At 32.8% G+C, this 141,701-nt stretch overlaps 17 protein-coding genes and 1 long non-coding RNA gene across 25 annotated transcripts in view; 9 read left to right on the forward strand and 9 right to left on the reverse strand.

Moving 5' to 3' along the window:
• The window catches only part of LOC123913992, a 7,122-nt gene extending 3,128 nt beyond the window's left edge, over positions 1 to 3,994 (forward strand). Inside the window, exons 3-5 of the mRNA XM_045964945.1 lie at positions 543 to 768; positions 2,558 to 2,700; positions 3,480 to 3,994. Of these exons, the coding sequence (XP_045820901.1) occupies positions 543 to 768; positions 2,558 to 2,700; positions 3,480 to 3,791 (681 nt within the window). The 3' untranslated portion in view covers positions 3,792 to 3,994. The remainder of the gene's footprint in view (positions 1 to 542; positions 769 to 2,557; positions 2,701 to 3,479) is intronic.
• Positions 3,995 to 6,455: 2,461 nt separating this feature from the next.
• LOC123916357 lies at positions 6,456 to 10,020 on the reverse strand. The gene is made up of 8 exons (XM_045967800.1): positions 9,127 to 10,020; positions 8,643 to 8,676; positions 8,310 to 8,537; positions 7,621 to 7,710; positions 7,465 to 7,530; positions 7,280 to 7,371; positions 7,124 to 7,171; positions 6,456 to 6,862 (listed from the first exon to the last, which is right to left on the reverse strand). The coding sequence occupies exons 1-8, from the start codon at positions 9,552 to 9,554 to the stop codon at positions 6,739 to 6,741; spliced, it is 1,110 nt and encodes a 369-aa protein (XP_045823756.1). The 5' UTR covers positions 9,555 to 10,020; the 3' UTR covers positions 6,456 to 6,738.
• Positions 10,021 to 23,391: 13,371 nt separating this feature from the next.
• On the reverse strand, positions 23,392 to 24,594 carry LOC123914898 (uncharacterized mitochondrial protein AtMg00810-like). Its single transcript, XM_045966057.1, has one exon. It carries the CDS (start codon positions 24,592 to 24,594, stop codon positions 23,392 to 23,394), a length of 1,203 nt encoding a protein of 400 aa, XP_045822013.1.
• A 2,206-nt stretch (positions 24,595 to 26,800) lies between these two features.
• Positions 26,801 to 27,853, reverse strand: LOC123914899. Its single transcript, XM_045966059.1, has 2 exons — positions 27,120 to 27,853; positions 26,801 to 27,011 (listed from the first exon to the last, which is right to left on the reverse strand). The coding sequence occupies exons 1-2, from the start codon at positions 27,851 to 27,853 to the stop codon at positions 26,801 to 26,803; spliced, it is 945 nt and encodes a 314-aa protein (XP_045822015.1).
• A 3,887-nt stretch (positions 27,854 to 31,740) lies between these two features.
• LOC123914900 lies at positions 31,741 to 34,299 on the reverse strand. The gene has a single exon (XM_045966060.1). The coding sequence runs from the start codon at positions 34,297 to 34,299 to the stop codon at positions 31,741 to 31,743; it is 2,559 nt and encodes an 852-aa protein (XP_045822016.1).
• Positions 34,300 to 36,638: 2,339 nt separating this feature from the next.
• Positions 36,639 to 39,525, reverse strand: LOC123914901. The gene is made up of 2 exons (XM_045966061.1): positions 37,086 to 39,525; positions 36,639 to 36,643 (listed from the first exon to the last, which is right to left on the reverse strand). The coding sequence occupies exons 1-2, from the start codon at positions 39,523 to 39,525 to the stop codon at positions 36,639 to 36,641; spliced, it is 2,445 nt and encodes an 814-aa protein (XP_045822017.1).
• Positions 39,526 to 41,219: 1,694 nt separating this feature from the next.
• Positions 41,220 to 45,986, forward strand: LOC123914902. Its single transcript, XM_045966062.1, has 3 exons — positions 41,220 to 41,428; positions 41,621 to 43,487; positions 43,938 to 45,986. The coding sequence occupies exons 1-3, from the start codon at positions 41,220 to 41,222 to the stop codon at positions 45,984 to 45,986; spliced, it is 4,125 nt and encodes a 1,374-aa protein (XP_045822018.1).
• Positions 45,987 to 49,247: 3,261 nt separating this feature from the next.
• On the reverse strand, positions 49,248 to 49,885 carry LOC123914903. Its single transcript, XM_045966063.1, has 3 exons — positions 49,807 to 49,885; positions 49,370 to 49,723; positions 49,248 to 49,289 (listed from the first exon to the last, which is right to left on the reverse strand). The coding sequence occupies exons 1-3, from the start codon at positions 49,876 to 49,878 to the stop codon at positions 49,248 to 49,250; spliced, it is 468 nt and encodes a 155-aa protein (XP_045822019.1). The 5' UTR covers positions 49,879 to 49,885.
• Positions 49,886 to 53,354: 3,469 nt separating this feature from the next.
• Positions 53,355 to 56,727, forward strand: LOC123916207 (phosphoenolpyruvate/phosphate translocator 1, chloroplastic-like). The gene is made up of 9 exons (XM_045967603.1): positions 53,355 to 53,927; positions 54,078 to 54,200; positions 54,300 to 54,452; positions 54,951 to 55,036; positions 55,167 to 55,251; positions 55,373 to 55,492; positions 55,601 to 55,669; positions 56,166 to 56,295; positions 56,412 to 56,727. Exons 1-9 carry the CDS (start codon positions 53,583 to 53,585, stop codon positions 56,486 to 56,488), a joined length of 1,188 nt encoding a protein of 395 aa, XP_045823559.1. The 5' UTR covers positions 53,355 to 53,582; the 3' UTR covers positions 56,489 to 56,727.
• Positions 56,728 to 62,415: 5,688 nt separating this feature from the next.
• LOC123914904 (transcription factor MYB98-like) lies at positions 62,416 to 64,479 on the forward strand. The gene is made up of 3 exons (XM_045966064.1): positions 62,416 to 62,981; positions 63,105 to 63,231; positions 63,868 to 64,479. Exons 1-3 carry the CDS (start codon positions 62,416 to 62,418, stop codon positions 64,477 to 64,479), a joined length of 1,305 nt encoding a protein of 434 aa, XP_045822020.1.
• An 11,045-nt stretch (positions 64,480 to 75,524) lies between these two features.
• LOC123916914 (boron transporter 1-like) lies at positions 75,525 to 80,747 on the reverse strand. 2 transcript variants are annotated; one of them, XM_045968496.1, is made up of 12 exons: positions 79,416 to 80,747; positions 79,214 to 79,296; positions 78,934 to 79,126; positions 78,707 to 78,845; positions 78,391 to 78,562; positions 78,082 to 78,248; positions 77,795 to 77,968; positions 77,572 to 77,667; positions 77,230 to 77,367; positions 76,828 to 77,147; positions 76,103 to 76,373; positions 75,525 to 75,992 (listed from the first exon to the last, which is right to left on the reverse strand). In XM_045968496.1, the coding sequence occupies exons 1-12, from the start codon at positions 79,517 to 79,519 to the stop codon at positions 75,759 to 75,761; spliced, it is 2,091 nt and encodes a 696-aa protein (XP_045824452.1). In that variant the 5' UTR covers positions 79,520 to 80,747; the 3' UTR covers positions 75,525 to 75,758. The 2 variants fall into 2 exon arrangements, with proteins under 2 accessions (XP_045824452.1, XP_045824453.1); XM_045968497.1 differs by having other exon boundaries at positions 76,090 to 76,373; positions 79,416 to 80,714.
• Positions 80,748 to 86,230: 5,483 nt separating this feature from the next.
• LOC123914906 lies at positions 86,231 to 87,006 on the forward strand. Its single transcript, XM_045966065.1, has 2 exons — positions 86,231 to 86,522; positions 86,606 to 87,006. The coding sequence occupies exons 1-2, from the start codon at positions 86,231 to 86,233 to the stop codon at positions 87,004 to 87,006; spliced, it is 693 nt and encodes a 230-aa protein (XP_045822021.1).
• A 397-nt stretch (positions 87,007 to 87,403) lies between these two features.
• On the forward strand, positions 87,404 to 88,152 carry LOC123914907. Its single transcript, XM_045966066.1, has 2 exons — positions 87,404 to 87,505; positions 87,697 to 88,152. Exons 1-2 carry the CDS (start codon positions 87,404 to 87,406, stop codon positions 88,150 to 88,152), a joined length of 558 nt encoding a protein of 185 aa, XP_045822022.1.
• A 7,020-nt stretch (positions 88,153 to 95,172) lies between these two features.
• LOC123916162 (RNA-binding protein 48-like) lies at positions 95,173 to 98,547 on the forward strand. 5 transcript variants are annotated; one of them, XM_045967544.1, is made up of 6 exons: positions 95,173 to 95,527; positions 95,988 to 96,066; positions 97,167 to 97,303; positions 97,381 to 97,464; positions 97,747 to 97,827; positions 97,904 to 98,547. In XM_045967544.1, exons 3-6 carry the CDS (start codon positions 97,242 to 97,244, stop codon positions 98,160 to 98,162), a joined length of 486 nt encoding a protein of 161 aa, XP_045823500.1. In that variant the 5' UTR covers positions 95,173 to 95,527; positions 95,988 to 96,066; positions 97,167 to 97,241; the 3' UTR covers positions 98,163 to 98,547. The 5 variants fall into 5 exon arrangements, with proteins under 5 accessions (XP_045823500.1, XP_045823502.1, XP_045823503.1 ...); XM_045967546.1 differs by lacking the exon at positions 95,988 to 96,066 and having other exon boundaries at positions 97,904 to 98,043; positions 98,356 to 98,547; XM_045967547.1 differs by lacking the exon at positions 95,988 to 96,066 and having other exon boundaries at positions 97,916 to 98,043; positions 98,356 to 98,547.
• Positions 98,548 to 101,689: 3,142 nt separating this feature from the next.
• Positions 101,690 to 104,715, forward strand: LOC123916163 (iron-sulfur cluster assembly protein 1-like). The gene is made up of 3 exons (XM_045967548.1): positions 101,690 to 102,223; positions 102,387 to 102,441; positions 104,175 to 104,715. The coding sequence occupies exons 1-3, from the start codon at positions 101,917 to 101,919 to the stop codon at positions 104,329 to 104,331; spliced, it is 519 nt and encodes a 172-aa protein (XP_045823504.1). The 5' UTR covers positions 101,690 to 101,916; the 3' UTR covers positions 104,332 to 104,715.
• A 2,061-nt stretch (positions 104,716 to 106,776) lies between these two features.
• Positions 106,777 to 118,156, forward strand: LOC123913029 (pantothenate kinase 2). Of its 2 annotated transcripts, none has more exons than XM_045963635.1 (23): positions 106,777 to 106,974; positions 107,252 to 107,673; positions 108,083 to 108,295; positions 108,459 to 108,511; positions 108,858 to 108,974; positions 109,476 to 109,595; positions 109,697 to 109,791; positions 109,910 to 110,003; positions 110,147 to 110,278; positions 110,582 to 110,694; positions 110,793 to 110,985; positions 111,923 to 112,134; positions 112,570 to 112,614; positions 112,704 to 112,752; positions 113,253 to 113,335; positions 114,156 to 114,272; positions 114,448 to 114,511; positions 114,772 to 114,918; positions 115,013 to 115,171; positions 115,755 to 115,838; positions 116,863 to 117,054; positions 117,143 to 117,214; positions 117,814 to 118,156. In XM_045963635.1, the coding sequence occupies exons 2-23, from the start codon at positions 107,418 to 107,420 to the stop codon at positions 117,901 to 117,903; spliced, it is 2,700 nt and encodes an 899-aa protein (XP_045819591.1). In that variant the 5' UTR covers positions 106,777 to 106,974; positions 107,252 to 107,417; the 3' UTR covers positions 117,904 to 118,156. The 2 variants fall into 2 exon arrangements, with proteins under 2 accessions (XP_045819591.1, XP_045819592.1); XM_045963636.1 differs by having other exon boundaries at positions 106,778 to 106,974; positions 107,437 to 107,673.
• Positions 118,157 to 120,636: 2,480 nt separating this feature from the next.
• Positions 120,637 to 122,870, reverse strand: LOC123919043 (dof zinc finger protein DOF5.6). Its single transcript, XM_045971264.1, has 2 exons — positions 122,600 to 122,870; positions 120,637 to 122,072 (listed from the first exon to the last, which is right to left on the reverse strand). The coding sequence occupies exons 1-2, from the start codon at positions 122,660 to 122,662 to the stop codon at positions 121,119 to 121,121; spliced, it is 1,017 nt and encodes a 338-aa protein (XP_045827220.1). The 5' UTR covers positions 122,663 to 122,870; the 3' UTR covers positions 120,637 to 121,118.
• Positions 122,871 to 137,469: 14,599 nt separating this feature from the next.
• LOC123918990 lies at positions 137,470 to 139,519 on the reverse strand. Of its 2 annotated transcripts, XR_006813003.1 has the most exons (3): positions 139,353 to 139,519; positions 138,051 to 138,139; positions 137,470 to 137,903 (listed from the first exon to the last, which is right to left on the reverse strand). It is a non-coding gene; the product is annotated as an uncharacterized LOC123918990 (long non-coding RNA). The 2 variants fall into 2 exon arrangements; XR_006813002.1 differs by having other exon boundaries at positions 137,470 to 138,139.
• Positions 139,520 to 141,701: the final 2,182 nt, after the last annotated feature.

The following is a 141,701-nucleotide window of genomic DNA, read 5'->3' on the forward strand; positions in this document are numbered from 1 at the left end:
TTTCTCCCAATATTCTTTCTGATGCATGTTTATGTCCAAAGTCTTTTATGTGTAAGTTAACTAGAAAGTGATGTTTCTATTCTATCTCCTTTAAGGAATGGTGTTTATTTGCAACTACAGTGAGCATTGGTCACGCAGACTGTGAAGTGATACAAACCAACTACACTAATGCATACATATTGATGCATGCTAAGTTCTTATTGGCTAATTCCTTGTGCATATTATGGCTTTTATTGGTTTGTGTCATAGCTTAATTTTCCTTGTTATATTCACTTTTAGCTTCCATTGACTTGTAAATTTGTATTTGGATCCAATATAATTCAAAGGAACACCTAAGAAGTCTTCAGAGAAAAAACAATTCAACAACTAGAGAGGATTCAACATGAATATTTGTTGTTTAGACAGATCTTTTTTGTTACTTAGTTGTGGGTCAATCAACATAATATATAAATGGCTATTCTTTTCGCTCCCCTTGTTTGTTTTGACGTTATTCTTACACTTTACCTTACTTGCATTTTTTACGAATGGAATTTCTCCTGCAGCCCATGCTTTGCGTCACTGCCGTTAATCCCTTCCTTTTGTCAAAGGTCCCAGCCTTACTTCATGTGATGAGTGTCAGGAAAAAGATAGGAACGATCCTACCATATGTTCGCTGCCCATTCCGAAGGTCTATCAACAAAGGAGTTGGAAATCGGAGATATCTTCTCGAAAGCAATGACTTTTTTGCTCTTAGAGATTTGATTGATCTTTCCAAAGGAGTCTTTGCTGGTTAGCTTTTATTGTTGGTTTGTTGCATTTCTGTGGTTTAAATGAAATATGGTTTCCATATAAGTTCTGCATCTTGTTACATTTCCGTTGCTAAATGAATTTGGGTTTGATGGAATGATATCTAAAGCCCAGTTTTTATACATGCACTGGTACAGACATGCATTACTTGCTCCTAACACCGAAATTTACATTCTGATCAGTCAGAATCTATTACCAAATCTCCTTATTTTTCCCTTTTTTGATGGGTTGGCTTTTTTTTTGGGTACCTAAATATCAGAAAAATAGTACACTTTTTTAAATGTATTAATTACTGAAATTCCTTTTATGCCCCTTATTTTATTGAAAGTTCTATTTTACCTTGAAATCCATCTTTTATGTGCATGTTGGTTTCATGTAATGAGTGTTAACACTTAAGTGTAGTTTTGGAAAATAGTTAGCATTACCTTCTTTTAATGTGCTTCTATGGTCTATGTGATTTAGTGTTTTGTTCTTATAAATAAGATGTTAGGAACCCAAATTTTAAAGAAACTAGAAAAGTATTATTAATGATTAAAAGGAAAATATTACAGAGATTAAATCCCTATAATCCCCAGAGCTAAGCTCAGAGAAGAGATAATTCTCTCTCTGCCAAAACCTTTCGGTTCCTAAACTGAGAAGATACTGAATACCCTTCCCTCTCTCTCATTCTCCTTCTTATAACAAACCTGATCACATCATTTCCTCACACTCACTGCCACGTGATTATTTACCCCTCCTTATATTTTGATAATATCACTCTCCACTTAATGGATTTGTGCAACTAACTATCCAATTAACTAGAGGAGTATGTATTGTTAATAATGTGGATATTGTGGTCTGAATGAATATGATTTATATCATTGTGAGGAGTAACTGTGGTTGCACTATTTCATTCTTTTAAATTGGTCTGATAAATCTAGTCTCTCTGCATAATGGTAATTAGTCATTACCTGTTCTTGAAAGTTGAAATGACTGTTTGAATAGGTATCTTGGGGTGAGATGTGGTATCTCAAGCATGCAAGATAACAACAATAATCAGCATCCTGAAATTGTTGCTCGTAAAACAATTAAGGATGCACCTAGTATTTTTTAATTTATTTGTTAAAACCCTGGATGGACCTGCATCAATCCATGGGATTTACATCTGTTAAGCTGATCTAAATCTAATTCATAATCTTGAATCTACATATTTGTTTGTAAGTGGGCATCATGATTTATAATCATCTAGGTCTTATGGAGTTACTCCATGAATGATAGGACCCCTAGAATAGCTAAGGTGCAAGTAAGGAGAAAGAAGAGGGGCAAATGCAGGGAATTATGCCCAGAGAGAGAGAATGGGAAGGTTTCAACTAACCGACTGCTAAGTTGGCAGTAGGGTGTATGGTTCAGTCGAAAGGGATATATGATGAGGGAGCGGTATTTACCGAGATTAGGCTGGGACTTAGAACTTCTGAGGAGAGATACTTGGCACTCTCGAATTGCCTAGGCCATTTGTTTTTCCGGTTTCGGCATTTTCTGCTTTGTATAGTTTCAGTATCCAGGACCTGTTTTCACCTTGAAACAAGACTGGATATTTACCATTAATACAGTTTCAGTTCTCTGTTGTACTTATTTCTCGGTATCTATCAATGCATATTTCCTTGCTGTTTCATTTCTCTCTTTTTGTTTCATGAGAATACAAAACAACACTCTATTGATTATGATCATGCGTATGTTGTTATGTGGCATTCCCTATATCTGGTGTTTCTGATGTATAGCAACTGTTATACAGCACTTCCTGTAATGGTGGAAACTGTATCGAGGAAAATCCTGGAACACATTACTGATCAATGTCTCGTATGCTGTGATGTGGGAATCCCGTGTAGTGCCCGACAAGATTGCAGTGACCCATCTTCTCTCATTTTCCCATTTCAGGTTTGTATCTATCAGTATAGTATAGAATTAATTAGGGAAAAAACTTCGTAAATTGAAAAGATAGTGATTTCTTAAGAGTTTTTTATTTAGGCTCCTAATAAATCGTACCATTGGTTACTCATAATGAAAAAAAAATGACCATACAGACTAGGCAAACAGAAAAAGCAGGTTTAAAGTCCTCACAAAGATTTTGTGGATCATTAATTTTTTATTATTGAAATATTTTTGGAAAGAATTTCAGAAAAATGAATGGTACTAACTGAATTTGTGAGATATGTTTATACGCTTATCTATACATCATTTCGTAATTTTTATGAAGTACAAAGCAACTTATATACTAATATTTAGGTTTTATTTTGACTTATAGTCACTCTGCCGGGACCTATGTGCAACCCCCTGCAATATTATTTTTTTCTTCGCTACAATCAAGTCCCCCAATTTTGTCAATTAAAAGAATCAATTTCCCTGTTTACCATCCAATTTCTGTTAAAATTAATCGTTGACACAATTTTCAGTAACTTGTAGCTAAGTTGGTCATCTAAAAGAACATGTAATGACATGTAGCATTCAAATAAATGATTTATTGAGCTCTTTCTGTTTATTTTTTCAAAATTATCAAACCCATTTTAATCTTTCATGGTAGAATAGATCCATTTCATTTAAATGACCAACCTGGCAACATGTCAATTAAATTTCCTGCAGTCCAGAGTTGGGATTCATGATGGACTACTATATTTTCCTTATCCTCTAATGCACTTCCACTAAAAAATTATCAACAGGAAGATGAAATAGAAATGTGCAAATCTTGTCAGTCAGTTTTCCATAAGCTTTGCTTTAGAAAGGTTGCAAACTGTCCTTGTGGGGAACAGCTCAAACTGAACAAGACGAGGAGTTTAACTAACAGAGTACGCCAATGGGGAGGTGGTGGTGGAACGAGAGGAGCTTTGGACTTGTTAGGCAAGGGACTGAGTTCTGGGCTGTCACCTCGGTTTCTCTCTGGATTATTTACGAAAGAAAAGCATGAGAAAACAAGGGAGCATCAAGGAGAAAATATCATCTTAATGGGTTCCTTACCAAGCAATTCTTTATGATCAGAAGTCAGAACCTGTACCTTAATGTTGTATTAGGTTTTTGTCTTTTTTGACTCAAATGTTGTATTAGCTATACCACACATTATGTTGCACATCTCAGGATGTTTCTTCAATAATCACAATTGTGTATGGTCATTTTTTGGGTTTGTCATTCTTTGTAACAAAAAATTATGTATATAGTATCATCAAGTTTCTCTTCTTCATTCTTTTCTTCTACATGTGCTTGCTATTTGCTTCTTTTAATTTTACATTCATTGAATATAAATGTTTGGATTTTGGATTTTTATCGATAAAAATAAACTGATAATCGATGTAGTCTCCAGATAACTATTTGTTATCTGTAGACACCCTATTTCTACTACCCTCTTTTTGCCTATACTTTTCTAATCTACTCTTAAGTTTTAAGGCCACTTCTATCATGAACAAGTTCATCAAGTGGTAATAAGTTCATGAACTATTTGTTATTGTTTTGCAAAAGATTAACTGATACAGATAGCCATGTGCGGATGTCCTTGATGAATAATAAATTCATGAATACTGCTCTGACTCTCTTATATAAAGTTATAGGTTCATCTGACTTGACTTGAATTAGGTGATGACCAAATTTGATTATTATTATAGATAACTTTATTTAAACTCAGCTCATTATTGTACGGCAAGCATCAGCGCTTAGTTAGATTAGTTTTTATAAGAATTCATAACATTACATGTATCATGTATAGGGGGATTCAAGGGTGGGAAATCATGATACATCTCTCACCAATGCACCACACCACAAGTTTTATGGATTGAATTGAATGTGTACATTATAATACGGTGTATTGTCGGTATTATTTATTATTATTTTTTTGGAAAATTTTTTTTTGATTTTTCTGGAAAAAAGTTTTCGATATTTTCTCGGGAAAATTTTTCTAGTTTTTCTTCAGAATAAAAGTTCCCGATTTTTGGGGGAAAAAGTTTCGATTTCAGATAAAAATAATTTCGGAGTTTTTCTGGAAAAAAAGTTTCGTTTTTTTTTTCGGGAAAGAGTTTCGGATATTTTCTGGAAAAAAGTTTTCGATTTTTTGGGGAAAACAGTTTTGAAATGTTCACCTGAAAAAATATTGCTGCTACAAAAAAGAGTAAAATAACAGAAAATATTTGAATTTTTTTTTCCGAATAAAATATTGGAACTTTTCGAGAAAAATATCGGAAACTTTTTTTTTTCCGGAAAATATCCGAAACTTTTTTCCGAATAAAATATCGGAAATTTTTCCCGAAAAAAGAACGGAAACTTTTTTGTTCAGACAAAATCTCCGGAATTGTTTTTATCTAAAATCGAAACGTTTTCCCCCAAAAATCGGGAACCTGTTTTCGAAAAAAAATAAAAATTCCCGAAAAATAATAAAATAAAATAATATAATACTGACAGTACACCATAATATCATGTACACATTCAATCTGATCCACAAAACACGTGATGCATCGGTGAGAGAACATAGTATAGAATCCGCCTCATGTATAACGGTGACATTTAGTATGGTCAAGTAATAAATGTTTCCACCATGGTCAAGTTGATTTATAACCATTTGATTAAATAGAGAACATAGTATTATTATAGTCTCTCAATAGGGTTGGGAAGAGGCCAGGCGGCCTACAGACGCCTTCGGCTTGGCCTGTGTAAGTCTGGCCTGGCCTGTTTATTAAAAATGTCAGGCTTAGACTTTGAAAAAAGCATGTTTACATAAAGAGGTCAGGCTCATGCTTCTAAAAAAACCTACAAAACCTGATAGGCCGACCTGTTTATATTTAATTATTATTATTTATATAATATTATTATTTATATTATTTTTTGCCAAAAAAAATATTATTATTTAATCATATTTGTTATTTTATTAACTTTTAATTATTGTGCTAATCATTTTTATTAACTTTTTCTTAATGTTGAAGAAATTATAAAAATTTAAATGTGAAATAGACTTTTAAGGCCTGTTTAGCCTATTTAAAAAGACTATATAGAGACCTTTATGTAATACAGACTTTTAAATAGGTTACAAGGTTAGGTCAGACTTTAAAAAGGCCCAAATCAGACCAAAATAAATAACATTTGATAGACCGTAGACTAGGTTCAAACACGAAGAAAAATCGTAGGCCAGGCTGGCCCGTTCCCAACCTATCTCTTAACATTAGATTTTGTTTTGTTTTTATTTTTTTTTACATTATCTTCCAGCACCATCTCAAATCCATTTCTTTCTTCTCCATCGATCCACAAAACCTCTCTTCTTTCGTTCTCGACCTGATCTATGTCTCGATGCTCTAGTATCTTTGAGGACTATCTTGTTTCCCCATATTACATACATGATAATCATGGGTCGTTGCCCTTTTTGGGATATGGCGAAGACCCCTCTGTAATTAATTTGATATTTTTTCAATTATTTTAGTCATGGGTTTCAGTAATTTTTTTAAAAAAATTACAATCAATTCCATTTTGGATAATTTATGTATGATTTCATTAAATTTTCGTAGTTTTTTTTTTTTTTACACTATTTAGTTTCTTCCATGGCAGCCAAAGGGGAAACGCGAGTATAGTGCGGCGTGGAAAACGGCAGAGCTTTCTATTTTCGTTTAATTTCAATTTTTTTCATATTTACGGATCCTGCGCTAGGATAAGACGATTTAACTTCTACATCAATTCAATTCTTTTTAGTAAAATGCTAACTAATGTCCTAGGAAACTTGTTAAGGAGCTAAATAAGGTATGAATGTATTGGAAATTGCTAATCTTCACAAAAGAAAAAAGAAAAAGAAAGATATATTTTGCTATTTATTTTGACATTATGTGAACTCATTGCTAAACAGTATTATTTGTCTCTTCCTCCTTCCTCCTTCCTCATCTTCCTTCTTTCTGTGGTTAAGTTGATGTTCTTCAGAAAATTGAAGCTATAGTTTTGTTTAGTCCTAAGCCAGTATCATCTAAGTCTAACACTTTGATACGAGTCGGGGTAGCGCGTTGACAAGACATAATGTTTGAGCTTTATTCCCAAATTGAAAATACCATAGCATGGAAAATGCAGTAATGCCACAGCAAAGTACCTAGAAATTAATCACAAACCATAGGAAAGGGTCACCCAATGAACTTAGTAGATAATATACAAAGTTGAATATCCTATTCCTAACAAAAGCAGAAAAGTACATGGATTTGAACCAGTTTTTCTTATATTTTAGTCTGGAGTAACACTTTATAGGAATCAAGTATCATAAAAGCTCTAGAACTAGAATGAAATGAGACAAGAAAATTTTAGTTGCATAGGAACCAATTTTCAGAAGATAATGGGAAAGGAATAAAGTTCATACCATAGTGGAGCATATGAGGTTGACAAATCAAGAAATGGATAAGGCCACCTTTTTTTCAAGACAAGAAAACTTGAATCAGAAAATAGTATGTTTAAACTTTAATGTGTTTTTTTCCAAGTAATTGAGTCAAAACTAAAAACAAAGGCTTATTAATACCAGAGATTAATGCAAGCATGAACAATCCATTGGAAAATCACATATGTAACTGTCCATAAGCAAAAGTATCCCATTCGAAACCAAGGGAAAGGCTGAAGAAAACAAAAGGAAGAAGAGTAAGAATTTTCTGATATACACAAACAATGGAAGTGTAGAATTAAATGGAATTAAATGTAAGAACTCACCAAGGAATTTAAAGCTGTATCGCCTATGAGGAAAATAGCATTGATTGAGTGCATAGTGATTACTAACTGCAACAAAAGAATACTATAATGTAAGTGGTTTTATTTCTAAGTTTTGAAGTCTCTTAAATCAATGATGAGTTTACAAAAGATACTTACAAAATTTAGATTGTAATCTTTGATGGTTAGAAATGGAACAAATACAAACCAAAATACACAATCAGTGAGCAATGCAGCACCTGCATTTATCTATTCACAAGTAAAGAAAAGAAAACCAATTAAGCCTATTTGGATAAACAACTTAATTAAGCGTTTATAGCATAAACGTTATAAACGTTCATCATATAAGTATTTATGTATAAGCTATTTCTAACAATAAAATGAAATCAATTTTTTTTCATATGGCCCGTTTGGATTGACTTATTTTTGAGTTTGTGCGAAACAACTTATACAAATAAATAAGCTTTTATGTATTATTATAAGTTTTTCAAGATAGTTTATGAAAAAAGAGCTTATAAAGATACAATTTTTGTTAGTGAAAACTTATGAATTAACATCAAAATTTATTTATTTGCATAAGCTAAAAAATAAGTCAAATCCAAACAAGCCCATAATCTATAAGTTGTTTTCATAAATTCTGAAGAGTTTATGGAAATAAGTTCAAAACAACTTATGGACATGTCATAAACTATTTCCATAAGATCACCTTAACAAGTTAACAAACTCACGAATGTTATGCCAACCGATAAGCTCAAATAAATCAATTCAAACATTTTCTTATATAATGAATGTAAAGATAAACCAACCTTGAATTTTAATCACTGATGTATGAAAATTTTCAAGTGTACCTGAAATATGATTTGAAAAATATAACCCCAAGTGCCGGCATGTTGGCGAAGAACAACAACTTCTGAAACTCCCAAATTTTTGTGTTGGTTTGATGCATAAGAACTTTGTGGGAGTACATGAACATCATACATTCCTTGCTCTGCATCTCCATCCACATGATCAACCTTATCACCACTTGATTTCTTATGATGTTTATAACATCCTTGCATAGAGAGTATTGATCCTAACTGCAATATTAAACATACAAGGTCAACAAGTATATAACTAATAAGAGATTAATAAGAGAGTAGCATAATTAATTAATAATAAGATATTGAAGTCTTTATACTTACCCCAAAGTAGAATGTGATTGAAGCAAATGTCCACCTGATTTCAGTAACCATATAAAAAAAATATCAAATTAGCATAAAAAAAAACATGGTTTATGGTTTGATTATTGCGACAATAGTTGAAATAGTTGTCCGGCTATAAATGGTAATTGCTCAAATTAGCATCATTAACCATGTACAACTTGTAAGGCAACAACTTCTGAAGCCACTAGGTTTGATCTATTGGCGAGGGATTTGGATGGTACGCTATAGGTCCTGGGTTCGATCCCCAGTTATTGTAAATCAACAAAAAAAAAAAAAAAAAAAATCTTAAAATTGAAATAGACTTGTAACTAACTAATTAGCATCATATTTTATTTCATGATATTAATTGCACTTCTTAATTTATGTGTTAAAACCTTAACCTATGCATAGACCCTATTCATAATGTTCTTGAAAAAGGAACCAAAATTAGAGACAAAATTCAAAAAAAGAATGAAAAACTTACTGAGTGTAATAGTAGAAAATGCTTCCTCCATCAACAACAGCATTGAAAGTGAGAAGAACCAAAAGAACAAAAAATGCAAAAACTCTAAAAGCCAAAAGCCAAGCAGGGTGAATTCCTTTTAAACAAGGCCTCCAAGTTTCATCTTCATACAAAATTGCTGAATCTTCTTCTTCTTCTTCTTCTTCTTCTTCTTCTTCTTCTTCTTCTTCTTCTTCTTGTGTTTCCCTTTCACAACCATTTCTTGGTGAAACATTTCTTAAAAGTTTTTCATACTTCCATATAAGCAATGATGAGAAAATTATTGAAAACAGAACCCAAATTGAACAAAGCAAAACCCTCCAATTCAACCAATAACTCTGAGTATTTGTCTTAACAGTCATAATAGGTTCCCAAGAGCTTTTAGGAGATCCTGTTAGAAAACTCATCATGAATAAAAATCACTTCTTTTTTTTTTATAACTTCTGTGTTCTGTTTTTTCACAGTAAAAATGCAAAGAGATTGAAGATACGAAATGTTTGAAGAAATGAATGAACAAAATGAAAGAACCCCAGAAAGAAAAGATAGAAACTTTGAAATGGGTCTAATCAAATTCTATGTTTTAGGCACTTCATGCGCAATAAAAGAGACACCTCAATGATAAAATACTCATGTCATGGCCTTTACATGAATCACAACAACAAAGAAGTGCCAAAATTTTGTACCAAATAAGTTCTAACTATTCTTGACTACATTAATAGTTTGGACTAAAACTACAAAGATACGAAACTTAGGATAAATGTTTGAATTTGAACATAAAGATGCATACACCGACAGTTTCAATAGTAGCTAGATTAATTATAATTATAATGGGTTTTAGCTAAACTCCTGAGCAAGGAAAAAAGGTTGAAACTTGCAAGGAAAAGAAAGACAATAATGTGGGTTATGTTAAGAGAGGGATTGGTTATTATACATAAGCTATCCTTATGCACCATGCATAAGTTACTTAGTGCACCCCCAAATTACTTGTGCACCCCCCAAATTACTAGCACACCCCCAAATTTCTCATGCACCCCCCAAATTACTTGTGCACCCCCAAATTTCTCATGCACCCCCAAAATTTCTCGCACACCCCTAATATGACTTTTGCCCCCCAATTTTATTTTTTTGGTCCCCTCCACATTTCTAGCCTAAACCATTTTGTTGTGGGAATGGTTTCAGAGATATGCACTCCAAAACCATTAAGTGTATAAGATAGTTTTAGAGTACAACCCTATAATTAGAATACAAATAATAATTGTGATTTGAAACCATTTAACCAACATAATGGTTTCCAGAATTTTTAAAACCATATAAACACACATAAAACCATTTTACAATACAAATGATTTCAGTGTATAACTATCTGAAACCATTTAACCAACATAATGGTTTCCAGAATTTTTAAAACCATAAAAACACACATAAAACCATTTTACAATACAAATGGTTTCAGTGTATAACTATCTGAAACCATTTAACCAGCATAATGGTTTCCAGAATTTTTGAAACCATAAAAACACACATAAAACCATTTTACAATACAAATGGTTTTAGTGTATAACTATCTGAAACCATTTAACTGGTTTTAAATAATGATTATAATTGTACCAAAAAAAAACAATTATGATTCTAATTATAGGTTGTACTTCAAAACCATCTTATGCACTTAATGGTTTTGGAGTGTATATTTTTGAAACCATTCCCACAGCAAAATGGTTTAGGCTTGAAATATGGGGGGTTAAAAAAAAATTGGGCGCACAAGTCATCTGGGTGCGTGAAAAATTTTGGGGGGTGCGCTAGAAATTTGGGGGTGCGCGAGAAATTGGGGGGTGCATGAGAAATTTGGGGGGTGCACGAGAAATTTGGGGGTGCGCAAGTAATTTGGGGGGTTCGTGAGAAATTTGGGGGGTGTGAGATTAGGTGTGAGTGTGTGAGTTGAGATTGGCTAGGATTATTACATGTGGATGCTCAATCTAATGGATGTTATTGACTTATGTACCATGCATAAGGATTACACTTATGTATAATAACTTCTCCCGTTAAGAGAATAGAATAGAAGATGCTTTGGTTTTGTTTTTTGTATTTAAAACTGTTGAAGGTTACATATAAAGAAGAAGAGAAAGAAAAAGATGGTGTGCTTTGAGAGCAAGCTTCTTCTTAGAGCTGTGTTATTTCAACACAGTTTTCCAAACACGTATTTGATATAGTAGATAAATTGAGTTTGTACACGCATACCGAAACAGATTAAAAAATTGTAAAATGGTATATTTGTCAACTTTGTGTTTAAAATTTGTGTTTACATAACATTATTGTCTTATCTTGGTATTTGATTTTTGTTAGTATTATTATGGCTTAATTAGTTAAATGGTCCCTGGTTTCACAATGGTCCCTTAAAGAAAAAAAATGTTTAGATTGGTCCCTTAAAGACATATCCGTTAGTCACAATGGTCATTTCCGTTAGTTTGTTTTAATCTGAACCGTTTGAATTTTTTGTTAAAAATGTAATGGTAGGATTTGCATGTCTATTGAATATAACGGTGAACCATCACCAAGTAAATATTTCTCTTGTTCTTCACCTTCTTCTCTCTCTTGTTCTTCATCTTCATCATCAACCTCGTCAATCATCATCAAATAAAGCCAAAAAAAAAACCCCAAATTAGAAACCGAAATCCCTAAACCGCAATCAAGAGAATAGTAACTCTAAATCCCAAATTCTGTCATTCTTCGATCTAGTTCAATTTTGTTTCCCCTTCGATTTTTTAATCTTCACTATGTTGATTTTTTTTTGTTGTTGTTGTTGTTGTTGTTGTTTGCTAATGAATTTGACTTTTGATTTGGTTTCCCCTTTGATTTTCCCATAACCTTAATCAAACTCTCTTATTTGGTTTTTGATTTCCCCTTAGAATTTTGTTGTCTAATTTTTTTTACTATTGAGACAAATATTTGGTTGAGGTCTTCAAGCACAACCCTATGAGCCGTAAATGATTTGCTTTGGGAAATTTGTTTGGAGCATAATGGTTGAAATTTTTGTAGTGGTCGTGTTTGACCTTAGATTTCTATATGTGATAAGATTGTTTCCATGGCTTCTGTTTGGTGTTCAGCTCAAGGTTTCTGGTTTCCATGGCTTCTCAGTTTCCTTTCTTTTTCTCTTTCAATTTCTGCCTCTGAGTTTTTTTTTTTGTAAGTGTTTGAAAATCCGGGTTTGTGCTAATGAAGTTTATGAAGAAGAAGGAAGGAAGGAGATGAAGAAAAGAAAATAAAACTAGGTGTTGGTATTACATTATTAGATACAATAGATCTTCAAGATCTAATGGTTGTTCTTTTGATAAGGAAATCAAATGGTTAATATTTAAAAATTATTGAAGTCTATGGTGGAGCACCTGCAGTGTTGGTCCACCTTATACTTTTGGGGTTAAAAGTTAACGGAAGGGACTAACTTGACTAACGGTTACATAGTTAAGGGACTTAAACGGATTTTTTTTTTCTTTAAGGGACCATTGTGAAACCTAAAATGTCTTTAAAGGACTAATATACTAATTAAGCCTATTATTATAATATATGATGTCAAATATTTGATTGCCACATAACCATGCAGGTTTCATGTTTGTTGTGGTGTGGGTGTGGAATTTTCTAGCAATATTATTGTTGTTATTAATTATTTTTATTTTTTTTATAATCGTTATTAATTATTTATTAATTATAATAATAATCTATAATATGTAATAAGCCAGACTTATTTCCCTTTCTCTCTCCCCTCCTCATTCAACCTCATTCCTCACATTTAATGTCGATAATAATAATTGCCATCAATACCTATATAAGGAATTATTTCTGAAGTGCTGTATATAGCAAGAAATTATATAGTCATTATTTTTGTTGACGTAAATCATAAATTTACTCTAATAATAATTTTTGTACCAAAGCAATTGTTTCTATTTTTTTTTATGAAAGGAAGATTGCCAGCTGCATATAATAAATTAATAATTAACACGCGAAATTAGTGTTGCGTTTTTAACACACAAAATTTACAAATTGTTTCAATTTTAAATTATTTTTTTTCGTCAAAAAAAAATAAAATTGAAGGCTATTATACTATAAATTTCACATATTAGAATTTTTTATAATTTTATAATTTTTTCAAACTACACAAATTATTATCAAATATTTAAATCATTTATTAAAAAATTAATGCTTTTTATTAAAATAACACTATAGTTCACTAAATGTTATTTTTTTTACGGTAACATTTAATCTTTATTTGTTGAGGTTATTGATTTATTATTTTTTTTCAATAAATTATTAGCATTCAATTGATTCTATTTTTATGAGATTATTTGCTCTTTTAATCAAATAATTAATTTAATTGTATACACATCAATTTTCTTTGACCAATTTTCCCTTATAATTTGGGACAGAGGGAATATACGATTTTTGGTTTTTTTTTTTTGCATTATTTCTCAATGTTTTAAAAACGCATGTCATTATGTAGTAATTATTATTATATTGCCATTATTATTATTATTATTGACCGTAAATAATAATAATAATAATAATAATAATAATAATAATACTAATAATAATAATAATAATAATAATAATTGCCATCAATACCTATATAAGGAATTGTTTCTGAAGTGCTGTATATAGCAAGAAATTATATATATAGTCATTATTTTTTTTTATGTAAATCATAAATTTACTCTAATAATAATTTTTGTACCAAAGCAATTGTATCTATTTTTTTTTTTTATGAAAGGAAGATTGCCAGCTGCATATATAATTAACACGCGAAATTAGTGTTGCGTTTTTAACACACAAAATTTACAAATTGTTTCAATTTTAAATAATTTCATTTTTTAAGGCTATTATATTATAAATTTCGCATATTAGAATTTTTTTATAATTTTATAATTTTTTTAAGGCTATTATACTACACAAATTATTATCAAATATTTAAATCATTTATTAAAAAAATAATGCTTTTTATTAAAATAACACTATAGTTCACTAAAAGTTATTTTTTTTTACCGTAACATTTAATTCTTTATTTGTTGAGGTTATTGATTTATTATTTTTTTCAATAAATTGATTCCATTTTTATGAGATTATTTGCTCTTTTAAAATTGTTAATTATTGACATCCCGTAAAAGTTTATGCAAAACTTTATGATACTGCCTTTAATTGTTAACTATTTGCAAAACTTTAGGGATACTGCCTTTAATTGTTAGTAGCATCATAGTATTATATATACATCACATTTTCATTCGAAAAACATGTAGCATATTTATATAGTTGTCCATAAAATTTTTATTGTTGAATGATCAGTTTATTGTTTGAATAGTTATTTTTTTCTTTTGTTTCACTCTTACTCATTCATTTAATTAGTTATTTTTTCCCAATTTTACGGGTTTTTTCTATGATTATTTCTTTCATTTGATTATTTGATCTTTTCGGGTTTTGAGGTTTCTTTTTAGTTTATTGTTTGAATAGTTTTTTTTCTTTCTGTTGTTTCACTCTAACTCTTTTCTTTAATTTATTATTTTTTTCGCATTTTACAGGTTTCTTGATTATTTCTTTCCTTTGATTATTTGATCTTTTCAGGTTTGAGGTTTCTTACTATTTGTATATTGGAATCGAAGTTAATTTTTTTTATCATTACTTTTTGTGTTTTGTTTTTACAACCGGTATCTGGTCCATTGGACAGCCTATTTTATTTTTCAACAGGATCTAATCTTCAAGTTTGATGAAACTTTGGAGGATAAAAAAAAAGACAAAACTGCATTAACTTGTGCCCAGAACCACAGATGGTGCAACATTTTCTTTTTCTGGGACATTTTTTTAATCTAATTATATATTTGGCAGTCCGCACTCTACAAGCTTTCCTATGTTATTTGATATTTAATCGTAAAACTATTGTATTTTACTTTGTCAAAAAAAAAAAGAACAAGAAGTTAAAAATGTGACAAAAAAAAACACTTTGAATTTGATATTTCCGTGCTTGTGATTCGATTTGTGGCTTTGAATTTTTTTTAATTAATTATTTGATATTTTAGTTTTCAAACTGTTCCATCAATGTAAAAAAAAAATGTTCCATCAATTGAAGAATGACAGACAACTTGATGTTTTCTTATGTAAGCTTAATTGAAATTGTAAGCTTACACAAGATATATTATATATAAAAATTATTCCATCAATTGAAGAATGATAGACAATTTTGGTACATTTTGTGCTTCGGATAGATGTTTGTATTTTTATTTTATATAATTAATTTTATAATATAATATATATTTTAATTATACAAATTACGTTTTGATTAGAGTCTTCTAATTTATTTATTGTTGACAAAAGTAAAACTAAACAAATTCATTAATAATCAATTTCAATAATGCATCTCGAAACATCATCATAATATTGAAAAATAGTAATAAATATAGTCACTCATACCAGAGCCACTACATGGACTTTCTTCCTTAAAAACTCTAACGAAGAGTTGTAAAAATAACAGAATAAACTACTCCAGAATAAACTCTTCTAATTGAACCCTACAAAATTAGCTTATATGCATTTATTCAAAACCTGATCAAAAGACCATAAACGATGTAAACTCTCTCTACACCAAATTCAAATTAAAATATAAAATGATAAATAATTTTTTTAATTAATAGAAATGAACCGAATGTATATATATTCTGTAACATATATAAGTTTATTATTATTTTTTATAGATATATAAGTTTGATAGATATATAAGTTTATTATAATTTATGAATTTGTGAAAAATCAATTTATTTTTATTACTTTCAACATAAAAGTTTATACTAATTAATAGCTTTTTAACTTAATTTCCGAGATAATTGTTACTGCTTTAATATTTGTTTCCTTATCAATTTATTTGTAATTAATTTGGTACAATAATTTTGGGAAAATTTGGTACAATGATTTGGTTCATAGTAGTTATTTTTTTACCCTAAAAAAGGAAGCAAAATATATGAATTTTTAATATTGGGATTCGATTAAGTATAATATAGGAATTGTTATTATATGCTTTAATATGGCATTATGACAACAAATAAATAAGGTCATCCGCATACTTATACATTTATTGAAAAAAATGGATAGATAAACGCTCGAAATTATTTTGACTTTTGTTTTAATGTTACTTTTAGATGACTTAGAAAGATCAAAATAATATTTATTCTTCACATAAGGTTCAAGACGGGAAAAATGGTTGAAAGACATCAAAGATCACAGATAAAAGAATGAGAAGCGCCAAATTAATCATCTTAGATATATAAAAATATAGGAAAAAATAGGTTAGAATGAATCACTCTTTTATGTCTATTATGCTAGAAATAAATGAGAATATAAAATTTGAAGTACTAAATGACCACAATATATTGGTCAATATTGAAGTTCAATTTCAAATTTTAAATGCTACGCAATATGTAATAAAGAAAAATCAAATGCTCCAAAGAAGGCAAATCAAACATTGTAAAGAGACTAGAAATCAAAACAAATAATTCTGCACTAAGACGGGATTTAAACAACACCAAACGAAGAAATCATAAAGAAGAAAACTCAAATATATGAAACTTATAACTATGTGAAAATCAATTATTTAAATAAAAATAAAAATAAAAAACGATATTTCGGATCAAAATTGACGCTAAATCACCCCTCTAATTACATTTTGTTTTATCACTTTATAAATTATAATTTGACTCATGTTCAAATTAAATACTAAACCTTTCTCTAAAAAACACACTTCTAAACCCTAAAATATAAATGGACCAAACTTATGTACAATTCCATATACACAGTTCTTACTGTGCTAGATACATGGAGGAAAGTTATTTTTATTTAAAAACAACTTTCTTTTTTTTTTAATTAAAAAATATATATATAACTACCTTTTTGTGAGAGGAACAAGAAAAACTGCATCTAAAGAAATGCATATAAGTTTTGTCCAATATAAAAAGACAACACAATCTTCTTTTTACCTTCACATTGAGACAACAATAAATTAAACATGTTCTTATACTTTTTTATTTAGTCTTATATTAGATGTCATATAAATTTAAATATTATCCTATGCTTATTTTTTTATGGCCTTGCTTGCAATTTGAGTGTGTACGTACTTGATATAATTATAAGATAAATTTTTAACGTATAAGATCCATATTTCTACTCATACATCAAGACGGAGACCTATTTTTTATTAAAAATGTATATGGGTACATATATTTCTACTCACATATTAATACGAAGGACTATTTGTTTTTTATAATTCTATGTGAACTTATATTTTTATTAATAAATAATAATATGAATATCCATATTTTTTTTTTAATTTTTTATGAAATCTATATTTTTACTCATATTAATATGATGACTACTTTTTTTAATGACTAGATATAAACTTATATTTCTTTTCATATATTAATACGGAATCTATTTTATTTTATTGTAATTTCTATGGGAACATATAATTCTACTTATGCATTAATAGATATGATTTTTTTTTTAATTTCTACTTAGATCTATATTTTTACGGACTCTATAATTGTAGTCATATATTAATAGGAAGACTTTTTTTAAAAATTTCAACCGTAATCTATATTTTTGCTTAAATATTAATACGGGAATCGATTTTTTTGTTATTTATATTGTAGTATATATTTCTACTCATATATTGATACACAAACATTTTTTTTTGTAATTCATATACACCTAAAAAAATATGACACTATACATAAATTTTACAGTTATTTTAATTATTAAATTATATAAAATTGTAAATATTTATATAGTTGTCATTAATTATCTTCCATTATCAATTAAAATAAAATATATTGTTTATAAGTCAATAAATCTACAAACGTATTTTTACCCGTACTTGGCACGGGTCTGGATACTAGTTTACTTAATATACCAACCTTGTTATGTTTTGTTATTTATAATGAGACAGAGAGAGACTCAGAGTGAAAAGGACATGGCACAACTTTATTTTGGATTTATTTGATTTTGCTGGTTTGTTTTGGATGGCAATCCTCTCCAATAATATTTTTTCCCATTTGTAGATAGTAGATCATTCGATTAAAATCGGATGATTTGTATTTTAATTGTGTACATTAACTCAAATTATATAGTTAAAATGTGAACTGTCGGATTTTGATTGATTGAGCTGAGCAGCAAGAAGTCTCCAACAATGATTTTGAAACATACATTGAGTGAGGTGTAGAAAACATTGGTATTTGGTAGTATGTAGGATTAGGATTTCAACAATGATTTGGAATATGATGATACTTGATTTCTCAAAATGTGTTACTTGGAGGTCCCATCGCATGCTATTATTGTTGAAACACAAGATTCCCTTGTGAAAATACTTCTCTTCATTAACTACATAATTAGTGTATTCTTTTAATTATTCTAACTAGGATAGTACCCGTGCGTCCGCACGGGTCGCGCCTGCGGCGCGTTACTTAAGTCGTCGACTGCATTTTTTGATTTTAATTTAAAATTTATATATAAAAAGTAAGAAAAAAGTATTTAATTACATTAAAAATATTCAATAAAATTATGAAAAAATGAAATATATTTAATAAACAAAACGGAAATATATAAGGAAAAAAGTTACAAAATATATAAATATATAATGTTGGATAATTTATCATGAGATGCAAATATATAAATGTCATAAATTATAATGAAATTTGAAAAAGATGACATCTATATAAGTTACAAAATTTAAATCGTAGAGTAATTCCTGGCAGAAAATTGTTTCTGCTACAAACATCATTCCATTGGTATCCTAATTTTGTTTTCTTCCTTGGATAATTCTTCTTAATAACATAAAATTTGTTATCTCGATCATCATCAGTACAGATTTTTAATTCATCGAATGAATATAATCTGATAAATTGACTAAATGGTATTTGTAAATCCTACAAATTTTTTTATAAAAATAGTCAGATATAGTTAAAAAAATGAATAATAAAATAATAATAAATAGAAATTGAAAGTATTACTCAACTAATGTGGTTTTTGTAACCATTTCTGGTGTTAATATGATATCAAACCATATGGTACACCGCGGAAAAGTGCTTCTACTATGGAATGGTCGTAATTGATTGGAAGATTCAATGACATGTTTAGAAATAATGCGGAAGCATCGATAACCATAGTATGCAAGTTTAACATCCACATTGTTATCTAATTCAAGAAAATTAGTTAATGCATTCCAACCACCGATTATAAGAGGATGATCAAAGTTGTTGTTAAAGTGCAACAAATTAGAACAACCTCCGTTGTGTAAAATATGCCAAATACTTGTTAGCTCTCTCCAATATTGAAGAACGAATTTTGGATCTACCTCCGCATAAAACTAAAAGAAATGTATGAGAAATAGAAAACTGAAATATAGGTTATGATGAACGCATTATCGAGAATTTAAATGTGATTTAGTTTTTTTTAGATAATGCTGAATAATGAAGAAATTTATGAATTAATTGACATTAAAATAGTTGGATAATTACCTGATTTCCATAATGAATAATATGAAAAGTGGTTTTTGGTGTAGTAGCAAGTATTTCTCTAATGTTATTTCCATCAATAATTTCCATTTTAAAAGATAAAAAATGATTTGATTAGTTATGATTTTTTTGTCATGGACATGATGTTTTATAGTGGAAAATAAGCACTATGTTATGATGCATGAAGTGAAAATTTAAGATGTGATGGATGGTAAGATATGTTGATGTTGTGAGATTTTTTGGTTATTTATAGGTTTAATTACACATTTGGTCCCTTACGTTTATTTTAGGTTTCAATTTGGTCCCTTACGTTTAAAAAGTATCAATTTGGTCCCTTACGTTTATTTTAAGTTTCAAGTTAGTCCTTTCCGTTAGTTTTGTCACTAACACCGTTTGAATAGTACACGTGTCAGCGTGTCCAAGTGCCACGTGTCAGTCCACGTATGCAAATTGACTGCCACATGTGACAAAATTGACGGAAAGGACCAACTTGAAACCTAAAATAAACGTAAGGGACCAAATTGATACTTTTTAAACGTAAGGGACCAAATTGAAACCTAAAATAAACGTAAGGGACCAAATGTATAGTTAAGCCTTATTTATAATATATTGTATATATGTATGTATGTATGTATGTATGTATGTATGTATGTATGTATGTATGTATGTATGTATGTATGTATGTATGTATGTATGTATGTATATATATGTGTAATATATATTTTTTTTTATGTAAATAGAATATATTGGAAGTTGTTCCTAATATAAAAAATGTAAATTTACATGTGAATAATAAAAATATTATATAAATGTATTATAATTAATAATGTGATGTGATGTAACAATAAAAGTGTTGGAGTTGATTATGTATTATTTTGTATAGGCTATAAATATTATTGCATAATATCTTTAGTTCATATTTTGGTCATAGATATCCTTTGCAAGTTTTATAGAGCTTTTGAAGATGGAAGAACCTTCCCTTGAAGATTTGAACTCTGTTTTTAATTTGGAACCAAAAGCTTTGTTTTCTGTGACATCCTTATCATTTCAGGTATGAGTTGATTTTGATAAAGTTTTATTTAATCGTTAGATAAAATCTAGATTTTGTAGAATCATGTTTTTGCTTATTATAATTTGAGTGAAGTAGATAAAGTTGTATCTAATGTTGTATTTTAATTTTATTTGTAGGAATTTGCTGAAATAGATCCTAAGTATCGAAAATAATTGGATTTTCCATTAGGATTAAAGTGGTATGTTAAGAACAAATTTGGTCCTCACCATACTCTGACCTGCACATTAGGTTCTATATTTCCTTTGATTACTGGTGGACGGAAAGAACTGAGAGAGTATTACCGATTTCCTGATGATGTTGAAGTAACTTTTACTTATTTTGGATATGATTGTTTTGCAATTAAGATGATAAAGACACTTGATAGTTGTGGTGAAATACCTTATTTTCATAGTAGAAGTGTCTTTCCTTTGAAAACTACATATTTTGATGTTACAATGAAGGGTGATATGACAATGGAAGAGAATTTAGTTAAGTATATGATTTACGATTAATATTTCGTTTTATCATTTAATATAATTGTTAGCATTCAATTTTATAACTTACAATTATTTTTTTGTATCAGACAATAGAATGTTCTGATTTTAATGAATATCTGAAGGAGAACAATTGGCCTGCACCGGCTGCTTGCTTAGATGATGGAGAGGTGTATGATTTGAAGGTGAGAGGAAGGCGGTCTCCTTATAAGATTCAATTGGGTTATTTCTGGAATCATTTTTGTCAATGCAACGATTTTTACAAAGGTGATATTCTGCGTTTTAAGTTTGATTCAGATGTAGCAACATGAGAAAAGAAGTGTCATGTCTACTGTCATACCCCAATTTTTGACCTAAGATCCCATCTCATATTCTCATGCATCATTAATAAAAAAATAATAAAATACAAGATATCTTGTTGTGCTTGCCTCTTTGGTAAGACATGGTTTTGAATCAAGAAAGTCAAGAAAGGGTTCCAAAAATCAAAGACTAGGGTTTTGAAATTTTTCTAAGTATAGAAAATTTCATGTTCATGGAGCCAACTTATCAAGATCATATCTTCTTCCTCAAGTATCATAAATTTGCAAACAAAGACTCTGTGGAAAGCTCTCATGGCATATTGAAATGTGGTAAAAAGATTTGAAGTCAACAGGATCTTTAAAATGCTTAAAATGGATGACCAAAGTTGATTCTCCAAGTTGTTGAAAATCTCAACACTTAGAAATTTTTTCCAAGTATTTTGACCTTATCAAGTGCATGTAGTTTCAAGTTTATAACTTCCAATCCAAGCAACCATTCTAAGCAAACAAGAGCTTCATGTCAAGATTTCATTTGATACTGTATCATGGTGAAGAGTTTGGATTCAGAAGAGTTCTTGAATGGCTTATAACAACAAGGAAACATGAGATGTCAAATTGTAAAAACTGTCAAAAACACTTAGAATATTTTCTAAGTGTCAGACAGCTTTATGTTTGAATTTTGGTGGCTAGTTTTCTCTATGATAGCAATGGATTCAGGACACGTTATCAACATAAAAGTTGTAGAGGAGAATTCCATATTTCCAATGACACCAAGACCATGAATTTATATTTCTTGAGAACCAAGTTTCGAAGGGGTGAAGTGACCATGTTAGAGATGATTTATGGGTCAAAAAACCATGTCAAGTTCTTGCTCAAACCAAATCCAAACCTTGTGATCAGTAATTGCAGGCCTATGTTGCTTCTAAATCTCAACAAAACTGATGTTTTACACAGACTTTTAGTGCATTATCCAAGTGTTTGAAGCATTGTCCAAATTACATGTCCTTTTTGGAGCACTTTTTGCATAAAGTTTCATTGACATTTTGTAAAGCTTGCTTTTCTCCAACAACTCATGCATTGAGCTTTGTTATTGTTTCCTCTGATCACACTCCATCTCAAAGTTTAGAAGCAACTTCCTAAACTCAGAGAAAGCTTCCCACATTGCCTCCTTGTTCACTCCATCTCATCTTGGAACCATGATGCTTTTGAACCACTTTTGTAACTTTGGTGACAAACCAGCATTGAGATGCAACTAGAGTCAATTCCATCAACTTCTGAAGACACATTGGAACCTCTATAAAAGCCCCTCAAGCCTCAGAACTAAGACATCAACAAACATCCACAAAATCCACTCAAAAACTCCATTACTACTCTTTCAAAAATCTTAATTTCGAAACTTGCATTTCCTCAAAGTTTCTTCCAATTTTTCCATTGAATCATCATCCATACACCATAAATAAACTTCTGTATGCATTTATCATCAACTGTAACACCTCCATTACCATCTCCCAAATCCCATTTTTTGTCACTTTCAACTTGAATTTGGTAGAACATTTCAGAAGGTTTAAAGGAAAAGTAACTATACCATTACACTCCCGGGGACTCAAGGAAGCTAAAGGTATCATTTTCTCATCTCGAAACATCATTTGAAGGGGCATTGGACCTTGCTCCAATTATTATTGTTGCCAAAATAGAGAGATTGGTTCAAGTATAGCATACTGTGTATTATTATGTAAATTGAGGAAAGGTTTGTTACATATATATAGCCTAAGTAATAGTGCCGTTGTAACTATATAAGGCAAAATATGATATTATTCACATATTGACCAAATCACATTAACTAATACTAATTACAAATTAAACTAATTTGATCATGTAATATCAGTAGTTAAAACTCCCCCACAAGCTGGACTATGGATGTCATGAAGGCCAAGCTTGGATATGAGAGTGAGGAATGAGGGACTGTGTAAAGGTTTTGTAAAAACATCGGCTGTTTGTGCAGTAGAAGGTATGGGAAAAAGCCGCAGCAAACCACTTTGAATCTTCTCTCTTATGATGTGACAATCTATTTCAATGTGTTTAGTACGTTCATGGAAAGTGGGATTATGGGCAAGGTAGATGGCTGATTTATTGTCGCAAAAAACAGAAGCAGCGGAAGAGAAAGAGATGTGCATTTCTTTAAAGAGATACATCAGCCATTGCAATTCACATGTAAGGCTTGCTAGTGCGCGATATTCAGCTTCAGTACTTGATTTGGAGACAGTGGACTGCTTCTTGGATTTCCATGAAATAAGAGAGGAGCCAAGAAACACACAATAGCCCGTAACAGATTTCCTTGTTGTAGGACAAGTTGCCCAGTCAGAATCTGCAAAACCAGAAAGTTTTAAATTAGAGTTTGCCGAATAAAATAATCCTTTGCCGGGGGCAGTTTTCAAATATTGTAAAACTCTAATAGCAGCTTGATAGTGAACTTGTTGAGGTTTTGAGACAAATTGGCTTAATTGTTGAACGGCAAAAGATATATCAGGACGAGTAGTAGTTAAGTAAATAAGTCTGCCTATGAGTCTTCTATATTGAGTTTCATCATTATAGAGTGGGGAATCTGAATTTTGGAGTTTTAAAGAAATATCATAAGGAGTAAGAGAGGATTTTGCAGCAAGATTACCACTATCCTCTAGAAGTTCAAGAGTATATTTTCTTTGATTAAGTAAAATGCCTTGTTTGCTTCTAGCAACCTCAAGACCCAAAAAATATCTCAAGGGACCCAAGTCTTTAATTTTAAAAAGATCATTAAGAAAGGATTTAACATTCTGGATTTCAGATATATCATTTCCAGCTAAAACAATGTCATCAACATATACTAACAGTGCAGTAAATGAAGACTCATTAAATTTTGTAAAAAGGGAAAAATCAGAAGAGGATTGTATATAACCAAAGGAAATGAGGGATTCAGATAATTTAGAATACCATTGTCTACTTGCCTGCTTGAGACCATATATAGATTTTTGAAGCTTACATACCTTGGTTGTTTTAGTATCTGAATTATGGATGTTCATACCGGGAGGCAAAGACATAAAAATTTATTCATGGAGATCTCCATGTAAGAAAGCATTGTTAACATCAAGTTGTTCAAGATACCAACCTTTAATGGAAGCTAAAGCAAGTAAAGTTCTAACAGTTGTTAGTTTAGCAACAGGTGAATAAGTATCAAAATAATCAACTCCTTCTAATTGAGTATATCCTTTAGCTACTAATCTAGCCTTATACCTTTCAATAGAACCATCTGCATGATATTTAACTTTATAAACCCACTTACAACCAATAGGAACTTTACCTTTAGGGAGGTCGACTATGGACCAAGTATTAGTAGCATTGAGAGCATCAATTTCTTCCTGCATAGCTGTTATCCAGCAATTATGTTTGCTGGCTTGAGTAAATGTTTTAGGTTCAGTAATAGAGGAAATGGATAAACAAAATTGTTTGTAAGGAGCGCTGCATTGCTCGTAAGTGAGAACAGAAGATAAAGGAAACATAGTTGATTGTTTGTGATGTAAAGAGGGGGAAGAAGAAGTAAGAAGGCTGCAGTGGTAATCTTGTAGATACCCAGGCCTATTTTTAATGCAGGTAGAATGTCTAGTAGGAGCGGGAGCTGGGTCATTAGGAGAAACCGGTGTAGGGGCGGTATCATTTGACATGTTGATATCATTTGGTGTTGGAGCATAATTTGGTATAGTGTCAGTAGGCATATTGGTTTCATTTGACAATGAAGTGATAGGTTCAAGATCTTGACTATCCATATCAAGGTTAGGGGTACAATTAGAAGTATCAGAGACTGTTGTCTTAAAAAATGGAAAAATAGTTTCATAAAATATAACATTTCGAGAAACAATGAATTCATGACTAATAATATCATATAAAAAATATCCCTTTGTACCATCTCTATAACCTAAAAATATGCACTTTCTAGCACGAGTATCAAACTTAGTTCTATGATTTTGAATAGTAGAAGCATATGCTAAACAACCAAAAGATTTTAAATGCAGAAATGTAGGAGGTTTTTGATAAAGAAGATTATAAGGAGTATTGTTTTTAAGAAGAGGTGTAGGTATCCTATTTATTAAATGAACAGCATGTTGAATAGAAAAATGCCAAAAATTAGAAGGTAAAGAAGCTTGAAAAGAGAGGGATCGAGCAACATTGAGGATATGTTGATGTTTCCTCTCAACAATTCCATTTTGTTGAGGAGATTCAACACATGATCTTTGATGAAGGATTCCTTTAGAGAGAAAAAAAATCGGTCATTAGAAATTCACATCCATTATCACTTCTTAAACATTTAAGTTTAGTATTAAATTGATTTTCAATATAAGAGACAAAATTAATAATATGATTTCTAGTTTCACTCTTAAGTTTCATGAGAATAATCCAAGTAAATCTACTATAATCATCAACAAGGGTTAGAAAATATCTATGTCCAGATACTGAAGGAGTAGCATAAGGACCCCATATGTCAGCATGTAACAAATCAAAAGTCTTACTAGAATGAGTAATACTATTAGGATAAGGAAGAGTTCTTTGTTTAGCAAAATGGCAAACATCACACAGAGTATTTTTATTATGATTCTTGTAAGCAATAAAGGGAAAATTTGATGCAATACATTTGTGGATAGAATCAGAGATATGACCTAATCTACAATGCCATAAAGAGGCAGCATCCATGTTATTGGAAACAGAATTACAGGAAAACATAGGAGAAAGTAAAGAAACCGGGGCATGGACTTGTAATGCATACAAATCTCCATGTCTCTCAGTTGTACCAATCATTTTCTTGGTGGAATTCTGCAAAGTCAAACAATTATTAGGATGGAAGGTAATATGACAATCCAAAGAAGTAAGTAACTTAGTTACAGAAATTAAATTAACATTAAAAGATGGTATGTAATACACATTAGATAATGTAATTGAAGATGAAAGTTTAACAGTTACTGAGATAGTAGCATTGGTTTTGTGACCATTAGGCAATCCCATGGTAAAAGGAGGTATAGTTTTATAACTAGTAAAATTTTCAAGAGAACAAGTAATATGATCAGTGGCACCTGTATCCATGATCCAAAGGACAACTTGCTTACCCATTTGTGGAGATGAAATAGAATGAATAGATGCAGACTGAGAAAGAACAGAGTTGGCGGTAGCTTGTTGTTGAGGAGACTTTGTAGTGGTAGAAGTTAAATTATTTTGAAGTAGGTGGATAATTTGTTGATATTGCTCCTGAATGGTACTTTAAGAAGGAGTATTTGGTGTTGTTTCTTGAGTTGAGTTTTGTTCATAGGCAAAATTTTCAGCAAGATTAACATAAGCCTTGTTGTTCTGCTGTTGGAAACCAGGAGGATATCCATATTTGACAAAACAATTTTGAACAATGTGGTTATTTTTCCCACAATGAGTACAACCACCAGTATCACGACCACCGCCGAGTCCACCACGACCACCGCTGAAATTAGCACGGCCTCTTCCTTTATTGGGGTATTGGCTCTTTCCACGACCCCCCCCCCCCCCCCCCCCCCCCCCCCCCCCATTGGAAGAAGAAGATTGAACTTGCATAGCAAGGGGTTGTTTTTCAGTGCTAGGATCAGGAAGGATTGGGAGGTTTAATTGACGTTCTTGACCTAAAACCATGGAGAAGGTTTTTGACAAATTTGGGAGGGGTTCAATTAACATGATATGGGATCTAACATGAGAGTATTGCTCATTTAATCCTTTTAGAAATTTGATTACCTTGTCTTGTTCCTTATATTTTTGAAAATCTGAAGCAGCACCACAAGTGCAAGGAATTGCACAAGTGCAATTTTTGGTATGACGAAAATTGTCGATTTCTTCCCACATCGCAGTTAATTGAGTATAATAATTAGAGATATCGAGAGTACCTTGTTGAAATCGAGTTAGATCATCTTGAATATCAGCGATTCGAAAAATATCACCTTGTGAGAAATGAAGTTCAAGATTGGTCCAAACAGAAGAAGCTTTGTCGATCCATAGAATGGATTTGGAGATGCTTTCAGAAATTGAGCGTTGAAGCCATGACAGAACCATGTTGTTGCAGCGGATCCATTGTTCGTACAAGGCATGCGTTGGTGAAGGACACAAAAACGAGCCGTCGACAAATCGAAGCTTATTCTTGGAAATTAGGGCTACCTTCATCGCCCGAGACCACGAAGAGTAATTCTTGCTATTAAGTAGTGGTGTAACAAGAATCAAAGAAGGGTTTTCATTGGGGTGAAGGTAATATGGATTTGAAGGGTTGGTGGCAAAATCTGTGAAAGTATTTGCATCCATGGTTGTTTGAAAAGAAAAGAGTAACAACAAGAGAAGAAACGCAAAAAAAATTTAAAAATCAGAGTAAATCTGATACCATATTAATGTTGCCAAAATAGAGAGATTGGTTCAAGTATAGCATACTGTGTATTATTATGTAAATTGAGGAAAAGTTTGTTACATATATATAGCCTAAGTAATAGTGCCGTTGTAACTATATAAGGCAAAATATGATATTATTCACATATTGACCAAATCACATTAACTAATACTAATTACAAATTAAACTAATTTGATCATGTAATATCAGTAGTTAAAACCAATAGGTAAATTTTCGTGATCTTGAACTCCATCATACATGCATTATCTTTGAATGTTTCGTGAATACAAAATGTATACCATGATGTGAGAAGTGAAAGCCCCATTCGCATGAGTTCTGATTGTACTTAAATAATATTTAATTTGTATTTGAAGTTTTAGGGTTCTTACTTTAATTTGCAAAATTCGAATGTTTGAGGAAGAATTGATAAACTTTAAGTGTATATTCATAATCCTCATTAAATTAGGAGCAAAATGGTATATTAACATATCAAATTTGGTGAGAAAATGAAGAAACACGTTTTTTAACTTTGGCTAGTTTAGTACTTATATCGATTCTGCGTATTTAATCATGATTCGCGCGCTGGCTCAGTTGGCTGAGTGTTTGGTTTGGTCATAGGGAGGTCACGGGTTCAACACCCTCCTCTGCCGTTTTTAAAAACCCTTTTATTTTATTTCTTTTTTTATTGTTATATATATCATTAAAAATATCTAAAAAAATCCCAAAAAACATATTTCTTTGTTTTCTTTATCAAAAATACAAAAAATACTTTTCTTTATCATTTTAATTTAATTTTGTCTAAATCCAAGGGAAGAGATTGTTTTGTTGACTTTGTGTCATTATGTGATTTTTGCATGTTTACTTGTTTATCTTTGTTCTTTACTTTCAAAACACAAAATCCTAAACATTCAAAAAAACTAATCTCCAAAAAGAATCTTTTTTAAGAAACCTTGACTTTTGTCAAGAGATTTTCAACTCTTTTTCAATAAATGCTTTAACACACTTAAGCATATCCAAACATTTTCAAAAGACTAAAAATACAAAAACTCACTCAAACCTTTTTGCCATTTGGCTTTTGACTTTAAAAACTCTTTTCTCAAAGAGTTTAGACATGAGTCATCTATGGTTGAAAACTCAAATTCCCCATAACATTTAATCAAAAGATATTGATTCTTTTCCACCTAGGAGAGTTAGTGACATACTTGTTGATTTGATATCCAAGTTAGAGCCCTTCCCTTGTGAAGCAAAGATCTGTCGTCATCATGTTTGTGGTGGATTAAAGGAGTTTTAACTTAAGATGACAACTTGTCTCTTCTCCTAAAAACAATCAAACAAACCACTTTATTATTTTTACCCCGAACTACGAGGTTTTGATCCTTCATTGGTACGTAGGCATGATGAGACTTTCACGTCTTTCCAAATCAAAAATTAATAAAAAAAGATATTTCTTTCCTCATCTCCCCAATCATTTACAAGCAAACAATTTTAGCCAAAAACATATATATTACAAGAGGTTCTTATAGAGTACTATAGATGCTTATGGTGTTAATACCTTTGATCAGTGCATTTTAATGCACATTCTTCTACTATTGTACTAGTGTATTCCTATGGTTTAATTTACTATTTTCACTATTTTAATGTGTTTTTATGTTTAAGTTTATTTCTAACTTTATTTTATTTTCGCACTTAATTTATGAATAAATAGCACTTTGACACCCTTCCAGTCCGCAGGTCATAACTGGAGTTACAAATATCGGATTGAGGCGCGGGAAGATGCGTTGGAAAGCTGAGATCAAGAGATACATCTTTCATGTTGAGGCCAAAACCCAGTTCGGAGCGCAAGTGTGTCAAATAATTGCATCTATGTTCCAGACGAATTTAATTTCAGCACAACTTTATGTTTTTCGGCCCAATTGTTTTTTGGCCCATTTTGCTTGCTGTATTAAAACGAAAACCTGACCTAGGTCAGGGATTCATTCACTATTCACGAGAAAAATAAACAAACCCTAGCAGCCACCACTTGAATGGAGAACTAAACTTATTTTCGATCCATTGGTGTGAGGAATTCTTGTTCTTGATTCTTGAGGTTCGGTTTAATATCATTTCATATGTTTATGCTTATCATATATCAATTCAATTTTCGTGTTCCTATTTTATGTATGAGTTTGATTCAATTGATGCTTAATTATTCTGTTTCAAATTCATATATTCATGCTATTGAAACTATTCGAATTCGTTTATCGCTTGTTGAATTGATTTGAATAGGGAATTGATATATGCTTTTTCGCTTGTAAAAAGGGCTGAATGAGTTATTGTTATGATCTTATCTATGTTATTGTTGACGCTTGATCATCCCCATAGTTAATTGAACACGTTGATGCTTAATCAACGATTCTTTATAGAATTGAATTACGCTTGTTAAATTAGTTCTATAATCAGCCAAGCATAAACTAACGAATAATCTTTTGAGAACCTAGGATAGATGATAAACAAGATTTCCCTAAAACCAATGGATTGATTGCCCTTATATTGATTAATTTCGTCATCTCTTTACTGCTTTCAAATCGAAAACCCCCCCAATTTGCAACCTTTAAATTCATTCTAATATTGTTAAACCGATCGTGAGTCCTTGCGAAACGACCAAGGTTACTACCTTGTACTACTTATTTTAAAATTATTTTGATCACGAAACGACCGTGATCAAATTTGCGCCGTTGTCGGGGACTCATAATTGTGTTAATCAGTATTAGAATTGCTAGAATTGCTTGTTTCTTTTGTTATTGCGTGTCTGCCGTACGAAAAATTAAGAGACGAATTAGGGCTGATTTTGCGTCTGTTCTGCTTTTTGACCATCCCATTCCCTCAGAAAAAAATCAGGGTTCAAAGTCCCGTATTTTGAGACAAAATAACGGGACACCACCCTCTCAGCCCCAAATTCCTTGTTTTTCTATTTTATTTTAATTTTTTACTGATTTTGTATTTTCAAAAATATCCAAAAAAAATTGTGTCATCTTTATTTTAGTTAATTAGAATTTTCGTGGTATTTTTAGATTTTTTCTCATTCAGTTCGACCTATTTTCTATTTTACTCACCTATTTTCGTTGTAGGGACATAGTTGGAATTACCGTAATTGTTGTTTATCACTTCTTGCATGACCAGGTCTGCTGGACAGTTCCAATTAGTGCTTCCTGACCCTGAGATAGAAAGAACACTCCACGCACGCAAAAGGCTCAACCGAGCTAATAGCGTGCATTCCGGTAACATTGATTCTAACACTATATCTGATTCTGAGCCTGACTACTTGCATAACTTGTTTGCTTCGGATTCTGAACTTGATTTTGAAATGGCTGATAATAGAACCTTAAGGCAATTAGCTGCTCCTGATGTGAATTATAATGGCTTGTGTATTGAATATGATGCTGCTGCTGTTCCTTTTGAATTAAAATTAGGTTTAATACACTTGTTGCCCAAGTTTAGTGGTCTTGCAGGTGAGGATCCGCACAAGCATTTTAAAGAATTCCAAGTGGTGTGTTCTACACCATTGAAGCCTGAAGGGATCACTGAAGATCACATCAAACTTCGAGCTTTTCCTTTTTCATTGCAGGGTGCAGCAAAGGATTGGATATATTATCTCGAGCCAAACTCAATTGCAAGCTGGACTGCCCTGAAAAAAGTGTTCTTGGAAAGATATTTTCCTGCTTCCAGAGCTGCCTCAATAAGAAAGGAGATTTGTGGTGTTAGACAAGGTAATGAGTCACTGACTGAGTATTGGGAGAGATTCAAACACTTGGTATCTAGCCCCGAGGGGCTAAGGTGTAGCGGCTGGTGCTGGTGCTTCTATGTCTGGTGGTTTTGGTGGAAGCCCTTCCACACTTTTATGGAGCAGCTTCAACCGCTGTCCTTTTGCTTTGAAAACCTTGCCAGTACCTGTACTTTTAATTTCTATAGCACCAGAAGGAAAAACATTAGTCACGACAAAGGGGCCAATCCACTTGGATCGAAACTTACCAACCATATCTTTCAGGCGAGACTTAAACAGCAAGACTTTTTGGCCAACAGAAAATTTCTTTTTGGAAATCATCTTATCATGGAAGTGCGTAGTCTTTTCTTTATCATGGGAGTGTTTGGTTGGGGCAGCCGGAATGTCAAGAACTTTAACCGTACAGACTGCCTCATTGACAACAACTTCACCTGTATGAATGTTATTATCCTGCAAATCAGATTCAATCTTAGCACAAATAGAGCAAAGGTTAGTGTTAGTAACTAAATCCATATAAAAAATAGAATGTTCTTCCACGGGATGTTTCATGGCATCAAAAATGTTAAACTTAGCGACAATGTCGCCAAACTCCATGGACATGGTTCCATCATAAACATCAACTTTTGTTCTTGCCGTTCTCATGAATGGTCGGCCTAGAATGATGGGTGCCCTGCTGGAATTAGTTTCTCCCTCCATGTCTAGAATGTAGAAATCTGCAGGAAGAATCAAGTCATTAACTTGCACCAGGACATCTTCTACCTTCCCAGCAGGGCGGGCATTGCTCCTGTTTGCTAATTGTACGATTAAACCTGTAGGCTGCAAAGGACCAAGATCAAGGTTATTATAAATAGAACTAGGCATAACATTAATACCTGCTCCCAGATCAAGCATACAATTTTCAAACTTGTGATCCCCAATGGAACAGGGAATAGCAAAAACTCCTGGATCATCACACTTTTCTGGCATGGTTTGACTGAGAACTGAGACATTAGCTGACGAACCAGTTTTGGGCTGAATGAAAGCAGAAACATTTCGTCCCAACCTGACTCTCTCATTTCCCTTCAACTTCCTCTTGTGTGTGCACAAGTCTTTCAGGAATTTTGCATATTTAGGAATCTGTTTAATTGCATCAAGGAGAGGAATGTTAACCGCACATTTTCTGAATACATCTAAAATCTCCTTGTCTTCCTCAACTGTCTTCTTGATATTTTTCTGCACCCTTTGAGGAAAAGGAATTGGTGGCACATATACTCTTTCTTTTTCGGGTTCGGTCTCAGTTGTAACAGAAGGAGGTTCAGGAGCAGATGATGATGCAACGGTTTTCTTCTTCTTTTTCTCTGGTGCTGGTTCTGACACTCTTCCAGATCGCAAAGTAATTGCACTCACATTCACATTCGGATTCGGCACTGTTTGTGCAGGAAGGTTACCAGAGCCCTGAGCTTGTAATTGGCCTATTGCATTAGCCATTTGTCCCATCTGTGTTGTCATGTGCCCCATCTGAGTTGTCAAGTTCTGAATGCTAACATCTGTTCGTTGTTGGTACTGTATGTTACTTGTAGCCATTTGCTTGACAAGGTCCTCCAATGAAGGTGAAGGGATGGCTGGTGGGGCAGAGGGGGCTGCAGCCTGTGACTGATTACCGTATCTGAGGTTTTGATGATTCCTCCAACTAGGATGATACTGGTTGGTGGAGAGGTCAGGATTGTTGTACCTGTTCTGATTGTAAAGGGCTGCTGCTGCTGCATATGCTTGAGGTAGCTCAGTTATTGTTTCATCCTGCAGAATAGGACATGTGTCGGTTGGATGTTCAGTAGAAGTACAAATGCCGCACACTTTAGCTATTTGAGGTCTATTAACTGCCAACTGTTTCACCAAGGAAGTAAGTTCATCAATTCTAGCATCAAACTTGGTTTCGAGCGCCTTGATGGAAGGAGAGGAAGACTGAACCTCATTCACACTTGCAGAATTATTTCTAGTTGTAAACTGTTGCGAGTTGAGTGACATGTTCTCGATCAAGGCCTTTGCAGCAGCTGGAGTTTTATCAACAAGTGCTCCACCACTAGCAGCATCCAAAATGTTTCTATCCATTGGTAGCAACCCCTCATAGAAATACTGGATGAGTAATTGCTCGGTGATCTGGTGTTGAGGACAACTAGAAACTAGCTGCTTGAATCTTTCCCAGTATTCTGCCAATGATTCGTTTCCCTGCCTAATGCCGCATATTTCTTTTCTGATTGACGCAGCTCTAGAAGCGGGAAAGTATCTCTCTAGAAAGACCTTCTTCAAATCATTCCAAGTTGTGATAGAATTCGGCTCAAGATAGTACAGCCAATCTTTGGCAGCACCCTGGAGCGAGAATGGAAAAGCTCTGAGCTTGATGTGATCTTCTGTTATACCTTCAGGCCTCAATGGTGTAGAACAAACAACTTGAAATTCCTTCAAATGCTTATGCGGATCCTCACCTGCAAGACCATGAAACTTGGGCAACAAGTGTATCAAACCAGATTTCAATTCAAAAGGAATATCAACGTCAGTATATTGGATGCATAGACCATTGTAATTGACATCAGGAGCAGCAAGCTGCCTTAGTGTTCTTTGTTCAGCCATGTTATCAAAAGTAAGTTTAGAATCAAATAAAGTATGCAAAGAGAAACTATGTAAGAATCAGAATCAGATTCGTTAATGAAACAAAAAGAAAGAAGAGATATGGTTAAAATAGATTCAGAAAAATATAAAAACACGAAATTTAGTCTAATTAAGTAAAATAAGATTTTTGGAAATTAGTTTGGAATTTTCTGAAACTATAAAAACAGAAATAAATTAAAATAAAATAGTAAAACACGGAATTTGAACTTTTTAGGTTTCCGTCACCTATTTTGTTCCAAAATAGGGGATTTTGAACTCTGATTTTTTTCTAATGAACAGGTACAGGAAACACTAGATTTGGAGAAGATTTTCCAGAAAACTGTTTTTTTACGAAAACTGATTATTAGGGCACGTAAAAGCCAGAAAACACGGGAAAGCAAGGCTAGAACGCAACCACACAGAAACTGAGTCTAATATTAGCTAAAATCAATTGAGAGTCCCCGGCAACGGCGCCAATTTAATCACCGTCGTTTCGTGATCAAAATAATTTTAAAATAAGTAGTACAAGGTAGTAACCTTGGTCGTTTCGCAAGGACTCACAATCGGTTTAACAATGTTAGAATCAATTTAAAGATTGCAAATTGGGGGTTTTCGGTTTTGAAAACAGTAACAACAATAACGAATTTAATCAATGTGAAAGTAATCAATCCATTGGTTTTAGGAAATCTTGTTTATCATCTATCCTAGGTTCTCATAAGATTGTTCGTTAGTTTATGCTGGGCTGATTATGGAACTAATTTAACAAGCGAAAATCAATTCTATAAAGAATCGTTGATTAAGCACCAACGTGTTCAATTGACTATGGAGATGATCAAGCGTCACCGATAACATAGATAAAATCATAACAATAATTCATTCAGCCCCTTTTTACAAGCGAAAAAGCATATATCAATTTCTATTCAAATTAATTTATACAAGCGATGAATGAATTCGAATGGTCTCGATAGTATGAATATGAAACAGAATAATTAAGCATCAATTGTATCAAACTCATACATAAAGAAGGAGACACGAAAATTGATATATGATAAGCATAAACATATGAATTGATAATAAAACCGAACCTCAAGAATCAAGAACAAAATTCCTTACACCAATGGATTGAAAATAAGTTTAGTTCTCCATGAAGGTAGTGGCTGCTCTGGGGATTGGTTTCTCGTGAAATCAGAATGAAATAACCCTAGCTGCCTTTTTTTCGGTTTAAATAATACATGGAACGGGCCTTAAAACAATTGGGCCGAAAAATATAAAGTTGTGCTGAAATTAAATTCGTCTGGAACATAAACGCAATTATTTGACACACTTGCGCTCCGAACTGGGTTTTGGCCTCAACATAAAAGTCGTAGCTCTTGATCTCAGCTTTCCAACGCATCTTCCCGCGTCTCAATCCGATATTTGTAACTCCAGTTATGACCTGCGGACCGGAAGGGTGTCAAAGTGCTATTTATTCATAAATTAAGTGCGAAAATAAAATAGAGTTAGAAATAAACTTAAATATAAAAACACCTTAAAATAGTGAAAATAGTAAATTAAACCATAGGAATACACTAGTACAATAGTAGAAGAATGTGCATTAAAATGCACTGATCAAATTCCCCCACACTTGAACTTTTGCACTCCGAGCAAAACTCAAATGAAAAACTTAAAAACAAATCACAAGCAGTCAACATATTCCAGGTTTCAAGCTTCAAACCTTGGGTCAAAATTCAAAGATTGGCACAATTCTTATCTATCAACTTTCAATAATAATCTTGCGTGTGTGTGTGTACTGTCTCCCACTGTCAACCAAAGTAATGTCAAGATCCCTCTCTGAAACTACCATTCTAGATGCTAAGCTGTCATTCTTTTCCTATAATTTCAGATTTAACCAGAATTTCAGACTAGGGGGGGGCTATTTCTTTTCAAGAGATCCAAAGCTTTTCAACATCAACTCAGGGGCAACTACTTTCAAGCTTTATTATTGTTTATTATTTTTTGAAAAGAATTATTGTTTATTATTATTTATTGTTTTTAAGCTTTAGGTACTACTCCACCTTTTCACCTGACGGGATCTTACTTGTAATAAGTCCAACCTGTTACTCAGAGTAGAGCATCCTACACAGCACTTGTTCCTCCAGTTTCGGGCACAGGAACTTGTTCCTCCAGTTTCAGGCACAGGAACTTATTATATTCATTAGTTTTAGCTCTTAAGCAGTTTCCCTTTTTCTCAATTAATAGCAATGATCGGTCCATCTGTTACTCTAGCCTTTCCCCCACACTTAGTTCTAATCATACCCTCCATTATATTGAAATTAGAGAACTTAGTCTAAAGAATAAATATTTCAGAGGTTTATCTAGACATTACTAAGTTTGACAGTGTTCAAGCAGTTGTGCATTAAGTTGCAAAGACTATCATGTCAAGTATCAAAACAAAAAACTCCAAAAATTTCACTGACCCTACAGTTATCTGCCCTAGCCTTAGAACATGTGACTACTCATGACAATTTTTTTTATTTATTTATTTTTTTTTTAAAACACAAAAATGTAAATGTAAATGTAAAATGTCCCTCCCCCACACTTAAACCAGACAGTGTCCGCAATGTAATCTAAACATAAAGTGAGAGTAAAGGAAGGAACACACCCGAGGGGCTAAGGTGTAGCGGCTGGTGCTGGTGCTTCTATGTCTGGTGGTTTTGGTGGAAGCCCTTCCACACTTTTATGGAGCAGCTTCAACCGCTGTCCTTTTGCTTTGAAAACCTTGCCAGTACCTGTACTTTTAATTTCTATAGCACCAGAAGGAAAAACATTAGTCACGACAAAGGGGCCAATCCACTTGGATCGAAACTTACCAACCATATCTTTCAGGCGAGACTTAAACAGCAAGACTTTTTGGCCAACAGAAAATTTCTTTTTGGAAATCATCTTATCATGGAAGTGCGTAGTCTTTTCTTTATCATGGGAGTGTTTGGTTGGGGCAGCCGGAATGTCAAGAACTTTAACCGTACAGACTGCCTCATTGACAACAACTTCACCTGTATGAATGTTATTATCCTGCAAATCAGATTCAATCTTAGCACAAATAGAGCAAAGGTTAGTGTTAGTAACTAAATCCATATAAAAAATAGAATGTTCTTCCACGGGATGTTTCATGGCATCAAAAATGTTAAACTTAGCGACAATGTCGCCAAACTCCATGGACATGGTTCCATCATAAACATCAACTTTTGTTCTTGCCGTTCTCATGAATGGTCGGCCTAGAATGATGGGTGCCCTGCTGGAATTAGTTTCTCCCTCCATGTCTAGAATGTAGAAATCTGCAGGAAGAATCAAGTCATTAACTTGCACCAGGACATCTTCTACCTTCCCAGCAGGGCGGGCATTGCTCCTGTTTGCTAATTGTACGATTAAACCTGTAGGCTGCAAAGGACCAAGATCAAGGTTATTATAAATAGAACTAGGCATAACATTAATACCTGCTCCCAGATCAAGCATACAATTTTCAAACTTGTGATCCCCAATGGAACAGGGAATAGCAAAAACTCCTGGATCATCACACTTTTCTGGCATGGTTTGACTGAGAACTGAGACATTAGCTGAGGAACCAGTTTTGGGCTGAATGAAAGCAGAAACATTTCGTCCCAACCTGACTCTCTCATTTCCCTTCAACTTCCTCTTGTGTGTGCACAAGTCTTTCAGGAATTTTGCATATTTAGGAATCTGTTTAATTGCATCAAGGAGAGGAATGTTAACCGCACATTTTCTGAATACATCTAAAATCTCCTTGTCTTCCTCAACTGTCTTCTTGATATTTTTCTGCACCCTTTGAGGAAAAGGAATTGGTGGCACATATACTCTTTCTTTTTCGGGTTCGGTCTCAGTTGTAACAGAAGGAGGTTCAGGAGCAGATGATGATGCAACGGTTTTCTTCTTCTTTTTCTCTGGTGCTGGTTCTGACACTCTTCCAGATCGCAAAGTAATTGCACTCACATTCACATTCGGATTCGGCACTGTTTGTGCAGGAAGGTTACCAGAGCCCTGAGCTTGTAATTGGCCTATTGCATTAGCCATTTGTCCCATCTGTGTTGTCATGTGCCCCATCTGAGTTGTCAAGTTCTGAATGCTAACATCTGTTCGTTGTTGGTACTGTATGTTACTTGTAGCCATTTGCTTGACAAGGTCCTCCAATGAAGGTGAAGGGATGGCTGGTGGGGCAGAGGGGGCTGCAGCCTGTGACTGATTACCGTATCTGAGGTTTTGATGATTCCTCCAACTAGGATGATACTGGTTGGTGGAGAGGTCAGGATTGTTGTACCTGTTCTGATTGTAAAGGGCTGCTGCTGCTGCATATGCTTGAGGTAGCTCAGTTATTGTTTCATCCTGCAGAATAGGACATGTGTCGGTTGGATGTTCAGTAGAAGTACAAATGCCGCACACTTTAGCTATTTGAGGTCTATTAACTGCCAACTGTTTCACCAAGGAAGTAAGTTCATCAATTCTAGCATCAAACTTGGTTTCGAGCGCCTTGATGGAAGGAGAGGAAGACTGAACCTCATTCACACTTGCAGAATTATTTCTAGTTGTAAACTGTTGCGAGTTGAGTGACATGTTCTCGATCAAGGCCTTTGCAGCAGCTGGAGTTTTATCAACAAGTGCTCCACCACTAGCAGCATCCAAAATGTTTCTATCCATTGGTAGCAACCCCTCATAGAAATACTGGATGAGTAATTGCTCGGTGATCTGGTGTTGAGGACAACTAGAAACTAGCTGCTTGAATCTTTCCCAGTATTCTGCCAATGATTCGTTTCCCTGCCTAATGCCGCATATTTCTTTTCTGATTGACGCAGCTCTAGAAGCGGGAAAGTATCTCTCTAGAAAGACCTTCTTCAAATCATTCCAAGTTGTGATAGAATTCGGCTCAAGATAGTACAGCCAATCTTTGGCAGCACCCTGGAGCGAGAATGGAAAAGCTCTGAGCTTGATGTGATCTTCTGTTATACCTTCAGGCCTCAATGGTGTAGAACAAACAACTTGAAATTCCTTCAAATGCTTATGCGGATCCTCACCTGCAAGACCATGAAACTTGGGCAACAAGTGTATCAAACCAGATTTCAATTCAAAAGGAATATCAACGTCAGTATATTGGATGCATAGACCATTGTAATTGACATCAGGAGCAGCAAGCTGCCTTAGTGTTCTTTGTTCAGCCATGTTATCAAAAGTAAGTTTAGAATCAAATAAAGTATGCAAAGAGAAACTATGTAAGAATCAGAATCAGATTCGTTAATGAAACAAAAAGAAAGAAGAGATATGGTTAAAATAGATTCAGAAAAATATAAAAACACGAAATTTAGTCTAATTAAGTAAAATAAGATTTTTGGAAATTAGTTTGGAATTTTCTGAAACTATAAAAACAGAAATAAATTAAAATAAAATAGTAAAACACGGAATTTGAACTTTTTAGGTTTCCGTCACCTATTTTGTTCCAAAATAGGGGATTTTGAACTCTGATTTTTTTCTAATGAACAGGTACAGGAAACACTAGATTTGGAGAAGATTTTCCAGAAAACTGTTTTTTTACGAAAACTGATTATTAGGGCACGTAAAAGCCAGAAAACACGGGAAAGCAAGGCTAGAACGCAACCACACAGAAACTGAGTCTAATATTAGCTAAAATCAATTGAGAGTCCCCGGCAACGGCGCCAATTTAATCACCGTCGTTTCGTGATCAAAATAATTTTAAAATAAGTAGTACAAGGTAGTAACCTTGGTCGTTTCGCAAGGACTCACAATCGGTTTAACAATGTTAGAATCAATTTAAAGATTGCAAATTGGGGGTTTTCGGTTTTGAAAACAGTAACAACAATAACGAATTTAATCAATGTGAAAGTAATCAATCCATTGGTTTTAGGAAATCTTGTTTATCATCTATCCTAGGTTCTCATAAGATTGTTCGTTAGTTTATGCTGGGCTGATTATGGAACTAATTTAACAAGCGAAAATCAATTCTATAAAGAATCGTTGATTAAGCACCAACGTGTTCAATTGACTATGGAGATGATCAAGCGTCACCGATAACATAGATAAAATCATAACAATAATTCATTCAGCCCCTTTTTACAAGCGAAAAAGCATATATCAATTTCTATTCAAATTAATTTATACAAGCGATGAATGAATTCGAATGGTCTCGATAGTATGAATATGAAACAGAATAATTAAGCATCAATTGTATCAAACTCATACATAAAGAAGGAGACACGAAAATTGATATATGATAAGCATAAACATATGAATTGATAATAAAACCGAACCTCAAGAATCAAGAACAAAATTCCTTACACCAATGGATTGAAAATAAGTTTAGTTCTCCATGAAGGTAGTGGCTGCTCTGGGGATTGGTTTCTCGTGAAATCAGAATGAAATAACCCTAGCTGCCTTTTTTTCGGTTTAAATAATACATGGAACGGGCCTTAAAACAATTGGGCCGAAAAATATAAAGTTGTGCTGAAATTAAATTCGTCTGGAACATAAACGCAATTATTTGACACACTTGCGCTCCGAACTGGGTTTTGGCCTCAACATAAAAGTCGTAGCTCTTGATCTCAGCTTTCCAACGCATCTTCCCGCGTCTCAATCCGATATTTGTAACTCCAGTTATGACCTGCGGACCGGAAGGGTGTCAAAGTGCTATTTATTCATAAATTAAGTGCGAAAATAAAATAGAGTTAGAAATAAACTTAAATATAAAAACACCTTAAAATAGTGAAAATAGTAAATTAAACCATAGGAATACACTAGTACAATAGTAGAAGAATGTGCATTAAAATGCACTGATCAGCTGCCCTCAACACCAGATTACCGAGCAACTCCTCATCCAATACTTTTATGAGGGGTTGTTACCGATGGACAGGAACATTCTTGATGCTGCTAGTGGTGGAGCACTAGTCGATAAAACTCCAGCCGCTGCCAAAGCCCTCATTGAAAATATGTCTCTTAATTCTCAACAGTTTACCACTAGAGACAATTTTGTTCAAAGCGTGAATCAAATGCAGGTTTCTTCCAACAAAGCTCTAGAGACCAGACTTGACGACCTCACCACCTTAGTCAAATAGTTGGCATTAGTAAAACCTCAAACAACAACTTTGTGAGGTATTTGTACCTCTCCTGAGCACCCGACCGACACTTGTCCCATTCTGAGAGACGAGTCCATTACTGAGCTGCCACAAGCTTATGCAGCCAACCTTTACAACCAAAACCGGTACAACAACACTCCTGACCTGTCCACCAACAAATATCATCCCAGTTGGAGGAACCATCCCAACCTTCGATATGGAAACCCACAAACCAGCCAACAACAGAATCCACCTCAAGCTGTTGCCTCTACACCTTCCGGACCATCCTTAGAGGATCTTGTTAAACAAATGTCCGTGAACAACCTCCAGTTCCAACAAAGGACCGATGCTAGCATTCAGACCTTGAACACACAGATGGGACAGCTTGCTACTCAAATAAATAACATGCAAGCTCAAGGTTCGAATCAACTTCCAGCCCAGACAGTTGTCAATCCGAATGGTCCTAATGCCAATGTGAGCACTATTTCTTTGAGGTCCGGAAAGGTTATAGAACCTGCCCCTGAAAAAGGTAAAAAAATCATTGAGGTAACTTCTGAACTTTCTCCTTCTGAACTTTCTCCTGCTGTGGTCGAAACTGAAAAAAATAAAGAAAAAGAGTATGTGCCACCAGTCCCCTTCCCACATAGAGTTCTGAAAAATAAAAGAATTGAGGAGGAAGACAAAGAAAGAGAAATATTGGATGTTTTCCGAAAAGTTGCGGTAAACATTCCGCTACTTGATGTTATAAAGCAGGTTCCCAAGTATGCTAAGTTTCTGAAGGATTTGTGCACCAACAAGAGGAGGATTAAGGGAAGTGAAGGAGTGAACTTAGGACGAAATATTTCTGCCTTTATTCAGCCCAAACAATCATCTGAAAAGGTTGTAGGCGAGCAAAATGTTTCAGCCCTCACTACTCAGGTTCTGCCACAAAAGCAGAAGGATCCAGGGACATTTGCTATTCCTTGTACCATCGGGGATAGTAAATTTGAGAATTGCATGCTTGATTTGGGAGCAGGCATTAATGTTATGCCTACTTCTGTTTATAATAACCTTTGTCTTGGCCCTTTGCAGCATACAGGTTTAATCATTCAATTGGCGAACAGGAGCAACGCTCGACCCGCCGGGGTTGTCGATGATGTTCTTGTTCAAGTTAACGATTTGATTTTTCCAGCAGATTTTTATATTTTAGACATGGAAGGAGAAACCAAGACAAGCAGAGCTCCCATCATTTTAGGCAGACCGTTCATGAAAACGGCGAAAACGAAAATTGATGTTGACGATGGAACCATGTCCATGGAATTTGGTGACATTGTCGCAAAATTCAACATTTTTGACGCCATGAAACATCCCTTGGAGGAGCATTCCATTTTTCACATTGAGTTAATCTCTGGATTAGTTGATGACACTTGTTCTGAATTATTTTCCATTGATTTTCCTTCTCTCGCTGGTTTTGATGATATTTATTTATGTTCTGATTGTACTGACACTAACCTTTGTGTTGTATGTGCTGAGATTGATGCTGCCCTACAGGCTGATACATTTCCTACAAGTGAAATTGTTACCGACGAAGCTGTTTTTGCAGTTGATGCTCTTGATATCCCGGCTGCCCCAAGCATTCCATCCATCGAGCAGCCCCCGTCCTTAGAGCTAAAAGTGCTCCCCGAGAACCTGAAATATGCTTACTTGGAGAGTAATGAAAAACTCCCTGTTATTATCTCTTCTAACCTTGATTTCGATCAAGAACACAAACTTTTGCAGGTTCTTAAGAAGCACAAGAAAGCAATCGGGTGGACATTAGCCGACCTTCCAGGTATTAGTCCATCGATGTGCATGCACAGGATTCTACTTGAGGATGGATCCAAAACAGTAAGGCAGCCCCAAAGGAGGCTTAATCCTTTGATTCTTGATGTTGTGAAGAAGGAGGTAACCAAACTCTTGCAAGCAGGTATAATTTATCCTATCTCTGACAGTAAGTGGGTAACCCCAGTGCAGGTTGTACCTAAGAAATCTGGACTTACAGTGGTGAAAAATGAAAAAAATGAACTTGTTCCCACTAGAGTTCAGAACTGCTGGCGAGTTTGTATTGATTACAGGAGATTGAACCAGGCTACGAGAAAGGATCACTTCCCTTTACCGTTCATTGACCAAATGCTTGAACGGCTAGCTGGTAAATCACATTATTGTTTTCTTGATGGTTTTTCAGGTTATTTTCAGATTCATATTGCACCGGAAGATCAAGAGAAGACCACTTTTACTTGTCCCTTCGGTACTTTTGCTTACAGGAGGATGCCCTTTGGTCTTTGCAATGCTCCTGGCACTTTCCAGCGATGCATGATTAGCATTTTTTCTGATTTCATTGAAAACTGCATGGAAGTCTTTATGGACGATTTCACTGTCTATGGTTCCTCTTTTGATGCATGCTTGAACAGTTTAAGCTTGATATTAGAAAGATGCATCGAGACTAACCTTGTTTTAAATTATGAAAAATGTCATTTTATGGTTAGGCAGGGAATTGTTCTTGGTCACATTATTTCTGAAAAAGGAATTTCTGTTGACCCTGCTAAGATTGATGTGATTTCTACACTGCCTTACCCCTCTTGCGTTCGCGAGATTCGTTCTTTTCTTGGTCATGCAGGTTTTTACAGGCGTTTCATCAAGGATTTCAGCAAGATAGCTCTTCCGCTGTCAAACTTGTTGAAGAATGACGTCACTTTCAGCTTCGATGACAAGTGCAAACAAGCGTTTGACTTCTTGAAGAAAGTATTGACCTCCGCTCCCATAATCCAGCCCCCTGACTGGACCCTCCCTTTTGAGCTTATGTGTGATGCTTCTAATTATGCTGTTGGAGCTGTCCTTGCACAAAGAATTGACAAGGCTGCCCATGTTATTTACTATGCTTCTAGGACTTTAGATTCTGCACAGTCAAATTACACTACCACTGAAAAAGAACTGCTAGCTATTGTTTTTGCTCTTGATAAATTCAGATCTTATTTGCTAGGTTCCAAGGTTGTTGTTTTTACTGACCATGCAGCTTTAAAGTACTTGCTGAAGAAGCCGGATGCAAAACCGAGATTGATCCGATGGATGTTGTTGCTCCAAGAGTTTAATGTAGAGATTAAAGACAAAAGTGGAGCTGAGAACTTAGTGGCTGACCACTTGAGCAGGATAGAGAGAGATGAAGATCCTTTTCCTATTCAGGATGACTTTCCTGATGAGCAGTTGTTTCTTTTACATGGTATTACACCTTGGTTTGCTGACATTGTTAATTTTCTTGTTGCTGGTGTTTTTCCTACAGGTGCATCGAGATCACAGGTTCATAAAATCAAGAGTGATGCCAAATATTATGTTTGGGATGATCCATATCAATGGAAGTTTGGTAGTGATCAGGTAATCAGAAGATGTGTCCCCGACAATGAGATTGAATCTATTTTGAAATTTTCTCATGCATCTCAAGTCGGTGGACACTTTGGTCCGCAAAGAACTGCGAGAAAAGTACTCGATTCAGGTTTCTATTGGCCAACTATTTTTAAGGATGCTTATGAGACTTACCGCACTTGTAAAGAGTGCCAAATAGCAGGTACAAACATCACTCGCAAGAGTGAAATGCCTCAGCAGCCTATGCTTTTCTGTGAGGTTTTTGATGTATGGGGAATCGACTTCATGGGTCCCTTTCCCGTATCATTTGGTTTTCTTTATATTTTGCTTGCTGTTGATTATGTTTCAAAGTGGGTGGAAGCTATCCCCACTAATGATTCTAGAGTTGTTGCAGATTTTGTCAGGTCTAATATCTTTTGTAGGTTTGGAATACCGCGAGCTATCATTAGTGACCAAGGCACTCATTTCTGCAACCGCACCATGGAAGCTTTGCTCCGAAAGTATGGAGTTGTGCACAGAGTCTCTACTGCATATCACCCTCAGACGAATGGGCAAGCTGAGATCTCAAACAGGGAGATCAAACAGGTTTTAGAGAAAATGGTGCAGCCAAACAGGAAGGACTGGAGTCGTCGTCTAGAAGACGCACTTTGGGCTCAAAGAACAGCTTTCAAGACACCCATTGGGATGTCTCCTTATCGACTTGTTTTTGGTAAGGCATGCCATCTTCCTGTTGAGGTAGAACACCGTGCTTATTGGGCGGTGAAAAGTTGTAATTTTGAGTTGCAACAAGCAGGTATTGAAAGAAAACTCCAATTACAACAGCTGGAAGAGCTTAGATTAGAGGCTTATGAAAGCTCTAGGATTTATAAAGAGAAAACTAAGCACTTCCATGATAAAATGATTTCTAGGAAGGAATTTTCTGTGGGCCAACAGGTTTTATTGTTTAACTCCCGCCTTAAGCTTATGGCTGGGAAACTTCGATCAAAATGGATTGGCCCCTTTGTTGTTACTAATGTTTTTCCTTCTGGTGCTATGGAAATAAAAAGTACAGGTACCGGCAAAGTCTTCAAAGTAAATGGACAGCGGCTAAAGCTGTTCCATGACAGTTCGATGCCTAATATAGTACCTGTTGAAGAGCTCTCCTTGGACGAGCCGTCCTACACCCCAGCCGCTACACCTTAGCCCCTCGGGTGTGTTCCTTCCTTTACTCTCACTTTGTGTTTTTTTTTTTTTTTTTTTTTTTTTTTTTTTTTTTGGTAAAGCAATCGCTTGATTAGAAGTCAAACGCCTTATCCATTAGGCCACGGGTGCACTCTCACTTTGTGTTTATTATTACATTGCGGACACTGTCTGTTTTAAGTGTGGGAGGGACATTTTACATTTACATTTTTGTTTTTTTTTTTTTTTTAAAATAAAATAAAATAAAATAATAATAATAAAATAAATTGTCATGAGCAGTCACATGTTCTAAGGCTAGGGCAGATAGCTATAAGGTCAGTGAAATTTTTGGAGTTTTTTGTTTTGATACTTGACATGATAGTCTTTGCAACTTAATGCACAACTGCTTGAACACTGTCAAACTTAGTAATGTCTAGATAAATCTCTGAAATATTTATTCTTTAGACTAAGTTCTCTAATTTGAATATAATGGAGGGCATGATTAGAACTAAGTGTGGGGGAAAGGCTAGAGTAACAGATAGACCGATCATTGCTATTAATTGAGAAAAAGGGAAACTGCTTAAGAGCTAAAAATAATGAATATAATAAGTTCCTGTGCCCGAAACTAGAGGAACAAGTTCCTGTGCCCGAAACTGGAGGAACAAGTGCTGTGTAGGATGCTCTACTCTGAGTAACAGGTTGGACTTATTACAAGTAAGATCCCGTCAGGTGAAAAGGTGGAGTAGTACCTAAAGCTTAAAAACAATAAATAATAATAAACTATAATAAAGCTTGAAGGTAGTTGCCCCTGAGTTGATGTTGAAAAGCTTTGGATCTCTTGAAAAGAAATAGCCCCCCCTAGTCTGAAATTCTGGTTAAATCCAAAATTATAGGAAAAGAATGACAGCTTAGCATCTAGAATGGTAGTTTCAGAGAGGGATCTTGACATTACTTTGGTTGACAGTGGGAGACAGTACACACACACACACGCAAGATTATTATTGAAAGTTGATAGATAAGAATTGTGCCAATCTTTGAATTTTGACCCAAGGTTTGAAGCTTGAAACCTGGAATATGTTGACTGCTTGTGATTTGTTTTTAAGTTTTTCATTTGAGTTTTGCTCGGAGTTCAAAAGTTCAAGTGTGGGGGAATTTGATCAGTGCATTTTAATGCACATTCTTCTACTATTGTACTAGTGTATTCCTATGGTTTAATTTACTATTTTCACTATTTTAATGTGTTTTTATGTTTAAGTTTATTTCTAACTTTATTTTATTTTCGCACTTAATTTATGAATAAATAGCACTTTGACACCCTTCCAGTCCGCAGGTCATAACTGGAGTTACAAATATCGGATTGAGGCGCGGGAAGATGCGTTGGAAATCTGAGATCAAGAGCTACATCTTTCATGTTGAGGCCAAAACCCAGTTCGGAGCGCAAGTGTGTCAAATAATTGCATCTATGTTGCAGACGAATTTAATTTCAGCACAACTTTATGTTTTTCGGCCCAATTGTTTTATGGCCCATTTTGCTTGCTGTATTAAAACGAAAACCTGACCTAGGTCAGGGATTCATTCACTATTCACGAGAAAAATAAACAAACCCTAGCAGCCACCGCTTGAATGGAGAACTAAACTTATTTTCGATCCATTGGTGTGAGGAATTCTTATTCTTGATTCTTGAGGTTCGGTTTAATATCATTTCATATGTTTATGCTTATCATATATCAATTCAATTTTCGTGTTCCTATTTTATGTATGAGTTTGATTCAATTGATGCTTAATTATTCTGTTTCAAATTCATATATTCATGCTATTGAAACTATTCGAATTCGTTTATCGCTTGTTGAATTGATTTGAATAGGGAATTGATATATGCTTTTTCGCTTGTAAAAAGGGCTGAATGAGTTATTGTTATGATCTTATCTATGTTATTGTTGACGCTTGATCATCCCCATAGTTAATTGAACACGTTGATGCTTAATCAACGATTCTTTATAGAATTGAATTACGCTTGTTAAATTAGTTCTATAATCAGCCAAGCATAAACTAACGAATAATCTTTTGAGAACCTAGGATAGATGATAAACAAGATTTCCCTAAAACCAATGGATTGATTGCCCTTATATTGATTAATTTCGTCATCTCTTTACTGCTTTCAAATCGAAAACCCCCCCAATTTGCAACCTTTAAATTCATTCTAATATTGTTAAACCGATCGTGAGTCCTTGCGAAACGACCAAGGTTACTACCTTGTACTACTTATTTTAAAATTATTTTGATCACGAAACGACCGTGATCAACCTTCCCTTTGCATAATCAACCCCCGTACCTTGATCTCTTATTGCATTGCTTATTGCTTTATTGCTTCTTTAGCTTTGCATGTTTATTTGTGGGTTTTATTCGATCTTTTCCCCTTCCCTTGGATAAATTAAAGTTCGGTGGTGACTTCTTATTTTGCGAGTCAAAGTTTAATCAATAGCTTTGATCTCCGAAAATCACCGCGACATCTACAAAATTGGTACATATCCTGATGTTAAGTGAAGTGAAGTTTAAGTCAAAATGTTGGGAGCAAATGTTGAAGTATGTAGTATGTATAATGTTTGAACAATATATGATCCATTATGATGTTAGGAGGCTAATCTTATGGATTTTATCTTCAGTTTAATAAATTTGGTAAGTGTAATGTTATTATGAAACTTGTTGTATGTGTATATAAGTACTTTGATATTTTGTGTTTGAATTTGTAATGTTTGTGTTAATGTGTATGTGCATTGATAATTGATTATGAAGCATATATTTTAAGTTTATGCAGTGTTATGTAATTGAAGCTTATATGATGTCTGATTCAAAGAAGCATGATAAAAATACCAGCAGGTATACCAACAAATTAAAGTGCAGTAGAATAAACTTGAATTTGCAAAGGGATAGTTAAGCATAATTAGTTCACTAAACAAATATAAAAGTGACAGAGACTGAGATAATAAAAGACAAGAAACATTGGAATATAAATTGAAAATTCTAGAGATAATAATGTTGCATAATCAGGGGTAATTCTTAAGCATCCAGAGACTAATCTTGCAGCTTGATAACTCTCATCACATTGTTCTTTTCCTTGTCAATAAACATGAAATTAAGCACATCACCAGAAACAAATCCATTTGTGGATACAAATTTTCTCCATTGAGATCCAAATTTGACCGTATAATACCATCGAACTTTGTATTTGATGATTTTTGTTGCAATTGAAGCACCATTTGGACCACACAGTATTACATGGTCATATCATGTTGTTCGAACATATTCTGCAAATTCCTTATTTAAAGTCTGCACATGAATTAAACACAAATATTGAAGCTATAGATGAAAGTGAAATGATTTTAATAAATATAAAACTTGATACTAACCAACTGAGATTTTGTTGCTTCATAATATGTGAGTCTGACACTAAAAGAAAGTGGTTCATTTTCTTCAAATTTGAAAGAGTGGAATGATGGCAATTCGTTTGGATTGAGTTCTCCTGGGTGAACATCAACAATGAAACGTTTAAACCCTGCATAAGTCATTGTAAGCAATTGATTTCCCTCAATTCGAAAAACTTTTCTCATTTCTTCCCATCCCTCAGTAATCAAAGGTTTAGTTAAAGAGCAATTGAATTTCACAGGTAATCGGGCTGATAGATATCGATTAATCAGAATGATTTCTTCATCTAGTTCATGAGCAATTTGGTTGATGAATGTTGGTTCAAGTTCTCCAAATGGCTACAAAAGAAAAACATATGAAAAATGTGATTTATAAACAAATAATACATTGTTTTTTAGAAAACTTGTTTGGAATAAGTTACCTGGCCAACAATATTTGCAGTCACAAATCCTCCTTTTTCATTAAACTTGATAGTTCTTCTTTTGAATGACATTGTTAGGATGTTGTTATTGAAAGGGTATATTGAAAAGTTTGTTGAATAAAATATGATTGATAATGGGTTATTATAGTGGTTATTGTAGGTAGTGGTTATTAGAATTGAATGAGTTCATAAATTCATTACTTGTAAAAATAATGACATTGAATCAAAAGGTTGTTGGTGTTGAGTGGCAGAATTTTTAAGTCACTTGTGGTAGTATAAATAATAATGAGTTTTGAACGTAAAAAGAAGTTGTTAATTTTATGGTTAGTGGATGATAAAAAATAATGCATTATATAATTTATACCTAATTTAGACCTAATATATAGCCAAATATAACTTCCAATTAGAACACCACATTGACATGACATAACATAGCATGAAATTAAAATTGAAAATCAATAGTTAACAAAATAATAATAGAAATACAAATTAGATCTTGGTTACACGGCATACATTAACTCGATATTCAAGAAACTCAAACTTTAATCTATCACCTAAGTTGATATCATTGTCGTAACAATAATTTTTCCAGCCTCTTTTAATCTTGATTCTCTCTGAAACATTTGATGGTATGTCCAAATGAAGTACAGTGGTTGTAATTTTTGGTCCCTCGAGGATAATAAATTTGTAACCAAACTCACGTGCATTGTCGGAGAATAATTTTGGAAGTGTCTGAAAAGTAAAAAAAGATAATAAAATAATTACGGTACATGATTTATGATTGATGAATACAAATATACTTGGTGTGTGTTATAATGTACTGCTAGTTGTGTTGTTATGATTGGAATCAATTCTAATTTGGAGATTTTAGCTGGTGAGTTGTTGTCGTGTGGATTTGTTATTGTCGCGTTGATTTTGTTTGATAATTTGAGAATAATTTGTCTTTGGTGTAAATAAGACCATGCATTCATTCATGTGTCAAGTCCTTTGTTGTCGTGTAGTGGAATGACCGATTACAATTTGTCTCGGTTTCCAAATTTGTTGTCGTGCAGAGGAATGACCGATACAATTTATCTCGGCTTCCGAATTTGTTGTCGTGCAGAGGAGTGTACATTTATGACCTCCGACCCTAGTACCACGTGTATTAGGGAGTTTTGAATTTTTATGACATAGCCTACATTTGGGAATTGATTTGATTTGATTTTGAAATTTAGTTACTTTGCTATTTGTACTTTTTGTATTGTTTTATGTGATTCATTTTTATTAGCATTTACCAATCGTTACATATTTATTTATTTAATTACTTTGCTTGCATTCATCTCAGTTATTGAATATTAGTGCTTACCCTGTTACGTTTTATTTGTTGGCTTGGCCCTACGATGTGCAATCGTAGATTTTCAGGTATAGGGTGAACCTTAAATTTCGCGGTGAAATCCTTTACTCATACTTGAGGTTGGCATGTAGACGTCTCTTCTGATACTAGTAACATGGGGGAAAATTCATCTAGTTTTATTTTCAACTTCTTTTATTTCATAAATACCTCATTTGGGAAACTTTGATGTATTATTTTCATCCAAACAACACTTTATTCTATTTCTAAAATTATTCAGACATTATTAAGAGTTTTTCAGTCTAATCAGAGTTTGTATTTCAGACAAATTTATTCATTCCGCTGCGATGTTTAATTAAATAGAAATTATGTTTTGGATTTTAGTAAGTGACATCCTCTTTTGAAAAAAAAGTAATCATTTTTTTTATTAATGATAATCGGTTGGGAAATGAGGGTGTTAGAGCTGGGGTGTACGAAACAATTATGTTGGGGGGGTGTATGACGAAATGGGCTGAGGTGTACGAAGCAATTATATTTGGAGGGGGGGTGTGTATGACAAAATGAACTGGGGTATACGAAGCAATTATGTTGGGGGGTGTATGACGAAATAGGCTGAGGTGTACGAAGAAATTATGTTAGGCTACCACTAAATTGGTCTAAGATTTATGCATGATGCATAAACATGCCTTATGCACCGTAACGACTTCCTTAAGTTTGTTTAAGTTATATTTATTGCTTGTCTACACATACAAAAAATAGGAAGAGAAAAATAAAATCTAATTTCATAAGAAAAAATTAATTATATTTTGGGCGTTGTTAACAAGTATTTCGATTTCTTATTTTGGGCTTTGTTTAATTATATTTTGGGCCAGTTGTGTTGTGGCCTAACAAGTATTTTTTGATAAATTCTCTTCCCAACCTCATGTTACTTTATTCACCCCTTGGTTGAACATGAAAAAAGTAGTCCGTCCATTCATCTACAATATATTAAAAGAAGATACATATGAAATCACCAATTTGCCCCTATTTCATTTTTTGACACATAATCATTTTCAAGGGTATTTTGTGTCTTTATTAAAAAAAGTTAGTAGAAAAATGCTAAAAAATTTCTAACATTTCTCAGCAGGATTTGAGCCCTTAACCTTTTAGTTACACTTCTTATTATATTTATCACTAAGCCATATGAATTAATTTGTTATATTTTTGGAACCATCTACAATACATTAAAAGAAGAAATCACCAATTTGCCCCTATTTCATTTTTTGACACATAATCATTTTCAAGGGTATTTTGTGTCTTTATTAAAAAAAGTTAGTAGAAAAATGCTAAAAAATTTCTAACATTTCTCAGCAGGATTTGAGCCCTTAACCTTTTAGTTACAGTCCTTATTATATTTACCACTAAGCCATATGAATTGATTTGTTATATTTTTGGAAACATCTACAATATATCTACAACATATTAAAAGAAGATACATATGAATCTACAATATATTAAAAGAAGATACATATGAAATCACCAATTTGCCCCTATTTCATTTTTTGACACATAATCATTTTCAAGGGTATTTTGTGTCTTTATTAAAAAAAGTTAGTAGAAAAATGCTAAAAAATTTCTAACATTTCTCAGCAGGATTTGAGCCCTTAACCTTTTAGTTACACTCCTTATTATATTTATCACTAAGCCATATGAATTAATTTGTTATATTTTTTAAGTTGTTTGTAACAAAAATAAAATAAAAATTAAGTTGTCTATTTTATTTTTTTTTACAATTTTACAGGTTATACTCATATTTAATACGGTGACCTAATTATTTTTATGATTATTGTGAGACCTATATTTTCACATATGATTGCCTATTTTTTAATAATTTTTAGTGACTATATTTATACTCATATATTAATACATTGACATAAGTTTTTTGGTGATTTTTCCAAGACCTATGTTTTTACTAATATATTAATAAGATAGCCTATTTTTTTCATAATTTTTACATTATCCTTATTTATATTCCTATATTAATATGGAGACATAAGGTTTTTTGGTAATGATTTTACCATTGTTCTTTTTCTATTTTTTTACCAAATATTATATCCCTTCTATTTTTTTATATTTTAATCAACTTTCCAATAAATTTCATCTTACCAAATGAGGAGCAGCAACGCCGCGACTCCCGTGCGGACGCACGGGTGTCATGCTAGTTGTTTTTGAAAAGATTTGTCGCCCAATTGAATCAAACAGTGAGGTTTAAGGTATTTTACTTTACCTACTCTCTCTCTCTCTCTCTCTCTCACCAAACCTCATTGCTGGTGGCGGACAACACGAGGGATATTCTTTTCCCTTAAACTTCAAAACACACGCCCCCTCCCCCGATTCATTCATTTTCACTCACGCACCACACAACACAAGAGAACCAACCAACCGTTTTCATTTCCAGATCTCCAAAATGCAGTCCACTGCTTTCACTCTCCCCCCTTCTCTCCCTCTCCGCCACACCAACCCCAACCGTTTCAACCGTTCTCTTAACCTCCTCCGTCTCTCCGCCAAATCAAACGATGTCGCTTCTTCTTCTTCTCCTTCTTTCACTCGTCAATCCTGGTCCCTTTCTCCTTCATCTTCTTTCAAGTTCAGACCTCAACCTCTCCTTTCTCCTCCTAAAGCTACTTCCGTTCCCGAAAGCGCCGGTCAATCCGCCGCCGACTCTAGTTCCTTACTCAAAACTCTTCAACTTGGTTCCTTGTTCGGTTTATGGTACCTCTTTAACATCTACTTCAATATCTACAACAAACAGGTATTTGTTCATTCTTGAGATCTAGTATTTCTTAACTTTCATTTTTATAATAATAATAATAGTTTTACTTATTTTTATTTTTTCAATTTATGTTACTTGTGATAAATTGAATTCGGAAATGTTGAACTTGATGTGATGTTCTTTTTGCAGGTTTTGAAGGCGTGTCATTTCCCTGTAACTGTAACTGTAGTTCAATTTGCTGTTGGAACTGTTCTTGTTAGCGTTATGTGGGCTCTTAATCTATACAAGAGACCTAAAATCACTGGTGCCATGGTATTTTGCTACCTGCCTAATTAATTATAGCTATTCTGTTATTGAGTTATTTGTTGTTGTTGTTGATTGATCGTGTCTGTGTGTCTTATTTGCTTGCAGCTCGCAGCGATATTTCCACTCGCGGTGGTGCATACTTTGGGGAATCTTTTCACTAATATGAGTCTTGGAAAGGTGGCTGTGTCATTTACTCATACCATTAAAGCTATGGAGCCTTTCTTTTCTGTCATCCTTTCTGCCATGTTCCTTGGAGAGGTTAGAATCATTTTTTTTTTTTCCTTATTTCTTTTGCAACATTTCATTGCTTATTGTAATTAATCTACTGTAATTTTAACGATATTGGATAAATATGCATCAAACTAGTAAGGTTTTAAATTATGTTTGCTGTTGTGATCCTTAATATTGTGCCACTGAGACATCATAAACCTTGATGTCGTACGATAATTGGGTTCACAGACCTTTTTTAAAAGAAAATTGGTGGTATATTTCTTTGGTACAACGTTGTCAATTGTGGATTGCAGAAAATAGCAGTTTGTTCGAATTCCGCTATGCTACCATGTTGTAGTCGCTGTTTGACAATTCTCTGTAGTAATAGTGTATCATTAGACATTATCAATTTATTCAAATTCTGCAACGCTATAGCACTATAGTTGTCTAACTTATGTACTTCAATTTGAAGGGAAAACAATACATTTCATGTATTTATGAGGTGATGTTATCCAGTATTTAATCCATCGTTTCACTTTGTGACAGATGCCTACACCTTGGGTGGTTGGTTCCCTCCTGCCTATTGTTGGGGGAGTTGCACTGGCGTCTGTTACTGAGGCCTCGTTCAATTGGTAAGATCTGCTTTGTGTTATATTCCTTCTAGAGGTAGTGGAGAAGGGAGTTGTCATGATTTGGAAGGAAAAAAAAGATTTGGTCATGTGAATGAATTCTAATAAGCTTTGGTGAAATATTATTGAATAGGGCTGGATTTTGGAGTGCAATGGCTTCCAATGTGACAAACCAATCACGTAATGTTCTTAGCAAAAAGGTCATGGTTAAGCAAGAGGTAGTATGATCTGTGGACACTTCCTAATGTTTTGAATCTTGTGTTGTTGATATTAAGGCATTTTAGGAATCTCTTTTATACGTAAAAGAGCAGAAAATAACAATGATTTTGTTCTTCTCAGGAATCCTTGGACAACATAACTCTCTTCTCTATAATAACAATAATGTCCTTCTTCTTGTTAGCACCCGCGGCTATCTTCATGGAGGGTGTCAAATTTACCCCTGCTTACCTGGAATCTGTTGTGAGTATCTTGTTGGTTAAACTAGATAGGATTACTGTTATCCTTGTTACACTCAAGATATTATTGTGTTGTGCTTGCTAATAGTTATCCCATTATCTTTCTTGACAGGGCTTAAATGTCAGGCAAGTGTACACCAGATCTCTTCTTGCTGCACTCTGTTTCCATGCATATCAGCAAGTGAGTTTTCTGTTTTTCTGTTCTTGGCATAATTTCCCCCCTTATAGTTTTTTAAGCCAATGCATTTAAGTTGCAAGAACCTGATAGAGATTGAACTGTTAACATCACTGTCACTTCCCAGTCAGAGATTGGGGCCAGTGACAGTTGATCTATAAGCTTGTGGGCTAATCAACAGTACTTTTGCTTATAGCTCTTTGTCTTTGCCCTTCTTTATTTTTACTGCTAGGTTAAAGTTAAACATAGAATTAATACATTATTGACATTTAATATGAGACGAGGGAGTACTTTTGCTTTAAGATTTACTATGCAATGCGTTGCCTGGTACTTGCTAGAGTAAATTCTTGGTGGCCTAAAACCTCTGTTAAATTGTCGCGAGCGTTTTAAATAAGTCAAGATAGTGTATCATCTGCTTGTATCCTATGTTACACTCAAGCAGGGTTTTTTCCCCTTGCTGCATGTTTCTGACAGTCTTGTCTCTTGTGTGAATTGCTTGCAGGTTTCTTACATGATATTGCAGAGGGTATCACCTGTTACCCATTCGGTCGGCAACTGTGTGAAGCGTGTTGTGGTCATTGTGAGCTCTGTCATCATCTTCAAAACAGCTGTCTCTCCCTTGAATGCTGCTGGTAAGATTACTTATTCTTTCAACACGAAAAGACTTGAAGATTCTTACTTTGAACTTTCTTAACACATTCCTTCACACCCGTCACTGAGATTGTTTTTTCATTATATTTTTTGATAGGTACCGCTATAGCTCTTGCTGGTGTTTTCCTCTATTCAAGGGTGAAGCGAATTAAGTCAAAACCAAAGGCAGTTTAATTTTTAAATGGTAAAATTTTGCTAGTTGCATTACAAATGCCAAATAGCTGCAAATTCTGAATTTCTTTGTAGGTGAGATAGGAATATGGGGATTACCTTCTTGACCCCATGACACGCTTTTTCCATTTTTTTCTTGAAAAATAGTTACTGTGTGGATTTCAATATTTATGTTTGAGTATGTGCCTATTGGTTCTGCTCCATTAAAATGTTATCCTCTTAAGAATTTTGGTCGTATACTACATCAAAGTGTGATTTTAAATGTTTTGTTCTCTTACAAGCATACTAGTATATGACATCACTATTTTGGTAGACACAATGAAAGTTCTTTTGCTTGGTGATTGGACTCTAGATAATCTGTCGGTAATTTCACTTGCCCAATATTTTCACAAAATGAACTGTAATTAGACTATTTACAAATGTTGCTGCATCGAATTTCTGACATCTTGAACTTTGTTTTGTTTAATCGAGAGAGTGCGACGTCTGTGAGCAATATCATTAGTATTTTCTAGTAGGAGCCAAATTACTGGAGGAGTATCTTTTTATTTATTTATTTTTTAATCAAAGTTAGTTTTTTACGTTTAAAAATATTTACACTGTTAGATCAACATTTATTTATGTCATTATTGTACAGTATATACACAGTTTTAAATTATGTTGAAAAAGATTACGGGTATGTTTGGTAAAAATAAGCTATAAGCTAGTTGATAGCTGATAGCTGAAAAATTAGCTAATTGAAATTAAAGTGTTTAGTAAAATTAGCTTTTAAAGTGGTTAATAAATATAAAATGACATAATTGATAGTGGGTAGCTTTTTTTTAGAGTGGGTAATTTTTAAATTAAAGGGTAAAAATGAAATAAAGTGTAAAAAGTTATAAGCTTAAACGCTACTTGAAATAATATCAGAAAAAAAGCTATAAGCTAGTAAAAAATGCTTGTTACTAAACACATCTAACTTTTTGAAACAAACTTATAAACTCATATAATAAGCTATAAGCTAGCTTATTTGTGTTGCCGAGCTTACCTAAATGTTGAAAAAGGATGTTTCATCACTCGGCACCACAATTAGACTCAAACAAACAAAAAGGAGGTTACAATATTAGACGAAAATTTATTGATGTTAATTTTGATAGATCAGAGACTGATTGTTATTTTGATGTCATTTTTATTGATCAATGATGTGAAATGAAAATTGGTCTAATAGTGAATTTTTAAGGTAAATATGCTAACAACCAAAGTGCACATGTTAAAACAAATACACAAACTCCAAGCCTTACACTACACCAACATTTCTTAGGGGACTTTTATAGCGTCAAAAGTTAAAAACTTTGAAGCCTAAGGCCTAGGCGGCTTGCCTTGACAAACACTGTACAATTTTGTCGCTCCTATGCTTGTTACTTCCGTGTTTATTTTCAATTTAACCCTTCTATTATTTAAGTAGCAAACATCATAAAAATGGAAAATTTTGGAAACGTCATCCACTACATGTCTTGCAGATACCGTCTACTACTTAAATAGTGAATCGGTCAGTGGTTAGGTCTTTTATATCAGTCAAAGGTCTATCAAATGGTCAATTAAAATTGATCATTTGTGCGCACTGGTCAATCGAGATCCAACAAAATTTCTATAAATAGTCCCCCTCACCCACCTCTTCCTCACTCGCTCACCTTGGTGGAGAAGGCAGAAGAAGAGTGTGTCAAAATTCACCGTTGGATTGATAGTTTATATCATATAGATCATTTATGTCAAATTTTAAAGAAATTGAAAATAATATGACAGGTTATTGAGATCCATAGAAATTAACGGTATTTAATAAAAACACATAAACCGTCAATCTTGATGGGTCTCAATGACATATCATATGATTTTTAATTTCTTTAAAATTTGACATGGATAATCTATAAGATATAAACTATCAATCCAACAGTGGATTTTGTAAAATTCTTATTCGTTATAATGATATCATGCACAAGTGCATAACTTGTGCACCATGAAAGACAGGATGCACTTGTGCATATTAGAATATATATATATATATATATATATATATAAAATTCTGGTAGGCTGGCGGACAGATGCTGTGACAGATGCTACAACATCTTATACCAGTACAGAACACAATAGACAAGTTAAATAAAGTGCATAACGTAAATAACACAGGTTATTTGTTAACCCAGTTCAGTGTAAACACACCTAATCTGGGGGATACCAATCCAGGAAGGAAATCCACTATAATAGTGTTAATTCAGAGCTAAACTCCCCCGTTTACAGCTCCTCACTTAACCACTACCCGTGCTAACTTCTACCTAGGAACTCCTAGATATGAGACCTCTCTCACTTCCTCTCAATCACACAACCTGTGATGTAAACTCAGTAGCAACTCAATTGTGAAGATACACTTCAAACACAATCCTAACTCCGTACTTCAAAGCTTAAGAGTAGGTTCACACAACTAATCTCCTTGCTTAAAAGCTTTAGAGATATTACAATACTCTACTCATTACCTAAAGGTTTCTGAGTGAGGCTTTAATCAATATTCTTCTTCTCCAAGAAACCTTTATTAAAAACAAATCTTCCACAAAAATATTTTCCTCAAATATTTTTGTTTTCGAGAAATCTTCGCTGGATATATAATAAAATCAAATCTTCCACAAAAATATTTTCCTCAAATATTTTTGTTTCCAAGAAACCTTCACTGGATATATAATAAAATCAAATCTTCCACAAAAATATTTTCCTTCAATATTTTTGTCCATAATTATATTTTTGCAACAACCTCCTTGAAGTACAAAAATATATTTGACACAAATCAAATATTTTTGATTCCTTAATCTTTTATAACAAACTTGAGAAACTTGAGGAACAAATCAACCTAGTAAATCTTTTGTTGACAGCTGGAAAAAGCGATGACCAGCTCACAATATATTCTTCAAATATTTCTTCCATAAAGATTCACTCCAAATAAATAATTCTTCAAGAAAAGATTCACTCCGAAAATATTTGATGCATTCCAAAAATATTGAAACATATTTTTGGATCAAATAAACAAACCGCCTTGGATATCTTGCGGTAGAAGGCGCGTCGGATAAACATGAAATTATTCTTGAACCAAATCTTCAAAAGATATGAAACAGAATTTTGGCGCGTGCTGCATTGCATCAGGAGACACATGTTGTACAAACATGCTACAGCAGCTTGGTCCAATAGTTGGCTATTGTTGTTTTTGCAAAATTGTAGCCAACAATCAAAACCCAACAATATATATATATATATATAGGGAGCACTTCAAGTGAGAGCATGTCTTATAATGAGATATGAGAGAGATAATTAATATTCATTGGATGATAATACACGGCTATGATTTAATTATTCTCATCTATTCTTTTTGCAGCTAACCATCTTCTATCTCCCACTCTTTGATCCACTTCCATCACCTCCATTGTTTTCTGGAAACCGTTCTCATCTCCCAGGAATCACATCGAATCGAAATAAAGAAAGAAAAAATGAAAAGGAAATCTCCTCCAGCCTTCATTATTCTTCTCCATTTTTTAATTCAAAACGAGTTCCGGTGATTCATCACGTAGAAGACGAAATCAATGGAGGGATAATTTGGTGATGCACCCAAAATTATTCCATTGATCATACGAATTAAAGATTCTTTTTTTAATCAACGATTTTTTTTATTTCCTTTCTAAAACAACCTAATCTTCTTTATTGAATACAATTTTTTGTTCAATGAATTTCATAGTGAGGAGTTGAGGGTATAAAGAAATTCTATTATCTCAAGTTTCAAGTTCTCTGTGATAGTGTACAATCCAAAAGTCACGTTGTATGTATAAAGAATGTTGAAAAGTCAGGATTTTTTTATAATTAAAAATGTAGAGCTGATGCAACAATGGCCTTGGGCCGGAAGTGGAGAAGTTAAATTGGAGAGGTAAGTGCGATGCAAGAGAAAAATCTCTAAAAGCGATACTCAAGAGACATACAAGTAATTGTGTGTGTAACTGTAAAAAAATGTAATCATTAATTTGATCTAAGGGTTGTAATTTAACCCTCTCATCTCTCGTTATAAAACACGCTCTCACTTAAAATGCTCCATATATATATATATGGAGTGTATCCGGTAAGAACTGATAATTATTGTGAGAAATTGGAACTATTAATTATAACCATCAGATTTAATTAACACATTAGATTAAATACTTAAAACCTCATGTGATTCTATTTGAGCAATTGAAAAATCTCCCTATATATAATCTTTCCTAATTTATTAATGCAACCCACTCCAAAAGCTAATTTATTTTTGTGTAATGTTGCCTAGGAGTTGTTGTTCTGTATTTTCTTTCCTCCGTTGGGTTCGCAACCTACCTTTCTGTTGTTGCTCTTGTCACATAGGCTTAGTTTTTTTACTGCTACCAGTTCTCACCGGATACACTCCCTATACATATATATATATATATATATATATATTTGGTCAATATTCACCACTATATTTAGTAGATGGTTATTTTTTATTTTTTTTTGAACGAGTTTTTTTTTATTGGTCTTTTTTTTTTTGAACAAGTTAGTAGATGGTTATTAATTATTATAACATGTCACAAATAATTAACCATCCACTCAATGCAATAATTAACAATTTTTAATGTCGTTAGCTATGTATTCTAAAAAAAAAAACTATGTAGTTTCAAGTAAATATTTGAATTAAAATTATTGTTAATGGATATCATGTATATTTTTTAAACAGTTGGGACATTTTATTATACTTATTTATTTTATTTTTTTTTTTTTGTTACAATTTTTGATATCTATTATACTTATTTTTCAATCGAACATGACTAACCGCATATTTTTTTTTGGTACATGACTAACCGCATATTTAAATTGTAATAACTATCTAAAGTATTGTCATATTTTCTTGTAAAAAAAAAAGTATTGTCATACTTTGATGTTAAATTGGTGTGTAAAAATAACACAACTCAACCTGTTTTTCCTTGTTTGTACCGAAATTCTTACACATTTGGTGTATTTAATATATGTCATAAGAACACTTGTCAAAGGAATTAAAAAAGAAGTCTTGCATAGAAAAAGTAATACTAATGTTTAATTGAATACAACTTTTTGGACAAATTTTTTATATTTGATACAATGCATAATTATTTTAATATAAAAATATTAGTGTTGCCCTTCATTGTAAAGCTAGAAAAGTGACATATATTTCTTTCTTTTGTTGAACAAAGTGACCATTGACCAATGACCAACATATATATTCGAATTATTCACATTTATACTGTCTCAGTTCGAATGACATACTACACTCTCACAGCTCAAAGACGCTTAACCTTTTGACCACTAAACACTAAAAGCTTGTCCCCCCTTTTTTGTTAATTTTCTTCTGCTCAAACTAATACTACTAATGCGTCAAAAAAAAAAAAATTAATACTACTAACAAAACCAATTACATTTAATAAAATAAAGAACCAAATTTTGACCAAAAATAAAATAAAATAAAGAACTAAATGCAGTGATGAATGATGATTAGTCAATTTTTTTCATTGTATTTGTATTGACCTACATCATTCAACAATATAATTAAGCATATACAAAACTGCCGTATGAACTCAGACTACTGGATTAATTCTACTACTTCAAACGATTGACCATAATAATTAAGTATGTAATGTAAATAACATAACGTCAAAACTATAATTGTCTTTATTAATATGAATGCCAGTTACTAACTTAGACATTAAAATAAAAATATAATGTTAGATTACTATGGTTTAAATTTAAACCTTATGGTTAAGTTGAATCCTTTACCATTTGACTTTGTAATTAAATGCTTCTAGTGTTCCACTCCTATTTAGGGACACAAACGAGGTTACATGTAACATAAGTGTAACAAACATTATTTTCTGTTACACTTTATGTCAATGGATCTTGAGACAAAGCTTACAAAAAATTACTACTTCAAACCCAACATGAAAAATCATGAGAATAATCCATTTGGTGGGGTTCCTTCATCTCAAGGAATATTACAAGATTTTAATCACATTGATAAATTTAATGTCAATGCTTCATTTTTCAATCCTATTTCCGGGGTCCAAAATTATGTACCTAGTTATAATTTTACCTATGATGTTCATCATGATTTCAAGCCTTTTGTAGAGAATAATAGTGGTAACGGTAATGCTTATGTTATGGATAATTTCCTATATGGAAACTATGGCTTGAACAATTTTTCTCAGAGGAATAATCAAGTGGAAATGATGGTTACTAATACTAACCAAAGTAATTATTTTCCCTTTAACATTTCTCAAGAAACCAAGCCTTTGAATTTTGGTGTACCTGATGAAGTTTCATGCATTTCACCACTGAATTATTACAAAAGAATTAGCTTGAACAAAAACAATAAGGGATATCTTACCTCAAGAAAGACACAAAAAGTTCGTAAGAGGTCCAACCTTGTGAAAGGGCAATGGACAGTAGAAGAAGATGGGTACATAAAAACATGCAACTTTTTTTTTTTTTTTTTTTTTTTTGTGGCTGTTTATTTATTTTTTTATATTTTTTTTACAATTTGAGATTTTGGTCTAAAAAGGTTATGTGCATGCAAAAACAGGTTGTTGATTCAACTGGTTGAACAATATGGATTGAGGAAGTGGTCTCATATTGCTCAGATGTTGCCCGGTAGAATTGGAAAACAGTGCAGAGAGAGGTGGCATAACCATCTAAGGCCTGACATTAAGGTGAATATTTATCTATCTGACTTTTATCTCAAAGCACACATGATTATATTTTCCGCCTGCACATTAGTAGTAACTTAGGGTCAAATCTAAAAAGTTCTTCCTATGATAGCGGTAAATAAATTCAATGATTTTTCGTTAAAGTTGGTGGTTTTCTCTAACCGAACATTGTGTATGTCTCCCCCATTCTAAATTTTATATATAAAAAATAGAAATAATGATGTGGAATTCCTCAGTCTGTACTGTACACACATATTTGAGGTCCATTTACTTCACATGTTTTATGTTTTCATTTTCAATTAAACTAATAAACATAAAATAATATAGATTCAATATATTTCAGACTTTTTTCTTTTACAATTTTTGAAAATAGATCTAGCATTTTACAAAAAAATTGTAAAATTTTCTTCGTTTTTCCTTCATCTCCCCTCCATCACAATTGTTCACCTCACACAAATCTGTAATTTAAAATGTACATATGCTTAGCGGATGTAGTTTTTCGAAGGGTTGGATTTTGCTATCCAAAAAGGTTTAGCGAAACAGCTTATTGTTCGTCTACTTTTCATTTATGCGTAATTATCTTGAATATATACATAATTTAAAAAAATAATTTTCAATTATTGGTGTGCTATATTGCAGAAGGACATATGGAGTGAAGAAGAGGACAAAATATTGATCAAAGCTCATGGAGAGATAGGAAACAAATGGGCTGAGATTGCTAAAAAGTTACCTGGAAGAACAGAAAACTCAATCAAAAACCATTGGAATGCAACCAAGAGAAGACAACATTCCAAAAGAAAGTGTCGTTCAAAGTACCCTAGAGGAACACTTCTACAAGAATATATCAAGAGCTTGAACTTAGACAAAAACCCTCCAAAAGATTATAGAAGAAAATCTTCAACTAATGCTAGTGTGCTAAAAAACAAAACCAACAAAAACACAACAATATCAGCTCAGTCTCAGAATCAGAAAGCTGAACAATTTTGTTCAAGTGATCGGTGTTTGGTACCAAGTTGTGATTTTGATGATGTCCCAGATTTTTGTTTCGACGAGAATTTGTTTAAAGATGGGTGTAGTATTGATTCTTTGCTAGATGATATACAATGTGATGAAATTATGGAAGAAAAAAAACATTGTGATAATGTTGAGATAGATATGCCACTAGAGATTATGGAATCTATGCTTGGAGTTGAAGTTAAGAAGGAGATGGATTTGATTGAGATGGTTTTTTCAGATCAAAGAAATTGTTAAGTAGCGCTCAGATCTTGGATTTGGCAGCAACATTAATTTATTTATAATAAACATGGACACTATATTTAGTTTATTTATTTTAAGTACATCTTTTTAGAGCAAATTCGGAAATCTAATACATGAAACAGATATGGAAATTAGACTCCTGAGTCTATTCTTCTGTATTTATGTTTCAGAAGCAGAAGCACTCATCAGACCAGAAATGCAAAGAGAATGGCTATATAATCTAGTAATTAAAGAAGGGAAGAAGTAACAATGGTACCAATAAAAAATATGCATAATACTTTGCCAAAAATAAATATGCTTACTATTAATTATTATTTTACTATTATTACTATTATTATTATTATTAATATATAATTACTTTTGATACAAATTTGAAAATACAGAAATAAAAATGGTATTTTGTTATGTTTTCCTTTTGATCAGATTGTAAAAGATTCTATGATGCACTTATCCCTTTGAAAACTCTATGCATGGCATATTTGCATTTTGGGATTTTGGATGAGTTTGAAATAAGGCTTAAATGCAGTTTTGTCCCCCTGTTTTGATTAAATCGGAATTTTACCCCTCCTGTTTTAAAACGCGGACTTTTACCCCCTCTATTTTATAATTTTTTGGATTTTGCCCCCCTAAAATTCTGCTTTCAAGTCACAACTTCAAAGCTTCGCACACAACCCAATTTGGATCAATAATTCACCAAACGGATATCGAAATGACCTTAATCGAGTTATCTTTCCACAGAATCAAACCCCACTAAATTTGGAGTTACAATGAGAGATTAATTACCGTTTTAGTGAATGTATGTCCCCCAAAATTCTGCACAAAATTTGCTTTCGAGTCACAACTTCAAAGCTTCGCACACAACTCAATTTGGATCAATAATTCACCAATTGGATACCGAAATGACCATAATCGAGTTAGATTTCCACAGGATTAAACCCCACTAAATTTGGAGTTACAAAGAGAGATTAATTACAATTTTAATGAAGGTCTGTCCAATTACTAATTTTGCAGAAATCTACTTATGACCTTTAAATTCAACATCATTGATATTATAAAAATTTAATTTTAAATTTAATCCACCCGTGCGAAGCACGGGTAACACCCTAGTTCAATTCAATACAATACAGTAGTACTTTCCATCCTTCTAGGGTTTTAGATGTTTTCTCTTCGGGCCCCCGAGGTATCTTTTATATCTCCAAATATTCCAATTTTGCCCTTGATAAAAACTTCGGTTCGCAGAAATCGAAGTTTTTTCTAGTTCAAATTCAGGAAAATTTCGGTTAACAGAAACCGAATTTTTTTTTCAAGGCAAAAAAAATTTGGTTCGTATAAACCGAAGTTTTTATTGAAGGGCAAAAAAGTAAAATCCAGAGGGTGAAAAAGAACCATGGGGGGCCTAAAGAGAAAACATCATGGTTTTATTCTATTTTAACGGATGTTGGGCCTCACCCATGTCCAAGCCCAATAGTAGTATGCCCAAGCCCAATAGTAGTTAGAGATTCACTTTTAATAGTGAGAAAGTGTAGTGGTTGGAATTTGAATTTTAATCTACTTCTAAATTCTAATATATTAAAATCAATTACTACCAAATTTGCTAATTTATGCTAAGTAGTACTATTAACCACATTCCAAGTTTTATATCCTTCATTATAATTTTACAAACAAAAAAAGTTATTAATAAAAAAGGAATAAGATGAATACAAAAAATATCATCTATGAATTATATACATAAAAATATGAATAAAATAAAAACAATGCAAAAAATAGTTTTATAAAAAAAAATAAAAAAATTATATAAAGTTTAATCGATAAAATAAAATATAGAACTAATAAGATGAATACAATAAAGAAAATTATATGTCAAATATATTATAATTTAGACTAACTTTATATATTGTGTTTTGATCACGACTATTATTTTATTTTATTTTTGTAAATTGTGATCATTATAGGCTTAATTAGTATTTTGGTCCCTTAAAAATATTTTTGATTTTACACCGGTCCTTTAAAGAAAAAAGAAAAAGTTTCACTTAAGTCCTTTAATGACGTCTTCGTTAGCCAATAAGGTCACTTATGTTAAATTTTAACCCCAAATGTATAAAGGTGGACCAACACTGAAAATAGTCCACCATGAACCTTATTAAATTTTTTACGGTTAAATATATTTTTGGTCCCTATAGTTTTCCATAATTTTCATTTTAATCCCTGGCGATTTTTTTCGCACTTTTTAGTCCTTAAGTTTTTTCCATCAATGTTTTTAGTCCCTACTTTTTCATCCAACTTGTGCATACCATTTTAAATTATTTTTTTTTCTGCAGTCATATTTAGTACATTAAATGAATCTCTGTTACAAAAGTTTAGTTTTTTTTAACAAAAGATGAATTAAATATGAATTTTTTAGTTTTTTTCACATAAAAATTGATAAATAATTTATCTTATGTTAAAAATTTCTAAATTTTTGTCGGAGATGTTCTTATAATATTATAAACACGAATACAAAAAATTATGCATAATACTTTGCCAAAAATAAATATGCTTACTATTAATTATTATTTTACTATTATTACTATTATTATTATTATTATTAATAATATATAATTACTTTTGATACAAATTTGAAAATACAGAAATAAAAATGGTATTTTGTTATGTTTTCCTTTTGATCAGATTGTAAAAGATTCTATGATGCACTTATCCCTTTGAAAACTCTATGCATGGCATATTTGCATTTTGGGATTTTGGATGAGTTTGAAATAAGGCTTAAATGCAGTTTTGTCCCCCTGTTTTGATTAAATCGGAATTTTACCCCTCCTATTTTAAAACGCGGACTTTTACCCCCTCTGTTTTATAATTTTTTGAATTTTGCCCCCCTAAAATTCTGCTTTCAAGTCACAACTTCAAAGCTTCGCACACAACCCAATTTGGATCAATAATTCACCAAACGGATATCGAAATGACCTTAATCGAGTTATCTTTCCACAGAATCAAACCCCACTAAATTTGGAGTTACAATGAGAGATTAATTACCGTTTTAGTGAATGTATGTCCCCCAAAATTCTGCACAAAATTTGCTTTCGAGTCACAACTTCAAAGCTTCGCACACAACTCAATTTGGATCAATAATTCACCAATTGGATACCGAAATGACCATAATCGAGTTAGCTTTCCACAGGATTAAACCCCACTAAATTTGGAGTTACAAAGAGAGATTAATTACAATTTTAATGAAGGTCTGTCCAATTACTAATTTTGCAGAAATCTACTTATGACCTTTAAATTCAACATCATTGATATTATAAAAATTTAATTTTAAATTTAATCCACCCGTGCGAAGCACGGGTAACACCCTAGTTCAATTCAATACAATACAGTAGTACTTTCCATCCTTCTAGGGTTTTAGATGTTTTCTCTTCGGGCCCCCGATGTATCTTTTATATCTCCAAATATTCCAATTTTGCCCTTGATAAAAACTTCGGTTCGCAGAAATCAAAGTTTTTTCTAGTTCAAATTCAAGAAAATTTCGGTTAACAGAAACCGAATTTTTTTTTCAAGGCAAAAAAAATTCAGTTCGTAGAAACCGAAGTTTTTATTGAATGGCAAAAAAGTAAAATCCAGAGGGTGAAAAAGAACCATGGGGGGCCTAAAGAGAAAACATCAGGGTTTTATTCTATTTTAACGGATGTTGGGCCTCACCCATGTCCAAGCCCAATAGTAGTATGCCCAAGCCCAATAGTAGTTAGAGATTCACTTTTAATAGTGAAAAAGTGTAGTGGTTGGAATTTGAATTTTAATCTACTTCTAAATTCTAATATATTAAAATCAATTACTACCAAATTTGCTAATTTATGCTAAGTAGTACTATTAACCACATTCCAAATTTTATATCCTTCATTATAATTTTACAAACAAAAAAAGTTATTAATAAAAAAGGAATAAGATGAATACAAAAAATATCATCTATGAATTATATACATAAAAATATGAATAAAATAAAAACAATGCAAAAAATAGTTTTATAAAAAAAAATAAAAAAATTATATAAAGTTTAATCGATAAAATATAATATAGAACTAATAAGATGAATACAATAAAGAAAATTATGTCAAATATATTATAATTTAGACTAACTTTATATATTGTGTTTTGATCACGACTTTTATTTTATTTTTGTAAATTGTGATCATTATAGGCTTAATTAGTATTTTGGTCCCTTAAAAATATTTTTGATTTTACACCGGTCCTTTAAAGAAAAAAGAAAAAGTTTCACTTAAGTCCCTTAATGACGTCTTCGTTAGCCAATAAGGTCACTTATGTTAAATTTTAACCCCAAATGTATAAAGGTGGACCAACACTGAAAATAGTCCACCATGAACCTTATTAAATTTTTTACGGTTAAATATATTTTTGGTCCCTATAGTTTTCCATAATTTTCATTTTAATTCCTGGAGATTTTTTTCGCACTTTTTAGTCCTTAAGTTTTTTCCATCAATGTTTTTAGTCCCTACTTTTTCATCCAACTTGTGCATACCATTTTAAATTTTTTTTTTCTGCAGTCATATTTAGTACATTAAATGAATCTCTGTTACAAAAGTTTAGTTTTTTTTAACAAAAGATGAATTAAATGTGAATTTTTTAGTTTTTTTCACATAAAAATTGATAAATAATTTATCTTATTTTAAAAATTTCTAAATTTTTGTCGGAGATGTTCTTATAATATTATAAACACGAATACAAAAAATCATTCAAAAATGTGAAAGTATACACGAGTTAAATGAAAAGTATGGACTAAAAACATTGACGAAAAAAACTTAAGGACTAAAAAGTGTGAAAAAAATTCTTTAGGGACTAAAATGAAAATTTTGGGAAACTATAGGGACAAAAAACATATTTAACGCAATTTTTTAATTATAACCATATGATCTTTTTCTTAAAATCTATACATTTGAATCTTGAAAATCTATGATATCTAATAATAAACCATTACCGTCAAAATAATAATAATAATAATAATAATAATAATAATAATAATAATAATAATAACAATAATAATCTTCTTCAATATAATAATAATAATAATAATAATAATAATTTATACTATATATAAAGATGATACATGAGTTTTGGTATAGACTTTTCATAATATCAAGAATACCCTTGATTTTTAGTAACAAAAAATATTTTATTAATTATTAACAAACTCATCAAAACATAAGACACGTTTTTTTTAACAGCAAAAATCTTTTATTAACAATCTCACCATAACATAAGGTATATTGTTTTTTGGAACATAAGTTATACACATGCAGGCGCGTTCGTGACCCACTAGTAATAAATAATAATAATAATAATAATAATAATAATAATAATAATAATAATAATAATAATAAACCATCAACACTTATTTATTTCAAGTTTCTTCATCTTCTTCCCTCTTCTCCTTGTTCATCTTCATTGCCATCTTCATGATTTCATAAGATACATCATCTATCAAATCAATTGGACAAGCCTACGCCTCATAACATGCCACACTACAAAAAAATCATACTACACCGACAACTATTTTTACCATTAACCATAGTCTCACCATAAGTAAATGAAATATATCCACAGACTACCCATAACACATTTCCTCAACTTTGAATATTCGAGATCACAACTTCTAAATCCACACACACATCTCAATAAAATGGAAACCCCTTTCTCTAACAAGTTGTAATGTATCTTCATTAACACCCCAATATTGTATTGGGTGAGGAGTGAGAAATACAAGAAATACAATAAGTTGATAGAAACACATAAATAAAATGTGAATGCCTTCTAGATTGGAATTTGGATTCTCTCTCCCCCGCCTTTTATGTTCAACCCTGTTAGAAATAATATAAAACCATTGATGTAGCCCTATCCTAACAGCTTAAGTTTTTGGGATAATCGGTTATTTGACATGGTATCAGAGCCTCTATGACTAAGTGGTCTAGAGTTCGATCCCCGCTCCCCTCACTTTCTAATTAAAAAGTGGAATTTAAGCATATGGTAGGTGGGCCTATGCATTATCCACGCTTCAAGCCCAAGTGGGCTCTTGCGTGAGGGGCGTGTTAGAAATAATATAAAACCATTGATGTGGCCATATCCTAACAGCTTAAGCTTTTGGGATAATCGGTTATTTGACAAACCCTCCTTTTTTTTCTTCTAATTCAATGGTTAATTAACTCATAAAGAAGAAAAAAAAGAATACTACAAGAGAGAGATAAATGAATAGTCAAGATTGTGGCAGAATGGACAGCATGAGAGAAAGTGCCGGAGAAAATTATTTGGGTCATCCACGATTTATATTGACACACCAACTCAATAGTGTTGGACGTGAACGGACGTGTTAAGAAGTTCGCATCAAATATAAAATAGTCTCAATATGAATTTATAGATAATTCTTACCTTACAAAGCTAATTTTGTAGAGTCAAGCTAGCCTAAGACTGAATTCAAAGAGTTGTTAATTAATTTCTATAATTAGTTAAAAGTTTAAAAGTTGTGTGTGGTTTTGGATGCTTGCTTACGTATAAGACAGTGGAAAGATTGTATGGTTTCCACTAAGTTATGTTTCTTATCTAACGAGATGGGTCCTTGCCGATCACACGAATCCTCATCCCATTAACTCAAACAACCTTTTAAGTATCTCAAATAAACATGCCCTTTTTTACAAAGAAGACAAACCAAATTTCTAAATCATATACTGTCACTTTCCAAATCTATACCAATTTTTGAGTATATAAGCTAATACTGTGTTCTGATTAGAGAGGGAGAAAACTTAATTATATATTTATGGTTATTATACTTTGAAAGCTAACTTTCCCCACTTCTCACACTTTCGATTATTCAAATTTAAAATATATTCTCTCTATTTTGTTATTCAGTCATTGAAATCATTGTAGTAGCTAGTACTTTTGTAGATCATGGTACTAATTAATTAATTAATTAATACTACTAGTATATAAAAGGTAAAAACATATTATTTGATATTATGAGTGTGTTTAGTTTGGCAGCAACCAAAAATTGATTTAAATTAATTAATTTTATAAAAATTATTTTGGTTAAAATTAAGTTAATTAGTTGTAAAGTTTATTTTAAGACTAGTAGAAATAATGTTTTCTAGCAAAAGCTTCAAATCTTTACTTCACTCAAGTATGTTATATAATCAATTTGTGTTTAAAATTACTTTTTCTACATAAAAGTGGTTTTTTAATAACACTACGTATGCATTGTTGGAAAATTATAGTAATTAACTTTCTTGATAGTAACAAATAATTTGAGATAAGTTAGATTGAATTTTTTTCATTTTGAACTCAGATTCAAAACATTGCAGTTGTGTGCGTGAGTTTTAACAATATTTACTTTTTCGTCTACAAATTCATGGTATCATATTAAAGTATCAAACACCAATGTAAAAATCATTTATGTTGGTGCTCTTTATTTTAATTTGTTTTCTTTACAGTGGAGCAGATGATCGAACTCGAAACCTCACACATACGACTCAAATCTCTCACCACTGGACTAAACCTAATGTCTCTTTTATGTTGGTGCTCTTTAAACCATAATACCCGGCATGACTTTGATGAGCTCATATAATCTAGTTCACATAAATTTACTAAAATTAATTTTTGGATTGGAAAATCTAGTTACTTTAGATTAACCAATATCTCTTTGACATTGACATGACTACAAAACAAAGACATATATATATATATATATATAAAATATGAAATTGGATCCCGTATAATATGAAATCAGAGCAATACTAGCCAGAAATTATTTTTAAATAAGGTTCTCAAACCTAAACCATGTGAAGTTGAATGGCCTAATAACTAGGGCATCTTGAACCACATGGGACAACAAGCCGTGTAGATAAAAAGGGCTTTCAATGTACTATCCTTTTGCCATTATTTAAAAGCAAGAGATGATGCAAAGCTTTGATAGGACACTGGTTTGGTTAGTGCTCATAACTAATTAATTAGGTAAGGGTTTACTTTGAGTTTGAGATGAAATGTGTAGGGCCATGAGTTTCAAAAAACCGTCGATCGAGAGACTCTTTAATTTTGTAATCAAAGAAAATCGAGTTGAAATCTCTCCGTTTTATATTATTTTCATTTTTTTTCTAGAAATTTCACCTTAAAGTGAATAAATAGGGGGGTGTATTGGATTCGAACTTCGACTCTTACATATATATAATGCAATGTCTCTATTAAAACTAAGCTCACGAGAACCGTTACCAAAAAAATATAACTATTATAAACACAAAACTTAACACACTTGAATACATTTTACCTACGAAAAATGGAGATGATCCAAATAAAAAAAATCATCCAACGTCTACCTAACCTAACAACCTAACACAAGATATCATACACCCTCTCGTGTATGCTTTCATCGTCATCATTTTATAATCATCTCCGAGGACACTTTTTTAGATAAATTAAATACAAATGATCCTGTCTTGTGTATTCATGTGTATACAGAGACATCAATGTTTCTTCTCAAAAATACAGTCAAGGAAGGAATAAAATGTGTGCTTTGAATTGTATGCACCAATAAATCTCAACACCATCATCCCTTTTACAAGCTCATAATTTTTATTTTTTATTTTAAACATAATATTACTCCCTCCGGTTGTACCAAAAAAAAATATTACTCCCTCAGATCCTATATATGAGAAAAGTTTACTTTTTAGGTTCATCATAAAATGAATGTATTTAAACTATATCTATTTTACAATTATTACAATGAACCTAAAAATAAAACTAATAAATGACGCAATTGTAAAAATATTGTCTCAAAATAATTCGATAACTCTTTTAATTTATAATTTAGAAATCAACAATGTTAATAGTGAATACACCAATACTTGATCAAAATGATTTAGAAAAAGTATTATCATCTTCTATCTATACTTTTTTTTACACTCTTTTATAATTTAATTTATATACATTGTCGGTGTAAAATGTAAAATTATTTTACTTATATACCCGATAATATATTAACGCATCATGTAATATGTTTTGAAACGCATGACGTGTCACATTCATTAAATGATTTGACAACATATTATTAGATGCATGTGTAAAATAACTTTACACCGACAATGCACAACAATTAAAATATTTTTTTGCCTAAAATAGTCAAATGCATCGACGGAGCCATGTACATGGCTGTGTGGGCAGGAGCCCCCACTTCAATTTTAATTTGCTACTATGTACTAGTAATATGTATATCTGCCTAGCAATGCATAGTTTAAAATATTTTTCTTTTTGGAAAAAGATGCATATATTACAACAACGAATTAATGACATAGTGTGTCTTCACTATAATGCATGTATATATTTTTCTTTTATATAGTATCATTTCTTTAATAGCAAACCATCATTTTAGTCTTTGGATGTGTAACTCTCTGTTATATTGATCCTTAAATATATTGAAATTGTAAATACATCCATAGTATCTCTTTTATTAGTAACTAGCGGGCCAGGAAAGCGCATTCCGCGCCTGCCTATGTCAAACTTATGTAAAAAAAATGTCTTATATTATTGTGAGTTTGTTAATAAAAAAAATTTGTTGCTACTAAAAAAAATTAAGGGTATTGTTGGTATTATTGTTAAGTGTTATTTCAAATTATAGTGAAGGGCAAAATGGACCAAAAAAAAGTCAGACCAAACTCTCCTATCCCCTTTATATATTGTTATAGATGTTATGGACTAAAATGACCAACGTAAAATACATTTGAGTGCTAAGTTGACTACCTAAAATCAGATTTGAAGATCAAAATGATTAATAAAATAGACACTTGTGAACCTAATTGCAATTTTGATACATTCTGGGACAAATGTGACAGCGAGATACACTTTCAAGGACTAAAATGGTGGTTTGCCCTTTCTTTAAACAAGACTTGTTTAATATTTAATAATTACTCATAATTAATTTGATTTTTGGCAAACTTTATTTGCTGTTTATGTATTCATACATATTGTGTTTCAATGATGCAAAATTATGCAACTCATAGAAAAAAATCAATATTAAATTGATGATACAACACCTTAAATAAAGTATATTTCGATTTATTTTTTTTTTATACTCACTCTGTCATGATCACGGTTGCTCTAATGATAAGAAGAAGAAAAAAAGGTATGAGTTCTTAGCATATAAAACTCCTTTAGATACCCCTATTAGAGATGGTCTAATGGTCTAAAGATTTGTTAAGAAATTTTAAAAGGATATAAAAGAGATTTTTTTATAAAGAAAAAATGATATATTCAATATATGTATTGAAAATTATAATATATTATTAATATTATATTTTTGTTTACCTAAATGTTGTCCCTATTATTCAAAGTTTCTGACTCTGTCACCGGTCAAATTAGTCACTTATTTGGAACTGGAAGGAGTATATAATACTCCTTTAGTAAGAAAAACTGTCACATTTGCACACAATTAAGTTTGGCATCAAAACACAATTAAGTTTGGCATCAAACTTCTAGTTCCATAAGGATGATAACAAAATTGTTACCTAACATAAGTCATATAATTTAGGTAACTATAAAAATACATTTGATTAACATTATCCAATCCACATTCTTTATTCCTTATATATTAGTTTTCAAACATTAACCAACTCCACTTTAGAATGAATTATATAAAATAAAGTTGGTCGAAATCTAACCAAACAAACACTTTATTTAAAGTTCCAAGATGATACTATTCACTAAAATCTAAGTGTATTATTTTTTAGGGTCTTAGCTAAACAGACGATGCTCTCGGACACTCTTTAAGCATTTCCTTTAAATAAATAATTTATCTAAAAAATGAAACATTTCGATTTCCAATGCGTTGATTTCACACATTTCCATGAAATTTTAACAAAATTTACTATTTAAGATGTCCGGGGCACTGTTTAGCATTTTCCTATTTTTTAAACAAACTCACTTCAAAGAAAGTTTTTCATGTCTCCTAATAATCCCTTCAAATATATAATTAATTAACATTCAATAGCATCATTCCATCAACTTAAAAATAATCCTGCCCATATTATATTGTACGGATTGAATGAGTCAGACAACAAACTTTCAGTAAAATGTTAAAAGGAAGAAAAGAAAAGACATCGCGAAAATGTCGTTTTTTTTGTCAAAAACACAAACTATAGAGCATCGCTTAGTACTACTTTAATTTGTTCTAAAAATACATTTTAGCTTGAAGTTGAACCAGTTGGATATTTTTCAAGGTGTTTGCTTTATCTTTAACTTCTTCCGTTTGATCCTAGGCTGCTTTCGCCTCTCAATGCAGTTACTCGAGGACTGAGAATTGTTTGTGATACTTGCGGACTATCCGAAGGTCTTATATCTCCTCCTATTGGTGTTGCAGTTGAACTTGAAGCTTTTGAGCTTTGAGTGCGACGTATCTCTCCACGACTCCTTGTAATGATTTCATCAAGAATTTCACCGCCACTGATATTTGCATGATTACTTTGATCCTGTCGATGTATAACAATGAACAAGATATGTGATAAAATTATAACATTTTTGTACTAATCTGATAAATATCAAACTAATATGGTTGAAACCACTTACATAAACCACTTACATCATAGGACATGTTGAAAGTAATGGCAGGTGCTTCCTCGTACGCTGCTGCGTCTAACTCTTGAAGATGGGCTCCTTTGAAAAAATGGGGAAGAAAATATTGTCGTACCGGGACAAGAAGCATGATTAACAATGGGAAAAGGACCCCGGCGATTGGTATCCAGGTTATGCCGAAGCAGAGAAGCAAGTAAGATGTCTGGAACAGAGTAAACAGAGCAATTGCTTTCAAAGGCACAGTCTCAACAAAGGTTGCATGGTATTCCTCCAGCAGTCTAGAAAAGGAAAGCCAAAAATCTTCAATGTCATAAAATAGAATGCAGACGCTCACAAGCATGCAATAATGTTTATTATAAGGATTTATATGCAGGCGTCTTTGCATAATGCACAGTTGAATCAGTTACCAAATTAACATTAATAAATCTTGACTAGAAATTTTGGACAAAGTAATTAAATCCATGAGTCCTAGATTTAGTTCTGTTTGGATCGACTTGTTTGAGCTTATCTACTCAAATAAGCATTTGTGAGACTCTTTGGGAGAGCTTATGGAAACAGATTATGATATGTCAGTAAGCTGTTTTCAACTTATTTCCATATGCTATATAAGATAGCTTATGACAACAGTTTATAGCTTATATAAAAACACATTGTTTTAAAGCGCTTAATTAAGTTGTTTATCCAAGCAAAGCAATGGAACAGTGACAGAATAGATTATGAAAATAAACTTACTTGTATCTTCGACTTGGAGCAGTGAAAAGGTACAATATTCTCTCCCAAAACTGATTTCCTGGCAAGCTTTCAATTGCCATGAAGGCAAAGTAACCCCAAAGCACTGAAGTTGGTATCTTCTTCAGAAGAGGCATAGCAGCCACACAAGCCGCAACCATCGATGCTTGAAGTAGATTGCTGAGGCGCTGCTCTTTAACTTCAACTGGCAAAAGGTCATCAACATCCTTATTCACATCAAAGACAATTTCATCAACGGGAGCATCAATGTATCCATGACTTGAAGCGAGTGCAACCGTAGACTCCTTCAACTCTTTCAGCCCCTGCTCGAAGAACAGGACCAAGGGTAAATAAAAATATGATTGCAAATTTCAGATCAACTGGAAATTATAGGATAACATTTACCAATGTGGGTGGCATTTGGGGAACCAATGGTGTCTGCATTACATCGTATGCTTCTTTCATACTTTCGTATAACTGACTCAGGTTCATGTTTTTCTCCATGCTCGTTCGTGCAGTAGAGACAAGCTTATGCCGTAAAATCTATTCCAAAGAAAACAAATGTCCGTAATATTAAATTAGCTTAGTCAAAAATAGTCAAGACATAAAAAAATGTCCGTAGATCTACAAGTCATAGTTGAGAATATTTTAAAATTACATGCAACATTCCAATCATTTCTTATTCATTCCCAAATATTTTATAACTTTTACATGTACTATTAAAATGGTCAATAAGAAATATGTTACCTGATGTTTAAGAGTAGCTAAGCTTTTGGTATGCATCGGAGATTGTGGAATCACGCCATTGGAAGGAGGAATTCCGATGAGCCCACACAATAAGGTCTGGAAAGTAAAATTGATAAGAATTTAAAAAGGAAATATTTTGACTAGGTGGAGTAGAAAATAGAAATAGGTTATCTATTCCCATCAATTAGCATTCCAGTGAATTTCCAAATATTTTGAAACGTACCAAAAATCCCAGAAGTAGTAAGTCATAATGATAAGATGAGGGTTTTCTTAAATTGAACTCCTTTTGCTGCGCAAGTTGTGATGCAACACTGTGATCAAAGTAGTAAAGCACAGCAATCATAGTTGCTGGTATAAATGCTCCAATAATGTACATTAGAGGCACATTCAACATTTCCTGCAAAATGTAACAAAAAATGAGCAACAAGCTGCTTTGCAAGGAGAAAGATAAAATACTATTTTCAGTAAGGTGACATGAGATTATTATCCATAGTACATAATCAAAATCACCTTGACAACAGTCCAATTTGAGTATGCACCAGGAGACCATGGATTTGGACTGAAAAGTCGCCTAGGAACTCCCCTTGGGACTTCGTTGACGGGTATATAAGACACAGCAGTCCATACAAGAATCATTAAGGGGACTCCATAATCAGCTATAAATCCTCTTAGCCAGCCTATAATGTAACCAATTATTTTAGAAGAATGGGAATGTTGATTAAACAAGTATTTACCTCAAACTCGCAATCTATCTATCTTGTAATGAAAATCAATTCAATACAAATTTTTTAGGACATAATGCAGACGCATAATCAGTACCTGTCCCGTAACGCCAGGATCTAGCCTTGCGGCTTCCTAGACCAGTAAAAAGAAGGCCAAATGACAAAACTAAAGCAAACATTCCATTGCCAAACAACCAAGAGGGTTGGAGAGCAATCTGATTGGTACCTTCTGTCTGTGTCTTTGGTACACCAAACTCTTCCACAAGTCCCTTTAAAATAGAAATTATTAACCTTCTTATCAAATGTTAGTTTCATTTTAGGTAACAGTTAACAGAAGGTGAACCTATTTGGAAACCACATCCAGAAGTTACAAAAGGAAAATGTTTCAAGGTTCATGGTAGATGCATACTAACCTTAATAGCCTGCTGCATAAAGAGCATTGCAATTAGCAGACCAAATAGTTCACCAGTAAGGCGTGTGAATCGGTTGATTATGGAGCATGCACCGAGAATGGCCAGCAAGAAGAGCAGCAGTGCAGTCCAAACGCACACCCTAAAACATTATTAAAAAAAAAAAGTAATAAGTAACTTCATCTCATTTAATCCCCTTATAAATAAACCACTTAGAATTTGAAATATACCATCCAGTCCAAGGTAGGAATAGTTTGTGTCCTAAATCCTCACGATCCTTTGCGAAATTGTACATGAATGTATACATTAGAACTGTTGGCTCAGCTACACCCAGTATGAGGAGAGGTTGGCCTCCAATAATTGAGTGGATAATACCACATAGTGCAGTTGATGCAAGAGTTTGAACAGCAGTGAGAGTTCCATCTGTATAATAAATATTATATAATATAACTTGTTAGCAACCAATGAACAAAAATACCAAGAGACTGAACCTGAAAATTATTCGTGTACCTGTACTTCTCTCCAGTTGCTCCCCAAAAGAAATAACAGGAATTGCCGAAGCAAAAAATATGTATGTAGTTGGTGCAAGGATCCTATATAAAACAACAAAATAAATTCATTGATTAAAACACTATATGAAGACTTCAATATTATAATTGTAACATCAGAACCAGCAAGTTCGTAATTTAGATTTTGTAGTTATATCACAAACCTTGCACCTGCGCGGAATCCGCTGGTCCAATCTTGTTTATAGCACACAATTCTTGCTTTGAAGTCATTCTTAATCCCGCGGAAGGGAACAAATGTTTCTTCCATGAAACTCTTTGAATATCAAGGAACTAATAATTGATCTTATAAGGTAAAAAGAAGAAAAATATGCAATTGGAAGAGGCTGATTTCTGACTCAACTCAAGAGAACTCTAGAGGTAAAATAGTGATTAAAGCCGCAAAGACGAAAATATTGATATAACTCCAGGCAGGGAGACTATAATTCTACATATCATCGTAAACAGAAAAGCTTAAAGAAAGTGTAATCATTTGTTGATTGTTGAGCACATGAGGCTCATGATGAAGAAAATGAATAAATAAATCCAGAAAAAAGAATTTACATTTGAAAGAATTTATGAACAACTTTTGCATATATTGTTAAGAATGACAAATGAACAAGTCAGTAATTGAACAAAAAAAAAAAAAAAAACACTTGAATTTACATATCCAAGAGAAACTCAAAGATAGTAAACACTTAAGAAGAAGAGTTGAATTAGAAACTCTCTTCAAGATCCAAAACTACCCTTCTCCCTAGATTACAATAGAAACCCTCCATATGCTATCAAAAAGAAACCAACAAACCAAAATAGAACAAGACTTTGCAGCATTCCAATAATTTACATGTTCCACTTTTTCACACACACACTCAATTTCTAAGTGAAGTTAATCAAATATCAGTTTTGAATGTGTAGCTATGGAGGGAAATCCAGTAAAATTAACGAAAAGACATAATCACAACCTGCATTTTGCTAAAGTTTAGAGGCTCTAAGAAGAATATTCATAAAAAGGGTCAAAGATGCAGCTAGACACAAAAGGGTACAATGCAAGATTAACGAGATTCCATGAGTGAGAACATGTTGGGATTCGTTTAGAACACTTTTGTGGATTTGGACATTAATTTAAAAGCAAAAGGGTACTTTAATCTAAAATCAAAATTACATTTTTCTGCAAAGATATTTCAAAAAGTTACAAGAACAAGTTGAAGCAAAGCAAATAAGATGAAGAGGTTGCAGTTACATTTAACTGAGAAACACAAATAATGGAGAATTTATGGTAAAGAAGATTGAGATAAACCACAAGAGCAACACAACACAGCAAAGAGAAGAAGTTGCGACTTTCTGAGGTTAGGAAAATGGGATTCTGATTCACTATCTGAGAGAGAGAGAGAGAGGTATGAAGAAGAACAAATAGAAGATGCAGAGAGTATTTTTGTGTGACAGTGGTTCAATGCTGTCAATAATAGTTTATACAGTACATTTATATAAGGGTGGGTGATGCTAAAAATTGTCCCCGTTAAATATATAAAAAAGAAAAATAAAAGCAAAATTAATGTGAATAATATAATAAAAAAAAATTGATCAACGAGTTTAGTCATTAGAAAAATTCAACACATTTCTCAAAAAAAAAAAAAAATGCAACACTAGAAAAATGAGATGTTCGGGGTTCGAATCTCGTACCTAATGTAATGTCCTTACAAGTTACAACTAAGCATAACATGATTTCATGCGGTTGAAATCCATACGGTTATCGCACTATTTTAGATCAGAGTCGTCTAATCTAGAATGTATGGTCCAAATTGATTATATCAACTTTATTATATTATTAATCTGAACCGTCATATATATGATTAACGACTGTGATTTAAAACTGCGTGAAAACTGTGTGGTTTTTTACATCGATAAATCACAATCTGAGTCTAAATTTTTATATGTTTAAAGTATTGAATGAAAAAAATCTCAAATCAAGTTTTCCAAAAAAAAAAAAGCACGTATCTCGTTAAAGAAGAGAAAAGTAAATTTTTATATTAAAAAATTATTTTTATATTTTAGAAAATGTTGATTACACAAATTATAAAATATTTTATGTAAATATATAAATTTTTGTGTATTATCAATAAACTTGTCAAAATCATCTATTACTAATATATTAAAATCGATTACCACCAATGTTTTTAAATTATCCTTATTATTTTTAATCACGTTGTAAGTTTTATATCTTTCATTGTAATTTCACTAAAAAAATATTAAAAACAATATATAGAAAAAATATAAGATAAATACAAGAAAAAATATGCTTAAAAATAGGAACAAAATAAATTATAGATAGAAACAAAACAGAACAATCTATACGCATAAAAATAGGGAAAAAAACAATAAAAACATTATTGAAAATTTAGTCAATAAAAAAATTATAGAAATAATATAGAAAAAATAAGAAGAAACCGCAAAATGAAAAGAATATAGAAATAACTAATAGTCTTAAAAAAATAATAATAATAAATAATATTTTATAAATTTAAAAAAAATAAGAACCAAACAATATTTTTCATCAAAAAAAGAAAACAAAAATAAACAATATTACTATCAAGTTTACTACTAACCACTAATAACAATAAAGTTAAATAGTATCAAACTTACTAAATTACCCTAAATATTTCTAATAAAATTTATAATTTTTTATTAAAAATATACACGGGATCAATATTTATCACTGAAACATGAAAAATTGAATAAATAAATTTAAAAGAAAAAACACAATAATTCCACTTATATTTTAACAATATTATATAATAATTTTTTAAATATTTAATTTTAAATAAATTTTCTGCCTTAATATAATGACAAACTTAGATATAAATAAAAATCAATAGACTCGTGCGAATGCACGGGTCTTTTAAACTACTAGTAATTTATTAAAAAAATATCTAGATATAATTTTAGCTAATAAAAACTTATAAATAAAGTTAAAAATTTATTTAATTTTATAAGTCATTTTTTTATAAGCTCAAACATAAATTAATAAAAATTACTTCTCGGTGTGTTTTTTTTGTCAAGTAGCTTGGTGGCTAGAAAATTCACCTTAAAGGTGAATAAGTGGAGTGTCTCAGGTTCGAACCCGGACTCCTACACATACGAGAGCAGCTTTGCTCCATTTCTATTAGCTCCTTTTACTCCTTTTCTTGAACAGATAGGTGACATGTGGCCAAAATGAAAGGAACGGTTGAGATTATAAGATTGTACTATATTATTTCTGTATTATATTATTGTTCAGTAAAAAAAGAATTGAAATATGTTTTTCATTTCATCTTCTCCGGGCATCGTTGTCTCTTCTCCTAACTTCTACAGCTTTCGCCGCCGATTTCTCCATCTGTCCCGGCGGTGACGCTCACAATTCTATCGCCGGTCGAAACCTACTGCTGCATCTCCATCGACTCGCCTCCGGAGCAAATCTCATGTCGACGTCACGATAGAATATGTTTCTGAACCAGTCTTAGTAGGGCCATCAAAATCATTGGAAGAATAATTTAAGAATCTTATAGAAGAATAATTGTTACTACTAACATTGAAAGAAATCAAATTCCCCTTTGTTGCAATATTGTGAATCCCATAAAATCAAATTCCCCTTAAGTCCACTGCCACTGTGACGAACGGTGAGAAGCGGCGACTACGGTGGCAACAATGACAACGATTAGAAGAACAGAGGCGGGAAGATGGAAACTAGGGTGTCATTTCATTTTTTGTTGTTACAGTGCCGTTTCAATTCTGTTTCTTCTATCTTTTATTAAACAAATTCTTAATTTAAGTTTTTAATACCAGCCTTTAGATTAAATTGTGTCACATGACACACATCCATAATAAGAAAATGAGTAAAAGGAGCTAATAGAAATGGAGCAAAGCTGCTCTCTACACATATAATGCGATATCCTTACCAACTGAGCTAAGCTCACGGGACAACTTCTCGGTGCTTGTCAGCATTTTCATGTTAGAATGAAGAATGTTTGAGGAACTATTATAAAAAATAATATAAAAAACTGTCTGAGGAACAAAATAATAGTGCGACACACACACACACAGAGATAGCAGCAAAAGAAACGTGATTAGACAATAGACACACACATTTTTTTTTTGAAGAAGCCAATAGACACACACATTTGAACAAGTTGTTTAGGATATTAGGTAAAATTGTTCTCGAAAACGATAGTTGCGTGTTAAATAACCCGTCCCTCAAGGATGTTGAAATGTTGGAAAGATGTCCCTGGGTACCATCTGTTTGTGCGTGAAAAGTGGAATTCCTTTCAGATTGATGGTTGGGGAGGTTTTGTGCTTAAAGAGAAACTTAAATGGATTAAGACGGCCTTGAAAGACTGACATTCTTCTCACACTCAGAATCTGCCGAGTCGGATTGAGTCTCTAAAGAACCGGTTGGCAGTGCTTGATGAGAAGGGGGGCGAGGAGGTTCTATCTGAGTCTGAGTTAGCGGAGATTCATGGGGTTTCGTTGGATATTCATTCTCTTTCTTGGTTGAATGCTAGTATTTGTTGGCAGCAGTCTCGGTCGCGGTGGCTCAAAGAAGGGGATGCTAATACCAAGTATTTCCATTCAGTCCTTGCGAGCAGGCGGAGGGGTAATGCTATCTCGTCACTGCATGTGGATGGTACTATTGTAGAGGGTGTGACATCCATTAGGCATGCGGTTTTTTCTCACTTTGCGTCTCACTTCAAGGCCGTTAATGTGGAAAGGCCTAGGGTAGATAATCTTACTTTTAAACGGCTGCAGGTGTCGGAGGTGATAGGGTTGACCAAGCCTTTTTCTGTGGACGAGGTGAAGGCAGCTGTTTGGGACTGTGATAGTTACAAAAGCCCGGGCCCCGACGGGATTAATTTTGGTTTTATTAAGGATTTTTGGGCTGAGATGCAAGGTGATATTATGCGTTTTATCTCGGAGTTTCATCGAAACGGCAGATTGACTAAGGGTTTAAATGTCACTTTCATAGCTTCAATCCCCAAAGTTGACAGTCCCCAAAGGTTGAATGATTTTCGGCCTATTTCGCTTGTGGGCAGCCTTTATAAGATTTTGGCTAAGGTGTTAGCGAACGTCTGCGTGTGGTGATGGGCAGTGTGATATTTGCATCCCAGACGACTTTCGTTAAGGACTGACAGATTCTTGATGGCATCCTTGTTGCAAACGAGGTGGTGGATGAGGCTCGTAAGTCTAAGAAGGAGCTGCTTCTCTCACTACAAGAATAAAGATATTTTGCAGCGACATTTTTTCAACGACAATTAATTTGTTGGTAAAAATATAAATATAGCAACAATATTTGTAAGTCGCTGCAATTAGAAGTTTTTTTCACAACAATATTATTATTGTTAGGAAAAAATACTTATCCCAACTATAATTAAAATCGCTGACAATGATACATTTCTTTTGCAACAACACGTCATAAAGTCGCCGTAAAATGTGTCACTACTATTTTATTTTATTTTTTTATTTTTGAAAACTGCCACTACTATTTTATTAAAAAATAACAATTAATTAAAATACCCACTACATCACTATATTAGTGGGTTTACCTCAAAAAAAAAAAAAAAGGAAAAAAAGTAGTGGGTGATTAATTCATACGTGATCACCAGCATTCCTAATATTTTCATACACTTAAGATAATTTTAATTTCTTTTGTCATTTTAAAAGTGCAAGGATCACTTCCTCAGTCGTAGATAAATATAATCCAACGCTCATTATTTGCTTAATATTTAATCCTTACTCAAATCATCTATCCTCTATATAAAATATAACTGCTCCAATTATTACGTGTATCTATTCCCACTTAACTTATATAGTTAACTTTCAATGTTACATACTCTCCACTTTATTCTTCACTAGCGGGCCAGGCAGGCGCGTTCCGCGCCTGCCTGTGTCTAACTTATGTACCCAAAAAAAAAGATACGCCTTATGTTATGGTGAGTTTGTTAATAAAAGATTTTTGTTGCTACTAAAAAAAAGCAAGGGTAATGTTGGTATTATGAAAATTCTACCCCAAAACTCATGTATTCTTTTTATATATTATATAGTATAGAATAGATATAGATGAAAAAACCATAAAAAAAAAAGAGAGGAAGTTAAGGGTATAGAATAGATATAGATGAAAAAACCATAAAAAAAAAAGAGGAAGTTAAGGGCAATTATGGAATAATTAAAAAACCATAAAGGAAGTTAAGGGCAAAATGGACCAAAAAAAATCCAGCCCAAACTCCCTTATCCCCTTTATATATTGTTATAGATGTAAATTAGTTCCTAAAAGAGTTACAACTAAAAATATGCTTTCTTCTTTTATCAAGGAAAAAAAAATACTTTCTTCTTCTTGTTTTGGTCTGTATTTTCTTCTTCTTTTTATATCTAATAAATATTAGGGAGCATATCTCTATTTTATGAAGACAAACCATGGGAAGAAAAGTGTTGTGGGAGTAGAGAAGATCAAGACAATAAGATGATAGTATTTGAAAGAAGCTATTGAAGGGAAAAAAGAGAAAGACTATACAATAAGTCAATATCAAATATATTTGAAGGCTATGAAATTTCATCTTAAAAGCATTCCACAATATTACTAAAAAAAAAGTGATGAGAACAAAAAAAATTATAAATATAATTTAACATAGAGTATTTATTATTGAGAGATTTAAATTTTTTGAACCGGTTGTTGAGATTGAACATTCCTTCTTAGAAATTTCAATTATTGTATGAGATATTAAATTAATAAATACATTTTAAAAAATAATGAAAAAAATAAAATAAGAACTTTGATGAGAAAAACAAAATTTTATGATAGCAATTTTGATTGTTGATACAAGAATATTTTACAACGACTTTGATCGTTGTGATAACTAAGATAAGACAACAACTTACATGGTTGTTATAAGTAGGCTATGACAGCGATAAAACACTACAAACGGCAGGGACAATAGTTGTTGCAAAAATATTAGCAATGGCGGCAACTTTAAATGTTGTTGCAAAACTTTTCGCAACAGCACTTATCCCAACGACATGCAGCGACTTATTTTTCATTGGAAAAAGTAACTTTGCCAACAACTTTAAATTTTTTATAACGACAAAAATCGTTGCAAAATATCTTTTTAAAGTCGATTTTGAGAAGGCTTATGATTCGGTTGATTGGGGTTATTTGGATGATGTTATGGGGAGAATGGGTTTTCCAACCCTTTGGAGGAAGTGGATTAAAGAATGTGTGTGTAAGACAACTGCTTCGGTTTTGGTTAACGGTAGTGTGACTGATGAGTTTCCTTTTGAGAGGGGTTTAAGGCAGGGTGATCCGTTATCTCCTTTCCTTTTTCTACTGCTGCAGAGGGCTTACATGTGTTGATGGAAGCCATGGTGGAGCGCAATATGTTTACGGGGTACAGTGTGGGTGAGCTTGCACAAGTGTCGGTGTCGCATCTTCAGTTTGTTGATGATACGTTGTTGATGGAGACTAAGAGTTGGGCGAATGTCCGGGCTCTGCGGGATGTCCTTGTGTTGTTCGAGTCTATGTATGGTTTGCGAGTGAATTTTCACAAAAGCATGCCGGTTGGGGTTAACATCCCTGACTCTTGGTTAGGTGAGGCGGCGTCAGCTCTGTGCTGTAAAGTAGGGAAGATCTCTTTCCTTTATTTGGGTCTTCCTATTGGGGGTGATCCGAGGCGTTTATGTTTTTGGGAACCGGTTTTGGATCGTCTAAAGAATCTCTTATCGGGTTGGAGGAGTTGATTCCTCTCTATTGGTGGTCGTTTAGTTTTGCTTAAATCTGTGTTGACCTCTTTGCCTATCTATGCTCTTTCTTTCTTTAAAGTTCCCTCAGGTACTATCTCTTCTATTGAATCTATTTTGATTAAATTTTTTTTGGGGGGAAGTGAGGATCTTAGGAAAGTGTCTTGGATTAATTGGAATACTATTTGCTTGCGTAAGGAGTATGGGGGTTTGGGGGTTAGGCAGTTGAGGGAGTTCAACTTGGCCCTGTTGGGTAAGTGGTGTTGGAGGTTGTTAGTGGATAGAGAGGGTTTATGGTTCCGAGTGTTGGCAGGATGTTACGGGGTTGAGAGAGGTAGGTTGTGTGAGGGTGGAGCGCGTGGGTCGACATGGTGGAGGGAGTTAGCGCGCATTCGGGATGGTGGAGGTGAGGCAGGGAGAGGGTGGTTTAGAGAGTATGTTTCGAGACAGGTGGGGGATGGATCAGACACTTTTTTCTGGACTGACCCCTGGGTGGATGGTACTTCGTTGCGGGAGCGGTACGGGCGGTTGTTTGATCTGGCAGAAAACAAATCGGCTTCAGTGTCTGAGATGTTTATGCGTGGGTGGGGGGCAGGAGGGGAGGCGTGGGAGTGGAGGCGTCAGTTGAGGGCGTGAGAGGAGTAGATGTTGGGGGAGTGTCAGGCTTTTCTACTCACCATCTCTTTGCAGGATCATGTTTCAGATAGGTGGCAGTGGCGGGCTGACTTGGATGACGGTTACACGGTTCGTGGTGCTTATCAGCTTCTGACGACCCAGGATGCCGTTACTTTGGATGCTGTGTCAGGTCTTATCTGGCACCGTCAGGTTCCTTTGAAGGTTTCCATTTGTGCCTGGCGACTCTTGCGGGACAGGTTACCTACCAAAGCAAACCTGGTTACTCGAGGGATTTTATCTACGGAGGCTCATCTTTGTGTTTCTGGTTGTGGAGAGGTTGAGTCGACTCAGCACTTGTTCCTCTCTTGCAGCTCTTTTGGCTCCCTTTGGTCTCTTGTCAGCTCCTGGATTGGTTCTTCTGTGGTGACTGCTCAGACTCTTTCGGAACACTTTGTTCAGTTTACGGATTCAGCATGTGGTTCTCGAGCACGACGTTCTTTTATGCAGCTCATATGGCTTGCTTGTGTTTGAGTTGTGTGGACCGAAAGAAATCATCGATTGTCCAAGGGCTCGGCAAACTCGGTGCATCATATGTTGGACAAGATCAAGACGTTTTCTTATAGGTGGTTGAAAGCGACGAGTAGCACTTTAGCTTTGAACTGCCATAGTTGGTGGTCTAGTCATTTGCTTTGCTTGGGCCTTGTATAGTTTCTTTTGGTTCCTGTATTTTGGACTTTATTTGTAACCTTATTTAGTCTTATTGGCACGTCTTGTGTTGAAAGTCTATTTTATATATATATATATATATATATATATATATATATATATATATATATATATATATATATATATATATATATATATATATATATATATCTCATTTTGGCTTGTTCAAAAAAAAAAAAAATAAAGGCAGAATTACACTACAGGTCTTTTATCTTATTTTTTGTAACACTTTGGTCCTTTATTTTTTTTGTAACGTTTTGGTCCTTTATCTCTCAATATGCGAACACTTTGGTCCTTTTCGTGCAGAAAAACGATGACGTGTCTATTTTCCTACTAACGTGGATTTAACACAAACACTGTGGATTTAACACCGTTAGATAAGTAAAACAAAAAGCGATTTCAGATTGAAACACAGAGAAGAGGAAAGGGAGCAATTTCAGAAAAGCGATTTAGGATTCATCCCTTTCTGCTATGCGATTAAAAACAATCCCTTTCTACTATGCGATTTAGGGTTTGATTTAAGGAAGATATGTATGAATCGATCTCTCCTTTTCTCGTATGTTTATGTCAAATTTTCATGTTTTTCCTAAGCCAGAATTTTCGCTGGCTTTGTTATCCATGATGATACGCGTCACTTCATATTGGACTTTTATTTATGATTTATTGTGTTTCTAGATGTAGTTTTTAAAGATTGATTATGCTCTATTTCTTATTCGTTTTTTGTCGGTGGTGGGGTAGAAACATATGTTAAAAATGGGTTGTTTAAGTCTTCTTTTTTCTGTTGTGACTTTATTGTGGTCCATAAAGTCTTTATTATATTTCCTGTTGTGACTTTATTTTGTTGGACTGTTGTGAATTCAAAACTGTGTTTTATTGAATGGTTTTTGCAGTATGGTAAGAGACTTAAATGTGCATTTCCACCATGGTGGACGATTTGTTGATGGCAATGGAACATATATGGGGTCTGTTACTGAAAAGGAGTGTGATTCTGATGTGTGGGGGTATTTTGAGATAGTGGACCTTATTAATAAACTAGGGTACATTGAAATATGTGAGATTTGGTATGATTTTGCTGATCAATTGAAACCATTAGATAATGATTTTACTGCTATAGAAGTGGCAAATTGGGCTAGGACCAATGGAAAAGTAGATGTTTATGTTGTCCACCCAATAACTCAACCTGAATCTGTATCCCAGCCAGATAATGAAGCTCAATTGGAAAGTGAAGTTGAAAGTAAAAATAGTGCACTTATGTTATGTTTGACGATTCTGATGATGAAGTGGGCTTGGATTATGCTCTTGGTGTAGATAGTGAAGTGGATGACGATGATGAAAGAGGTGCAGGAAGTAAAAAGCAGAAAAATAAAGGAGGTAGGCCTAAGAAATATGTGGATGGGCCTCCTTCAAAAAAGAGGAAAGAGAGGCCAAAGAAAAACATTGAAGTTGAACAACAAATTGATATAAGTTTTTCTGAAGAAGACAGTGATGAAGAGACACTCAATTTAAGAAAAAAACAGAATATAGTAGTGGAAAGTGATGAATATTATGATACTGAGAATTGAGAAGTGATGTAGATAGTGACAAAGAGAGTGATGATGAAGAAGGTAGTAAACCTATGTACTCAGGGTTTGTTATGCCTAAAAGCATGGAAGATTACAAGTGGGAAAAAGGTACAAAGTTTTCATCAAAGAACGAAAATCATGTAGGTTCTAGAGTTGTAGGTAAGATTCTCAGCTTTACTTCTACAATTATGCATAAATTATTTATTAATTCAATTGACTTGTTCTACTTCTCATACAACTTACTACTTCTTATTTTGGCAAGGTTGACTGGGGAAAAGATTTATTATGGTGTTTTAATAAGAAACGTGGATGTAACCACTGAAAAATATATTGTTGATCTCAACAAGATGGAATGTACATGTAGAAGATAGATGCTCACATGATTACCTTGTTATCATGCAATGTGTTGTTACATAGATAGAAAAGAAGACCCTACAATTGCTATTCCAACCATTTACAGAAAGGAGATATATAAAGATGTTTATAGTTCAATTATTTACCCAACAAGTGGTCAAAACATGTGGGATAAAACAAACAACGTTGATATACTACCACCACCATTGAGAAGGGCTCCAGGTAGACCAAAGAGATCAAGGAACAAAAATGCTGATGAAAAGAGGTCCGAAACGGGAGGTTGTAGCAGAAAAGGAATGGTAGGAAGGTGTATCAAGTGCAAGCAACCAGGGCATAACAAAACAACATGCAAAGTTTCCACCCCCACTGAAGCAACACCAGCTACCCAAACATCAAATGCACCCACCCCCACTATCTCAACACCAAATACTCCCACCCCTACACAAGCAACATTAGGAGCTGGCCCATCCAAACCACAAACAAAAAAGAAACAAGTCAAAAATTCTAAAGCTTGCCCATCCAAACCACTTCTTCCAAAACCAAAAATATCAAGTTCTCAACCACCTCCACCAAAACAAAAAGCACCAAAACAAAAAGCATCAGCAACATCGAGTTCTCAACCACCTCCACCAAAACAAAAAGCATCAATAACATCACTTTTATTTCCATCAAGAATCTTTGTGTCAATTCCTGGAAGTAGGAGCAAGCTGCCCATAAGGAGAGCAGATGCTTAGAATAGCAGATGTATGGATGCTAGTTTATGGTTATGTTATATTTTGTAGCAATATGGATGCTAACTTATGGATGTATTTTGTAGCACTATGTTATGGATGTATTTTGTAGCAATATGGATGCTAGTTTATGGTTATATTTTGTAGCAATATGGATGCTATAGCTTATGAATGTATTTTGTAGCAATATGGATGCTAGTTTATGTTGGGAATTGCCTTGAAAACGTGGAAAAACAGCAAAAGCTGCTATTTTGGTGCCCCGGGCGAAATTCTAGTGTCTCGGGCGAAAATTTCAGTAGAAATGGAGCTGACATTCTGTTTTCGTGCCTCGGGCGGAAAAGTCTGTGCCGCAGGCGGAAATCTGCGCCCTAGGCAGAAAAAGTTGCGCCCCAGACGGAAAAACACGCATCAATATATATTTGTCACGTTTTCTGATATTCTGTGAGGAGAAATTAGGGTTTCTTCATCCAACATCAATCTAGGATCAAAGGGGGTTCCTTTTTGGTATATTCTAGGGTTGGGGAAGTGTTTCTAACACCTTCTAATCACTTATCATTGAAATCTCTTGGTCACGGGAAGAGATTTGGGAAAAGGGTAGAATTAGGGTTGAAGTTTAATTCTTGTAACTCTTTTGTAATGAATCTTTGTAATCAATAAGGAAGTTTGATAGTGGATTGGAGGGTCTCTCTCCCCCAAAGTAAGTCGGTTTTGACTGAACTGGGTAAACAATTTTCATCGTGTTTTTTATCGTCTTTTGGTAGTTATAGCTTTTGTTGATTTATTGATTATTGCTCTTCCATTTTGTTTTGGTTGTTTCAATTCATTTGTCTCACACATCAAAAGTATTATTGGTGTGGTTTTCGATCCGAATTCACAACAGTTTATGGTTATATTTTGTAGCAATATGGATGCTATAGCTTATGGATGTATTTTGTACAATATGGATGGATGCTTATTAACTTTAATGGATGCCACTATGTATTAATGTTGTTTTTGTATTAGTTTGAAAAAAGTCATGAATTTTGTGGTTTTGTATTTACAGTAATGGCATGAAAAAAGTCATGAATTTTCTCTAGACAGAGTAATGACTTTGTAATTACAACAATGACTCTGAAATTTGTTTCCTCAATATCGTAACAATTTGGTCCTTTGTTGCTTACATCTGTAACAATTAGGTCCTTTATTTTTTCTATCTGAAACATTTATGTCCTTTAATCATTTTTTTGGTAACAATTTTGTCCTTTATTTCTTATATCTTTTTCACTTTCATCCTGACACTAGCCATTTAACGCAATCAGAGAAAATGTAATGTTCACTACGAATTGAACAAATTGTCATAACATCAACATTACACAAATTGACATACCTTAAGCATTACACAATTTGAAGTTAGCATAAACCTTTACAATTGACATAAGTTTATGCAATCTAAAATTACATCAACACCAAAAGCCACATAAACATTACACAAATTAAAGTTAACAATAAACAAATAAGAATAAGAAGCTTCATATTATTCTTTGTCGATTTTTCATTCTCGTGCATCTTCATTATGGTCTTTTTGAGCGTCACATTTTCCAGATCTTTCTATAAACATTCTCCACATCGTGTTTGATTTTCATGCTCTGGCTCTGAGTACCAATAAAAAAATCCACAACCACAGTCAACTTCACGACTCTGTGCAAAATCAAATTAATGTTATTCATATGATTCACAACCCATAAACTCATAATGTTTGACAACCCATAAATTAAATAGAATTAAAAAACCCATAAACATAAATTTGGAAAACCATAAACTCACCACAAAGTTTCTACAGCCCCAATTTTTTTTGCCTTTGTTTGGACCTTCTTTGGTTACTATTCGAATCACAACTTTCACTTTACATAAGCAGTTTGGGGCCAAATCATTCCGAATGAAACTCGTATTGTACCTAGAGTTGTTGTAGCTTATGGAATTCGAAGAACTGGTGCGGATTGAAGCCATTGAGAATTACAAATTCACCTTTTTCGTTTTAGGGTTCATAAATTGGATTCCCCCAATTTTATCTTTGTTTATAGAGTAAGAAAGTGTGACAAGGTGAAATTTCCACGTAGAAACATGTTTATTTAAGTTTTATTGACAACTCAGTAACAAAGCTGACACATCAACATCTTAAACGGAAGTGACGAAAAGGACCAAAGTGTTCGCGTATTGAGAGATAAAGGACCAAAACGTTACAAAAAAAATATAAAAGACCAAATTGTTACAAAAAAATAAGAAAAAAGAACTGTAGTATAATTCTGCCAATAATAAATAAATACTCCCTACGTCCCAAAATAAATGACCTAATTTTGACTTTGTGTAGCATTCATATGATCTCATTTGACCTTATTTTTCTACTAATATATACATGCAAATATTATCATATGAGATGTTGTTTGATTTGTCTCGATGAGTATTTTCAAAATATACAACTTTTATAATTTTTAATAATACATAACTAAGGATATTAACGATTAAAGATGTGTATTGACAAACGTAACTGTGGTCAAACAAGTCATTTATTTTTGGACAGAGGGAGTAGTTGCAATAATAATTATAGGCTTTGTTTGGCAAAAATAGCGGTTGGCTGATAAGCTAGCTTATAGTCGATTGCCGATAACTTATAGGTAATAGCTGATGACCTTTGGCTGATAACCTAATTGAAGTGTTTGATAAAATTAGCGGTTCAACTGACTAATAAATGTAAAATGACATAAAAGATCATTCTTAATATATAAGAAAAGAGTTTAATTGTTGTGCACCGTGGGTGTAATTTTTTTTTACACATACATCTAATGACGCGTTGTCACATCATTTCATGAATGTGACACATCATGTGTTTTTAATTACCATACATGATGTGTCAATATATTATTGGACGCATGTGCAAAATAATTTTAGACTGACTGTGCATATAAATTAAATTCATAATAAAATCTCTTGTAATTTTTTTATAAAATCTATATCTAATTAATATTTAAGATACTTCAAACTTAGTTATTTGAATTTATTAATTTAATATATCTTTTATATATTATTAAATTAAATTTTATTATTTGAAATTTTGTTTTAAATTTATTTTCACTTCAATGATTATACTTTATAAAAAAGAGTAATAGTAACATTTTTTAGGTTTTATAATAGACAAATTTATTTAACATTTTTTAGGTTTTTAGAACAAACATAGGTACATACATGTAATAACAAGCAATTTTCTTATACGGAGTAACATATATATAAAAGAATAAATAAAAAATAATATACAGTAATATTAGTCTAAAAATAAAACGGTGATAATACTGGGGTACTTACCTTAATGTTTCAGGAATAAAAATAGGAACAAGTGTAAAAAAAATACGGTATATAACATACTTATTTTGTTTTCAATCGTAATAAATTTTAAAGAATAAAAATGTATTTAAGATAAAATTATAAGGGTAAAATTGAAAGAAAAAAGATAAGCTAGATGCTATAAGCTCATAAGCTACTTGAAATAGCTTATGAAAAATAAGTTACAAGTAGGTAAAATAAAGTTATAAGCTCTTTCTAAAAAAAATTGTTATCCAACAGGTCTTTTAGCTTAGATGATTTCTCTCCCGACCCCCCATTTCTTTCCTACCCTCTGAATTTCCGTTTTTGCCCTTGGGGTACTGTAGTTTATACGAACCAAATTTTTTAGTCATGCTAAAAAATTTCGGTTTATATAAACCGAAATATTGTGTTCCAAATTTTTTTCCAGATTTCCTGCATAAATTCTGCAAAAGACCCTCAACTTCCACAATTTATTTGAAATACTAAATGATGTCCGTTTTGAGTAAACGACCACTCGTTGGAAAGCTTAGGGTGTCAAGAATACAAATATAATTTTTGTTTTGAGGGTTAACTATCTGATTGGTTCAGCTTGACCAAATAATGGGTAGCTCTACACGAATTTTCACATAAATTTTTATTCTTTTTGGGGTATATGTTATTTCGTTCTATATATACCGAATTTTTTTCCATGTTTAAAAAATTCAATTCGTAAAAACCGAAGTTTGTTGAAAAAAAATTTCAAACCGCAAAGGACAAAATGAGATTTTTGGGTATAAAAGAAAGGCGGAATTCGGGAGAGAAATGATTATAAGCTAGTTTTTTTTTTTTTCTTGCGAAACAGACCATAGTCCATCATGTACCACTTGGTCCATAGTAGAAGCAGCCTTGAGTTATAATCTATTGTTTATGTGATGTGAAATTTAGGGATTCAGTTGTAGATCCTAAAGCCATTTCATTCACTTTTCTGTCAAACAGTAATTTCTCAGCACTGAAACTTCCATAACTTGGTTCATTATTATCGTAAAAACCATGCCTAAAGTAGTTCAAGGTTAGATTGGATGAAAGGGAATTAAAAAAAGTAAAATGAACTTCTCAAACAATTTGGTGTCGCAGCACCAGCACTGGACTTCTCAACTGTCCGGAAAACGCCGCCGGAGTTGTTCGTCGGCCACCAGAACCGCTAATAAAGTCATCCAGGTTTTAATTTTATTTATTTCCAAATTCAATTCCAACGTGATTTGAATAAACTGAATAATTACATCTAAAAAATCATTTTTTTTAGCTCCTGGTTTAATTTAGGTTCCATTGAAATTGGATTATTGATTCAAACTGTTGTATCTGTACGCTGAACATGTGAAACAATTGATTTGGATGTTTAGTGGATCTGAGAAAGTTGAATGTTATTGAAGTAATCCATGGATTCTTCTATTGTAATGGTTAACACAATTTTTCAGAACCTAATGATGAAATGGAATTTGAATCTCATGAAATTGCATATACATTTTACAAAGAATATGCTAAATCTGTTGGGTTTGGTACTGCTAAGTTAAGTAGTCATCGATCTAGGCCATCGTAGGAATTTATTGATGCTAAGTTTTCGTGTATAAGATATGCTAAGTTTACTAGAATTAGTTTTTGTTGTGCTTGCTCAATTCAGATATGTTATGGATTGAGACCAAACCAAAGCTGCTGGTTGAGACAAGCCATTGGTCATTTTATCCACCATCAACTTGAGAGTATGTTTTCTTTCTTGGTGTTTCTTGCTGTTTTGTTTTAGTGGTGAATAAAAATTGGAAACTGTACTATGGTTATCAAACAGTTAAGGTCTGAATATCAATGTAGTCAGGTTCTCGCACCGGGTCTTAGGTTCTTACGATCCTACGAGCTCGTGAAGGCCAAACGAGCTTAGAACCCATGTAGGTTCCTTTTTTGACCTGTCTGTAGTCAGGTTCTCGCACCGGGTCATAGGTTCTTACGATCCCAGAGGTTTTTCTTTACCTGAGCTCTAGACGGCGTCGTTGTGAACCTCGACGACGGTTAGTGTATGTTTGTTCTCACTCCTTTCTCACTTTGGTTCACTCCTCTCTCACTTTCAACCATCTCTTTCACTCAAACCTCTGTCCTACATGAAACCCCTCGGTTTTCATTTTGTTTTTTTAACCTTGTTGTTGCTTCTTCCAACCCTCTGTTATGAATTTATGAACATTTGGAATGATCTCTATGAAATATTAATTAATTATGTTTATTTTGTTTATGTATTATATATTTTGTGTGTTTATGTGTATATGTATATATATGTGAAGTTACAATTTTACCCTTAGTAGGATCTTACGAATCCAGCTACGATCTCGATCTTACAATTCTCAACCAGCCTACCGATCCTACGTAGGATCTCGAACCTAACTACATTGGTTATGAACATTTGGAATGATATTTATGAAATATTAATTAAGTTTATTGTGTTCATGTATTATTATTATTATTATTTTGTGGTTCTGTGTATATGTATATATGTGAAGTTACCATTTTACCCTTAAGTAGGTTCTTACGAATCGAGCTACGATCCCGACCTTACGACCCTCCACCAGCCTACCGATCCTACGTAGGATCCCGAACCTGACTACATTGCTGAATATGTTACAAGAATGGTTTGTTATTCCTATATATATATGTCATGTAGTTCCGTTGAAAGGATTGAGAACTTTATATTCATGCCTGAGCATGTTCATGTATTTACATGTATGCCTTCTATTTATATGCCAATATGACTTGATTTTCAACTTTATTTATTGGTATACAATTGCTGAGTTTACAACACATGTTCCCTTTCCTGCAGGTCTTACAAGCTTAAGGAGGTTAAGTCTTGCATTTAAGAAGATTACAGACGCTCTATCCCTTGAATATTTGCTACATGTCTCGTTACAAAGACGAATCCCCTGCAGTTCGTGTTTACACCGTCTGCGATGAATCAAGGTTTATTTCTCTTCAAAAAACCTTCTTTTCTTTTTATCCCTTATTGTTATTTGAATTTTATATTTTTGATTATGCAGATATTTGATTGTGAGGAACGTTCCAGCATTAGGTTGTGGCAATGATATGCTCCAACTTTTTTCAACCTGTGGAGAAGTAGAGGAGTAAGTCCCTCCACAACTTTTCTGATTTGTGCTTGTTGGTTTTCTTCTTATATAGCTCCATCAGATTATTATGAATATTTTTAAAAGATGTTCGTGACTCAATGAATTTTTATTCATATTAGTCCGAGAGTAAGAGACCAAATTCGATAGTAATGTTAGGGGCTAAATTAATATTAAGTGGTTAAATACTTAAATATAGGAACCCAATTGACAGTAAGTAGTTAAAATATAGGGACCAACTTCACTGTGTGATCGATTAACCTTTCTTTGTTCTCTCTTTAGGTGTAAGCCAATGGATGCAGAAGACTGCGAGCAATTCACTGATGTTTATTGGATCAAATTTTGTCTTTTCAGCAATGCCAGGTTTTCCTTTGCTAGATGAAGTAGTTCTATTGTAAGGTTAAGGTTGAGGGAGTAACTGCCACTTTATAATTTTCAGGTTTGCAAAAAGAAAATTGGATGAGTTTGTTTTCCTTAGAAACCGACTGCAGGATTCGTATGCTCCCCATTTTGAGAGTTTGTCTGATACAAAGGATAAATTAGAGGGAAGAAGAAGGGAGGTTTTAGCTCGGTTGAACCGTAAGATTATAGCTTACCATGTTTGTTACATTTTAATTATTGGCATGCTATATAGAATTGTCGTCAAAAGTAGACTGCGGAAGATATTGATTCGTTCAAATTCCGCTATGCCACAGTAGTTATATCTGCTATCTGATAACACTTGGTGCTAAATAGCATATTGCGGAACAATGAGTTGTTCAAATTTTGTTATGCTATAGTCTATAGAGCTGCTACCGCTATTTGACAACACTGCTATATAGGACTTACAATATAGGACTTACAAATGCTTGTTACATGAATTTCTCTAATGGAATTTTTTATCAACTTCAGCTAGAAGATCCAAAGAGACTATAGCTTCAAGCACTAGGCCCCTGATTAACTCAAACACCAGTTTCCCCTAGATCCAAGCTTTGGAGATATATTGAATAATGCTCTATCCCTTGAATATTTGCTATTAACCTTACAATTTATAGCATGTACTATTAAAATGTGCTTATTATAGAAATACATTTGATTTTCCTATATACTTATCTATGGCATTTGAATAGTGCAAGAAAAATGAAAAGAAAGCATGAAAGTTAAAAAAAATAAATGTTAGCCACGGATACAGGCGTGGCAATGTTTACTGCGTTATTTAGCCACGGCTAAAATTGTTACAACACTTTATAAGGCCGTGGCAAAAACCAGATTTAGTCGTGGCTAAATTTTGCAACGCCAGAATAGGCCACTCTCAAAATTTACGTGGTAAACATTATTAGCCACGGTGAATGACACTTTTAGCGACGGTTTTGACCGTGGCTAAATAGCGCTTTTTTGTAGTGACGCAGCTAAACGAAACCGTCTTCAAAGGAAGAAAGTATTCCTATTTATTTTCTTCAGCTCACATAATTCCATTTTTGTTTTCCTCAACATTGATTAGTTATCACAAAAAAAAATTGGAAAAGAAAAATTGTTGACAATCACAGTGTGCCTCTATGTGGATCCACCGTGGTTTCTAAGGTATCATCAACACTTATTCTAACTAATAGTTTCATCCAAAATCAATTAATATGGTTATTTATATGAGTGCAAATAGCACAATTCTAGTATTCTTAAGCATCTAACATGGGGTTTGGGTTTGCTCCATTTGGGGAAATTGTTATGAGGAGTGGATGGGAATGTAATCACTACATGTATGTCAGAATCTTAGTTTTATACTTGTTTATTTCATAAGCTACTCTTCTAATTAAGGAAAAATAAGACCTAAGCACAATAATGGTGATGATGCTTTGATCTTCAAGCTCTAATTCCTAGTTTTTAATCTTTTCCGAATAGTTTTCTAATCATCTACATGCAACTTAGCTTCCATGAATGTGTTACATTGATACAAGGTCTTGATCAATGGGGTTTGAAAGAAAGTGGGTTTTTTTTTTTTTGTTGCGTAAATCGGATGTCCTTTACGCACAACTGCATAGATTAATCCCTTGAGTCTTGTATGATCCAAATAGATGGCAAACTTTTCCTAAGAGTTTGCCTAGCCAGAGATTGAATCCAGAACCTTGGTTAACTTAGAAGAGACATGCGTCATCTCATATAAGTGTTATTGGGTGAAAGAAAGTAGATTTAGGTAAGGGAGTGGGGTGGTTCGACTTGGTAAGGGAAGAAGAGAGAATCAATGACTAAATTTTGTGTTCTCAATTTGGTCATGAGCTGCCTTTATATAAGGATTTAAGTTTTAACCATGTATCATTGATTTATTACCTCATTGTTTCTAATTAATTACTAGTTTAATATTATACTAGTTAACTCCTAATTAACTTCCGTAAAAAACAAAACTCCTAATTAACTTATATTCCGACTTCTAATCTTAACCTTAATTGGTTTAAGTTCACTAACTAATCTTATAGCAATATTTAGTTTCTCATTAAACACTAATATAATAGTTTAATTTTTCAATGTTAGAAGTTAGAATTTGAATTTCCTACTTCTCCAATATTTAAGTATGTGAGTTTAGCTAGTAAACTAATTAAAAAAAAAGTGTTATAACCGTTGAGATGAAAAATGTATTATATGGGGGTGGGAATCCTAATATATAACGGTGTAGTTAGCAGCATCCAAATCAGTTCAAGTAACACTTTTGGGCCTCAAAATTTTCCAAGGATTTGGGAGAGTTTCAGAATTTTTTTTTCTACCCCAACATTTAACCCTTTACCCCTATAAATAATCCAATATTCTCTTTTTACCCTTTTTATTATTTCACTTCACTTCTACATTAAATTAAAGTTACAAACCAAAAATGTTAAAAAAAAAGAGTTCCGAACAATTAGACACAGTTTAAACCGTGGCTAAAATTGAAAATTTTCGGAATACCTCAACTAAGTTTTCCGGTAAAACATAGCAAACTGGAACACTTGGAAAATGATTTCCGGTAATACATTAGCCACGGTTTGGCTAAAACTGAATCTGTAAATTTTCCCAAAACAATATTACAGTATTGCAGGCTGAAGTTGTGTTAAGTAATCGATTATCCCTGAAAACAGTTTGATTACTTCGTTCAACTTTAAACAAGTTAATAAGCCCTCTTCCTTGAAATTGCTTGCTTATTTTTCTTATATGTGTGGTGGTTTTGTGTTATTGGAATTTTTGAAAAATTACCAAACCGGAAAGCTTTCCAACCAAAGGTATTTTGCTACCGTAAGTCTGTAACTAACCTTTAGATCAAGTTTAATCTCAGGAAAATTCAAGCTTGTTGCTTTATAGTAATAATGTTTGTCATAACTCAGTTTCATGGATCAGCTATTTTACTTAGAAATTTCTCCAAACAAATTCAAAGTTATTTAGTATGTGTTTGGTTTTGCGATGGACATAATTGATTTTGACAGAATTGAGTTTGACATAATTGATTTTGATAGAATTGAGTTTGACATAATTGATTTATGTTTGGATATAATCATACAAAAGTGAGTTGAACAAAGAATTTGAGTGTACAAATCAATTCTAGAATCAAAAGCTACGATTTCTAGCTTCAAGTAGAATCAATTCTTGAGGCAGAATCAATTCTAATTTTGAGAAATGAAACAAGCCAGAATCAACTCTATACGTCTAGAATCAATTATGGCTGCTCCAGAATTGAAAGCAAACATACACTTAATCAACTTAAAATCCCAATATGCAAAACATAAAACTGAAATAAGAATAAGAAGAAAAAAAGAGATCGTGTAATACCCAACATTTTTTCATGATTCTTGATTCATGGGTGTTTCAAATTTCTCCCTTTTTTGCATTTTAATTGTAGTTTTCAATTCAATTTCAACTCAAAATAGAATTATTGTATTGTGATTTGACACTAAAGATCGATGAACACGACAAAGAGAAAATGGTCAACCTCATGTTCCAAACATTCAAAAGCTGAGCAGGTAGAGGAAAAATAAGTGAAACTGTACAAACTAAATCTATTTAAATGAGTGATCTGGTGAAAGATTGTGAACCGGATTAATTAAAAAAAGTTTTCCGTGAAGTTGTATATACCGGAAAAGTTCAAATAACTGGAATAAAATTTTCCGGTTTGTTGGGCTATTCTTTTAAACGAATGGGAGTAATTTTAAAAGGTTAAAATTGGTATTTTTTATGATTTGTTGGGGTAGAGGAATAATTATTGGTGGTATGAAAAAAATATTTTCAGAGTTTCATCTTTCCACGTAGCTAAAAAACCGCCTGCAAATATAAAATTATTCCTATTTATTTATTTTTTTTGAGCAAATTCCTATTTATTTATTTATTTTCTTCAGCTCATATTCCATTTTTTTTTTCTGACAAAGCTCATATTCGATTAATTAGAAACTAAATCAAGTTTCTGAAAAAAAAAAAAAAGAAGAAAAAGAAAAGTTTGATTAATCACGACAAAAAGAAAAAATGATGAGAATCGCAGTAGCGTGCGCAAAGAGACTTGTTGGAACGGCGTCGTTTGAGACACAAGTTCCGGCAATTAGGGTTCTTCCACGATTCTACCACGAGAGGGTTGTCGATCATTACGATAATCCCCGGAATGTTGGATCCTTCGATAAGAACGATCCTACGATAGGAACTGGTCTTGTTGGAGCACCCGCTTGTGGCGATGTTATGAAGCTTCAGATTAAGGTTGATGAGAAAACCGGAAAAATCATCGATGCTCGCTTTAAGACCTTTGGCTGTGGTTCCGCCATTGCTTCTTCCTCCGTCGGTAGTTTTTTTTTTTAGATGAAACAGAGAATTGATTTTGTATTTAGGGTTTTCAATTTCTCTTTTTATCAAATTGTTTGTTCCTCTTCCTGAAATTTTTGATGATTGCGAGCGATTATGGTATTTTCAATTGTGTTTCTAATTCATAGTTTCTTGATTTGCAGCTACTGAATGGGTTAAGGGAAAGCAAATGGAGGAGGTTTTAACTATTAAGAACACGTAAGTACAAACTTTACAATTCTTGAAAACTTTTTTTGGACCTATAGTTTGGTGAAGAATAGTTATGTGCTAAGATTATTGGTTATTCATAGAATTGACAAAATAGTTGTGAATTGTAGCAATCTTTTATTTTTCCTCTGCTAAGCAACGTTAAATTTTAAGCTCTAAGCTTTACAATCCTTTACATAGCTTTGGTGCCTGAAATTTGTAGGATGGTAAATGAATTAGAAAAGTGATAAGATGACTTCGAGTTGGTGGTTTAGGGGGAGGGACATAGGGATAAGAGCATAGTCACATAACCCTCAACCAATTTCGCGGTACTTTTGCGTATTGGTACACAAATTTTCATGGAATTTGAAAAAAACTCACAAACCTGCAGAGCAAGGTAATCGCTCATAACAAAAGTGATATTTGAACCAGTATTTATAATAGTTAAAAATACGGTGAAATTAAACCATTGTATGCACTAGACGAAGACATTGCACCATTTAGCTATACTACATAGTATCCTCAAATCCACTTGGATGTCCTCCTCCATCATACATTGCTTTTATAGATAAATAAATTTCTTCTCTTATGTTTCACAAACCTTCATGTGGGACTATTTGTCTGAAATTTTAAACAAGAGCACTATGCTAGCCGTTGTCAACTTTGATGTGGGTAATTTTTATCCATTAGTGTTGGGCATAGTTTCTTTTTTATTTTTAGAGCTATGCTATTCATTACGAATGGCAAGCAACACGAAACACAAGAACACAAATGTGGCTATTGACAATTGGTTTACAATAAAATAAAAAATATTTAAAAATGGAAATATATCAAATTGGGCTGGGCAGAAATCACCATGTGTGGTGTCGTGTTTAGCATTTTCGTATGATTCAGCATTTCTCTTATTTTTATTTGTTAATCTTTTTTTTTTAAAAAAATAATTGTTAAATTGTTAATTAAATTAGTATTGTGTGATATGCTTCAAATTTAGTTAATTGACTTGCTTAATTGACTTAGTGTGTAACAAATTAAAATTTAGCTAATCATTATAATTGTATGGATGATATCTTAAGATTTTTAACATGTACTTCATTATTTTAAAGCAGATTAGATAAGATTATTCAAAAAAAAAAAAAATGAAGAAAGAAGTAAACTAGATGGAAAATTATCAATAGCTTGCTGATTAAAACATCACAATGTACCACAACCCAAATAGCTTAGCAACTATGTATACACACATACCCAATACTTCAAGGCTGCATACCCGAACCCATACCAAAGACAATTGCGAACCGGGTGACTATGGGTTAGTTATAGTAACAAGAAGGTCACAAGTTTGAATCTTCCTACTAATGAAACAACTAATATTTGCCATTAAAAAAACTATGTAGAAGATAGGTTTCTGGCTATTTATGTTTAGTTGTAGAAGCAAAGGTATTAGTTACAGAATTAAAATATTTGGTTGGTTTGATGGTTGGTGTTGGAAGTTTTTTTTTCTTCTTTCTTTCATACATGTCTTCTTCTTCTCTCCTCCTAAGATGACGCCAAATTGATGAAAGAATAAATGTAATGGCTGCTTAACAGTTAAGACTATCTGCATCTTATATTTTGGACTTATGGTTTCTGAATTGGGCCCCCATTTCTAAGATTTAATCTTATTCTAGCTTTATCGCTGCTTCCATGATTAATAGTTTTGGTATGTCTGTTGTTAGTTTTTGAAGTGACACATAATTAATGTCCTGCAGTGAAATTGCAAAGCATCTTTCACTCCCACCAGTTAAGCTACACTGCAGCATGCTTGCTGAGGATGCTATAAAAGCTGCTGTTAAAGATTATGAAGCTAAGCGAGCCTCCGCTACTGCAAGCACAACAGCCACAGGAGAAAAATCTGCCACTGCATGATTTCTTCCATTTCTGGAATGACGATGAAAAAAAACCCATTACTATAATTCTCCAAGGTTGCTAATGAGTGCATTGCATGTTATTAAAACATCTTTATAAGACTTTTCTTGGTTGTACCTAGGCAGCCAGATTGTATTCTCATGAAGTAAAATAAATACTAGTATTCTTTAGCAAAAAAAAAAAAAAAAAACTAGTATTGCTGCCTATAGTTTGTTATTTGCATGGTTTGTTTGTAGGAATCATATTATATTTTTGTTTAAATATGTACACAATACAATCAGAATATGCACATGTAAGTAGTTGGAAGCCCACCGCTTATACATGGAAGAATTCCCTGAATTGTTGAAAATAAAATACAACAGATCTTGAAATGTTTGCAACACACGTGTCATGTTGCCGTCCCCAAATTCTTCTCAAATGCATGTATACCTCTTAGCAACATGTCTAATTTATTCTCTCTCAAACTATAAGATCTACTTCTAATATGAGATTTTTGATTACTCACAAAATTTTATTAATACCCTCATTTTATCTAACAAATCACTGATATCTATTATCTTGGATATTATGTCTTAATTGTGATTAGACAAATTTTGAATTTTGTTTAATAGTAAGGGTGATGCTAAACAGATTAAAGCATTGAATGCACAATTTACGAGATGCAATTTCCATATTTATATTATTAACTATATATATATATATATATATATATATATATATATATATGTGTGTGTGTTTGTGTGGGACAACTCAAGGTAAAAAGGATCACACCATTGCTTAATCAAACTTTTGAAGACTTGAACACCAACTACTTGATAAATGTTCCAAAATACGTTTTTTTTTTCTTTTTCACTAAATTAGAATCGCCTAAACGTCAACTAATATAATCTATTAGTTTATTGATTTGTGATTATTCAATTTTCTCTTGAAATTCGAATAATCTCCTCTTTAGAATGCTTTTCATAATTGAAAGTTCACAAATGATTTTTTAGTCACATTATCTCTCTTTTCAATAGTTCGGGATAGACGTGAGTTGATCTAAAACTGCTTTCATAGACGCAAATTTTTTAAAACTTTCAAAGTTAATATCTTCGATTTATTCACCTCTCTACGTTAAAAACCATACGTGTAACATTATCCTCTTGTGAGTGAATCTTAATTAACATAATTTGTCTTTTACTTTATTTTACTTTTATGGATGATATAAGAGATTTTCTCTACGGGAGAAGTTATTATACATAAGTGTAATCCTTATGCATGGTACATAAGTCAATAACATCCATTAGATTGAGCATCCACATGTAATAATCCTAGCCAATCTCAACTCACACACTCACACCTAATCTCACACCCCCCAAATTTCTCACGTACCCCCCAAATTACTCGCGCACCCCCAAATTTCTCGTGCACCCCCCCAAATTTCTCATGCACCCCCAATTTCTCGCGCACCCCCAAATTTCTAGCGCACCCCCCAAAATTTTTCACGCACCCCCCAGATGACTTGTGCGCCCAATTTTTTTTTAACCCCCCATATTTCAAGCCTAAACCATTTTGCTGTGGTAATGGTTTCAAAAATATACACTTCAAAACCATTAAGTGCATAAGATGGTTTTGAAGTACAACCTATAATTAGAATCATAATTGTTTTTTTTTGGTACAATTATAATCATTATTTAAAACCAGTTAAATGGTTTCAGATAGTTATACACTAAAACCATTTGTATTGTAAAATGGTTTTATGTGTGTTTTTATGGTTTCAAAAATTCTGGAAACCATTATGCTGGTTAAATGGTTTCAGATAGTTATACACTGAAACCATTTGTATTGTAAAATGGTTTTATGTGTGTTTTTATGGTTTTAAAAATTCTGGAAACCATTATGTTGGTTAAATGGTTTCAGATAGTTATACACTGAAACCATTTGTATTGTAAAATGGTTTTATGTGTGTTTATATGGTTTTAAAAATTCTGGAAACCATTATGTTGGTTAAATGGTTTCAAATCACAATTATTGTTTGTATTCTAATTATAGGGTTGTACTCTAAAACCATCTTATACACTTAATGGTTTTGGAGTGCATATCTCTGAAACCATTCCCACAACAAAATTGTTTAGGCTAGAAATGTGGAGGGGACCAAAAAAATAAAATTGGGGGGCAAAAGTCATATTGGGGGTGTGCGAGAAATTTTGGGGGTGCATGAGAAATTTGGGGGTGCATAAGTAATTTGGGGGGTGCATGAGAAATTTGAGGGTGTGCTAGTAATTTGGGGGGTGCACAAGTAATTTGGGGGTGCACTAAGTAACTTATGCATGGTGCATAAGGATAGCTTATGTATAATAACCAATCCCTTTCTCTACCTCATTTTATTTCATAAATATATATTTTTTACATAAGTTTTTATTTTTATTTTTTTATTTTTATAAATCAATGATATGGCGCCAATCATCATCATCATCATCATCATGTCATTTTAATTAACCGGAACTAGAACAAAATTCAGAGTTTATCTCTGACTAAAAACCTGATCCAGATCTCTAACGCTCTCGCACGTGCGCCGTCACCTTCATCATACTATACTCACTGCATCGTCACCACTTCCTCCTCTTCTCTCCTTATCCTCACATCACATCTCATCTCATCAAGGTAGTGTTTGCATGTCTTCGATTCTCTTTCGTAGTATTCAATTCAATTCAAATCGTTTTTTTTCCTTGTTTTAATGCACTATTCAATTTCAGCCTTTCGTTTTTAAAACAATCCCAATATTGTAAAAACGTTTTTACTTATTTTTATTTTTAATCAAATAAAAAATAATTTTGTAAAATTGGCTTCTCGGTTTTCCCATTGGTTGACCTAAAAAATTTATTGATGAAGTGAGAATGGATAAAAAAAAAAGAAGTTAATGTCGGTTGTTTGAATGTAGGGATAGGACCAGTAAGCAGTAATAACCAAACCAAACATATGGAAGTGCCGGAAGGGGTTTGGTGGGGTTAGGAGAAATTTTTATTGTTGCTCTATAAGGGATTTTATTACTATTATTATTATTATTATTATTATTATTATTATTATTATATAAATAAAATCAAAATATGGCTGATTTGGTTGAAGAGGAACAACAAGTTGTTGGTATTGACGATAATAAGCTTGTACATTTGGAGGGTAGTAGTGGTCAAGGTGAAAAAGATATGGGTCCTGCTACAGGCAATTCAATTCATAGATCAAGTTCAAGGCCTCAACTTGATGTTAGTAAAGCTGAAATTCAATCTAATGTTGAGGATAAGTATCCCACTATTTTGTTGCCTAATCAATCTGATGATTTGTCTCATCTAGCTCTTGATATTGGAGGTATCTATCAATCATATGCTGATGTAATGTGTTCTATTCATTTTGTTGCTATTGTTGTATGTGTATATGTATAGAAACAACTATCTCTTTTAACTAACTTTCCTTTTTCCGTGAAATCACTCTTTGTTCATTTTTCTTGTTTTTTATGTCATTCTATTAGGCCTGGTCTTGTCCCTTATTATTATGTATTTTGAGTACTCTCTTGTGGAGAAAGAGAGGAAAAAAACCCTCTTAAAAATATATGTAGCAGTTTGACCTTTTTACTTTTGGGATTTTCACAGTTTTGATTCATATTCAGTCAGGGACTTGTCTATTCTATGATAATTTAGTTAAATTTTAGGAAAATAAGGAACTTGTAGAGTCTGACTGAAGTATGCCTAAAATTTAATCCGTTTCATCATATGGGCAGGATCTCTGATAAAGTTGGTGTACTTTTCGAGACATGAAGGCCAATCGGATGATGATAAAAGGAAGAAAACATTGAAGGAGCGATTGGGGCTTTCTAATGGTAACAGGAGAAGCTTTCCTATTCTTGGTGGAAGGCTTCACTTTGTGAAGTTTGAAACAAGAAAGATCAACGAGTGCTTAGATTTCATTCATTCAAAGCAGCTTCACCGTGGTGGTATATATCCTCTCTAATAGTACTGTGCATTCAAATATCATTTTATAGTTTTGTTGGTTTTATGTGTTTATTCAACTACATTCAACATTGCAACATATTTTTTTAGCACATTAATACGACTTGGTGAATTCATGATTATGGACTTTTTTTCTCTTGTTTATAGGGTTGGAATCACGTTACTCCGATTCCGTGGCTGATCAAAATGCCATAATTAAGGTAACTATGAGTCTTTGTTTTTTTTTTTTGCATGCTCTATTATCTTTTTCTGTTTAGATTATATCATTTCTTGAAATTCAAATCATCAATTCAAATATGAGATTTTAAGCACGAAGCTATAACCTTTTGATACTTATCACATGTGTTAGTAGTATTATTTGCTTTGCTCTTTCTTATAAAACCCAATATCGAGGATTTTTCTGTACATTTCATTTGTTGTTGGAAGTAATATTTGTAATTGTAACATTATCTGTTCTGGAATGTTGTCAAATGGATAATCTTGTACCCATTTTCTGCTCTGGTGCTATGAAGTACACTAAACTGATGCATTCATTTTGTGACAAAGGCTACTGGTGGTGGAGCGTACAAGTATGCTGACCTTTTCAAAGAAAGACTTGGGGTTAGTCTTGACAAAGAAGATGAAATGGATTGTCTTGTCGCGGGAGCGAATTTCTTGCTTAAGGTGAATGCTTGTTTGAACTTATCCTTTTCACTTGCATTTTATTTAAGTCAGCTTGCTAGGGAGGATGTATTGTTATTTATTTCTTTGTATAGGTACTAATACTATGCATCTCACTTATTTAAATGAATAATCAGAAATAAATAATTAAAAAAGAAAAATAGTTGTCTGTCTGACTTCACTTCTTTCTGAATAATATTATTGCGGTTTTCCCTTATTTTAAAGATATGGAGCAATTGTTTGGCTAAACTTGACTACCATTATGTTTTACAATTTGGTTTAAGCAATAAGCTTACAGATTTAACTTCATGATTCTCGCTACTAACCAAGATCTAATTGAAAATTATGTCGGTCCTTTTCTATTATCCAAAAACAAACTCTGTCATTTAGTTTGGAATTTGCGAACAGAGTCTGCTACTAATTCATTCTGTTTTACTGATCTATATCTTTAGTTTTCTTTTACCCTTGATATCTCTGATTTGAAGTTCTACTACTTCTTAGTAGGCAATACGTCATGAAGCTTTCACACACATGGAAGGCCAGAAAGAGTTTGTTCAAATTGACCATAATGATTTGTTCCCTTATCTTCTAGTTAATGTTGGTTCCGGTGTTAGTATGATCAAGGTACATTTTTCTTGTATCCTAAATTGATTTCACTTTGATCTATCTGAATGATGTATGATAAAGGCTAACAGGTTATGACTCTTTCTTTTTATTTGTGATAGGTTGATGGGGATGGAAAGTTTGAGAGGGTTAGTGGGACAAATGTTGGTGGTGGTACTTATTGGGGCCTGGGAAGACTGTTAACAAAGTGCAAGAGGTCATTTTCATGAGACTTATCATCATTTTGATCTATTGCCATGTTTTTTTTTTTTTGGGTACATGATCTATTGCCATGTTTAAACTATTGATAATGTGTTTTGTTGAAATGAATCCAGCTTTGATGAGTTGCTTGAGCTAAGCCAGAAAGGAGATAATAGTACTATCGACATGCTTGTTGGGGACATTTATGGTGGTTTGGATTATTCTAAGGTATATGCTTAATTATTATATATAAATGTTCACATCATACAGAGAGAAAATAAATCACTTTATGGAGTAGATAAATATGAATTGTTTGATAAATTTTTATCAATCAACATGGCTGAGTATTCTCTGGTCTTAAATAATTCTAGATTGGCCTATCGGCTTCAACTATTGCTTCAAGTTTTGGGAAAACTATATCAGAAAAAAAGGAACTTGAAAACTACAGACCTGAAGACATATCACTCTCTCTTCTACGGATGATTTCATACAATATTGGCCAGGTGAGCAGGAAATATCATTTTATCATTTTAGTTCATAACTATAGGCAGCCTAAACTGTTGTTATTTTGCCCGTCCAACTATCTAGTCCATTATTTAAAATTTCATTGTTAAGTTTTGTAAATTAGACATGTAAAGTACAAAGTTCTTTGTATTTAATTTGTTTATTGAATATCATCTAATTTCACTTTTAAGTTTGTATGTGTTATCAGGAATCCGCTTTGAGTAATTCCAACATTCTATTCCATTACATCTTGTTCTTCCAGCGAATACTGACAATCCTGTGTTCTTTTCATCTCTGTGTAGATAGCTTACTTAAATGCATTGCGATTTAAGTTGAAGAGAATATTTTTTGGAGGATTTTTTATCAGGGGCCATGCTTATACCATGGACACTATTTCTTTTGCTGTTCAATACTGGTACATTAAATGCCTAATGCCTTGATGCAACTAGATTTATTTTTCCCCTTAAATTAAATTACTACACTGACTTGCAAATTATATTATTTTTCATTTAGGTCTAATGGGGGTGCCCAGGCAATGTTTTTGCGACATGAAGGATTTCTGGGAGCTTTAGGTGCATTTATGAGTTATGAAAAGCATGGTTTAGATGACCTCATGGTGCATCAGTTAGTTGAAAGGTTTCCGATGGGTGCTCCATATACTGGTGGAAAGATACATGGCCCGCCACTTGGAGATTTGAATGAGAAGGCAAGTCATAGGAATTTGAAATATCTAATTTGTGCTGTTAACCTGCTCAAGATAATTGGGTGTTCTTGTTCTTGAGTTGGTGTGTTTAGTTTAGCTTAGTTTTTTTTCCACTAAAAGCTAATTCTAACAACCATAACTCTGAAGTCAATTTTAATAAGAGTGTTTTTTTAGTGGGCATTCCTTTACCATCAGGAACGTCCCATTTTCTCCCTCATTGGTTTCTCTTGAAGTTGCAATAGTTAAATAACTAATGTAACACCACCAATAAGAATCTCTGGAATACCTTATAATGTCACCCTATGGAGTCATATTCAATCGAGTTGGAATAATTGCATAGCAACTTGAGTAGCTGCTAAAGACAAAAAGTCTGGACGATAGTAAAGTGCCTCCTGGCTTGAAATTATAAATTGAAATGAAGTATAATTCGTTATACTTCAGAAAAGCATCTGTTTCCTGTGATATGATTTGTTAAAAATAAAAGAATATTCAAATTTTTTTGAATTGCAAAAGAATATTCAAATTTTAAATATGTGACCCACATAATTAGTATTCATAGAAGAAGAGTGAGTGATGGCTACATTGTACTTGACAGGATACTTCGGTAACAATTAACAAATGAGCTCATAAAGCTATTTGTCTGAATTTTTTATAGATTGATTTTATCGTTTCTTGTAAATCTTCCTAGAGTTGTTTGTATTAGAAAATAATTGGTGAATGCAATAATGCTTTATTCGTCAGCCCAAGGTTGGTTTAAATAGAGAGGATACAACTAATTCTCTCCTTATAAAAGGAAACAATAGAAATATCTAGAATCACCTAGAAATAATAAAATAGGAACAAAATACTTGTGTATTTTCCAACAGTTTGTTTATTTTTTTCCTTAAATTCCGAAGTGAATTTATTAGAAATTTGATATGATTTGGAGGTTCCAATACAGATTTCGTGGATGGAGAAGTTTTTACAGAAGGGAACGGAAATTACTGCACCTGTGCCAATGACTCCTGTTGCTGGAACTACTGGACTTGGAGGTTTTGAAGTCCCTTTGTCAAAGGGAAGTGCTCTGCGGTCTGATGCGAGTGCTCTAAATGTTGGTGTTCTCCATCTAGTACCAACTTTGGAAGTGTTTCCGTTGTTAGCAGACCCAAAATTGTAAGGATGGTTGTAGAATGTAATTGCTCCTCTTAGATTGAAATTTCCCATCTATTGGTCTTCCCTTGAGTTGATATGTTCTGGTCATTTATATTGCCAAGGATGCCGATAGAGAACTATATATGTGTGTGTTCGCATAAATTCATGCATGTATGCATAAATACACACATATAGTTGTTTGTTGCAAGAACAGATCTTGGCCATTAGATTATTTTACACTAATTTGTAATCTTGGGCATCCATATTAGGTCTAATGGTCAAGATTTGGTCCACTCTTATCACTTGATATGCCGCTCCATTACTAACTATGGTTTGTATGCCTTTTCATCAGTGAAAGTGTGCCATTTCTTTCAAAATTAAGCTTTATAAGGCAATCCCATGTTATTAATTTTGCATTATTTTGTTTTTCAAAACTAATATTAAATTGCATCTCAGGTATGAGCCCAATACAATTGATCTTGCAGATCCCAAGGAATTAGAGTAAGCAAATTACTATTAATTATTGCTCAATTAAGGCTTCATAGTTTGTAGTGTTCTTATGTAGCTAAAACAATTTGCATCTGATGTAGATATTGGCTCACTATTTTGTCAGAGCACTTGCCAGATCTTGTGGACAAGGTAGTAAACTAATGTTGTCTTGAAATTTGAAACCCCTGTCTTCATGCTTGTGTGTCTTTTATGCCATGAACAAAGTAAAAATGGAAATATCAATGTATGAAAGAAACTAAAACACTAAAGATAACTCCAGGATTCTGCATACAATAAGGATAACCCTTGTATCAACAAAAGTGATAATAGTATAATAATGTTAACAAGCTTATAGTCATTTTTCACTTGTGTCAAGAAATATTTTATATTATAAATTACAATAGAAAACAATAAGATTCCTCCCTTAAGAAACCGATAAACTCAAACACCATGGAAAACTAGAAAATCATATCAGTTAGGCAAGGCCTGCCAGTTTATCTGCATGTCCATCATTAAAATCCCTCTGTATGCAGTGTCCCGTTTAATTTATTGTTCAGTTGTGCTGCATTGTCCCTCCTTTTGTTGGAAGTAGTGTGTGAAAAGACAAAAATATCAAGTTCTAATCTAGTTTTCGATTGTGATGTATATAGGCTGTTGCTAGTGAAGGTGGAACTGATGATGCTAAAAGAAGGGGTGATGCTTTTGCTCGTGCATTTTCTGCCCACTTGGCAAGGTAATACTGACATAAGATTCCTGTTTTGATGGCTTAGTATCATTGTTGAAACATTAGTATCTTTCCAGTTATCCTGATGCAAACTTGCGTAAGAACAAAAGGAGAGTTTTTTCTCCATGTTATCTTCAATCACGTGGGTTAGTCTTAAATTAAAGATTTATAGTGGGTCAAGTGCTCTTGCAGCACATTTCATGGTTTTTGTGATAGTCATGTCAACTAAATGATATGTATTAGAAGCAACTTAAGTTGCCAAACATCATGATTCCAGTTTATGTGTATTGGATATATTCATGGATAATGTAAAAATTGCAATAATTTACAACATCGGCTACTTCGGTCTCCTTTGAGAGCCAAATTTGTTGCGGTTTAGTGACAGCTTGGGAATTGCATCTGCTCTCCATGTCAACCAAATAGCTAGCATAAAAATGATTTAAGGATGTCTCGCAATCTTCATCTTTCACAGTTTCAGCATCTAGATCATGAATCCCACATGATAAAAAATAGAAGATTGCTCAGATGGAACTACAAATTTTGTGTTAAATCCATTAATTAAATAAGTATTTTAGCTGAAACCCAAATTGGGTTGCCTAAGAAAGAAGTACAGTTGATCAAAATTAAACTCAAACCTCTTCTGAAATGCATGTTGTTGCATATATGTTGAAACATAAATTTCACGAGTTTCAATCCTTTTAAATAAGTTGTCATATTATTGATGTCGATGCATTATTTATTACGTTAATGTTTAATATACTTTCAAACTTCATCGATTTTATTTGGCTTAAGCTCTTTCGACTAATCAACTTGCACACCAAATGAATAGGTTAATGGAGGAGCCTTCTGCATATGGGAAGTTAGGTCTGGCCAATCTATTGGAAATGAGGGAAGAGTGCTTGAGGGAATTCCAGTTTGTTGATGCCTACAGAAGTATAAAGCAGCGGTAATTGTGCTTTTAAAACTTAAATCTCCACTAGGACTAAGTTTAAGAAATTGCTTTCTGAGTCCCTTGAAAAAGAAATTTCTGCTGGAAATGTAAACATGAATTGATTTTTTATTTCATTCACATGTGTATTCTCCTGACATCTTTATTTGTCTGGTTTATATGTGTATAATAGGGAAAATGAAGCATCACTTGCTGTTTTGCCTGACTTGTTTGTAGAACTTGATAGCATGGATGAGGTATGCCTGAATAATACTACAATCCTCCAAATTTAACATATAGGGGGGTATTCATTTTTTTTTGTTCATGCGTAATAGCTGGTTAAATAATTAATGTTTCACTCCTTTTAAAAGAAAATATGTGTTGATGTTTCCATAATTTTTAGTAAAATTATAACTGAATGAGGAAGTTTAATGTTGAGGCCATAGTACTTGCTTATTCGTGGACAAATTTGTACTCTTTGCTTCTGCTATGTGCTTAAGCCGCTCTTTTGTTTCAGGAAACCAGACTGCTTACTCTAATTGAAGGCGTTCTCGCTGCAAACATTTTTGACTGGGGATCTCGTGCATGTGTAGATCTCTATCATAAAGGAACAATTATTGAAATTTACAGAATGAGTCGCAATAAAATGCGCAGACCTTGGCGGGTAGGTGTAGTTAAGCATATATGAGTGTAATCATTTTTTGAATATATCCATCATAGTTGATAGTTGAATACCAATATATCTTTTATTGATCTAGGTTGATGATTTTGATGTCTTCAAAGAGAGAATGTTAGGGACCGGGGACAAGAAGTTTCCCCCTCATAGAAGAGCTTTACTTTTTGTTGATAATTCAGGTGCTGACATTGTTCTAGGGATGCTTCCACTGGCTAGGGAGCTCCTCCGACGTGGAACTGAAGTGAGTTCCCTTTATAGTTTCTATATTTTGTAGAATTTACAATTTCTGTATTCCGCTTGCAAAAAAATTTGTTAGCTTTATTTCAATTTAAACTTGGTAATTTTAAAAAAATGGATTGGTTACATTCTAGGTATAGTGATTGGTAAATCTCCAAAGTCATAATGCCTGATTGCTCAATTTCCCACCTTTGGCGTGGTTTTTTCACTTATTTTTATGGTTTCACACATCATGTAATGTTATGATAGAGTATTGACATTATGCTGTTCTGTGCGTGCATGTATTACTTTAGTTAGCTTCTGTTATGCTTTCGTTAAATAGATTTAGCTAATTTGTTATTATGGTAAAATACAGTTGCCAATTGTTAACAGCCTTGTTAACTTACAATTTGCATAGTCAGTTTACAAATACCTGCAATTACACACTATACTTCATAATAATTTTCAGAATGCCTATCTTTCTTTGAATTCCTCTCTACACCAATTTTTACAATATATATTTGCTGGTATTTGGCTGCTAGACAGTAAGTTTGGTTAATGTCTACAAATTTTGTTGTTACCAAGATAACAATGGATGTGTCTTGCAGGTAGTTCTTGTTGCAAACTCGCTTCCTGCTTTAAATGATGTGACTGCAATGGAGCTTCCTGATATTGTAGCTGAGGCTGCCAAGGTTTGTCTATTTTTTGTGAACTCTTATCAGTCTGTTTTATTTTATTTTATTTCCATGTTTAGGGAGACTGTTATAAAATTCAACTGAATATCTTTGTCATATCATATCAGTTACTTCTTTGTCATCCCCCCCCCCCCCCCCCCTCCTCCCCTTCGCATTTGATGCAAAAAGTTGCAGTAGCTTAAGTCATATAGTTTATTGAAGAATCACATTGGAGTTAAAATTTGTTTGCATTTTACCGATTCAGAATATAGAAGAGATTTGTTTTTATTGATAAAAAATCTCTATTGCACGAGTATTCAAGAGAGGTTTGGTTCATTACCAATATGAATTCCTCTTCCAAAACTCATGATGACCCTCAAAAACCCTCCTTTACTCAGCCTAACATCTCGCACTTTCTAAATGACAATGCACTTTTCCAACCAAGGGTGTTTCCCAACACATTTATGTTATGAAAACCTTAATTTCCTAATGCATTGATTTTAATGGAAGCCAACACCTTCAGTATCTCATTTTTTGTTGTTGTCCAATCCTCCTCTACTCAGCCTATCATCTCTCACTTTCTAAATGACTCCCTAATCAATGCACTTTTCCAACTAAGGGTGTTTCCTAACAGATTTATGTTATGAAAACCTCAATTTCCTAATGCATTGATTTTAATCGAAGCCAACACCTTCGACATCTCTTTTTTTTTTGTCAAATATTATATTCCTTCTTCACTACGTGTAAACTGCCCTTTCATTTTGTCTATTCTTCTATATAATGCAATGGTGCGTTGATTTATAAAAGGGGATATGAATGGTTATATTTTCTTGTCTCGTAGACCTTATTATCATTGGAAAAAGGTGGCATAGCATTCGGTGTGAATTCAAAACGAATGACTAGAGGTCATTTGTGCAATGTCTAGTATCTACAAAAATAGTATTTAAAAGTTCCTAATATCACTGACCTTATGTTAAATGTCCTTTTGTTGATGTTATTATAACTATATACTCCTCCGGTCAAACTAATATTCTTGTTTTAGCATTGCGACATTCTAAGGCGAGCTGCTGAAGCCGGGGGCTTGCTTGTCGATGCAATGATTAATACAGATAACTCTAAAGAAAATTCATCTTCGGTCCCCTTGATGGTTGTTGAGAATGGATGTGGTAGTCCATGCATAGACTTAAGACAGGTCAGCTCTGAGTTGGCTGCTGCAGCAAAAGATGCCGATTTGGTGAGAGGATCATTATTTTGTTTGACAAAATCACACTAATTAGAATATTAAGGAGCAACATATTCTAATCGAGTTTTGTCATCTACAGATAATTTTGGAAGGGATGGGTAGATCTCTGCATACTAACCTCTATGCTCAATTTAAGTGTGATGCTCTGAAGGTAACATCTCTGGTTAATAGCTTATAACAGTCGCATTTAATTTGTCTTTTTTCATCATTTGGTTTTGGTTTAGAGTTTACCTACCTAATGCTTTTCCAAAACTCTAGTGTCCTCTGATAATTAACTTGTGTTGAGGATTCCACTACTTCAAGAGCTGTTACTTAAATGGTTTTATGAATCGATTAGGATTTTTCATATGGTTTTTCTTTCTCGTCATTCATCCATATCTAGAATTAATACTTATGGTTTCCCTGCTTAATCCATATGTCATCCAATTCTTATTTTCAAAACCTCATATTTTTGTAAATATTTGTGAATTTGTATCCATATTGTACTTGATTCTTGCGAATTGTTGACAATTGGATTAATCTTCGAGCCCAATATTAAAATATCATGCATCATGTTAGTGGTGTCTTTACTCTCTAATAGCATTTTAGATGGAGATCCCCAAATTAGGATTTATGCATAAGCTTATTTCTGTTGCTTTTGGATGGAAAGGGTTCTGGAAGGTAAAACAAACATACTAAAACTGCCAACAGGCATTCTTATTTCTTCTTCTTTATCATCTTTTATTTATCTATTTTAAACCCTCTTGGCAGCTTGCGATGGTGAAAAATCAGAGGTTGGCTGAAAAGTTGATTAAAGGGAACATATATGACTGTATTTGCAAATACCAGCCTGCTAGTTGAAAGCTTCCATGAACGAGCTGATTGTGTAATTTGAGCTTCTAGGACAAGGAACTCATGTTCAAAATTTTAACCTTATATATATATTTTGTTTTTGTACAGATGTACTATCAAGTTTCTTCAGTATAGAAATTTTCACCTGGATAGAACTTGTGGGGGAATAATAGTGTTATAATAATGTAGTTTAAAATAAGCTTCTTTCAACTGTCATATTTTGTATAATTAATTAGTTTAATATGTGTTTGATTTACTAAAATGTAAGGGACTAGACAACAATCGTTAGAATTCTTATTAATGTTAAGCACCGTTTTACAGTGGACCACTTAAGAGCAGTCGCGTGATAATATAGTATTAAACAAAAAAAAAAAGGCCAAAAGTTCTGATCCATGGACAACTTGTATGCTTGCACACTGTTTTCTTTATTTTATTCTGCTATACTTCTAATCATCTTTCATAGACTCATACTGGCAGGTAATACACTTCACATAATGATTAGAGCAATTGTGCTCTACTTATTCAAGGTAGATACCATACACCTTGCTTCTAATCTTTTGCATTCATTCTCATGTTAGAGGAATGATATTTTTCGTGAAGGAGAAACCCACAAATCCATGGTGATGTATTCCGTTCCACTATTTGTTATTTCCGCTGAAAGCTTATTTCTCATTGTTAATTTGTACTTTGTGACCATTTTGTGATGCTTATATTGCTATATATATATATATAGCATAGCTGGTCATGTTGATGCTCTGCTCTCGTGCCAATGAACATTATGTCTCCGTTCCTTTCATAAAATTGAAATTCTCATACTGTAGGGGGACTCAGAAAGTATACTGGGAGGATTTTGAAAAGTTTGTTTTGCAAATTCTCCAAATAATTTTTATTTCATTATATTATAATTTTTATTCTCCAAAGCACTTTCCTCCTTCACCATTTTAGATTTTTTTTTTCTTCTTTCTCTAAAGCAAGATAAAAATTTCCCTTTCTTTCCATTTTCCTCCCATCCCTCCTAAGGCTCTTCCTTCCCTTCCACCCTAACTCCCAAATCTCTGCCTGCTACAAGTTTGATTACAATATCATTTAACAACGTGTAATGTCATACTAGTTAAGTTAGATTTTTTCAACGGTGATTGTGTTAATCATGTTCATTTATGATATGCACCAATTGTTGAAAATTATGCATTACCTTCAAAAATTTATGAATTAACTTTATGAACTTTGAACTTGTGAATTCTTGTGATTCAATAGGAAATAAACTATTTGGAAGATATGAGTTAGGTTCATAAATAAGAGAATAATAGAATTTGACACAAACACATATAGGAACAAAATTGAAACAAAGTAAATAAAATAGAAGAAATGGAATAAGTAGAAGGAGCGTCACACTCTTTCTAATCTGAGAGAATGATAAGCCGATGGATGAGGATCGCTACAAGAAAATGATTCTTTGATAAGATCAATTTTGGTCCAACCCAGAACCTAAGAGCAAATACTCTCAATTACACAAAGTGTAAAACTTAACAAAATTCATTCATTTGGCAAGAGTTACATGCATCCTTTATATATGAAAGACTTAGGATGATGTAATGAGCAAAAGGTAACTCCTAAGAAAGCAAAATGATTTCAGCCACTAATTATCATGACAGTGTGGTGTGGCTGAATTATTTACAAGGAAAATGAAAAATAAAGAAGAGATAGTGGTGTTCTTTGATTGTTTGGTGCACCACTTTCACATGCTTAGTGAAACTCTTTATTTTCTACTTTTCTTATGCTTTATTGTGTCAGTATCACATGTTTGGATAATAAAAATAAACTTTGGTTATTTTTCTTTAACTTGGGTCATGCCTTCTTCAACTTGGGTCGGACCTTCTATGAATTTGACCATGAAGTGAATTAAGGACTCATTGATTCTTCATGCATGTGTCCTTGTGATAGGACCTCCTAAACTTTGAATTGCATTACTTATATCTTGGACTATCTCCTCATCAATTTAACTTAGTGACTTAATTAACAATGTATGTATGTTTAATAACAATCCAGTATATTTTGTTGGCATCTAAACAAAAAGGTCTCTTCACAGTCAGTATATAATTAAAAATCACACATTTTTATATATTATTTTTCTTGTAACAAATTAAAAAAAATAAAATGAGTTCAATAGAAAAGAATGATAATGGATACCCGTGTTCGAATATGACGGATTACAAAGGTATTAATGTTATAATACACTAGCGGCCACCGCGACTGTCTGTGTCTAACTTATGTCCCAAAAAAAAAGACATGTCTTATGTTATGGTGAGTTTGTTGATAAAAGATTTTTGCTACTAAAAAAAAGATGTACCTTATGATATGGTAAATTTGTTAATAAAAAAAATAAGGGTATTGTTGGTATTATGAAAAGTCGACACCAAAAATATTTGTATTTTCTTTATATATACTATAGATATAGATATAGATTATGTATAGATATGATGTGACTTTATAGTGTTGCCAATTAGCCAAGGGTATTCTTGGTATTTTAAAAAGACCACACTAAACTTATGTATCCTCTTTATATGTTATATAATATATAATATATAATATAATATAATACATATGTTTGAAGAAAAACAAGTGGGCATTTGGTCTAGTGGTATGATTCTCGCTTTGGGTCGAGAGATTCGGAGTTCGATTCTCCGAATGCCCCACAAAGTAATAGTAATTATTATGGACATAACATTTAAACAATAATAACCCTACGACCACAAGCATATATATATATAAATAAATAAGAGAATGTTAACATGTCTCTTAAGAGAGATACAATTTTCATAAAAGATATATAATATAAATAGTACACTACTGCATATTTTCTTTCTTTCTTTAACTAGAAAAGAAGAAGAACTACTGCACCATATCTTCCTGGATCTCAAAGCATATTTAATCCTAAAGCTTCCATGACGTGTCACACACAAAGACACACACACATATACAAACCAAAAGTTAACCCACCAAGGCAGTAGATTTGGACTCTCAAGCTTCTCATTCACACTCAATCAATCCATCATCTCTTAATTGGCTAATACAAAGACTTTATGTGTGTGTATATATATATATATATATATATATTATAATAATAATAGAATATAAAATATATAAAGAGAAGTGTGATATTATAGAGTATTGATTAGGTGATTGATCAATGATCAAATTAACCAATTATACTACTAAGAGAAATCTCAGCCGTTGATCAAAGGGTTTGTTGTAGAAGATCCATAATAACCATTCATCATACTACCACTCCATGATCCATATCCAAATGACTCTTTTCCAACATCAGAGCAACCTTGATCTTGTTGCCATTCAAGTGACAATAATTTAGGGTTTGGTTTCACATCATTATGATCCTGATCATCATTAGCATCATAAGGAAGCATAAGTCTTTGACAAGAATCCATTAAATAAGCACCACTGTTATTGTTTCCTCCATCAAATGACATGCCACCAAATGCATGATGAAAATTTTGTGACAAACCATTTTGAGTACCATTCATCATATCACCACCTCCAATCCCAACTCCTCCCATATTCATACTCATATGATCACCATTTCCAAAAAAATTATCAAAATTCCTAGAACTACTTCCAATTATACCTTCTAACTTACTTTCCATCATGAAATCAATAGGTCTAGGATTCTCAAGCATGAAATTAGGGTTTCCTAATGCTCCATTAGTTCCAAGTAAGTTACTTAAGTGAGAAAATTGCACATCAGGGAAAGAAAGTTGAAGATCTTTAGGGTTTTGATGATGGTAAGAAGGAACGTGATGTGGTTGGTTTTGAATATTATTATTATTACTAGTAACTAAATGGTGATTATTATCATTGGATTTTTTGTTAGAAACTTTCTTGTTTTTTCTACAACCTCCACCAACAGGGATGTTTCTAAGAGTTCCACCTTTGGTCCAATACCTTCTACAAGTCTTGCAGAAATACCTTGGCTGAGAGAGACTGTAGTTGTTATAGTAGCAGAATTTGGTGTGAGTTGAGTCGCACCTCGGACATTTTAGAGATAGGTCATGTGGTGGTCTTAGCCTCCTTTGATCTATCATGGATGATGGTCTTGAACATGTTAGCATGTCACCAGATATTGGTGAAGATGAATCCATTCCTGATTCCTCGTGAATTGTGCCCTGACATTTTTCATAATAAAGAAACTAGAAGTTTTAATTTTATGTATGTGTATATATGATGACGATGATGATAAAAGTAAAAGTGAAAAATGTGTTAATTGATTTAATTTGGTGTCTTAGGTTAGGAGTACATTAATTGTCTTTTTCTTTTTGTTCTCTTTCTAGCTATAGCTTCTCTCTTCTTGATTTTGTTTTCCTTAGCTTTCTCTTCTTTTATTTTTCCTTCTAACTCTCACTCACTTTTGATTTTCTTCACTTTTAATTTTAATCATGACAGATAGATAAGACGTACTAGCAGCTAGTAGAGTTCACCATATATATATACATACTACAGCTAGCGATTCAAAGCAAAAATCTCTTGTTAAAAACTACTACTACTTGATTAATGCAGGTGTTAGTGTAATTACTAATTAATTTACTACTTAGAAATAGATATAAGAGTAATTAATGAAGTACACAGAAATATGATATAGAAAACCAGAAGGAAATGCTGTACAATTGTAATGTATAGATTTTCAAGTGCATACCTGCAACCAATGATCTGCAGATGATTCCATACTATTGCAAACGTGAAGAGAAGATAAACCCATTAATCAAAAGCCAAGCTTAAATAATTAAAGTATGAGTTAATTATTTGTTAACAGCATTGCATATTAAAATTGCATGAAGATGAGTAAATTAAGTAAGAAAATGGGAGAGGGTATAATAAGTCTTAGTAATTTTGAGTAGTAGTAGTAGTAGTGTGTTAAGTGAGAAGAGATATAGAGGAATGAAGTGCATGATACATGGGACGGGACAAGTGAATAAGAAGGAAGAAAAAGTTGAAGTGAAGAAGAGTAAGAGAGAGAAAGAGTTTTCCATGTTGTCCCTATTCTACACAAAAAAAACTCGTCGGTGATAACAATGGTGGGCCTGAACCTGTCTCCTCTGTACGTAGTGATTGAAAAATGGACGGTTATGATATGGAGAAAGTTGATTTGGAAGAATGAGAAGCGTTGATGAAGAAAGAAAGAAAGAAAGAAAGAAAGAAAGAATGAATAGAGTACGTGACGTAGTCAGTATCTGACGTGACAGACAGAGAGGATGAGAAAGAAATGAGAATATTTAGAGGTTCTGTTCTGTTCTGTTATCGATAAAAGAACGCATACCGAAAGAGCACTCTACTACTAGTACTACTACTACTTAGAAGAAGCAGCCCCACACCATACCCTCTAATTTGGACCCACACCACCTCCTCCCACAAGCAAGGGATATATTCCCTTCACTTCATTTTACATTACATATATATATATATATATATATATATATATATATATATATATAGGAAAATGCTAGGTACTGTTTAAGGAACCAAATATAGTAATATCATATCGAAGTTTGTGCAGTCAACGCCTCGAAAGTATAAACAATGTTATTTTTAATTTTAAAATTTCCTTTTTTTGGTTTCTTTAACCAGTGCCCGGGGGCACCGGTTAGCATGACCCTTTTCATATTTATTTAATAACTTGTATATGGTCATATATATTTATTTTGATCACGTTGAAAATTGTGAAATTCTGATTAATTTAATTGTGAATTAACCGCATTTTTTAATATGATAAACTGGATGTTGTAGGTAAAGGAAAAAAAATTAAAATCAGCATTTAAAATATCAATGCCCTAAAAAACTAGATAAACAAATTATTGGATTATACCAACTTTTAGTCGAGTTCAAACTTTAAGTCACTATATATTGTGGAAATCTAACCCAACCGGCCTATTGGTGATTCAATATAGTTCATCTTAAAAAATATCAAAATCAGCTTAGATTATTTTTATTTTGAGATTTTAAATGCATTGTATGTATTCAACTCATTTTCAAATCCACACTTTTAAATTTTGCCTGCCCCGGGAAAATTTAAAAAGAAAAGAAAGCTTTTATATGCCATTTTTACGATGCATAAAAAAAATGTCATTTTTGTATTCCTATTTCTTTCTTTTTTTCGTAGAGTTATAGGTATGGCCATATATAATATTATTGATGACTTTATTCTTGTTTGGAATTAGGTTGCAAGTGTTATATTCAAAGTTTGAATTAATATTCCACAACAAGGCGGGTTGGTGGATATGTTATTAGGGAATAAACTATAAAGCTTTCAAAGGAAGGGTGACACCCGAAAGAGAAACGAGAGGGATGTTATCTTTATATCCAAATATTTCCTTTATCTCTAATTATAAGCATCATTTCAAAAAAAAAAATAATTGTCCCTTTAATATAAGTTTATTTTCAATCCCCTAGACACATTAATTATTATTTTTTTAAATATAACCTTACTTTGCATTGAAATACGTAAAGTTAACTATAAATACATTTTTTTACAAAGGATAATATAGTAATTGTAATACTCAAAAAATACATATTTATTACACTACCAACTTTTCTTAATAAACGTGAAAAATTACAAAGGGGACTTATATTAAGTTGAATAGGATTGTTAATTATTATACTAGTATATGATATGGTTGGCGTGAGGAACACACCCCCGATCTATAGATTCTATGCAAATGTGTCATGTGAATAAAGTGAGTCATTCTGTGTGCCCACATTCCTTCATGTAAAAGAACAAATAAACAGCTAGAAACAAAAACGGCAATTGCACAATTAAATAATAGTAATTGTTTATTTATACTCCTCACTTCGGTCCTATATATAAAAAAACTTCTACTTTTTAGATTCATTGTGAAATGGATATATTTAGAGGTTTAGATACATGCATTTCACGATGACTCTAAAAAGTATAAGTTTTCTTATATATAGGACCGGAGAGAATATAATATAATATAATATGTAGCATGAATATAAGTATACACATAATTGGATCTCGTGGAATTAAAGTTATAAGCACTTTCTCGTTGACAGAAAATTACTCTTTTCCCCCAAAGAAATAAATAAAAATTAATTAATTAACCATTCACTGCATCATATGCTAAAAAATTTTGTGCGTATATACGATTACAAACTCAATAATTCTAGATGTATACGCTATTTGCTTTTTGCCATGTATATATATAAGTACATGCCGTGCATTTTGTGTATATGCATCTTGTAAATTAACAATAAGTATCAACTTTTAAGATAGAAAAAACTTTAAACTGCGAACATATACTTCACTCTCAAGCTACATGTTTTCACTTCAGTTGCTTTCTTTCATCTTCTTTTCTTCTTTCTTTCTTTTACTTAAAGAAACTATAAATAAATATTTAAAGATCACAAAAGGCCAAGCAACCACATAAATTTAAAAGCCTGAGTTTTTCACCAAAATATTTACTAGTAAAGCGGGAAATTTTTTGGGATGATAATTTTTAGTGAAAAAATATGTAATTTTTTGCCTTAGAATTAGATACTCGCCATACTTCTTTTTTCATTGTCTAGGATATCAATTATCAATTAATTAAGTGTAACTATATACACGTACAAACAGGGAGAGATCCAGAAACTTACTATACGGGAGCCCGAAAATAATAAGAACAATTATTTTGACTCTTAAACATATATATTTTTTTTTAGTTATTTTGATTCTCAAACCCTCAAATTTATCTTTTGTTTGTTAGTTTGGTCCTCAAATATGCTTTGTATTAGTCAATTTGTCCAAAACATTACTAATAATAGACAAATTTGAAAATATTTTTATTATTTCAATACATTGTATTGACAACATCTCATATATTTAAAGAAGAATTCACCGTTTGCTCTCCCCATATATATACTATTTTTTTATGCGTGTATTTTTATCATATTATAATATTATTTTATGTATGTATAATACTAAATTAAAGTGTTGTAAATAGATAGTTGAGTTGAGACTTGATAATATATATTATTATATATTATTATATACATATATGAGGGGGAGAGGGGGGCTTGGCCACTGCCTGCCCCCCTTTGATTCCGTCCCTGCGTACAAATTACAACGTTAACACACTTTTTATTATTTTAATGACAAAAAATATAGTATGTTAATTTGATTTTTCAGTAGTGCTATTTAGAGCGAATACATTATCACGAACCCATTGTGAATACTTGAGCCAGACTTCAGTCCAAGATCTTAGAAGTGTCATATCCTCTAAGTACTCAAAAGTCTTAGACTTATAAGTACTCGTTGGAGCCTTGGAGGCACCACAAGATCTTTAGGTCTAAAAGCTTGTTTATTGAACGAACCCATTTGGTAAACTTAGTGGTTTTGGGTGTTGGCAGTGTTGATCGTTAAGAGCAGTTGTTCAGATGATTGTTGGTGGTAGCGATGTTTGTTGTTGTTTTGCAGCGGGCCTAGAATGTCTTCTCTTTGTCGAAACTCTTTCCTCTGTCGATACTTTCTTCCAGAGTCTCTCCGGTTGCTTTGCAACCAGATCGCAAATGTAGACTTTTTACTGAGATCAGTGGTTTCTTGGCGGTCTCCATCGAGCTAGTTACTTTGATTGGTTGCAGTTTGCTGATATCTGTGTGAAGTGTGTTTGGTTAACGAAGTTTACTTTTAGCCCGGAAGAGTTTGGTTTGACAAGGGTGCTTTTCAGGGAGATATGGGTTTGTTCTGCTTCACTTCAATATGTTCCGTTTAGATTTTTGGGTAGGACTTGGTGTTGGTGTAGGACTTTACTGTCTCATGGTTTGTATTTCAATGATGTGTTATTTTGGTGATGTTGTTTCATTGCATCTTTTTGCAACTTTGTACTTATTCTCTCCATTTGTATTTTTTATACTTATGGCGGAGTGTTATAATATATTAGCCGATTAAAAAAAAAAAAATAGTGGTAGATCTTGGTGGGAGTGGGCCATAGTACCCATCAACTTGTGTATATATATTTACTAGGAGGTCACGAGTTCGAGTCATTCTGAAACATAAATTAAATATAAAGTAATATTTTAATTTAAAAGAAATGGAAAAAAAGTGATTAATGGTTGAGATATGAAAATTGAGGAAAAATAAATTGAGAGGATCCATTCTCCTTTTACCGAGTGGAAAACATAGGCGATGAGAATAAAAAATGAAAAGGCAAGTACAACCACATTTGCATATTGTGATGCTTTTGGGAAATAATTTTCGTGAGATATAGCAATTTGTTTATTTTTTTTACCTATAATTCCTTTTAACCCTTAACTCAATTAGTTCAAATGTTCAACCAATTGAGCTACTCATTCCACCCACTTTTTATTCTTTAATTTCCAAACTTTTTTAATTAAACTGCTATTAATTCCCTTCCATATATATGGCCAAATTTTTTATTTTTTTTGTATAATGTATATATGGCCAATTCTAATATGCATAAGTGATGCATGATGCATAAGTTAATGATATCATTATAACAAGTACAAATTTTACAAAATTCACCGTTAGATTGATAGTTTATATCATATAGATCACCCACGTCAAATTTTACAGAAATTGAAAATCATATGATATGTCATTGAGACTCATCAAGCTTAACGGTTTATGAGTTTTTGTTAAGGGTAAATGACTGTTTACCCCCTGCAAAGTTAGCGAAATTTGATTTATCCCTACATAATTTTTTTTCTGTTTATCCCTTCACTACTAGAAAGTTCGCGTTTACTCCTCTTGAGGTCTGAGGTTCGATTCTCTCTGGCGCCAATTTGGGTGGGCTAATTTAGCTTCTTCAAAAAAAAGAAAGTTCGCGTTTAGAGACCGATTTAGTTAACGAAAATTTTCGGTCGCTTTAGAGACCGAAATAGAAACCAAAATTTCAAGCGTAAAAGTCAAAAAATATTTGGTCGCTAAATCGGTCACGACGTAATTATAGAGACCGAATTGAAGACCGACAATTAGTGACCATATTTTGGTTGCTTTAGAGATCGAATTAAAGACCAAAATTTTGTGTGTTAAAGTCAAAAAATATTTGGTCGCTAACTTGGTTGCTACTTAATTATATAGACTGAATTGGAGACCGATTATTAGCGACTAAAAAGTCCGACACAAACAGAAATTATATTAAAAAAAAAAAACCAGTACTAAAAAGTCCGACACAAACAGAAATTATATTAAAAAAAAAAAACACTAGTAGTGAGTGTTGAACCCAAAACATATGCTCACAACGATTAGGATTACCAGCAAATGGGCTACCGGGCATGTTTTGAATTATTTGGAAGCAAATGATATATATACATACTTTCATATTCATATTATATTAAAATATATACCTATACTAATTTTTTTTTTTGGTACATTATACCTATACTAATATCTATACCTATATATACTGTATATCTATAATCTATAATCTATAACATTAATAAAGGGAAAATATTTCTTTTGGTGTAGCCTATTTTTAAAATCCCCAAATTACCCTTATTGAAACTCTAACTTCCAAAACCAACTCCCTTCTAAAACCAACTCTCTACTAACTTCCAAAATTAACCAACTACTCTTCATTTCTTCTTCATATTCATTCTTGTTTTCTATTAAGAATTTGAGTTTTATAGTATGATGATGATGATGGCTACACAATAAGCATATTCAGATTTGTCTTTGTATTGGTTTAGTCTCTATTTTCTTCAACAAGACATGGAATTGGTTATATGTTGCATAGATTTCAAAACACTAAATAGAGAGTATGTGAAAATTAATATGTTGGTACACATTGCTCATTTGTATACAATCATGGACTGCTTTGGGATAGTCTACCCGTATTCTAATTGAATATAAGATTGGGCATCCTATAAATCATTTTTATTCCTTTTCTCAATGTATTTTTTTTATCTTCGGTACAAATTTCATTTTTATTCCTTTTCTCAAAGATTTTTTTTTTATCTTTACCAATTTTTATAGTTTCATCTAAGGAAGCATAATTTGTTGACAAAAAAGAAGATTCAAATATAGAGGTATCTATTCTAAATTGTTATATTTTGCTATTTACTTTATATTCTATCAAATTTCAGATATTAACTTTTGAGATTGTAATAAACTGTTGTTGGAATATTTTATAATATTCCAATAATATTATGTGGGCAAATATCTTTATATAATTATATTAGTTATTTATCAATTAGGAGCCTTAATTGATTAAGTGATCAAATAAAGTAAAAGGCTAATTAGATTTCTATTTAGAATTAATTAATTAATTGGATATGGGCTCAATGTGAGTGGATGTCAGGATGGCCCATTTCGGAATAATGGGAACCCTAATTGGCCATCACCTTGTATATAGGCTATGGTCCCCAATATACCGTACATGAGCAAATAATCTCTTCTCCCCATCTGAAGAGAACTCAAGGCATTAGGGTACCGAGTGAGGAAGAACCATACAAGCCAACGGATGCTCGTCGTCCGTCTCTCTCTTTGTGTTTCAGGATTACAACGGTTAGTTCATCTAATGGATTCGTCATCCAGGTATTCCTATTACTATAATCTTGATAAATCAACATGTCGTAGATCCTGTTTTATATACATGCGTGTTTATTTGGCTTCCGCACTAAAGTAAGATTATAGATTTAATCTTTATTATTAAGAGCATGTATATGATTAAATATTAAGTTAAATTCCAACAAGTGGTATTAGAGCGGGTCTTCATGTTTGTTTTATTGGGATTATTTGCGGTTTGTGTATAAACCTTGTTGATGATGAATTATATTTTCTTTTATTTCGATCGAACTTGTATTTTGGCGTTCAACAAGTTATTCTCTTTCTGGATCAAAATATTTTTGCGATATATTATATTGATTCACCCGGATCGCAAAGTCAAATCATTCTATGTTGTTATATGAAATCAATTTGTGATTACTATTATATAAAGAATTGATTTTGTATATAAAGAAATTTATTTTGCTTGCTTTCATATGAAAGTTCTTTAAAGGATGGTTTATTTAATTTCCATATTCATGGCCAGCGCTAGATTACTTGGCTAAAGTTCTTTACTTTATTCATAATTTGTGGCAACTTAATTTGCACTATTGTTTGTTACTGTCAATTCATTATTAGATTGAATAAGGCCAGTGACTAATAAAGTTTTTGTTTTAATCTAGTCTGATTTCAAATTTGGTTCGGTATATAAGATGCAGTGATTTGTATATTTGCGGACTATATGTATCTGCAATATTCAGTTTTTGTCAAATATAAAAGATTTGATCCTTTGGTATATATATATATTTGACTTGCAAAGAGTTTTATAATAGTAATTTTTCATTCATTCAATTTGAGTATTCAGTGATTTTAATTTCTTGGTAATGATTAAGATCAATTACGGGACTGTTTGGAAAATATAGTTTTTTTTATGAATTTGGATTAAGTTTTCTAATTTCCAAATCAAACGTTTTAGCTTGACTCAGGAAAAGTTTGTTACATAAAATAAGGATTTATATTTGATTTGAAATTATAAATTGATTCGCATTAGTCTTATACTTAAAGTTGTATTTTGAGAAATAAGGTATATAAAGATTTGGTAAATATATATATTTGGTTATTATATATATATGTATTTTATTTTTATTTTTTTAAATCAATTACCTTTGAATAGCAATTAATAAGGATTCTCAAAATACTTTGATCATATTTGATATGCACAGAAATTAAAGCTTTGATTCTTTTAAATTTTGGGAAAATATCGATTCTATAATTATTTGTTTATTTATAGAATATAAAGTTTTGGTTTCCTTCTGTTTTGGAAAACACAAGTATAGAATTTTCATTCGTTTATTTAAAGAATCATTTAGTATATGTGAATCAATTGTAGCATGAATATTTTTGGTATATATAAGGATTTAATTTTAATTGAAATTAAATATTTGGTTTATAGCATGATTATGATGTTTAAGTTTATTATTATTAAGCTTCCACAATAATTTTTCTTTTATCATGCTCTTCGGATATATTTCATGTTAATTTAATTTGCTTGTGAGTCTGTTCTCACGTTAAGGGATGTCAATTAATCTTATGATTATCAGGTGGCATCATAAAGAAATATGGTCTACATTTTGTGGGTAGTACCTTGTAAATTTAAGACTTTTCCCATTTGATTTAATAAATTGTCAGGTGATTTTGAATGAGTTGGTTGAAACAACAAGTTGCAAAAGTAACCTCTGTTGCGTAGATTTGATTCAGTTAGAATCACATAAGGATGTATAAAATTATTCATGCAAACTATTTTGGTCTACCAAAAGGTAGACACAGTTCGGTCGAATAATTACATACATATATATTCAATTTATTAAATTGTCTAGTAATTTTGATTGAGTTTGTCAAAGCAAAAAGTTGCATAAAGCAACCTCCGGTGCGTAGACTAGATTCAATTGAAATTATAAAGGGTGTAGTATGAGATTATTCATGCGAGCTGTTACGGTCGGCCAAAAGGAAGACGTGCAGTTTGGCCGAATAATTACATACCTGTGATGGTAAATGTGTGGTGATTATAAAGTTATTTACCATGTGGATAATAGGATGCCAAAAGGTGACTATTATTTGACAGGACTTATCACCAATGTTTGATCATTGCAATTGAGAGTACCGCTTGCAGTTAATTCTTACAATCAAAAGATTGGGGATTGATGGTGCGCTTGGTATCTTGTTTGTCTTATAATTTACAAATAAAGAAGTGCACGTCTCTATATTAATTTATTAACGTGCCTAATAAAGTTGTGTTCGTGTAGATCCATATAAGTATTTAGTGGATTACATTCATACTTATGATGATAAACATATGACGATTATAAGGATTTATGGTTTATATGGTTTATAAATATTGACCTTCAGTGTTTGATCATTGTCACAAAATATCACAAGCAATTGATGTGATTTTCTAAGAGCTTGACATCAATGGTGCACTAGGTATTTTGGTGAGTAATTTTTTTTTATTCTCTATAGACAACTATAGTTTATGTATATCTGCAAAATCATGTTAGAATTTTAATTCTTAAAATTCTATTGTGTTCTTGGATCTAAACTTATGTAAAGATGAAGAAACTCAAATTCTCTCACTATTCGGTAACTTTAAAGTGAGACTCAAGTATAAAAGGCGAGTATACTCCGAACGACATAGGTCATGATCATAAAGTTTTGAATTCCAGAGACATTTGAGGTATTATTTAAGATGACATAATTTTTGTCATGATTTCTTTGCTTAAATTAAAGTGCTTCTAAAGCAATAAAGCGAAAAATAAGCTCTCATCGGAGAGATAATATTTCATTCGGAGTATTAAGCAAAGAAAATCTCAAGAGCACATTAGGTAACTATTTAATCTTGCTAAAGCGATATAATTTTGACAATCAGTTCTATTTGCACAATTAGTCTTATAACTATTAAAGTTAGAAACGATTCTTTAATAGAATCATTTTATAAAGTGTGCAATAAAGAAACAGTTGAAGCAAGAGAAAATAAAATAGTGTTCATTATGTAAATACCTCAAAGGATAAAGGCAAATGAAGAATAATAAGAAAATATGATCTAAACTGACAAATTTTCAATGATGTTGAAAGACACATCAATCTAGTGGGGAAATAAGTCGGCAAAGATTGATGATTTTCAACTATTTGTTAGATTGTTGTTACTTTGTATTTAAAAGACAATTTGGTGAATCATCATGTGAATTAAGTTTTGTTTTAATGTTATAAATTCTTTATTATTATTTTAAACGAGAGATTCAATTTGTCTTTTAAATTCAAATATTATTATAATCAATTCAGTTATGACTTGTGACAATCTAGAATTTTTGAAATATTTGAGAAATATAAACTTTGGTCCCATGTTAATGAACATTATGAGACGGAAATTGCAAAGTCTCTTGAAGATATTGAGTTTGTGGGAGAGATATGGTAAAAGAACAAAATTGAGTGAGGAAGAATTGGTTATAAATCAATTCATATGGTTACTATTTATATAGTAAATTTGGGTTCTCATAAGGATATTAGTGTTTTTCCTCTCAATTAAGTTAAGAGATTAATTCATGAAGATCAAACTCAATACCTTCAAGAATTAAAGTATCAAGTGTCATAAAGTATTGATTGAAAAGAGACATCATATTCGTTTTATGTTGAAAACTCTATTAGGACACTCACGACACTTGTTACTTATTATAGTTTTTTGGAGCTAAATAAGATGGATATCAAGATAGTGTTTCTTAATGGCAACATTAAGAAACACAATAAAGTGCAATCAGATGAAACTTTATGTCAATAGACACAAAGTAGATAATGTGCAAACAAAAGAAATCCATTAATTTGTTAAAAAAGTTGTCTCATTATTGATACCACAAAAGTCTCATAAGGTGATTGTCTCATTTGGTTTTTGAGATGTATATTATGGAGAGTTGTGGATTATACAGGTTTAGTGGGAGTATGTTTATATTTTAAATTTAATGTGTCGAATTTATTTTATTTAGTCAACAATAATATATGATTGTTGTGTAAAATCAAGAAATCACTAACAAAAGTTTAGTGACAAAAGATCTTGGGCACATCTCTTTTGTATTAGGCATTTCGATACTTAGAAATTATTCTCAATGTATCATTTGGGTATAACAAAAGAGTCGTATCAATAAAGTTGAAAGTAAATTCGACATGAAAGTCAATAAACTAAGGAATTGCCTTAATCATAAAGGGAGACTGTCTAGTCTCAATCATTGTCCAAAAGAAAATCTGGAAATTTAGAAAATAAAGTATTTTCCCATATGCTTTAGCATTGAGAAACTTATGTATGATCTGACTTATACGCATCCGGAAATAGTGTATACGATAAGATCACTTGGCAGATACTTGAGCAATTCAAAATTTGAATTGTTAAAATGAGGCAACCATAAAGATTGTTATAGAGAACGATAATTTGTGCTCACATATCGGAGATCTAACAATTTGGAGATCATTAGGATGTTCGACTCCGATTCTTTTAGAATGTCTATATTTAATGGACATTCTAACTCAAGAAATGACTGTAAGTATTTATGTCACTTGGTTGCATAAAGTAAAAGTTTTGAAAGACAACTCAAGTTATATTGTGACATAAGTCAGTCGGATAATATTTCAACAACTATTTTATAAAGTTTATCGACTTATTAGTTGTTGTTGAATGATAGAACATATAGAGATAAAATTTATGCTAGCTGACTCACTAATCAAAGACGTGACACCTAAGGTCTTTCATATTATTTTTGTCACTAAGGATGTCTTGGATTAGTGGGAGTCTCTCATTCGTTACGTTCTAACTTTGGTTTTTGATATTGATACATATTTTGTTAAGGTTTTCTGCAGAAATAAAGTTTGAGGTTATTATTGTTATAACCGGTTATGTATCTTTGGTGCAAATATATTGAATTTGCAAACTTCAGTTTGATCTCACTAAAGTTTTCAGTTGGACCAGTTGGAAATAGGCATGATTTAGAGATCACATTGCATGAAATTTCCATGCCACTCATCCATATCAGATCTATGTCGTCAAGTACATTGATGTGGTGGTCGTCGGGGTTCCGTCACGTTATACGTCAGTGACGACAGCCGCGGTGGTCCCATTATTGGTGTATGAGATGGACCAGATTGTAAGGTTGAAATCTAAAGATGAATAGCATTCGGATGCGCGCCTAAGGAATAATGATATAATTATTATGATATGTAGCCCAAGTGGGAGATTGTTGGAATATTTTATAATATTCCAATAATATTATGTGGGCAAATATCTTTATATAATTATATTAGTTATTTATCAATTAGGAGCCTTAATTGATTAAGTGATCAAATAAAGTAAAAGGCTAATTAGATTTCTATTTAGAATTAATTAATTAATTGGATATGGGCTCAATGTGAGTGGATGTCAGGATGGCCCATTTCGGAATAATGGGAACCCTAATTGGCCATCACCTTGTATATAGGCTATGGTCCCCAATATACCGTACATGAGCAAATAATCTCTTCTCCCCATCTGAAGAGAACTCAAGGCATTAGGGTACCGAGTGAGGAAGAACCATACAAGCCAACGGATGCTCGTCGTCCGTCTCTCTCTTTGTGTTTCAGGATTACAACGGTTAGTTCATCTAATGGATTCGTCATCCAGGTATTCCTATTACTATAATCTTGATAAATCAACATGTCGTAGATCCTGTTTTATATACATGCTTGTGTTTATTTGGCTTCCGCACTAAAGTAAGATTATAGATTTAATCTTTATTATTAAGAGCATGTATATGATTAAATATTAAGTTAAATTCCAACAACTGTATCTTGGAGCGGTTAAAAAGTGAATACATCCATATGAAATAGCCCCAAAGTGCACTCCATGTTTGTTTAAAGAAACACCACGTGTCATTTCTCTTTAAGATGCCCTCTTTTTGCTATGTTTTATTTACAAGTAGTTCATTTCATTCTTGATGGAGGATTACCATTTTAGAGATATGTTCCAATCAAGGATTGGCTGTAATACCTATGTGCTTTAACAAAGTCAAGCATTTTACGTTAAATGAATTTGTAGCACACCCTTTCGAACAATTTTTTTTTCCAGCTTAGACTCTCAAGTTTTGAATGATCCGTGTACTTTCACATTCAACTGAACTACAAATTCACAAGAATCATTAAAGTAATAACATATTTGCTTTAAATGTGAATTTAATTTAAATTTACTAGGCATGGTATTTGTAGTGACAAGGTGTAAACTGAGGTGATAAAGAGAAGTCACAATGGTTACTTATAATTCATGTTTGTCACTGGTATCATATCATAAAATACCCTCCTTTCTCCTTTGGTCTCTAATTTATACATTTTTTTCCTCAAGGAAGCATGTACTATCAAACAGAATTTGACGAAACATCCACATATCGATCGTATTATTAAAGACATTTGTGTCATACCCCAAATTTTATCTGTGTTTTACTATCATACGGATTGTTTTTCGCATTATTTTTCAATTATGTGAATTAGTCAATTTGGTATTAAAAAGAGCTTTCAAAGAGTTTCAAGTGCGAGATTGCATGTTCGAGTCTCATTAATGTCTTTTTATAAATATTTCACTTTGTTTACGTTTTTTTTCTTTTTTAGTAACTTTCTTGAAAAAAATCCAAAAAATATGTTTAGTATTTTCATTTATTATTATCATTATTATTAGTAACAAAAATCAAACAAAAAAAGCAAATAAAAGAAACAGATGATGCGCGCTCCTGGTGACTCATAAACAAGCAGAGCTTAGTGTAACATCAATCTCCATCCTTGATTCAAGCTCCCATCTTCAAGTTCTTTCCAAATTCTCACCTAAGAAATTAAAAAGAAATTAAGAGGCTGTCCTTACCATTCTTGACTACTCAATACTAATCCTCTTGGTATAAATTGAGAGTAATTTCAGAGAAAAGGGGAGAACAAAACGATATGAAAAAATAAAGGCAGAACCGAAATCACAGAGAAAGAAAAAAGGTAGACATTGAGCCTTATCCATCACTTGCTTCATTATCTGCAAATTATCAAACCTCCAAATACACCATCCTCCTCTCACCACACAAATCATCACCATCTCTAAACCATCTTCAATCACCACCTCCAGCCTTCAAATCTCTCATTCCACTACCACAATTATAACAACCTCCTCCAATCTAACAAAAAAAGAATAAAAGAAACACAGCAGAATAAACAAAGGAAGGAGAGAAACAGAACAAAGTGGGAGGACAACGATTTCTGCCGCCGCTGTTTCAGAATTGTTGCCGTAACCATCGCCGTCACCACCGTCGAATCCCACCATCAACCACAACACACCAAAACCACCACCATAGCCAATACTATTATCACAAAATCAATAGTAACAACAACATCATAACATCACAACAGCATCATCATCATCGCTATAAGCCTCACAATAACAACAATCTCAATCTCTGTAACATAAACCTTCCTACCACCATTCACCACCAACAACCAAGCATCAAAAAGACAATAACAAATCAGAAGCAAGAAGAAACAAGAATGGATTGAAAAGGGAGAAAAACAGAACCATCGCCAAAACCATCGCCGCTGTTCCTGAAGCTTCACCGTACACCACCACCGTCGGCGAAGAAAGGCCAGGAGAGAGATAAACGACCGGCGACGACGGTGGCAAGCGCCGGAGCCGCCGCCACCGGTAAGAGCAAGACCGAGAGAGAAAGGGGAGAGTGAAAGAAAACAGGTGAAAATAAAGAAGAAGGTCCGTAACCTCTTCTTTCACTCCTTATTTCTACTATTACTCCTTTTATTATTATTATTATTATTATTATTATTATTATTATTATTATTATTATTATTATTATTATTATTATTATTTTAATCTCTGCCACATGTCATCATCCCGTGAGTCCTGATCAAATCAATCAGGGTCGTCTGATCTTGGTCTAAGGGTAGTAATTGCATCAGACGACCCAAATTTAGTCTGCCTTGTTTAATTTGCTTAATTCAAACCAAAAATAAAAAAGGGTATAAAAATATAAATATCAAACTTTAATTTCAATTCTTTTATTCACGTCAAACATTTTCAATAAATAAACGAATGAAAAAGGAGTGGATTGACGTATGACTACCCCACTTCCCGGTGTTCTGGACTCTTGACGTATGACTCGTAGTCCGGATAATCGTCATTCTCTTAAAAAACAATAAAATCAATTTCAACCCATCAAATATTATTTTCACGCCTGTGTGCGTTCGATTATTTTGTTTTTCGAGCGGATATCATCGTCCAAGTACGAGTCCGTCTTTTCAATTAAACAATTTTTCCGCCCAAGTGCGGCCAAAACATTTTCAATAAGTAAAATCAACCAACCAACAATCATTTTCTACAAAGAACTGCGTGTAGCTTTGATTCCTCCATTGCACTCGGGGATACGTAGGAGCAAGGTTCCACATCTTGTCAAGCACACTAATAAAAAACCAATTTTTTTTCCTCTTGTAAATAACTTTGATAATTAATAAAAAAAAGCAAGCAAATAAATTAAAACACTCTTTTAACCCTAAAATTAACGAGAAGGTTCCCGTTGAGTACAACGGATGTGAGGGGTGCTAATACCTTCCCCTCGCATAATCGATTCCCGAACTCGGAAATGGTTGCGACGACCATTTTTCCACCCGCTTCAATTTGCTCTTGATGACTAACACCTGGAGTACAATCAAGTATCACCGAGAAATACTTAGCTTATTGGATTTTTCTAATGATTTCATTTTTAATTCTAGAAGCAAGCAAAAGTATTAACTCGTTTTGAATTTTATGCCCAAGAAAGTGAACATGAACATTATCATTTGCAATACTTCTAACATGTTCTTGGACAATTGGGTTAAATTCAGCTAACATTTCAATTAAGCCTAAAAAATTCCCATTGCTATTTTGGTACAATCTCTCATTAAAACCACGAAAGGCTAAATTATGTTTAGCAAGAAATTTCACTATTGAAAGAATTCTTCTTAAAACATTTTTCCAGTGTTCTTTTTCTTTCTCAATCAACCTTTGAGTTGTTTTATCAATAGTTTGAAAATTTTGCATTCTTTTACGCAACTCATACCAAGTAGTCATATTGTGAACATGTTCTATGCCTGTCTCATGCTCTCTTAAATCTTTCACCAGCATGTTTCCAAGTGCAAAAACCCTCGTTTGCTAATTGACCTCTACCAATCCCTCTCCTAAAAATTTTACAGCAAAAACAAAATACTTTATCAAGCTTTTTTGAATAAACAAGCCAATCTCTATCGCATTTCTCTCCATTTGGTAAAACTCTAGTATACAAATTATCCGTAAAACATCTAGATGATTTATCTTTAGGACCCTTCACAATAGACAAATCTCTTTTAGGAGATTTTGTTGCTAAAAAAATCAATCATTCTAGACTCAAGAGAATCCCATATTGTCGGATCAAATATGTCTATATCATCAGCATTACCAACATTTTCAACATCTATATTATCATTTTCAGTAGCATTAACATTTTGATTTTCAACGGGAATTTTTGGTTCTCTTATAATAAATTTATTAAGAGCTCCTGCTTAGATTGAGTTAACTCATCAGGTCTTTTCTTTTTCTTTTTCTTAAGTTTCTCACATCCAGAATCAAACTTTCTAATCTTAGGAGGCAATTTAGGAGGCATAGAGGAATAATGAAAATCCATTTTGAACGATAAATAAAAAATTAAGATATAATTACTAAATCAAATTAACATGTACACAAAAAATAAAATTACCAATTAAGAGAATATATACTCTAGAAATATCAACAAAATCTTTTACCGAAAAAAAAAAAATCAATAAAATCCTTATTTAGTATGAAGTTTCAATCAACAACAAAAATTTTAATCCTTAAAGAAGAAGAAAAAGAAATTACCGATTAGTAAAGAGAGGAAGGTTGAGGTTTGATGGTGCGGTGGCTGGGTAGTGGGTTTGCGTGGAGACGTGGAGAGGAGATTGAGATTTGACGGAAACGTGAAAACTGAAAAGTGAAAGCGTACTGAAGACGGAAACAGAAAGCGTGGAGTTGGAGAGAAACTTTTTTTTTTTAGGTAATGGGCTAAGTATATATTGGGCCTATTATTTGAATTGGATAATATCACTACCCAAATTTATGATGTTTTCTCTCTAGGTCTTCCATGTATCTTTTATACCTCGAATATTCTAATTTTGTTCTTGCTTTTTCGGTTCGCAGAAATTGAATTTTTTTTTAGTTCAAATTCAAGGGAAATTCGGTTAACAAAAACTGAATTTTTTTTTCAGGGCAAAAAAAATTCAGTTCGTAGCAACCGAAATTTTTATTGAAAGACAAAAAAGTAAAATTCAGGAGAGGAAAAGAACCATGAGACCTAAAAAGAAAACATCCAAATTTATTTTTTTGAGGCCCCTGATTTTTGGAGACCCTGGGTTGTGCGTCTGCTTGCGCTGACCCAAGGCGACCATGTATAGGTCTGAATTCGATTTGTAAAGAAAAGGTGAGGACACGTACTGCTACATGGTTTCTTATTGTTAGTGGGATTTCTTATTGTGGTTGCAAATTCTATCCTCAGGCTATGCAAGTTGTCTTGATGCTTTACTTTCCAGATACGTTCATCGACATTATAAATCACTTGCATTATGTGGCACCAAAACAAATGCAGTTAATTACACGTCTTATAATCTTACTTTATTGCTCAAAATCCGTGAACTTATTTATCCATTCATTAATTCATGTTATAGCCGTTAGTAATAAATCGCACCGACCTTTTTCCCATAACCAATAGAGTTATAGTGTTATACTACTACTAAACTTCACAATGCCTACATATTTGTTCCTCCACTTATATAGCCTCTGTGTTGCTTGTTGCTCCTTCACCTCCGAAAGAAAAATCTCAATTAATAATAAGGGTCATGCTAACCGGTGCCCCCGGGGCACTGGTTAAGGAAACCAAAAAGGAAATTTTAAAATTAAAAATAACATTATTTACACTTTCGAGACGTTGACTGCACAAACTTCAATGTGATATTACTATATTTGGTTCCTTAAACAGTGCCCCTGGGGCACCGTTTAGCATTAAAATTGAAAATACTAATATATCAATTTTATATTATTATTAAATTATTTTTATATTATAATAATAAAATTTATATCTTTCACGTCAAATTGTACATGTACAAGCCAACTTCTATCTCATTTCTCTCCATTTGGTAAAACTCTAGTATACAAACGTCTAGATGATTTATTTTTAGGACCCTTCACAATAGACAAATCTCTTTTAGGACATTTTGTTGCTAATAAATCAATTATTAAATTATTTTTATATTATAATAAAATTTATGTCTAACATATTAAATTGTTATACGTGAAATTTTTTCATGCTCTTGCAATGTGCGAAAATGCAAACGTGAAATAATATAAAAATAAATTTTTATATTATAATAAAATTTATATCAAATTAATTTTTTTTTGACAAATATCAAATTAATATTTAAAATAGTTGAAATTAAGCCTGATAAGTGAAATAGAGTAACGTTGAGAACAAAGTTGGAAAGGGGGAGGTCCAGCGTGGAAATGATGGAGAAAATGGAAAAGTCACTGGTTCAATGGTGATTGGCGCTGAACTTAGTAGGAAGGACCGCGGTTCGATCCACCGCAACTGCATTTGGGAGGGGATTGAAATTACTTGATGTCAGAATTCGCCCCGAATTCTTGACTACTAGGGCCCCCTTCCCCTAGGAACCAGAGAGTGAAAACTTAAAAAAAACTGGAAAAGTCACGTTGATATTGTTAGATATATGTTGATCAATGTTAAGCCTAGTTAGTTGCAATGCTCATAAGCAAGCTTGTCAAGCCTATGAGCAGACCTGCTGCTAAGACACGCGCGCGCGGCCCAAGTTAACTGTTTAGTGTTGTTAAGTTTGTTGTAACTAACTTGTAACTTGTACATTGGCTATATAAGGCCTTGCTATGATCAATGAAAGACTAGAGGTTCCATTTGCCTTAACAATTGGTATCAGTTTACCTTTTATTCGATCCAGTTCTTTGATTAACCGTAGTTAGTTACAAAGATTCATCGTGTTCTTGCTTGAAGCTTTCATGGCGGAATCAAGCAACTATCTGCAACCATCGATTCCCAAATTTGATGGCCACTATGATCATTGGTCAATGTTAATGGAGAATTTATTGAGATCCAAAGAATATTGGAGTCTCATCGAGGATGGAGTAATCGTGGCTCCTGCAGGAGCA

The sequence above is a fragment of the Trifolium pratense genome, linkage group LG3 (genome assembly GCF_020283565.1).
Source record: "Trifolium pratense cultivar HEN17-A07 linkage group LG3, ARS_RC_1.1, whole genome shotgun sequence".
Taxonomy (NCBI): domain Eukaryota; kingdom Viridiplantae; phylum Streptophyta; class Magnoliopsida; order Fabales; family Fabaceae; genus Trifolium; species Trifolium pratense.

What these genes read in the sequence shown, in the direction of transcription:
- LOC123916357 (XM_045967800.1), bottom strand. Translation starts at nt 9,554, where the DNA reads ATGATGAGTTTTCTAACAGGATCTCCTAAAAGCTCTTGGGAACCTATT. An exon ending in ATTTTCTACTATTACACTCA is followed by an intron (nt 8,677 to 9,126) that starts GTAAGTTTTTCA and finishes TACTGAAATCAG; the next exon opens with GTGGACATTTGCTTCAATCA. An exon ending in ATACAGCTTTAAATTCCTTG is followed by an intron (nt 7,372 to 7,464) that starts GTGAGTTCTTAC and finishes TGTTTTCTTCAG; the next exon opens with CCTTTCCCTTGGTTTCGAAT.
- LOC123914898 (XM_045966057.1), bottom strand. Translation starts at nt 24,594, where the DNA reads ATGTCTTTGCCTCCCGGTATGAACATCCATAATTCAGATACTAAAACA.
- LOC123914899 (XM_045966059.1), bottom strand. Translation starts at nt 27,853, where the DNA reads ATGGATGCAAATACTTTCACAGATTTTGCCACCAACCCTTCAAATCCA. An exon ending in GAAAAACAACCCCTTGCTAT is followed by an intron (nt 27,012 to 27,119) that starts GCAAGTTCAATC and finishes TGCTAATTTCAG; the next exon opens with CGGTGGTCGTGGTGGACTCG.
- LOC123914900 (XM_045966060.1), bottom strand. Translation starts at nt 34,299, where the DNA reads ATGGCTGAACAAAGAACACTAAGGCAGCTTGCTGCTCCTGATGTCAAT.
- LOC123914901 (XM_045966061.1), bottom strand. Translation starts at nt 39,525, where the DNA reads ATGGCTGAACAAAGAACACTAAGGCAGCTTGCTGCTCCTGATGTCAAT.
- LOC123914902 (XM_045966062.1), top strand. Translation starts at nt 41,220, where the DNA reads ATGGACAGGAACATTCTTGATGCTGCTAGTGGTGGAGCACTAGTCGAT. An exon ending in CTCACCACCTTAGTCAAATA is followed by an intron (nt 41,429 to 41,620) that starts GTTGGCATTAGT and finishes ATATCATCCCAG; the next exon opens with TTGGAGGAACCATCCCAACC. An exon ending in ATGAACTTGTTCCCACTAGA is followed by an intron (nt 43,488 to 43,937) that starts GTTCAGAACTGC and finishes ATGGTTAGGCAG; the next exon opens with GGAATTGTTCTTGGTCACAT.
- LOC123914903 (XM_045966063.1), bottom strand. Translation starts at nt 49,878, where the DNA reads ATGTCATTCAAAAGAAGAACTATCAAGTTTAATGAAAAAGGAGGATTT. An exon ending in CTGCAAATATTGTTGGCCAG is followed by an intron (nt 49,724 to 49,806) that starts GTAACTTATTCC and finishes TTTCTTTTGTAG; the next exon opens with CCATTTGGAGAACTTGAACC. An exon ending in AAGCAACAAAATCTCAGTTG is followed by an intron (nt 49,290 to 49,369) that starts GTTAGTATCAAG and finishes ATTCATGTGCAG; the next exon opens with ACTTTAAATAAGGAATTTGC.
- LOC123916207 (XM_045967603.1), top strand. Translation starts at nt 53,583, where the DNA reads ATGCAGTCCACTGCTTTCACTCTCCCCCCTTCTCTCCCTCTCCGCCAC. An exon ending in TCAATATCTACAACAAACAG is followed by an intron (nt 53,928 to 54,077) that starts GTATTTGTTCAT and finishes TTCTTTTTGCAG; the next exon opens with GTTTTGAAGGCGTGTCATTT. An exon ending in CTAAAATCACTGGTGCCATG is followed by an intron (nt 54,201 to 54,299) that starts GTATTTTGCTAC and finishes ATTTGCTTGCAG; the next exon opens with CTCGCAGCGATATTTCCACT.
- LOC123914904 (XM_045966064.1), top strand. Translation starts at nt 62,416, where the DNA reads ATGGATCTTGAGACAAAGCTTACAAAAAATTACTACTTCAAACCCAAC. An exon ending in TGGACAGTAGAAGAAGATGG is followed by an intron (nt 62,982 to 63,104) that starts GTACATAAAAAC and finishes ATGCAAAAACAG; the next exon opens with GTTGTTGATTCAACTGGTTG. An exon ending in ATCTAAGGCCTGACATTAAG is followed by an intron (nt 63,232 to 63,867) that starts GTGAATATTTAT and finishes GCTATATTGCAG; the next exon opens with AAGGACATATGGAGTGAAGA.
- LOC123916914 (XM_045968496.1), bottom strand. Translation starts at nt 79,519, where the DNA reads ATGGAAGAAACATTTGTTCCCTTCCGCGGGATTAAGAATGACTTCAAA. An exon ending in ATCCTGGCGTTACGGGACAG is followed by an intron (nt 78,249 to 78,390) that starts GTACTGATTATG and finishes GTTACATTATAG; the next exon opens with GCTGGCTAAGAGGATTTATA. An exon ending in CTTTCAACATGTCCTATGAT is followed by an intron (nt 75,993 to 76,102) that starts GTAAGTGGTTTA and finishes ATACATCGACAG; the next exon opens with GATCAAAGTAATCATGCAAA.
- LOC123914906 (XM_045966065.1), top strand. Translation starts at nt 86,231, where the DNA reads ATGGCGGCAACTTTAAATGTTGTTGCAAAACTTTTCGCAACAGCACTT. An exon ending in TGCTTCGGTTTTGGTTAACG is followed by an intron (nt 86,523 to 86,605) that starts GTAGTGTGACTG and finishes CTACTGCTGCAG; the next exon opens with AGGGCTTACATGTGTTGATG.
- LOC123914907 (XM_045966066.1), top strand. Translation starts at nt 87,404, where the DNA reads ATGGTGGAGGTGAGGCAGGGAGAGGGTGGTTTAGAGAGTATGTTTCGA. An exon ending in GACTGACCCCTGGGTGGATG is followed by an intron (nt 87,506 to 87,696) that starts GTACTTCGTTGC and finishes ATCTCTTTGCAG; the next exon opens with GATCATGTTTCAGATAGGTG.
- LOC123916162 (XM_045967544.1), top strand. Translation starts at nt 97,242, where the DNA reads ATGTCTCGTTACAAAGACGAATCCCCTGCAGTTCGTGTTTACACCGTC. An exon ending in ACCGTCTGCGATGAATCAAG is followed by an intron (nt 97,304 to 97,380) that starts GTTTATTTCTCT and finishes TTGATTATGCAG; the next exon opens with ATATTTGATTGTGAGGAACG. An exon ending in TGTCTTTTCAGCAATGCCAG is followed by an intron (nt 97,828 to 97,903) that starts GTTTTCCTTTGC and finishes TATAATTTTCAG; the next exon opens with GTTTGCAAAAAGAAAATTGG.
- LOC123916163 (XM_045967548.1), top strand. Translation starts at nt 101,917, where the DNA reads ATGATGAGAATCGCAGTAGCGTGCGCAAAGAGACTTGTTGGAACGGCG. An exon ending in CATTGCTTCTTCCTCCGTCG is followed by an intron (nt 102,224 to 102,386) that starts GTAGTTTTTTTT and finishes CTTGATTTGCAG; the next exon opens with CTACTGAATGGGTTAAGGGA. An exon ending in GTTTTAACTATTAAGAACAC is followed by an intron (nt 102,442 to 104,174) that starts GTAAGTACAAAC and finishes AATGTCCTGCAG; the next exon opens with TGAAATTGCAAAGCATCTTT.
- LOC123913029 (XM_045963635.1), top strand. Translation starts at nt 107,418, where the DNA reads ATGGCTGATTTGGTTGAAGAGGAACAACAAGTTGTTGGTATTGACGAT. An exon ending in TTGTTAGCAGACCCAAAATT is followed by an intron (nt 112,135 to 112,569) that starts GTAAGGATGGTT and finishes ATTGCATCTCAG; the next exon opens with GTATGAGCCCAATACAATTG. An exon ending in CAGCAAAAGATGCCGATTTG is followed by an intron (nt 117,055 to 117,142) that starts GTGAGAGGATCA and finishes TGTCATCTACAG; the next exon opens with ATAATTTTGGAAGGGATGGG.
- LOC123919043 (XM_045971264.1), bottom strand. Translation starts at nt 122,662, where the DNA reads ATGGGTTTATCTTCTCTTCACGTTTGCAATAGTATGGAATCATCTGCA. An exon ending in CTGCAGATCATTGGTTGCAG is followed by an intron (nt 122,073 to 122,599) that starts GTATGCACTTGA and finishes GAAAAATGTCAG; the next exon opens with GGCACAATTCACGAGGAATC.